Genomic DNA, 144,179 nt, shown 5'->3' on the forward strand with positions numbered 1-144,179 from the left:
ACACACACACACACACACACACACACACACACACACACACACACACAAACTATGATATGAGAGGCAATGTTCCATGGTAGATAAAGTAGCACTGCACTTAGAGTCAGAAAGACCTAGGTTCATATCCCACCCTGGATATTTACTAGTTGTGAGACTATAGGCAAATTATTTAGCATTTCCCAGGGTAAATTTCCCCATTTCCAAAATCAGCCTTATCTACCATATAATGTTATTGTGATGTTTAAGTGAGGTAAGTATGTAAAGATGCTCATAAACCTTAAAATTAGATATGACAAATATAATTAGTATGATACAAATGATACTGAGATACGTGCAAAAATGAGAAATTTGAGGAAAGTGTTATGAGAAATTTGAGGAGGGAGAGATACTTTCAATATGAAGAAGGGGTCAACTTTATGGAAAACTTCATGGAGTAGGTAGCAACTTAATTGGACTTTATAAGAAATGACATCAACAAATGCCTTTGGGGGTATGGACATCCATTAAAAGCATGAGAGAACCATGTGGGCAAAGCACCTAACTGGGAAGGGACAGATAAGAAAGGAGATAAAGAATTGTCCTGGTGGAGTACAATGTATACTCCTAGAAGAGAAATTGCATGAATTAATTCTGGATAGGTAAACTGATGCCAGACTTAACCCAAGCCATAAAGCAAGCATTTATTAAGCACTTATTGTTTGTTGCTTAAAAGCATAAAGAGCCCCTACCCTCAAGGAGCTTACATTCTAATGGGGAAACAACATGTACATAAATAGGTATTATGAGATACGTGCAAAATAGATGGAGGGTAACTCTGGAGGGAAAGACAGTAAGGGAAGGCAAAAGGTGGAATGTGAGCTGCATCCTGAAAGAAGGCAAGGGTTCTAAGAGGTGCAGGTAAAGAGAGATCATTCTAAATATGGTGAAAGAGTCAGGGCAAAAGCATGGAGATGGCAGCAAGAGTGGCACTTGTGTATTTGTAATACACAGAGGTGAGGAAATGTATAGATAGACAAGAGGGACATGGAAAGGGAAAAGGACACTGGATTGGTGTGATTTGTCCTAGGACACACAACCCACAACTGATGGTTCTATCTCTAGAGCTTTACTATACAAATAGACAATATCTTCTGATCAGAACACTCAAGGACAATGCAGTAGTTAAAAATAACAGTGGCTTCTTGCTCTATGACACTCCTTAACCTAAATTATTCTTTTTGTTATTCCCAAGCTAATTCATCTATCTAGTTAAATTACTGCTACATCTATTTATTCCAGCTCTAGATAGCCAGTTCAATACTTTAATAAATCTGTTTCATCATTCATGTCTATATCCTCCCCAGTGATGCAGATTGCAGGCTCTGAACACCCACTCATTCTATGAGATTTTTGTCTACACTTAAATGCTTCATAGAGGATCCATTAAAAGTATTAGAAGTCTTCCTCTGATCCTATAATTTCATTTCACTTTTTATTTTTTTATTTTTTGCAAGGCAGTTGGGGTTATATGACTTGTCCAGGGGCACCCAGCTAGTAAGTGTTTGAGGCCAAATTTGAACTCAGGTCTTCCTGACTCTAGGACTGGTGCTCTATCCACTTTGCCACTTAGCTGCCCCACCCAAGTCTTTCAATAATCTAGATGGATTTTTTGATGACTAACCATTTCCACTCAAAATTTGGTGCTTTAATAGGTATGTATGTGATCTTTAGGAAATATCACTTTTCTTCTACATAGAAAAACAAATACTTCAATAAGGGAAACCAGGCAAGTGCTACTTCACATATAATCTTTTAGGGTGCTTGCAATCTCTTAATGTTGGGACTTGAGATTTATAGATACATGTGAGGAATTAGCACAGACATGGCAGAGAGTTGGATTCAAAACCAAGAAAACCTGGGTTCAAGTTCTACCTTTGATATATGTTGTCTGTGTGATCCCGGCAAGTCACTCAACTTCTCAGTATTACAGTCCACTGTCTAAGACCAGACATTTCAGAGAAGATGCTAACCTGTTTTGGTTTGTGGATTTCTCTGTGTTAGTGAAATCACATCAGTCAGCTGTCAAAAGGAATAGGTAACTAGACCTGTGATTTCATTGAAAAAGAGAACATCCTCAAGTGAGGAAACTCTGTGTGCCAAAATATAAAATTTCCCTAAAACTTAGTCTTAGTTGCCAAGAGTACAGAGGTCATGAATTTTTAAGGTTACAAGGCCAGTATAAATCACAGGTAGGAATTGAACCCAGATCTTTGTTTTGGCTCAAGGCTAACTCTGTATGTCATGCTTACTTTTAAACTATCACAAAGCTTTCAGGAATGCAAGGTCTTGAATGATATACAATAAGATAGAATAATAATTGGTAATTAGTAATACGAGGGGTACCTGATTTGACGAAATCTCATATCCATTTGAGTATTGAAGTCATATGTAGGAGATTTAAAGAGATGGTATTCTCTTTCTCACTTCCCCTACACCCATGATTCAGGCTTCTACTTCTACTCATGTCCTACAGAACCTTTCATATCGATCCATAATCCTTTGATTCTATGCTCTCCTCCTTATCCCTTATGCCATATTTTAGAGCCTACTTTTTGCCATCTATCATTTAATCTACTATTTTTAGGAGGAATTGTGAATCTTAACTTACAGCCTTTCTTATGAATGATAATGAGGACAAAAGTCTTCTATGAAACTTTGCCAAAAATGTGCTGCTGAGTGAGATGGAGCACTGTGGAGACCACCCAGAAGTTTCAACTGGTACATGGCAAAGCAGCTCATATGCACAAAGGCATGGCCACATGGAGCATGTAAGACCTGGGCTCCATAGTGTGTGCTTCTAAAGGAAGGATGGGGGGAGGGGAAGACTTTTGGAATCCATGAGGGCATAAAGAGTTGGGTTTGGGTTCCCTTGGCGATGTTTCTTTTTCTTCTTCTTTACTATTAAGTTTGAGGTAAGTCAAACTGCTATTAATAAATGCCAATGAGTCTATCAAATTTTGTGTCCACCTCAGCTTTGGCAATATGGTTGATGTTCAATATTTAAAAATAATAATAGCTACAAACTAGGTGTAGTGGAAATGATGATAATTATTAGGATCATTGTTATTACACAGGGGATCTTCGGTCAGATTTTTTCCTGGGATAAGTCCACACTAGAAATTTGTTTTTCTTCTGGTTTCAATGAAACCCACACTTTCGACTTTTAAGGTAGAATGCAAGGCCCATCTGTCCAACTAGACATTTGCCTGATGAGGCCAAAGAGGTTTTGGCAAATGTAAATGAGAACTGGAATACTAGATATGAGGTGCTTAAACGTGAATTTATTTTAAATAATTACAGTCAGGGATGCTAAGTCTAAAGATACATTTTAGAAATGAAAATAGTCAGAAACTGATTTTTATTTTTAAGGAAGTAGGATATGGATTTGGAAGGGGAAAAAAGGACCCACTAAAACTTTTCCTTGATATTACTTCTGTTGTAATTCTTGCTATGAAAGAGTGCACAGTGCTGAAGTAAATGCTTCTGAAAGACTCATTATGAAATACTGGAAAGCAAAGTAGACTATACTAAAATCGTATGATATAGTGCTAACCAGAAGGAGAATAATACATAAATGTTTTCTTGATGATGTGTGCTAAAGCAAAAGGCATTTAGGAGCAGGGTTGTCAATCTCTGAGGGTTCTGAAAAGAATTGCTATTTATGACGTGTTAGAGTAAACAGTTGGATTACATTTCTGAAATGCATGTTCCATCAGGTAAAATCATTGTGATTACAGGCACTAGTACTGTAAGTAAGTAAGTTATGTGCTAAAAGGTTGGAATTGTAAAACAAGTATGCTTGTGCTTAACTGCTAATCCCTCTTTGTATCTACACTGAATAAACTACAAGAAAAGGGGGAAAAGGGACATTTAAATAATAAGGCAGGAAAGGCATGTTATGTCATCTTGATAAATAATGGGCTTTATCCACCATAAGGAATCATTCTAACAGTGGCCCATCCAATAAAGATTATCCCAGAGTTAAAGGAAATAGGAAGGATTATAAAGAAGTTATTTCTGCTTCCCTCTGTTTAAGTAGATCGGTGTTTCTTTTGTTAGCTTTTAGATTTTTCTTAATTTATGCTTTATTTTCTGTCCTGTCACAAAAAAGCACAAGTTGGCATTTTAACCACTGTACAGAAATGAATTTCAAATAAAAACAAAATAAAAGAATGGCTTTAAGTGCTTTGCATTTGTTTGACAACAGAAAATAATAAATGTAAATAAACCTTTAATATTCCCTTAATCTATTTTGTGACATGCAAATGTCAAGACAGTATATTTATAAAAACAAATCAACAAATATTTGAAGAAAAACAATATACACAACTTATTTTATATATTGAAAACAACTGTCAAACAATTATGACCTCATTGTATTAGTTAGTTGTTTTGAAATATTCCTACTAGGATAAAAAAAAGGGTTAGGAAGGCCTTTGAGCTTGAACATATTGTGTCAATCATGAGCATATGCAATATATCTAAAGCATGAGGTAAAAATTTTCTTCATAAATTATTTCATAAATAAATAAGTAATTTGCCTGAAAAGGTTTATGAAAATATTTTGTGCTTTTATTAAGTTCTCTACAGATCTTTTGTGGTCAATGTAAATGGATTGATATTGACATCATCTTGATCTGCTTTACTTTAACTTGAAATATAGAAAGAAAGCAACTTGCATAGATTTTCCTTTTTTTCAGGGAAATGTTAGTATCATCGAGTTTGTGAAACAGTATTTATTAAAGCTTCAATTTTCAGTGATCATGAACAGCACTGATGGGTGTTAGTACCTGAAGTGTCACTTTAGCCTTTCATTTAAGGGACATAATTGACCCTTAGACAATTGGTCTTGCCTTTTTGTATAATATATAATTTAGGGTGTACTTGTTGGTAGGGTTTTACATTATTACAGGTATAAAAATGCAGGTCATTTCAAAGCTTTTGTCCTTTTGAAGGCATGTAATTTAATTTTGCCAATTTATTTAATCATTGAATATTTACTATAAATAAGATTTGCATTCTTACAAGTTAAGTTGGAAATAGGGAGAACTAAGAAGCTCACTTAACTCTTTTAAAATTTATTCTACCAATACAGTATATCTATGGAAGATTTTTTTTTTTTTGGAAGGAGCATAGAGGAGGGTATAGGAAGACAGCTCTTGTTATATATTTACTATTTAAACCTTGCTCCTAAGATGCTCTAGCCTCAGATAATATTATTCAAATAACAGCTCCCGTCGTCTTTAGTATTTTAACCCTTTAGCACATAAATTTTTTTGGGGGGGTAGCCTGGTAATTATCAGAAACATAATTTAAAGTCTGTTACCTCGTATTTATATGGTAGACACACTCCATAAATCAAACTTTTAAGTATGTCATGGCAAATGAATGTCTTACTCCAGTCTTTCTTTTTGCATACAATTCTTCTTGAGGTGCCACACATATTTCCATATAGGTCAACAATTTCATTTATAGCTTTAAAAAAATAAAAGGTCTATTTTAAAAATATAAATGTCTTTTACTGTGGAAATTGCTGGTTGACGATATTAAATGACTCCAGTGTATTAGTATGCAGATGGCTATTAGTAGCAGACTGTAAGATTTACTGAAGATTTTGATATTAATTTTCCGTTCATTCTGTACTTTATATAATATATATTGTATAAATGTAACTGTTCCAAAATTAATTTCAATTGATGATAATATATGAGTAGTTCTATGCATGTAAGTGGTTAGTGTTCTTATCCCACCTTCAGGGAATATATTGTGTGCCTGATTGTGAAATTGTATTTTGACTACCCCTTTCACTTGACAAGTTTCTCTATTCCAAATGAATTATTGCCCTTTTACCCATAAAGAGTGTAATAGACACCTTACAAAAATACTTAGGGGATAAACGTGTACTAAAAAGGAATCACATAACAAATCTGCCTGTCTAGGTATGCAATAAACACAAATGGAGACCATACAAGAATAGGATGATGACTCTAAAAGACATATGCTTCAGTTTTCTAATTTACATTTGATTTGCTTTTTCATCTCAGAAGATAGTCTATATCACAAAATATGTTTACCATCTCCCTTGTAAAAAAAGAAAAAAGAACTACTTTCTGGGGAAAATATTTTTTGAGGAAATTACTTCATTTTTACCTAACATTTTCATGATTTTGCCTTTTTAATTTCTATTTTAAATCACTTCATAATTTTAATAAGCTGTTTCTCCATTTAGCACAAAATTAGTTCAAAATGACTTGTATAGAGGAAAAACATGTCACTTAAAGTCATCCAAGTGAGAAAAATTATGTCCAAATGCCCAATAAATGTTTAGTTATTTTTTTAACACCTACTATGGTTTGAATATTCATGGTAATTTTTTACACACCGATGAGTTTAGAGGTGAAAAACATCACATTCAGAAACATTGTCAGGAAATTGATTAGAAACAATCAGTGTTCTCAAATAAAAATGTGAAATATATTTTTAAAAGTCTTTAAAAGTCTATTCATGGCTCCTCATCTGTTAATAGAAAAGCCAAAAAATAACTATTCATCTCTATTAATACTGGAAAGACATTCCAATTTTATTTGCTTGATGGAATCCCTGAACTTAACCCAGAGAGGTATCCTTAGATCAGAAAACCCCAGTAACATCCCTCTGCACTTTTCCAACTTAGGAAAAAGTTCAAGTTGTTCTGTCCCAGCTCTCTAGTAATAAAATGCAAGTAAAACACTAACCACCAAGGAGGTGGCCTTAGATTCCTTTATCTCTCTCTCAAACACAGATACACACGCATAAATCCTGTGTAGTTTTAATAAAGGGGTAGGAGAAGAAGAGAAAGCAAATAAAGTAAGATAAAAATTTTAAAAGACTTAACTTTCATAGAACTCCTCCCCTCCTTTTAAATCATAGCATCAGTCTCGGGGTCCTTTCTTGACATTAGTTCAGTCACCCCCATCCTCCCCCCCCCCTTTTCTTGTCCTCCCTTTAAGGTAAGTCCTTGATGGCTTTGCATATTTCCCATAAAACTTTCAGAGTGCCCCCCCTTCCCCCCTAACTACCACAGAGATATAGATATAGTGGGAGGGGGGAGGGTGCAGAGTGAGGCTGGCCAGCTTTTTAGATAGGGTTGTGTAAAATATCACAGTAAGAAAGCCCGGGTGTGTGTATGTGAGTGTGGGGGGAGGGGGGTGGCTTCCCTTTCGGATGTTCCACTACAGTGGAGCTCTTTCAAACTCGTAATAATTGTCTGCTCCAAAGCCGTCCTTTCCCCCTTGGCGGCTGCAGCGGATGCTGCCTTGAAGGGCTCAGGAGGAGGAGTTGCAGGAGGCGGCAGCGGCGGCGGCGGCGGCGGCGGCGGGGACGGCGGTACTGTCTCTTTAAGGGAGCTCAGGCTGGGGTGGCGCTTTCCTCTGCGAAGGCTCCTTTGATATTAATAGTGTTGGTGTCTTGAAACTGACGTAATGCTCGAGGTCCTGACAAGCGATAACATTTCTGATAAAGAACTGATCTCACTGCAATCTAAAGCCTCCTCTTTTTTGGTGCTTGTTGTTGCTCCAGACCCTGGGTTTTCGCTTTTTTTTTTCTTCTTTAAAACAGAAAAGCAAAAAAAAAACAAAACCCAAAAACCCACATCAGGCACATCCTAGATCTATTTCCTTTCTCTTTCTCTCTCTCTCTTTAAAAGAGGGGGGGGAGGGAAAGGAGAGGGGGGGAGGCAGGAAAAACCTTTTTTTCTCCCCCCCTCCACACCGCCCCCCCCGCCCCCCCCTCCGAATAATCCAAGATCAACTCTGCAAACAACAGAAGACGGTTCATGGCTCTAGCCACCGCTCCACCATCTTTCGGGCTGCTGAGGTTATTATTGCCGATTAATCAACAGGTAAGGAGGAGGGGAAAAAAAGGCAAAGAGGGAGAGAGAGAGAGAGATCAGCAGGAGGAAAAAGAAAGGCATGGGGGTAATCAGCTTTTCTTTCTCGCTACGTAAGATAATATTGCGCACGTTGAGTGTGGCCATGCTAAAGTGTTCTCTGTGTGTGCGAAATGTGGGTGAGCTGAGAGAAGAGGATTGGGAATTAAAAGTGACTTTCTTTGCAAAAAGGAGAGAGAGAGAGAGAGTAAAAAGCAAAGCAGAGAGGGTTCTCGGATTTCACATGCATTTTTTTATGCGTGTGTGTTTTCTTTCTTTTTTCCCCCTTTCTTTTCTTTCCTTCTCTTCCCCCCTCCCCCGGTTTTGGTGGGTCAAAGGCATGTGAGCCCTGGAAATTGGCGACTTCAAACTGCAGTAGCCCCTGGAGTCAGGAGGGTCAAGTTCAGCTGCTGAGGAGGAGGAAAAACAAATCCCCATTTGCCAAAAAAGAAGTTTCAGGGCTGATGTCCCCCCCGCCCCCTCCCTTTCCCCCGGTTCCCCTCTCCCCCTCGTCTCTTTCTTTCTGATTTTAATTCCCTACCATCGGGCAAAGTAGAAGAGCAGGAGGAGGTTGCAACTGAGGAGCTGCTGCAGTCATAGCCCAGGCTGCTGCTGCTGCTGTTGTTACTGCTGCTGCTGCTGCTGCTGTTGCTGCTGCTGCTGGAAGTTTTATGGGAATCATGACAACCGGGGCAGAGACTAGAGACCATCATGAAGAGTAGTAAGTTGAGAGAAACTTTTCAGGGTTGGGAAGGATTGAAAGGAGAGAGGGGGAGCGAATGGGGTCCGTTTCCTGGTCCTCTAAATGGCAAGGAGGACCTGATTCTGGGTGGCTTTAAGAAAACTATCAGACCCCAGGCATAAAACTTTTTTCTCTCTCTCTTTAAAGGCAGAGTTACAGTGTCCCCATATTCTGGTGTCTCTGCCGGGAGTGGTTTCTAGAGACTTGGGCCACTTTGCTTTTGCGATTTTCATTTTGTATGACAGGGCTTTAAGAAAGGGACGCTTCTTTAAATGAATGGGGGCTGTGAGAAAGAGGAATACTTCCTATTTAGTCCGTGATGGGAAAGTGTGTTGGGGGCAGTGGTGACAGTGGGGCTAATTATTACAAGCTACCACAGTAGTTTGAATTTAAGTAGCCCATGGTGGGCTATGCAAGCAGTCTCCCAGCCTTCTGAAGCTGGTGCTCCTGGGCTTTGATGTTGGTCTTGGGAAAAGGATCTTTGAAGGGCCATGGCAGACACCACTGTGCCTCCAAATATCTCCACCATTCTAGGACCCTATGAGCAATTTGAGGATGGGACCTGGGGTGGTGGTTGTTTGAAGTTGTTTTGTGACTTGGAGAGCTTTTTTGTTAGTACCTGCCTGAGATGGTGGTGTTTGCCCGGGGAAGGCAGTAACTTTTATGGCTTCAGGACTTTAAAGCAATTTATGTTTTTCGGGATTGAGACCGGATCTTCGACTTAGTAAAATTAGGTTCTCCATTCTCCCCCTTCTTCGTTCCCACCCTCATATTTTCAGCTTTCAGGGTTTTGATCATTAGAAAGTTCTGGGCAAGAAAGCTTAAAAATGAAGTAAAATAAAATTTGAGTAAGATTATTTCTTTTCTCTCTACAATTTGATGCTGTTTTTGAAAAATTGGCAGTAAACTTTTAAATGAGGAAATGTGAAGTATAAAGTCAGGAAGAGTTAAGTTATGCATAAGTTAAGTAGATTTGTTAAACTTTTCTAAATTTACCTGGAAAAGAGAAGAAGAGGTCAGAGAGTTAGAATAAGTACAAAGGGGCAATCCAGACAGGGCCTGCCTGGGACAAAAATCATCCAGAAATGATAACCAAAGCCCTGTACTTTACTTGCTTTGACTGATAAAAAGAATAAGAAATCAAAGAACCTCTAACTAGTCCATCAAAATCTTTAGCGATGAAGTGAAAAATCTATGGATTTTGGTGGCATCAAATTACTTACTTTCCTGTTGGTTTTAGGAAAAGTTGATCATTTGGAAAAGACTGCCAGTTAGAAATGCAAGGGGGCAAAGGAAGGAAAGTAATGGTGAAAGCCAGTGCTTGACGTGGACGAAATGAGAATGAAAGTTTCTGAACTGCATTCACTGTTTTGAAGTTCTTACATGATGTGCATTCAACTAGAAAGCTGTCTCAGATATTCCACCACATTAATGTAAAAAAGCAAACAAACTCCAAAACGGTGAGAATTTTTTTTAATAGTATGCCAAGGCTGTGAATAAATACAGGGCTTGTATGAGAAAATGAAGTATTTCCTGTAAGTTGTCATGCTGACAACACTGTCTGGAAATAATACTAGCATTTTAAAGATTTTACTTTTAACTTTTATGTGAGAGTTTATTAATGACTTGATTTATCCAGCAAGTCAAATCCATTCTCCTTTGAGTTTCTCTCTTTCCTTATCTCTACTTCTTCTTCTTCTTCTTCTTCTTCTTCTTCTTCTTCTTCTTCTTCTTCTTCTTCTTCTTCTTCTTCTTCTTCTTCTTCTTCTTCTTCTTCCTCTTCTTTTTACAGTGCCCTTTATTGAAAAATCTGTGAAGTTAATAACCTACAGAGCCATCAGGTAGCTAAAGTTATGGGATTATTTTTGGGTATTGTTAACATACAAGCAAAACTAGGAGGAAAAATACATACTTACATTATCAAGATTTTGACTTATCTCTTTAAATAACAGGCATTCTGAAAATCAGACTAATAGTCTAATAGACAACTAGTGCCTCACATCTAAGTATTACAGTTTCTATGATATATACAGATGAGTATGTTTTTCATGTATACGTAAATATAACATATTTACATGTACATCATAAATATGATTGAACTCATTCAAGGCTGATGGGTATAGACAAGACAGTAAGTTTCTCCTTTTTTTCCTCCCACCCCCGATTTATATTTTGTAGCTATTCCTTTAGCTTTTGGACGCTGATGTTTGGGTACTTCTTAAAGTTTTGTCTACCACCTAAAACTTTATTTTAAAATATAATCTTAAAACAAAGTGTCCTATGTAGTTGTAAGGGCTTAGATTTTTTTAGAACTAAAAATGTCCAAGATGATTTGGATTGAGTGAAGTTTTATTTTTTTTATGAATTCAGGATTTTCCTATATTGTATAAAAATAACAGATCAAATTCCAGATAAGTCTGTGAATCTTCACTGAATAATAGAACTTCTTGCGATATTTTAGTTTGTGTCACACATAACTACTGAATTTTGTGAGTATATTGATATTTCCATATTATACACGTTTACTTTATGAAGACATCATGATAATCCTCAGGGAAAGGGAATGAATGCATATGTGGCGAAAGATGCTTTTTAAAATCTTAGTGTTACATTCTTATTTCATTTTTTATGTATGCAAAGGGATAATTCAAAATTTGCAGTTAATGACCTGCAGATTTATATTAAGCCACTTCAACCATGTATTGTTTTAATAAACTCTTGTCTTATCGTCTTTATCTTTATCCAAGTAAATAGACACTGTTGAAAAGTTAGTTGTATGATTTTTTTTAAAGTAATAGAGGCATGTTACTGAAGCTCAAACTTAATTCCTGTTTTGAAATTGGTATTTATGACAGATTTTAAGCCTCTTAAGGTTTAGAAGAATCATTTTGATTTTAAGGTAGTCACTTTTTGATAGTTACACTCATGATGACACTACAACAAAGCTTTTGTGCATAACAACAAGAAATAGAAAAACTTTATGAAAGTTATGAGCAAGTTGCTAAAGTATAGGCTCACAGGGAAAGAGAAAAAGCTACATATTAGGGATAAGTGATGAACTTGAAATGTAATCACTGACTCACAGCTGAAATATATTCTGATTAAGATATTCTTCTAGTGTGTAAAATAAAGCCATTCATTGACAGACTGACAACTTTCCAGTTGCTATTTGCCTTTGCTTAATTTAGTTTCCGTAGGACAACTAGTGTGGATCTTTTTTGGCAGGCATAGGAAACTATAAACTCAGAAATTTCTATCTCAGATATTACACCTCACAAGTCAAAATCAGGTTGAAAAAAAAGCAAGCAAGTATTCACAGAAAGTTTTATAGGCTTTTCCTCTGTGGTTAAAACTTTGTTTAGTTGTCAGGCAAGACTCGCTCCCCCCCACCTGTATTCAAAAATATTAATGATGTTGATGGTGAATTCTAAATTGGATTTTCCGTTCATTCTCCTTATAAATAATGGTCTCTTGATCTTTGGAAAAATTAATTACAGCATATCTAGACCCGGTCTTAATATTTTTGTACATACATAAGATAAGTAAATTTGTCCTTTGCAATTGTCTTAAAGAAAGAAATTAATTCTTCTTTTAATAGTATCATTATAATAGTTGTGGAATGATAATATACCTCATAGGATGTTTTGAAAGGTTTATTTTAGCTTTGGCAAATGGGAATAGATTTTTTTTTCTCACTAAGCACACTTACAATTCAAATGCATATAGAAAGAACTGAAAACCTCTAAAAGTACTATTTGTACCTAAAAAGAAGGCTGAAGTTATCATCACCAACCTCATACTCAAAAGCTTTAAACTAATTTGTAGCTATTAAATATTCAACATTTCAATGGGGGGAAATTTTTTTTTAAATTACACATCATAGAAAGATGTATGTAAGTGAAATCAATAAAATATTTGCTTCTTTGTATACAATATAAATATGGCATTGCTGGAAATGTGTTCATATTATTGCTTTTGTAACACTTTAGTAATATGTCCATACATCAAACTATCACCCAGTTAAGTTTGAGATTACAGGTGAAATAAGTAAGTTCTTCTTGGCTTACTACGTTTTATCACTAAAAGCATGATCTAGTGTAAATTAGGCAGAGTTATCTGTGCTCATAGTGAGTCCAGAACTGATTTTGTAGAAATGTCTAGAGAATGTGAATTCGTGTGAATTGGCAAGAGTTGGGTAAAGAAATCAGCGTGATACCTGAAATAGTTCTATAGTGAATCCTTTTATTTCTGTCCAGTTTTCATTTTCTAAAGTACAACCCCAAATATCAAAACTCATTTGAACTTATCCATGTATTGGATAAGCTTTGAAAGCGTCATTAGAATTTATTTTCTTTTGCAGAAGTTGTCATCAAGATATTAAATGATCTTTTTCTTTAAAAAAAATCGACAAACTAATCTAAGATAAATTTCTTTCCTATATGCTTTTAATAAAAACTTTTAATTTTTAAAATGTTTCTAACTCTAAAAACCTGCAGTAAATGCTTTACAAGTGGCTAGACACCTTCCCTGGTGGTTTAGTTTATACAAGCAGGAAACTTTCTCTCCTACTCTTTCTTTCTCTCTTTCTTGTTTTCTTTAAACCAACTGACGTAATGCCAAACTTTGCTTTAAAAGAACAGACAGAAGTAATTGGTAGCTTTTAACTTTTAATAATGTTCTGGATTGGTTTTAGTGGCCAAAATACCATTTTTTTTAATTCAAGTAAAAACGGGCTTGTGGCCTGAGGAAGAAAGGCCCTGTTGATGCAGTTATTTTTATTCTTGTTTTTCAATCTGTTATTAAAAATCTTTCCTGCTGAGCTCTGCTGGATTTCTCCAATTGCTCTTTGTGATGGCTGGTGCATTTCAGGTTACAGTAACTTAACAGTTTGAGGATTGGGTTTTTTGATGGCTTTTGGAGTTTCATTCTCTTCTTTTCATTCTGAGAAACCATTTGTTTTGTTTTATTCCAGATAAATAAATTAATGTAAACTCTATTGACAATTCACTGAGTATATTTCTGTAAAGGAATGTTCCACCTGTTAGTGAGTCTAACTGTGATGTTAATGATTTTTAAGTGCAGAAGAAGGAAAGCATGCGGCATTTCTTGTGGCGTATTTTTTTTTTAACACTGGAAGCATTAACAAATAAGACAAAAATGTTCCCCTTGTTTTTACATCACAGATGATGTATTTCTGCTTATTTGTTTCCTAGACTTTTTTAAAATATTTGCTTTTTTTATTACCTTTTCATCTCCTGTTGTCTTTGCTCAAACAAGTAGAACTTTCTCTAGCTAAGTATGAGTATGACAAGAAACACCTAGGTGATGTTGATTGACGTCAGGACAACTTCATAAGTTGGCAAGTTGAAAAGATTTTCAAAGGCCAAATCATCTTGGGCCAGTTTTTCCTTCTTTAAGTGGAGACACTCCACCCTAGGACAGAGGTGCCCCACCCCATGTGATGGATAACAAAATTCAGTAGCAAAATTTTTCATGTTAACCCGCTTTGGGCTTTAAGCCCCTATACTAATTTGTACCGTGTCTAATTTTAACCCCAAGTTTAATCTCATAAAGTTCTTTTAGATTTGCTTCCATAAGCACATTTAAGACATCCTATAACCTGAGAATTGGCTGTTATGCAGAACTAAAGAAAAATGTATTTAGGGTATTTTTAACAATAACTAATAATTGTTATTATTGTTAATGGAACTTAATACACAGAGGATATCTTACTTGGTGCATGCAGAAAAGCCTACGGAGTCTAGATTTATATTATGGGATTCTTATCTTGTTCTCTTCATATTCACATACTTTAGAAATGGTCAAATCTGGAGAGCTGAACATTTGATAATCACGCTAAGAAAGCCATGGTGGGGGGGGGATGCCAACTTAAGTCCTTCAGATTTTTATAGTTTACACCAGTAGTGCAAAATACTAATGGTTTGTTTTAGTGAGGCTGGGTTTATTTATTTATTTTCTCTTTGAGTTTGCAAACATCAGTTTGAAGCACTAACTTTGCCCAACATTTATTTTAATTTAATGAATGTTGGTTTCCTATTTTCAAAAATCAGAGCAAAAACCAATAATGATTTGAGGAAAAGGAGAGAGAGAGAGAGAGAGAGAGAGAGAGAGAGAGAGAGAGAGAGAGAGAGAGAGAGAGTTGTAAATTTCATACCAGCTGTTTGTTTACTAATATGGGGGGGGGGGGGTTGAAGCTCTCAGGAAAATGACACAAAAATTCATCAGTTGTGCACAAAAGATTCTTTCCCCTTAAGATTATTTAAACAATATGCTTCAGTTTTGCCTGAAACCATTCTGTATCTCCTCTACTCCAAGAATCTACCAGTATCTCAGTTCCTGAGAGATTAAGGAAGACAGTTTCTGTTATGTAATGAACAGCAGTATTGTTTGAACAAAGGTAACATATTTTGATTTGTGTACTTTTTTTTGGCAGTTGGCAGTAACATGTTTCTAAAGTAAGGGGTGATCTAACAATGTAAACATCTGAATATGCCTGAAATAACCATGATATTTGAAATATGTTTAAATCATTGGCGACATATAGATATAGATATATAAATATATTTGTATATTTTGTATATTATATATAATACATATATATCCTCTGTGTAAGTGAAGATAATATAGATGCAGTATAAGGTAAACAAGCCTTAAAATACGTTACCTGAGTGTCTGAAGTATTCAATGTGAATGCTTTTAAGGGAATATGACCTATTTTATAAGGTCTGCGGGTTTGAAATATGGATAGCATATAAAATAATGAACTCATCATTTGGCTAATGATATTTCACTTAATCTCTGTATTTATTGAAATGACAAAGATCTCAATTATGTCAGGGTCCCATAAATATTGTTTCTTTAAAAAATAACTTTTTGTTGAAGGAAGCAATTAATTCACTATTTGAGCTGCATTTCTACCATACATATATACATACATATGCATATATACCCATATATGTATGTATGTGTATAGATAGCATACCATAGTACATCTCTTTTACATCTTGTAAATGTTATAATTTACAATTTTATCATCCAAAAATGTTATAGAAATAATACGAAACCTATAAAGGCTACTCTACTCTGACCCAAGTAGTTTTCCCTAGGGTGATGGATTCTCTGCGTCACCAAAATGTGATGTTATCTGCCAAGCTTGTTATACTGGTTTTGAGGCTTGCTGTATGTCATATTTCATAAAGCAACATAATATAACAACTTGGTATCTAAGTAATTGATGTGATAGGAATAATCTGTGGAAAAATACTTCTAATGGTTTAACACAAGTTAGCATTTAGCTTCTATGTTCAATTGCTAATATTTTTTTGAAAATTAAAACTCAGAAATATTTCACTTAAAGTTTTGGAGGTAAAAATGGGCAAATGTATCAAAAATTCTTCTATCTGATTTTGTTTGATCTTTTGCATTCAATAAATGCCTTTCATCTGTTAACGTTAATATATACTTAAGACAATTTATTGGAAGATAAGAAATATGGTGTTATAAGAAACACCAGACACTTTTCTATCATTGAAGTTATATTTGCTGAACTTGACAAGCAGTCATTGTTATTCCTTCGAGCATTATAATACCCAAGCATACGTCCTATATATAAAACAGCAATAAACCACATGAAGACTGGTATTGCATGTTTAAGTTTCACTGTATATTTTGCCTATCTGAGGGAGACATGAAGAGTTTCTCAAACCCTACCAAAACACACAACACACACACGTACGCTGTTTTTCCATGTAGAATTTGGACATAAGGCCATTAACTTCCCAAATCGACAAACCTAAAAAATATAAACTATGATGCCATTATTCAGTAAGGATCCTGGTAATTTTGTGTGATTCATTTTTAGTATCCTCCTAGAACAATATGCTTCAAATTTAAATTGAGCCACATCTAGAGAGAGTGTTCATACATAACTAAGACAATAATATATAATAGTCTATTTATATACTATGTGATAAAGTTCATCTGCAGAAAAGGTAGTACTAATGATCTCAATGATTCACTCTTCTGAATTATGTATTATCTTTGCACATCATGACTTTAAACAAGTGTACTCATCTGTGTAAGGTGCATGAATGACACCTGAACATTCACAAAATGCTTATTTCACGAAATATAAAGGCACTTATATACTTACAGATATTATTTTTATATCACACCATGACATATATGGATTCCATTCAATGAAGATTCAATACATCAGAATTGCTAAATGTAGTTTATATGTTAGGATTTTGGCTCTGAACAGATAAGTGAAACAAAAATGGTAGGACAAATTAACAACCAATTTTTTGTGATATGTTTGAGATTCCTGCATGTACACATCAGTAATGGCTCTTAGCAGGTCAGAGAGAAATATAGGGAGTAGTTAATTTTCTCTTCATACCGTTTAAGTTCTTCAGAGCATATTCATTTTCAAGAAGGAAAACTGTAGAGATTTTTATGTTTATCTTTATTTTACATTTAAATGTAAATATTTATTTTTATAAAATAATTTACCCAATTTTTACTTTTAAAAATATCAACTAACCAATGTAAGCTAAAAAGATAACCACTTATATTTAGGGGGCAATATTAATTAAAAACAGAATTATGATGTCAGTTTTTATGTTATTCTAATTCTTGAAGTTCACAAACTATCAATTGTTGTTGGACATGCAGTTGAAATATTTTAGGTTAAATCTTATTCACAGAATTTTACTCCTAATTTAGTCTTTTCAAAATATCTTTAAACTAGGATACAAAGCTCTTAAGTTATTTAGCGGAAAAGAAAATGACAATGGAAGTATTCTCTTGTATGAATTTTCAAGTAAAGTTTATAGTTCAGTTTTTTTAAACTTAGGTAAGTTTGGGAAAGTATTCATCACAGTTTATATCCTAAACCCAAAGTGTTTAAATCATTACTTACATATAATCTGGAAAATAAATCTGTTATTTTGTAGTAAATTCTCCTTTATACTAAATTGGTGACACTTTTTGTCTACATATAATGGTATTTTGAATTCTTGCGTGAGATTTACTATAATATATTACTATCTGAACTATAATGAAATAGAACGGTACTTAAAAAATCCCTTTATGGTAGTTTCTTCTGCTTTTAATTAACACTACACTTCTAAAGTGACTTCAGTTCTTGAAAGTGATGTTACAAAGTTTCTATAAAGTATTTAAAATTCTTGTGTGTGTGTGTGTGTGTGTGTGTTTAATTTAGTGATATTAAAATAACTTTTGGACAGGAAAGAGTTAAATCCATTGGGCTTTTGGTTGCTGATGGAAACATGTTGGAAAGTGTATCCGTAAACATTTATGTATAACTGTGGATACATATACAATCACATGATTTCAAGGATTAATTGTATCAAATATATTGTATGTCTTTTATCAGCTCTTCATTTGTGAACAAGTCTTTGTGTATGTATACACACATACGCTTACACTTGCCTAGTTTATGTTAAGTATTTTAATGAAGCTCTTCATTTAAGAGTCATATGCAAGAAATTGAAAGGTGTGAGTGAAGTAGCTCAAGCCTAGATAGTTTTCTTCCTTTTGGCTTTTCCCACTTTGAATTCTCTCTTAAAAAGATATACATCTGAACAGAAGGGGGACTAGGATACTGTAAAATCCATTATAACATAAAGATTGTTGCAGCATATGGCTGCATTTATTTATATATTTTTGAGATAGCAAACTATAACTTCTTTTGTCAGATGAAAACTTACCGGAATAAAATGCTCAGCAGAATCCCTCACACCAGTCAGCTCCAGCTTTGTGTAACATCATATGGTGTAGCCAACATATAATTTTACATATAGGCATATTCCATTAAGGAACAGAAATGAAGAGAACTAGTTTTAAGTTCAAAGTAAAGTAAAGATAGAATTTTTCCCTGTGGAAAATCCACTAACCTATAATAGAAAGTGTGATGTGCAAGTGGAGGTTTGGGACAGAATAATTCCATTTATTATGGGATACTAGAGTAAACCTACACTGAGACCTAGCGTGGTTCCTGTGGATTACTCTGCAATGTTTATTACCATTTTCCTGTGTTTTCCCTAGTTAGGTTCTAATCCTTCAGTGTCTGGAGTAGTACGGAATTTAAGAATTTCCTCATTGAGAACAAAAACTTGCCAGCTGCAAGATTTCCCTACCTTTCTTTCTAATATTTATATTTTTTGGAAGGCGGATGGTATAAGAAGGAGAAGGAGGACACATATTGTAAAGTAATAATTTACTGTTTATTGTTTGCTGTCAAGGAGACTACTGTCATTCCATTTCTGTGAAGAAACTCATAATGTGTTGAGTGGAATTAAATAAAGTTGTGGTGTAATTTTGAGAGAATTTTAAGATCTGGTTGTGACATATTCTTGGCAAAAGGTTAATTTTCAGTTACTGTGTGCTTCCACCAAACTGACTTCCAATTTTAAGACATGCATTTGAATGTGGATGGTATTTTAAATGCTTGGTGTTATCTTGTTTCAGTGCAGAGATTCAAAGATTCTTATGATTCATGAGTATGTTCTACGTGGACCAGAAAGAAACAGTAACATAGACAATGTTGGTCTTCAAACAGAATGCATTTAATATATCTTCTTAGGTTTTCAATTGCTGTTTTCTTATATTAATGGAAAATAAAAGTCTCCTTAGTAACATTGATTTCATGAGCCCATATTTGTAGTTTGATCCTCTCGCTTTTCCTCATGCTGAGAAACTTGAAAAATGACTTGTGAGTCAGATGTATATCGAGTTTAAAGGACTGCATAAGCTAGCATGGCGGCCACTTATTGAAGGAGAGATTCATTGGGGTTCTAGAACTGATCTTAGCTTTCTCACATTCTATGATTCTGTGATTTATGAGGTAGATGACAAAAAAATCCATAAAATAAACACAAGTGGAATAACTAGATAACAAAGTAATTGTTTAGTAAATGTTTAGGAAAACTGAATTTTTCAGGGGGTATAGAGAATGGAATTGGTTGAGATGTGAATCCAGAGAGTAATGTGGTATATTATCATACAGGAAAACCTTTATGATTAAATGCTGAAGTTGTTCTTGGAGATGAAAAAAACTTGAGTTAATCCCTGAAGTGTTAACTGGCATTCGTATCATGAGGTTTATTTGCTTATTTCCCTAATAAAACTTCAGATTTTCATTATTCTCCATTTCAGTATTGAAAATTCTCTATTAGCAATACTATTATCGGTTTGTTTTTATGTCATTATTATCCATGAAATATGCTTATTTAAGGTATATTTATATTATATTATTTAAAAAGGTATGGGGAGGGAGGGCAGTTAGGGTTCAAAGCTCCTTTCAGTTCCTATATTCTAGGAAATTTTCCATTTTATTTTATTTCCATAAAAGCCAAAATGATGGTCTACTTACTCTATGTAAATCAGTGATTTCCCTCACTTTGCATATTTTCAGAAACCAATTTTTTAGCATCAGAAAATGGGATCAGTGAGTTCAACTTAACTGTCTCATGTTGTATGCTATTATAACATTTTTCCTATTTGGAAGATTTAGTTTTTCCTGAAGAGAAAATTAAAGACAATATGTGGGAAAAATAACTTCCTTCTCTGTAACATTTTCATACTTTTGCTCACAAAAAACACTATCCCCCCAAAATATAGCTATTCTACTTATAATTTAATTACATATAATTTTGAGCTCATTAAAATACCAAGCTTTAGTCTTTCTTTTTTCACTTTAAACTTTCTAACAAGTATTATCCTTAAACCTGATCAAGAAATATAAATTTTATAGCCCAATTCGAAAACATTTTGAGACCAATTAATATAATAACAGAAACTCGTGGCATATATTATAAATATGTAAGATTTACAACATAAAATTATACTGAGATATTATAGGCTTTGACTAAGATAGTTGGAATTAGTTTTGTCAAAATATCTGTTATTGGCTTTTATGCCATTTCTTTCACTTAATGCATACCTCTAAGCTGTTGGTGTAATCTTCTGTCTCTGCCAAGGATCTCATTTAGAAATGATGAGCTGTGTTCAGAACTGGCATTATTCTTAAAATTAATAAGATTCTGTTAGCCATAATTAGAGATACAGTATACAGTAAAGAAGTAGCAATCCCATATGCTCACTCTGAAGGGCCATTAAGTATATTTATGCTTGAGAACAAATGTAACAAATGCTAAAGATATGGCCAGCGTTATAGGCAGAAGGGTGCAATTGATCCTTTGAGACTAGCCAAATCCCATGCTTTGTTTTTTTTTTGTATTCTCCCATAGTATGAAATATATTTATGTAATTTTATGTTCATTTTATTTGCATTGTACCTAAGAAAGTGATAGCTATATGTCCAAGAAAGAGATGCTTAGCCTTTCTGAGTCTCAACTTCCTCACCTGTAAAATGTAAGTATTTGCTTTTTAAAAAAAAATAGGGCTGTTGTGAAGATAAAAATGGGATAGTATGTATGTAGATTTCTGAAAACCTTAAAGCGTTATGTATAAATTGCTACATGATGCATAGTGACAAGTTGCTTTAATCAAAGATAGCCACCTTGACTGAATTTTGTTTGAGTTAAATGAAGTTTGTGGAGTGGAGGTTTGAGAGTATCATTCTTTAAAAGCAAAATTAGCATGCTCTTTGAAAAATGACAACCCATAGAATTCTTTTAACCTGCAGCGTCTAGGTGAACTAGGATAATATTTTCCATTTTCATACCTAGACTTTAACTTTTGATTAGAAATGTAAGATGTAACTGATCAATGCACCTTTTTGTCCAGATATGCTTAGGACAAAACTCACATTTCAAAAAAAAACAAACAAATTTCTTTAAGGCTTTTAAAAGTTTCTTTACAAATCTATGTGTTCAGTAGATAATTTTACAGATGAAGAAACTGAGACTCAATTTTAGCAATAACAAAATTATAGCAATAGTGTTAGATACTTTTGTTTTGTTTCTATCATACCACACAGGACTCTTGTGTAGATAAAATGAGATAATACATATGAAGAGTTTTGAAAACCTTGAAGCATTGTATACATAAACCTCCATGATTCATGGTTGTAGGTTGCTTCATTTCTAAGCCACCAGATAGTCATCTGGACTGAATTGAAGACAGCAGAGTTTCATTTGAGTAAATATCTCTGTCGAGACTGTTTATTTGATTTTGTTTTTTTAAAAAATACAACTAATAGTGTGACTATCTTCTTCTTTCTTAATATTGTATAAGAGAATTTCATAGTTCAGCAAGACCATCCAATCCCACCTGTGCCTGAGCCAAAATTGTCTCTACTATATACCTGATAAATGGTTATTCAGCTTTTGCTTAAAGACCACCTTTGGTGGAGAATGGTGGGAGTGAGATGTCTCCCTTCAATGGACGTCCATTCCACTTTTGCATAACTTTTATGGTTAAGGGGGTTTTACTGATATCAAAATTCAATTTCTCTCTTTGTGGCTTTTGTCCATTTCTCCTTGTTCAACATTTTGGGGTCAAGCAGGACAATTCTAAATCGTCTTTCATGTAAGAGCTCTTCAAGAACTTGAAGACAGTTAAGATATGTGTCTCAAATCTTTATTTCTCCAACCTACACTTCCCCAATTCCTACAATAGATCCTCATATCGTGTGTTCTCAAGGACTTTTGCTATCTTTTCCACATTCTTCTGGATATTCTCTAGTTTGTCAAGGTCCTTCTTAAAATGTGGCACCTAGAATTGAACATGGTAATCCAGATGTGGTCTGACAAAGGCGGGGTAGAGGGGGACTGTTACCTTCTCAGTGCTGAGCACATGTCTTAATGTAGCTTAAAATTACAGTGGAGGTAGCTAGGTGATACAGAGGATGGAGCACTGGACCTGGGATCAGGAAGACTCATCTTCCTGAATTCAAGTCTGACCTTGAACACTTACTAACTTTGTGACCCTGGGTAAGTCACTTCACCCTATTTACCTCAGTTATTCATCTATAAAATGAGCTGGAGAGGGACATGGCAAACCACTTCATTATCTTTGCCAAAACATCACTAAATGAGGTCACGAAAAGTCAGAAGTGACTGCAATGACTGAATAACAACAACAAAAAACACATTAACGTAATTAATCTAGTAATATCTAATGAATATATTAATCTTAATTAATCTATTTTATGATGAGTAGCTTCTTGGTTTATATATCTGTATACCAAAGTATGTCTATAACCATGTTCCCTATCTCTGTCTCTCTCTTTCTGTCTGTCTCTCTTTCTCTTCCTGTATTTTTTAGTATAATATTCAGAACTCCACTTAGGTTCAAAATAGGCTTTAAATCCAATGTTTCACTAATTTAGGATCATTTCTCTTGGGAAGCAGTATCTGGCCTATGAACACCCTGCTCTGAAGTTAGTGAAATCATTCCCTCTCTCAGTGGCAAAATCTCTATTTGGTAGTTTTACACTCATTTTGTTTGGAATTACTTCTTTCTCAGCAGTAACAATGGAAGAGTTTCATATATGGTCTATGTTTTGAAGATTTGTCAAAGGAAGCTACCTCCTATTCAAAATTTTGTGTTTTGTTCTGTTTTTTCCCCCTTTTGTCTCTGTTGCTTTCTTTCTTTTTAAACAAACTGCTATCATTGAAAGGATTATAATGCTCTGTATGTTGTGGGAGACTGAATCTTCTTTATTGAGAACCCTATTTTCATACTCAGTATGGTACATGTAGGACCTTCACAAGAAATGGGAGTAGGGGAGTTAGGACTGATTTGACCTGTTTGACCAGTTATCTTTTCTTTCATTCTGTGAGTCGTAGTGGAGGGAAATAAAAAAGAAGGCAGGAATAATTTTTAGAACCTGGTTTCTGTTATAAAAAGAATAGCTCACACTTCTATAGAACTTTAATTTTTACCAAATAATTTCTTATACCCTGCCTATTAGAAAAAAAACTGAGGAATTTAGAGCTGGAAGAAACCCTCTAGGCCATCAAGTCCAACCACCTCATTTTAAAGATGAAGAAACTGAGGAACAAAGTGTTAATTGACTTCTTCTGAGTTGCCAGTAAACATCTGAGGCAGGATTCGAACCCAAGTGTATCCCTGACTCCAAGTCTATTGCCATATTCACTAGGCTATACTACCTCTCCGCATTGTTTGAGCTATTTTTCTCTTATTTCCTAACAAGCATGTAATTTTTCCACATTGGGAAGGTTTTAAAAAAATCATCATCGGCTCAATGGAACTAGAGCCAATTTCTTCTTTGCAGGGATCAGATTTTTTTTGATTTGGTTCCAGCAATCCATAGTCCCCTCATCATATTGAAAAATGATAAAAAAAATATATCTCAGTTTGACGCTGAGGAGTCACCAATTTAATTTTTAATAGTTAAAAATTATTCACAACATTTTACATAACTTCTTAATGTTTTTACAAGTAAATTTAAATAACAAAATGGATCTCGTTCACTAAAGATTGTTTTTATTATTAATACTGTATTCTGACTCAAGTGAGAATAATTTTCCAGCTTTGAATGAAATTACAAATAAGGACTTTCATATATGTTCAATGTGTTTACTTTATATTTAGATTTGCTGTTGGTTCCCTCCCCTTTACCATGTATGCACTCTACAAAATGGATCTAGTTCTCTTAATGATACATTTACCATAGCTAGATCTTTTTTTATTATTTTGGTTTTTCAACATTACTAAGAAAAACCCAAGCTTTTTACAGTTCCCTCTACTCAATGAAAAAGTAGCACTATTTTTGTAGTCTTTTTTACCCCTTCTTAGAGAAGAAAAGGCAAAAACATGAATGGAGAACTTGAATTTCACAATCAGATGTCAAATTTCACAGGGTCGTAAAATCATTGAATGAAAGGTGTATATTAGACCCTATTGGCCTTCTAAAAGTCATCCTTAAAAATGATTGTCTGAGGTGAGAGTAGTCCTGGGTAGTCTGGGCCCTTCCAAGGACAATGTGTGGTTCTTGTTTGGACTGGCCTTGAAACAATCCTCATCTCAGACCCTTGAAGAACACATAGAAATGCCCATTAGTCTCTTGAATCGGTTTAGTTGTGTCACCTCTTTTTCTTCTGGACTGATTTGGATTAGAATCCCTTTGGACAAATTTCTGTCACTACCAACTCCAGGCAAAGCACTGTTTTCCACTATCTGGGATAATAACCTTTTTCCCCTAAGATAATACAGCAGGAAGATTTTTGAATGATTTTGTATTCTTTGAAATAAAAAGAAGCACATACAAATTTAACATCGAGGAAAACAATGACTTTTAATAATCTTTTGTATTCTTATCAGTATGCATTGAGGGTGATTGGAGGGGGAGACTTTCATTATTCTTATAGGAAGATTTATCCTTTCGTTTCAGACAGAGTTCCATTAAAATATGCTATCATTGTGGATTATTTGGTTTTATATTGGATAGACCATATAAGGATTGTGTGTGTGTGTGTGTGTGTGTGTGTGTATGTGTGTGTGTGTAATGGACTCCTTGAACTGTCTGGTAAAGTCTGTGGACCTCTTCTCAGAATAATTTTTTAAATGAATAAAATAAAATACATAATATTACAAAGGAAACCAATTATATAGAAATAGTTAATAGTTAAAGTGAGTTCATGGACCCCAAATTAAGAACTTTTATGTTAAACAGAGGAAGGGTAAAAACTTGAACTATGTTTACATGCACATAGTTTTGTTTTTGTTTGGCTTCTACTGTTATCTCTTATCAGTTCAGTCTACTTAGTTATATTTTCCTCTGACTTGGATGTCTTTAAATCCTCGTCTGATGACTCTCCATGTCCAAGACGTGAGCCTGTCATCTCAAAGGCACTGAAGAGCTAGCTCTAGCTGGTCCTTACGAAGATAGGAAAGCTTGAGGACATCCAGTGATGGCTCGTACATCTGTTTCTGAGGACCTGCCAAGTGCAGGGAAGCTTATCACCAGGTTAGCTTCAAGATGATGAGTGTGTCGGCCTACAGAGCAACCTATAGAACCATAGATTGGTTTTGATCTATGTCAGTGAGGGAAATACCTAGAACAATAAAGTTATAGGTCTACAAACTGTTGAAGTAAATCTCTGGCTACAAGTTCAACATTCGAAGAATACCTATAGTAACCAAAAGTACACTGTTTTTCTGCTTAACTGAGCCTCACTTTGGGTTTTCTGGATAATAATTGTAAATTTAGTCTCTTTTCCTTTTTTTCATTTTTACCAGGTCAAATCCTTTCTTTTCACAATTACAGCATTTTACCTTGTAATACCAGTGTTACAGGGCCAAAATGAGGCTAATAGACTAATAGGCTAATAGGCTAATAGACTACTTTCGTTCAACTGGGTTTTCCTTAGCCTCACATAGCTAGAAACTTTCAGTTAGCTTTTACAACAGGGGTCATCAAGATCAAATTTTAAGATAAAATAGGAATAGGTATATTTGTGTACGAAATGATTTCCTTTCCACTTAGTAGGAAATGTGACTGCCCAATAAATCAATATGTCCATTCCCTCACACCTACTCCCCCCTCCTAAGGCATTTAATATTTCGGTAGCTTATTTACCCACTTTTCAAGTGAGCCTTTTCCAAAAACTCCTTAAGTTGTTTTGTTTCTGTTCTCATGGCACATATTATTTTTGAGCAAAGGATGTGATGGGTGCTTTTCAGGACGTGGTTAAATAGCATCATTGCCTGCCCATTAGGCTTTGAATCCCAGTGTAGTTGTTTATGAAGCATTCCTGGCATCTAGGGAGAATTCAGTTGCAAGTTATGTAGCTAATGTGTTACAGCTGAAGTCTAGAGATGAAGAATGGGCACAAGCTCAGGAATAAATTTAGGTTACCATTCACGAGTTTTAACAATGGCCTCTCGGGCTGCAAAAATAAAATGTTACTTTTCTGACTTCTTTTCCCTAGGTATGTTTTATCTTCTAGTGGGCTTAGCAAAAAGGAGAATGAAGCTTGATGAGATTGAGTAATAGGAAAGCTTAGAGGTCAAAGGTATTGCCATGCCTTTCTTGACACTATTCAGTTCAGTTCAAGTGCCCCTCAATGTAGGCAACCTTATTTATTTCTCGGTTTAGATTTCTTATAATTCACAGGGAAGAAATACATATCTAACAGATTGTGACCTCCTTGAGGACAAGGGACTATCTTTTGACCCTTTTTCTATCTTCAGTCCTTAGCACAGTGCCTAGAACATAGTCAGTATGTAAGAAATGTTTATTGACTGATTGGCTAACCATTAGATCTGTAAGATGGTTTATTTTATGATGGACACAATATGATCTTGTCACTTTGTTGCTACTGTAAGGGTTGTCATCTATTTCTTAATTATAAAATTATATATTTTATTATTATTAATTAATAATTAATATTATTATTTCTTAATTATAAAACCTTAGAGTCTGATATTTTGGCTTATTTTAATTTATAAAGCACATTGAATTCCACTCCTTTTCTGGCTAAGCACTCATAGAAGTGTCATTTAACAGACAGGGAAACTGAGACCAAGAAAAATAATTGCATACTCTTGGCTCACCTTCAAATACTGTAAAAGGTTTTTGATTTTCCCTGTGTGGCTATGCCCTCCAGTGTAGTGCACAACCTTGTCATACCTCAGCAATGCTTTCCTGAGTTACTTTGCTTTCCTAAATTCACTGTCTTACATACTAGTGATGAGATTTGCTAAATTTATTTGTTAGTCTTCAGAAATAAAACACAAAATCTTTTGCCAGGCCTTCACGCAAAGCTTTTTCATCTTGGTGTGACCTAAGAGAGCTTCAGCTCTGCTTGGCATAGACCTTAAGGTGTCAGGGTCACTTTCATGCCATAATGAGGCATCAGAGGAAGACTTTGCTTACCATAGATAGGAAAATGAAAATAACAGTTGGTCATGCCTTACCGACATTGCATCAGTCTGTGGCAGCTCAAGGTAATTATACATGTAAATGTTTGATAAAAGAATGTACCCTCACAACATGATAATATTGTGTTCCAGGGCTATAGATGTAACATGTAGATGTAACATGTAGATGTAACATCCATGTGTTAGAATTTCTCTGTGTGCAGGAGGTGCATGCAGGAGTATGTGTTACGCAGGGCTGATTTTTCCTGTATAATGAAAGGGACCCTGCAGAGTGTCCAGTGTTAGGGTGCCAAGAGAATCAGGTTCATGTTGACAGTGGACAGTCGCAGCTAGACTCTGTATGCATAGGATATGCTTGGGGGCACAGACAACAGCATGACAGGGTAGTACTTCAAGATAATGTAGGTTCAGGATACTTAGAAGTGAGGTTGGACTTTTTAAAAAATTCACTTCAGTTTAATTCAATAAATAATCGTTGATTGTCTCCAATGGGCAACACTTTGTGCTGGGTACCATGGAAGGTCAAACAATTGAATAAGACAATCCCTTCACTTAATGGAGCATACCATCTATTAAGAGAGATTAGTTGAATGCAGAAATAACTCTAAAAGGAAGCATAATGTGATAAGTATGGCAATGTAGGTTCAATGAACTATATAGCCAATCATTGGCAAAGAACAGTGTTGTGATGGTGGTGGTTGCTATTGTTTTTTTCCATGTTAAGTCCTCATATTTCACTGAGTGCTTAACTCCTTCTTTATTGGTTGCATCTCCTTTTGTCATAAAAATCTATATAATTTCTTTGAGGTTTTATTATTGTTGTTTAGATTAATTTATCACGGTCTTTCTGTGATTTTGCTTATCTGTCATGCTACTTCCTCTTTTGTTTGCAAATGGAGAAGTGACTGAGTACTTCAACACATGAACCTATGAAGCCCATTAGGTTTCTTTTAGTTAAACAGTGCAGGAAATTTATTAAAGCTTGTGAGTAGTATGTACTCCCAGAGACACATTAACATGAAATCATGACGGGTAATCCTGAGATGATTTACTTAGTGAATGAGCAAATACCATCCTTTCTAGGACAAAACAAGGGACTGCTGTTTCAGTATGTCTCTCCTGTCCTCTTTTAAAAGACACACACACACACACACACACACACACACATTAACACTGCCTCACTACTTCTTAATGCTTTCTCAAAAGCACTTCTCTCATCTAATGATTTCCACTATCTTTTAAAAATCCTTTGAAAGGAGGTGTATTGTTAGTGTAGCAAAACATATTTTGTAGTTCCTACCTTAAAATTTATAAGATACTTACAAATGACAGTGGGCAGAGTCTTCCTTGCTGGTATGTTGCTGCTTAATAAGTAGCCTAAAACACAAACAAACCACACACACAATTTCCAGTTACTTTCCACAACGATGTCAGAGCACATTTTTTTTTGGTTGAAAGTGAGTTGGGGAAATATAGCTATGCAATTTTGGTAGGCTACGCAGCTTAAAAATCTGTTTTGTAGTTTCATAATCCCTGACATCATTGTCCAGCCCTAATGTTTGCTAAATGCTGAAATAGAGGAAGGAAATGTATGTTTTGGCTACAAGAAAAATGTTCTTCATCGGGCTGTATGTAGGAGGGGTGGCCTTTGCTGAAGATGCCTCTAGTTGCCAGCTGGACAGCACGTGTGCTGCAGGAGTTTCCTGCTCCCTAAAGCTGTATGGTGCCCTTTAATAAGGGGATAGGACACTATTAGCTTGTGTAGTTTTGCACTTGTGAAAACAAAGGGGCAAGGAGCATGCAAACTTTGCCCCAGGGCTGGGCATAATTTGCATAAAATCAAGCCCCTTGGAGCATCCTCTCGATTGGGGCACCGTGAAAAGTCCTGCCTTCTTTATAAAAAAAAAAAAGGAAGGTGTTCTCTGCTTGGTCCACCTCTACAAAAGCCAAAGGCTGCCTGCCAAGTGTCCACCTAGAGTCCCACTCAATTTGTCATTACCACCTTTCCTGTTTCCCTTAGTCCTGTTTTTCATCATGTAAGTGTGAATGGCTTTGAGTTGCTACATCTTCCGGGGTAGTAATAGGATTTCAAAGATTAGACTGCTTCCTCACACTAGTGCTTTTCCAGGTTTTAAACATCCTTAGGCCCTAATCAGCGATGTGACTATCCTCCACTGTTTATTGCTTTGGCGATTAAATGAATGGCCTACTCAGACACACTTTGTAGAGTTTTTAAAAATCTCTTTGGTTATAATATATTAAAAAAAAAGATAGCCAGCTTGTGTCTATTCAGAATAGATTGTTGTTATCTCTTGTAAAAGTCGACAGGAGTATAAGTAATTGCCTCTTCTTGGCTCTCTTACAGTAAAAAAGCTGTGATCAGCAAACTTTTGCATTGTGCATGAGAGGGGAAGTTGTTGAATGATATGGAGATATGTTGCTTTTAATCTTCATGGCTTTGTCTTTCTTAATGTATTAAAATATATCAAGGAAGCAAAAATACTACTGAAATGTTGTCAAAGTATAAGTAGTTTCTGGATAGGTCTATCTGGGTTTAAATTAAGCAAATGTTAGATTTCGGGGGAGGGGGGAAGAAACAGCTAAACCAGCTATTTCTTAATCAAATTTCCTTGATTGAGTTTTTAATGAAATTCTGATTTTTTTTTAAATGAAAGAACATAAAAAATATAGTGAGGCTCAGTTTGCTTGATTACTTCTAAAGCAAAATGAAAAAAATACAATTCTCTTCTTTCTCTCTTTTATTAAAAAAAATAAAACCACCAAATCATCATCAGAAATGTAAATTGTTTTTTAACTAATTCATGAATTGTTATAGTCAATGTAAATTAGTTTTCCCTTTAAGAGATTTTTAGAGAAAGTGCCACTTTTTTGTTTCATATTAACCTCCCCTTTAAGCTCAGGCCTGAAAAGAATGTTTTGTTTTCATGTGTGAGTGTATGTGCATGTGTATGTGAGTGTGATTTTTGCATCACACAAACCTTTACTTTATTCAGACTGTACTTGTAACATATGCACTGCAACCAAGCTGTCTTATCTTATCGCAGGAAGTCTTGCGGAAATCAGTTGTGGGCTCTGTCTCTTGATTTCTCTCTCTCCAGTGTTTTCTCTTTCTCTGGTTGCCTCCTTCTCTTCTTTTTTCTCAATGTCTCTTACTTATCGTAAGTAGGTCTCTGTGCCTCTCTTTTGTGTCAGTCTCCCTCACCCATTCCTGAGTTTTTTAATGTCTGCCTCATTTGTATTTCTTTCTGTGCCCTGCTTTACTTCCAATTTCTTTATCTTTGCCTACTTCTGCATCTCTGCCATCCTCCTCTTTTGCCCTTTTCTTTGCTTCTCTGTTCTCTTTTCTCCCTTACCCCCATTCCTCAATTCCCCTTCTCTATATTCCTCTTTCTGCCTCTGACTTTTTTCTCCCTGTCTATTGCTCGATAAACATGTTTATCAAGTTATGCTTTCCTAAATCTAGTCTTTCACTTGTGAGCACTATATGAAACATAGCATGAAGTCAATCATATTATGATTCTATTTATTTTTCATTGAATTAAACACTATTGGCTTTAAAATGAATAATTTTACATATTTCCCTGAAGGGTCACTAGTATTGTTTTTTTTTAAATTAAGCTGAAATTGATATTGCTGGCATTTTAAATTTTTTTCAATTTAAAAGGCATTTTTGGTAGATTTAATCAGCTCATGTAAGTTATCAAATACTTACGCATGAATATAAGAAAATGATATGTACTATATTAAAATTTATGTATAACATATATATATATATATAACATATATATTAATCCATTTACATTTTTATGTTCTTAGAATTGAGGCCATTATGATTTTTAAAGCAATACATTTTGAAATAAGTGTGCTGTATGAATCTTGACAGTTCAAGCCACCCATATCAGTTACCAATTTCCCCCTCCACCCCCCATGACATATTTCCTTGGTCAGAAACTTATCTTAGTAAAGAAATGGATATGTTGTACTTAATGAGGGAATAGAGAATTCTGCTCAGTACTTCTTTTTGAAAAAGTCATTCGCCACATTTTTTACATCCATCTTTTCCTTCCTATTTACTCCAAATTGTGGTCTATTTTGATTTTGCCCTAATGTTCTGGTTTGTCTAGTACTTTTATTTCAGAGCAGAATAAAAATGAAAATATGTATCTATTTCTAGATGTTTCCCTTTATGAAGTTCAAAGTGTGTTCAAGTGATAAGTGTTTGGTTCTTTGATATAAGGTAGTTTATCCCCATAAATCTTTTGAAATCATATTTTTTTGAAATCATATTTTTCAAAGAAAATGATTGCCTTATGGTGTTACCAATAATACTTAAATCATTAACAGTAATTGTGTTCTGTTCTCAAAACAAGTAACTAAGTATAAAAGTATATGTGGTTTTGACACCATAGGGAATTCTGTTTAACTCAGCTGGCAACCTGTTTATAACTTAGCAAGTAAGACCTAGGGAGTTGCCTGAGACATGGGGAGAGATTAAGTGACTTTCATTTGTCAAATAGCTACTCGTATCTGAAGGAGTGTGTGAATCAGGATCCTCGTGATTCTAGGTCCAGCTTGCTATCTATTATGCAACTGTCATTAAATTCCAATTGAAAATTAAATAGTTTTATCTATATATGCATATACATATATATACATACACATATATACATACATACACACACATACATATACATGTCATCAGATTACCAGAGGACAGTCAAGTGTTTAGGCTTTTAGATTCTTTTATATGCGTGTTCTACTTTTCTATGATTCTTAAAGATTTAATGATCTGTCCAGATTTTTCACTGCATGCCATGGCAGCTATCTCAATACTTGTGACTTATAATCGAAATGAGTTTTAACTTTTTATTTTTATCTTTTTCAAGTCACTTGAGTTTACTGGTCTCTCTCTAGACATACCACCCCCCCCCCCCCCGTAGTCATTATTCAAGTATACCTGAATATGAAAAGACAACAAGAATGAAGAGATAGTTAAGGGCTGAAACACCCAATTTTTGCTTAGCCATGGAACTCAGACCAAATCCAGTGTCCAATAAGACAAATATTTACATAGAGCAAGAGAAAGCCTAATGTGGAACAAACAAAAGCCCAACAAAGTTTAGCAAACTAGTAGATTATATCTATGTTGCTTCTTTTATCCCTAACTCATTGATGTCTTTCTTATAATTAATGGTTGGTGTTCTCATTATAAATTTAGTACATCAAAACAATATTCCTTGGGCTTTGTGGAATCCTACTTATTACTAGCCATTAACTGATTACTAGAGCTTAAGATATAGCCACATTAGGAAGATCTGGGTAGGCCAGCTTGCAACATCATGTGGAGAAGAGGTTGAATGGGATCTTAAATGTTCAGAGTCCAGCTCATGCCTAAGAGAATTTGATACTAAATTAAAAAACCTAACAAGTGGAATTTAATGTTAATGCTAAGTATAAAATAGTTACATTAACTACCCTAGTCAAAATTAGTGCAAAACGCAATAAAACACATCTTTACCAAGTACAGACAGTTCTCACTTTATGTAAATTTGTATTATGCAAATTTGACTTTACCATTCTAAAATAAATCCACATTTTAAAAGAGACACTACTTGAGGATAATATTGCATGCTTTCATCCGGTATACAAGGGGGGAAAATGAGACACTGTCCAAACACCTCTCAATAGCTTCATAAAAAAAAAAAATTTCATGATCAACCACCAATGATAACAGCTTGGTGTGCTAGGTTGGGACTTGACAATGTACTAAACACCTATGCTAACTATACCATACAACGCTATGCTATACTTTATCATTAACTTTATCTTTCATTTGATAATTCTATTTATTATCATAACATAACATTTAATATATCTGCATTTTGGTACTTTTTATGACTTTTGTGTATGGTTTTGTTATGTAGGTGAAGTGAAATGGGTGGGTAAGGGCAAATTTGTGTCATGTGAAAGTTCCTTTAAGTAGAGGTTTGCAGAATGGTCCACCTAAGTAAAGGGAGAACTGCCTATACTCTGCAAGAGGCACAGTGCCCTGGGGATATAAAGGGGGAGGTGAAGGGGGGGGGAAGATAAGCTTACTTTCTACTGGTATGGAGTCATGTCAACTAATCTTGGTGTTGACTCATCACTTTTGGAGGCTCTACAGCTTCATGTTATTCTGCATTCTAAACGTACCATCTGCCTACTCTCCTAAATGAAACATTTTAAGATACATTTTTTCCAGTTTTATCCTTGCTTATTTCTTCCTTCCCACTTTATTCTTTGGTCTACCAATCACCTGGCCTTTCGGATTAGTTTAAGTGCACATTCATACTCTTGTATGATTATAAAATATCACTTTTTTGCCTAAATTACTCTCCTTTAGCTGTGAGAACCTGGTCAAGTTACTTAACCTCTGAAGTGTCCTACCTGTATTAATAAAAGGAACGTTAGGGGCAGCTACATGGTGCAGTGAGTAGAGCACTGGCCCTGGAGTCAGGAAGACCTGAGTTCAAATGTGGCCTCTGACGCTTGACATGTACTAGCTGTGCGACCTTGGGCAAGTCACTTAACCTCAATTGCCCTGCCAAAAACAAACAAAAAAAAATAAAATGAACTTTATCATCTGGATGTTTTTCATGTAAATGAAATCATAGACCCACTACCTATCCTTGCCAGTGATGTAATTTTGAATTTATTTTATCACATTTTACATCCTCCTCTCCAAGTCCCTAATCATTGACAAGAACTGAGTTTTTAGAGGCATTATTATCCCTCTCTTCACCTTTCACTACAGTGTAGATTTTGGCACAACCTTATTCTCCCTTCAGCTTAACAATTATTAAAATCTTTTTTTTTAAGATTAGTAATACTGAGCACAAGTTTTCTTTTTTTTTTCTCTTATCTTCTTTTCTCATCTTCCTGCCTCTGTTCTCTGCTCTTCTCCCCTCCCTCCTCTGTTCCCTCCCCTGTCCCCTACTTTGTCCTCCTCTCCCCTTCCCTGTCCCCTTGTCTTCTCTCCCCTCTCCTCCCCTCTTCTCTCCTTTCCTCTTTCTCTTCTCTTCTTTCCTCTTCTTTTTTCTCTCTGTCTCTATCTCTTCCTTTATTTTATTTGTGTATTCATTTATCATTTATTTATTTATTTACTAATTTATTTATGCTTTGATTTGTTTAGAGACTTTCTTTTTAATTTGCATAATATTCATAAAGCAATTTGAATTCTCTGGATAATGTGCCAAAGTGCTTCATGAATAAAAATGAATTGTAATATACTAAGGTCGTCATATTTACAGGAAGCTGTGGGGTAGAGGTCACATTATAGCAGTTCAATCTTAATGTATTATTCTTACTCTGAATTCTCAAGTTCAAGGCTTGTGCTTTAACTTCCAGGCTAATTGTTTGTTTTTTGTTTTATTTTTTTTGAGGTGGGGAGAGTGGTGGTCAAAAGTAGCAGTATAGAAACTTCATGATTGTATCATAACATGCGTATTTTTTTAAACCAACAATGTATTGATGAGGGAACTAAACTTGGTCCTATATTCTTTAAAATTTACACTTTATATAGCTACTTATCTAAAACCCAAAGAATATCGTAATATTGACCCACAGAGAGATTTGCTGGCATTATATGGGATGAATAAGAAAGGTAAAATATTGGGATGGCTTTTTATTTGGAGCATAAATGCTTGCAATTACCAACATGTCAGGGGAGCCAAAGTGAAGACCTATGTAGATTGTTACCTGTAATTAGGAGTTTAAAAATTAATTGAAAATATAATCATGCATAGTTTGGTGGATTTTTTTTACAGAAGTTGGTTTCCATAATTTTATTTTATTTTTATATAGACCAGGATTGAATTCTTCAGATAATGAAGTAAGACCTGGGACTCATTCAAGAACTCCCCCCCCCCAAAAAAAAAACAACCAAACCCAGAAGCATTGAAAATCACTGAATGAATTTCAATACAGATGCCTTAGTACTGCTTTGTCAGTTTGACACAGTTACTTGTTTATTTCATGCCAAACAGTGGCATAAGACTGTGAGGCAGTTGGATCCTGGTTGGAATAAATAATTAAAAAAAACAAAAAAAAAACAAATCAATACCTGCCTTCCTTAGATATAATAGTTTAGGAAAATTGAGCATATGTGTCCAAATCATGGTTGTTTTCGATTCAAAGCTTTAGTAACTAGAAGCCATTTCTATATGTGGTAATCTGATAACCTATTTTGAAACACGTTTATTGAGCTCATTATGATTCTTATGTGCCTCTAATGAAAGGATTGTTACACAATGGTTGGAGAAAATGAATTGTCATTCTACCTCTAGGGTTGCTTTTTTTAGTGCAAGCCAGGATTGCCCTCAATCTTATGGGCAATATCCAACTTACAACTGATTGGAATTTTTGCTAAAGTAAATTTAAATGAGGAGATGCCAAGAAAAAATGTGGCAGACGAGATTTTTTTTAAGCTAAAATACTTAGTTACAATAAAGAGTGCATGTCACAGATGAATAGTTAGTAATGGCTTCAGATTAGCAGGAAAAGAGCAATTCCCATATGCTGATTCTAGTCTCCTAACCGAAAAAAAAATGTTATAGAAAAACTGAACAGTATTTAACAAGCTGTGAGTTAAAGCAACAGTGTCAACGTATCTAGTTCCAGAAGGATAACAACGTTACCATATTTCTTCAAAAATATTTTAAGATACTTTGCAAAACAGAAAGATAGCTCTAAGTGAATCCAACTCCAACTTCCCACCCCCCACCCCCATGGGCAGCCTCATTGAGTTTAGATAACAACTTTTCTTTGTGACTTCCTGATTCTAAAATCTGCTTGGATAATGAAGCTCATTATAAAAAAAAAATACTGAGCAGAGGTGAGACTTTGCAATATAGAGACTTTAATGACTAAGTCAGGGATAGATCGATCAATCAATCAACAGGTATACATTAAGTACCTATTATTGTGCCAAGCACTGTATTAGTCACTGCGGTGACAGAGACAAAAATGAAGTATACCCTGCTTCTTTCTCGAGGAGTGTACCTTTGATCATAAGAGATAACCTCTTCATACATAAAAGTAAATGTAAAAATAAATGCAATATAATTTAGGGAGGAGATAGGGATATAGCAGCTGGGGGCTTCAGGAAAAGCCTCATGTAGGAGGTCGAATTTAAGCTGCATTTTGAAGGAAATTAAAGATTCTGAGAGACAGAGGTGGGAAAGGAGTGCATTCCAGAAGTAAGGTAAAAGGAAGGAGATGGGATAATGAGTGTCACATAAAGGAACTTTTGAGGATTCCCTAAGTAAGCAAGAACCATTAGCCCTTTGTGGTGTATATTGAAAACTTAGTTTCTGGTATGTTAATTTTCATCTCACTTCAAGTAACTCCCAAGAGAAGCATTATTAATATAACTCATATAGTTAGCTTGGAAACCATGTGATCCTCTCACTTGCAATATCATCAAGACTGATAATTTTCTGTGAAGCCAAGGATATGGAACCTATCCTGTGTTCAGCCCTTCTGAACTTGTGGCGTAGAGATCCTTTAGTAATATTGCAGACAACACCTTCAATAGTCATCAACTTCATTTCTTTTCAAAGGCATTTCCACGGTCCTCACTCTCTCAGGGTGTCACAATGTGCACATATGGGCGATGTGACTTTTTTGTCTCTGTGAACTTAAAGCTGCCAGCTTTAATTTTAGACTTTGCAGCCTTGACAGTGTCCCTTTAAAAAGCCTATAACATGATACCCATCATATTTCAGCTAAAAAGAGCCTGAAAAGAAAAAAAAATAGATGAGATTATATTTCCTTCAGTATAGAGGGGAAGAGATGTCTCTTGGTGTTCTTTGTTTCATAGAGACACACAAAATTATTCAGAATAAAAAAGATAATCCCCCTTGCATCCTCACTAAGGGGGAAAACACAGCATAAATGTTGTCATTTTGTTATATTGTGCTAGTAATGGGTGCATCCCACTTTGTTGGATTTTAGGCAACAACTTGACCTCGTGTCTGCATGCCAAATTAGCAGTCTGACTTATGCTAAACACTTTTCAAAAGAATTTTTAAAAATATAGAAAAATCTGTGTTAATTAGCTGTCAGTAATTTCATCTGTGAAGTAATATCTCTTATTCACATTGCCTAGGTCACTCAATGGTTATGTTATGTACCTAGGGCCTTTCACCATTGTCAGTCTCCTAAAAGTCAGGGCATTGTGGTTCAGTTGATGTCTTCAATTGTAGTGAATTAAATAGTCTTAATCTCTGGAAAGAGTTAATACTCTTTCTTAAATACCTGCCTAATTGCCAAGGAGTGACTTAGGGGGTGAGGAAGGAATATAGCATTAGCCTTATGTTCAGCTGTTGCTGCCAGCATGATTTTAAGTATATATTCAATATGTGAGCATTTGTAGAGAAATTACACTTTGCCTGAGAGGAGGAAAATCAAAAGTTCTACTTTTTAAAGAAAAAAGAACCACTTGATTCTGCCTTCTTACCAGAAAAGTTTGGCTGACCTTTTTATCACACAGAGTTCTATGAAGAGAACTGTGCATAGGGAAACAGTTGGTAGTTTTTCTATTCAAACATAAACACAGACCAACACCTCCTAGCCCAACTGGAAGACATAACTATTCTGTGAAGAGAGATTTATGTATCTAGTGAGAACTCCTAGGTTAACCTTTTCCTAATCTTTTAAAATATAATTTCACTGGAAATATTCTCATTTGTATGTTTCTTTAGACTTTGCAAAGAAGTCCCTTCACCCAGTTCTGCTTTGGAACCAGAAAGTGCTCAATCCAGCATGTTGAGGTTTTGTTTGCTCGAGAAACAAGCATTGATTTAGCACTTGTTACATGCCGTGCACTTTGTTGAACACTGGAAATATAAATCTCAAAGCAAGACAATACCTGACCTCAAGGAACTTCCATTATACTAGCAAATGTCAGCTCCAATGCAAAACATCAGGTGGCTTTGGCTAATGATATTGTATAGATCTGGATTGATTTTTAGTGCTATTTTAAAAAAATAAAATTATTATTTATTTTAAAAATTCTTTTCTTTTTAAATTGAGTTACAAATTGTCTCCCATCCTCCTACCTTTCCTCAATCCATTGAGAAAGCAATCAATATGATATCAATTACAAATGTGAAATCATGCAAAACATATTTCCATGTTATCCACATCACCAAAAAAAAAAACCCAACAAAAATAAAGTGAGAAAGTCATACTTCATTTTTCACCCAGAGTTCATCAGTTAACTCTCTGGAGGTGGAATTTTCTTGGATCATTGTATTGATCAGAGTGGCCAAGTCTTTCAAAGCTGATCTTCATTACAACATTGCTGTTACTGTGCACAGTGATCTCTCAGTTCTTCTCGTTTCACTTTGCATCAGTTCATATAGGTTTTTTCGTGTATTTTACTGAAACCACTCCCCTCATCATTTCTTATAGCAAAATAGTATTCCAACAAAACTGCCTGGTACTTGTTCAACCATTCCCCCATTGATAAGTGTACCCTCAATTTCCAATTCTTTGCCACCACAAAAGGAGGTGCTATAAATATTTTTGTATGTATAGGTCCTTTTCCTTTCCCTTTATCTTTTAGCAACAGGCCTAGTAGTGGTATATAGTGTAATAGTTCTATTTTTTATAAATTTTATTCAGTTCCCCATATAGTTGAGAAATGAGGCCTTTATCAGAGAAATTTGGTATAAATTTTTGTGATATTACTTCATTGTCTACAGCATTTCTAGCAAAATGTAGTTTCCCTGATAATTTCTTGTTATTAGGACAATTTTTGCTTTTTCTTTTTTTGATCATGATTACTACCCCCTGCCTTTCTAACTTTGGCTGAAGCATAATAGATTCTGCTCCAGCCCTTTATTTGAACTCTGTCTGTCCTTCTCTTTCAAATGTGTCTTTTGTAAGCAACATACTGTTGGATTCTGGTTTTTAATTCTTTTAATTCATTTTGCTATCCATTTTCATTTTATGGGAGAGCTCATTCCATTCACATTCACAGTTATGATTACTTTATATTTCCTTACATCCTATTTTCTTTTGTTTATCCTTCTCTCTCTCTTTTTATCCTGTCCCTTCTCAAAGTTCTGTTTTGTTTCTGACCGTTGCTTCCCTTAATCCACCTTTTATTATCTCCTCCTATGTCTCTTATCTCCTTCTCTCCTAGTTTCCTATTTTTATACCCAACAGAGTGTCTCTGTGTGTGGATAGATAGAATACTACCCTCTTTGAATAAAGTCTAATAAGAGACATATTCAAGCATTGCCCCTTCCCCATTTTCTCTCCATTGTGAAAGCTTTTTTTGCATTGCTCTTTTATGAGAGAAAAAATTTCCCCATTCTATTTCTTCCTTTTCTCTTTACCCAGTGCATTCCTCTTTCTTACTCTTTCATTTTGTTTTGCGAACCCAACACCATCCAGTCTCACTTATGTCCTCTAACTATGTAGACTCCTAATAACGATAAAGTTCTAAAGAATTACAAGTATCACCTTCGCGTATAGGAATGTAAGCAGTTTAAACATATTAAGTCCCTTATAGTTTCTCTTTCATGTTTACCTTTTTATGCTTCTCTTGAGTCTTGTGTTTGAATGTCAGATTTTCTATTTGGCTCTGGTCTTTTGATCAGAAGTGTTTGAATGTCCTCTATCTCATTAAATACCTTTTTTTTCACCTGAATGATTATACTCAGTTTTTAGGATAAATTATTCTTGATTGTAATCCTGGCTCATTTTCCTTCTAAATATCACAACCCAAGCCCTCTACTCTAATGTGGAAATTGCTAAATCTTGTGTGATCCTGACTATGGCTTCATAATATTAGAATTGTTTCTTTCTTACTGCTTGAAGCTCTGGAATTTGGCAATAATATTCCTGGGAGTTTTCCTTTTGGGATCTCTTTTAGGAAGTGATCTGTGGATTCTTCTAATTTCTGTTTTACCTTCTGAATTTAAGATATCAGGGCAGTTTTCCTGAATAATTTCATGAGATATGATGTTTAGGCTTTTTCTTTAATCATGAGTTTCACATAGTATTATAAATTATCTTTTCTCAATCTATTTTCCAGGTCACTTTTTTGGAAGGAATATTTCACTTTTTCTTTTCTTTTTCCCATTCTTTTGACTTTGCTTTATTGTTTCTTGTCATCTCATGGAGTCAGTAGCTTTTGGTTGTGCAATTCTAATTTTTAAGGAATTATTTTCTTCAGTAAATTTTTGTGCCTCCTTTTCTTTTTGGCCTATTATGCTTTTAAGGAGTTCTGTGGATTTTTGTGCCTTCTTTTGGCCAGTTCTGTTTTTTAAGGTGTTATTTTCTTCTGTATGTTTTCTTTTGCCTCTTTTATCAAGCTATTTAATTCTCATTTCATAATTTTCTTGCATCACTCTCTTTTTCCCAATTTTTCCTCTATTGCTTTTATTTCTTTCTTTAACTCTTCCAGAAATTCTTGTCGGGCTTGAGTCCAATTAGAATCTTTCTTTGAGGCATTGATTGTAGCTATTTCCACATTTATCTTCTGAGTTTATGTCTTAGTCTTCCCTGCCACAGTAGTAGCTTTTCTTGGTCAAGTTTTTTTTTTTTTTTGTCATTTGCTCATTTTTCATTTCTTGGCTTTGAATTTTATGTTAAAGTTGTACTATGCTCACCTAGGGGTAGGGAGGCACTCTACCAAGCTTTAGATTTTTTCTTGCTGATGTTTTCAGTGCTAGTGCTTAGAGTCTGCAAGTTTTTGGTGTGAAGTGGGAGAGATAGGGTCACTGCTTTCCTAGTCTATGCTCTGGTCTGTATTCAGAAAGGACCCCTGCTCCCCTTTAACCACAATCTTTATCCCTACTCTTTGGAACTATGACCATGTTCTTTGCTCTCTTGTTTCCACAAGCACTAGTGCTCCTCTTGATCCTAGAACTATGACCAGGTTTCCTGTTCTCCTGCAGCTGCAAGCTATAGCACTCCTTTCTGCCTTGGAATTGTGATCAGTGCCCCTGTTCCCTTACCAGTGCCCAAGCTCCCATGTAACTGACCACAAGTGCTGCTTTCTGCTATGGAACTGTGACCCAGAACTGTTTATGAGTAATAGAGTAGCCAATGAGTGCCAGCTGTACCTAGAGCCAGCAAAGAGTCTCTTGCAATCTCTTTCTGATCAGTTGTTCTTACTGTCTCTGGGCTGAGAGCTCCTGAAATTGCTCCTGCTGCTGCTGCTTGCAAAGTCTGTCACTGGAGCTCCAGTTTTGTGCAAGCACTATGAACAATGCTACACTTCTGTCACAGTCCTCTCCTATCAACCTCCTAAGTTGTCTTAGGCTGGGAAAATACCTCTCCCTGATCTTTGTTGCTTTAAAATTTGATTTGGGGTTTTATTTTAAATCTTTTTTTAGGGGAATTTTGGGAGAGTTTAGCTGGATTGCTGCCTGTTTTTTGCCATCTTGGCTCTGCCCTTTGATTTTGAGTATTGATGATGTAATACATATTTGTGAATTTACACATTTCCCTTGTTTCTTGATTGAACCTACATCTTAGATCTCTTTGCTAAAGATCCTAAATCCATAGAATATTAGAACTAGAATGACATTTGAGAGATCAAAGATTCTACTTCCTGTCTTCAGATTCCCAGTGTTCGTGGTAATGCGGTCCTGGTGACGATACTCATAATGAAAGTTCATGTTTATTCAGTAGTTTTTGGACTATTACAGGGCACTAAATACTGACAAGAAACTTCCTCTATCAATACAGATCAACAGCTGCTCTGAAGCTTTTAGTCTTAGAATTGCTTGGGGGACAGTGCCCCTCCACCCACACCCCCAGCATCACACAACTGATATTTGTCAGAGAAGGACTTGAATCTATATTTTCCTAACACAGAGTCCAGTTCTAGCAATACCACCTCTCCTATAGTACTTTAGAATTTTGGTAGTGGTTGCATTTTGTTGAAACCTTCCTGGACATTTTTTTATTCTATAACTTACAGGGAGCAGAATGTGACAAGCAAAATTGTCATTGAATGCGTTATGGTCTGAGGTCTGTCTTAGTTCTTGCTGAACTAGAGAATTTCAAAGGTGGAAGGAAGCTCAGAGTCCAACTAACTGAACTCAGACCTAAACAAGAATCCTCTCCAAAATGGTAACTGAGTCAGTGAATAAATATTTATTAAGCACCTGTTATGTGCTGGCCCTGTGCTAAGTTCTGGAGACACAAAGAAAATGCAAAAGACAGTCCCTGTCCTCAACGAACTCACAGTCTAATAGGGAAAGACAACACATAAAAAGTACTGGAAAAACCAAGGTTGAGGAGGACAAAGACCTGTAGTGAGGGGAAGAGTGATGATGTCTTGTCTTGGGCCCTCTCCTTAAAATAAAGGGTCTCAGAGGAGGTCTCCAATGGCCACCTCCTACCCTCTGCGATCAGAAGGGATGGGCCCCAGCGGCAAGGCATATTAAGGATGGGTGAGTTTCAGAGTTGATGTGATCTTTCAGGAAGTTGAGTTCTGACCAGTGCTCATACCATATTAATTCTTTGTCCCATACTGGTCAGTTACTTTGGTGTCATCCAAATGTTAATTGTTCATACCCAACTTTGATCATTGCGATATTCTGCTTGTATAATCTAATTCTGTCTCCAGTCCTGTCTGGATATATGATACCTGGAAATATGAGATATAATAAATAATAATTATAATAGCAACAACAACAACATAAGGCATTTTCTGATAAGGGCTTTAACTACATCCTCCTTTTGAGTCACAGATGGGGAACTTGCTTCCTCAAGGCCGCAGGTGGCCTTCTAGGTCCTTGGGTATAGCCTTTTGACTGAGTCCCAAATCTTTTTATTAAGGAGATTTGTTCTATGAAGTTTGGATTCAGTCAAAGGGCTGCACTTGAAAACCTAGAGGGCCACATGTGGCCTTGAGGCCACAGGTTCCCCACCCCTGAATCCTTAACTGTCTCATTCATTTTTTTCACTTAATCTTATATTGTTCTGCATTTTTAATTGACTATTTTATGAGTTCCTGCCATATCACTCTAGACAGTTGGTAAGAGAGCTCTTGAGAGGAAAAGATCATCTCTCTCTCTCTCTCTCTCTCTCTTTTTCTCTCTCTTTCTCTCTCTCTCTCTCCCTCCCTCCCTCCTTCCTTTCCTCCCTCTCTCTCTAGCTGCCTCAGCCTAATGTGTTGTTTAATAAAATGGATTCATGAATGGGTTAGTTTGGGAATATAAAAACCCACTGACCATGATATCTATTGGACTCTTAATATTTTAACTTTCCCACCCCAGAGACTCACTATAGTTTCTAATACAATGCATTATCTACTACTATAAAATGGGTAAAAATAGGTTTTTTTATCTTTTCAAATATGTGAATTTATCATTTACTTCAATTATGTACTAGATACCTAACTCTCAGAAAAAGATAAATCAGAAATGAACTCTTTATATGTATTTTATGATATTGGCATACTGCTAGAATTTAAATTAAATTTCTCCATTGGGCAAGGTAGTGACAAATATAAGAACTTTTAGCATTGTACTATCATGTGATAAAATAGCATTTTTATATAAAAAATTAAGAATTAATTGTTAAGATTAATTATCTCATGATGGTGACATTTCTCCCAAGAAATGATTATGTGCAAATTGAACTATCTACTCCAATGTGTCTCCACCATTTCCAAAGGTCTATGAGTTTATTGGTTCAGGTGTTTTACTTCTGATGTAGATTTCAATCTTTAGCTTATTTAGATGGTCTCTAGGAATTTCTTTTGCCAAAAAATTAAATGTCTGTTGGCCAACTTTCTAATAATTAACTAGAAGAAAACACTTTAAATATTCATTTTATCTAAGTTGAGCATATGTAAGTTTGTACAGTAATGTGTATTTGTTCTCAGAAAATGAAAATTTTTCCCAATATTGACATTTAAATTTTGAAGTATATGATTTAAAATTCAAACTTTTTTTCCAAAAAAAAATGAAAATGGGAACACAGTGGAAAACATACACACAGACACACACACACATACATACACAGATATAGTTACGCATATATCAAATATATAGTTATACATATCTCAAATAATCGGAGAATAGTTAAAAAAATAGTATGTTTGTGAGAATATTATGGTACCCCAAAATCTATAAACATGAAGTATGTAAGGAAATATGAAAATACATATTCGAGTTAATGCAGTGTCAAACTAGTGGAACTAGAACTTTATACACTTATTAGAACTGCACAAAAAGAAGAGAAAATAGCTTTAAAAATGAAGGAAAGTGGGTCAAATGTGGTGAAGTATTGATCAGGACTAGGATAGGAACTACAACAAAAGTATTTTCTTTGTTTGGTCTTGGTTCTTTCACTTGGTTTTGTCTTATTAAAGGTTAAAGATTAAGGGTAAGATTTTATTTAACCCTTGTTTTTTTATGCATATTGGATATTGACAACTGCTATGATTGTATTTATTTTCCATGAGTTCTATGATGTCATTGATCTCAAGGCTTATATTCCTCTACCAATGCAGAGCTGCACCTTCTCATAGCTAGAGAGTTGCCTGGGGCACTGAGAGGTTGCACAGGATTGAACAGACAGTACCTGTCAGAGGAGCAAGTTGTTTCCAGGTCTTCCTTATTCTGAGTCCAGCTCTCTATCCATTGGAGAATACTATCTCTAATTATGTGTATGTGTGTGTGTGTGTATATATATATGTATATGTATATGTGTGTATATACACACACACACATATGTATGTATATGTGTGTGTGTGTGTGTATATATATATATATATATATATATATATGCATTTTAAATGGAAATCTTTTTAAAGGGTGCCTGTTCATTAAAGAGACTTTGTTCATTAAAGAGACTAAAGACTAAGGACTGGGCCTGTGGTTTTACTGATATGGGAAAGTCCTGAGTGAGAAAACTTCCTCTCCCAATGCAGTTTGGCACCTTGTCTGCAACTTATAATAAGAGACCTGCCTTGAACAGTGATAGGCTCAATTACTTGCCCAGGGTCATGAAGCCAGTATGTGTAAGAGGCTGGATTTGAACCTTGATTTTCCTAGCTTCAAAACCAACTCTCCATTCAGTATGTTATGTTGCCTCAGTATCCTTAATGATTGAGTGACTTTACTGTGAGCATTGTACATTTTACTGGCAGTAATTCTAGATCCAGATAGTATAGAGCTGTGTGTTGAATGATCGCTGACCTCAGGAAATATCTTTGATCTTGTGTTCCTTTAAAAGCCTCTAATGTCACATTGCTTTGAATACTCACTGTTGTTCACCACCTTTATAAGACTGGGCAAGTTTTTGTTTGTTTGTTTGTTTGAGTTTTTTTACTTTTCTGTATCTAGGTAACCTCATTGGTAGACTTAGGGTGTTGGATTATACTGTTTCTTGGGAATTTCTCATCTCCAAATACCATGATCCTTTGAAAATATTGCCTGTAATCTTTATATCATTAAAACAATAAATTATAGGAATTATCTAGTCAGATGATAAACATTCATTTTTCTTTTTATGGGAGGGAGTTAGAAGGGCATGCTGTCAGAGTCCATATGGTAGAATAGAGGACTAACCTTAGCATCAGGATGATCTGTATCCAAGTCCTGGTTCTGACACATTTTAGTTGACAATTTGCTTAACTTCCCAGTACCCCCTATGCAACTCTCACAGACTATATATAAGATACAGCTAAAATGACTGATCTACATTGATGGAATGGGTTTCCACACCCTGTATAAATGATATCACAGATCAGAATAAAAAAATAACCCTAGGTTGTGATAGCAAGGTCTTCCTCACTGCTTCAAGAATTTGTGTGACAGCGTTTGGTGAGCATTTACTCTAGGTTTCACAATTCTTCATCGGGACAAGGTTCTTCTGTAGAAATGACCCTAGACTACAGTTTTGTCCAGACTCTCCTAATTGGCTAATTTAATAAAAGTTGAGGAACAGACAACATTAAAAATTGCATCATTTAATGTTATAATAAGATGAAAGTTCTGCATAATGGATCCAGTTTCTCATGAAATCTCTTGATCAAATTTCCCGTGAAATTTATGTTGAAACTTGATCAAGTTTCACATGAAATCTTGATTGTGAAACTGATCACATGCCTGGCATAGAGGCATTTTATAGTAGTGATGAAGGACTTCAATTATCTGGATATCTGATGTAGTGTTCTCTCTCTTTGTCTCTGTCTCTCTCTGTCTCTGTCCTTGTCTCTCTCTCTCTCTCTCTCTCTTTCTCTCTCTCTCTCTGTTTCTCTGACTCTGTCTCTGTCTGTCTCTGTCTCTCATCCCTCTATTTCTTTTTCTCTATAGGTCTCTGTCTCAAAAGCAAAACAGTTAATATTTTATTGCCTTGCCTTAATGATGATTCCATCCTTTCATTTGTGGAAGAACCTATGGGAGGAAGTTATTGTGTGCTTGATTCTCACCAGTAAAGAATAACTAGGTGCTGGAAGTGGAGATAGTGGGAAGCTTGGGGGTAAGTGACCCTTTTGTCTTAGAATTTATAGTAGGGAAGGATAAGAAAGCTGATTAAAGTCTGTGATGCACTTTAGATTTGGCAATAATAGCTCTCAAAGATTTCAGTGAAAGGTAGCATCCCATGATCTAAAGTATTATAGGGCAAGTCATCCCAGCAAAAGATAGGATGCTCTATGAAAGGAAATTCTGAAGAGAAAGAATTCAAATGAGAAAATGAGCTGTTGAAAGATATTGACATGGATGCATGGGGTATTTATCAATCAAATTAAAGTACAAAATGTGTGCACAGAAATTGGAAGCATGGACAGATAAATGGAGGATGGAAGACCTAAGTACAATTTGACTACAATAGCTATGAACCTCAGCTGAAGAACGAAGAAGTGACTGAGAAGAAAATGATTTTTAATTCACAAGAATCCTGAGTGATTCTGTTATTTTTCTTTGTCTTTGAGGGTTTTCTATGCTGGCAGATTGTTTTGATTTCTACTTTCATCAGTGTTTCTAATCTAAATGAAGAAGAAACACTTCATTTTTTTCTTTTTTTCCCTTTTTCTCTCCTTTTCTATATCCTCTCATTGAAATATACTATAGTTGCTTTAGAAGAGTCTTTATACATCATCTTGGCCATCTTGGCCCCTCCCTACTTTATAAATAAGGAAACTGAGGCTCAAGGTCACATAAGGAATTAGCCTTTTTACTCCCACATTATTCAGTGCTCTTTCCCCTTTTCTTATAATTCTGGTACAGGGAATTCCTCTGAGGAAAAAAAAATTAAAAATTTGTTTCCAGTTCCAGTGTCACCCTAAATATTCAGAATGCTTGTGAAAATTATTCTATGTTACAGCATTTTGAAGTGTCTCCAGTAAATTTTCTCTTAAACAATAATTATAAATTCCATTAGGCCGTGAACTCCTTGAGAGCAGAGACTATATGCCTTTTTTAGTGTCCTTACTTCTTAGCACAGTGCAGGGCACATTGTAGGCATTTAATAAATGATAGTCGACTGACTGACTATAGTTATAAAATAAACTCAGTTATGAAAAGTATAAAGTATGGGAGAATTTTGACTTTCACTTTTTGTGTGTGTGTGTGTGTGGGTACATGTGTGTGTGCGTGTGTGTGTGTGTTGTTTAGTAAAATTAATTCCTTTAGAATATACCTCCAAATAAAAATACACATTTTTGGTTATAAAATTATCTTTATATTAGTCATTTGAATGTATAGACTATTTACTTTAGAGTCATTATAGTGTTAGAGCTTCCTCTACCTGTGGCTTCTACTTTTAAAACATTTTTAAAAAAAATATTGTTGTGTACATCTAACAGAAATTCACCCAAATAAAAATTTCTGGTTTCTTTGGTTTGACTTAGAACAATAGGGAGGGGCAAAGGATGTAGTACCAGTGATATCACTGGGTTTTAGCTGTAGGCTTCTGCAAACGCACCTCAGAGACCCAGCCTACATGGTTGTTAGTGCATCAAGATGATGAATATGAGCATTTATTCTTCTGGGCCAAATTCATGTCAGGAGGTTCACAGCCTGCTAAAGATGAATAGTATTCAGGAAAATAAATCCTAGTAAGTATTAGAGAGATGTGTTTTTTTATTGTGTTTGTACATTTTGGAGAACTCCAAAGTACCTATAGTATAGCTAGTAACCTGGGAAACAATTTTTTTTAAAAGGTAGAATTAAAAAAGGGGGCTAGAGGCTTCCCCTTGAGGATTAAAAGTGGGTGGGGTTGGGGCTTTCCCTTGAAAATTTCCATGACATAATGGTCATCTTATAATCTGCATTTAATACCTTAAGGTTTGAAAGAGATTTATATATATTTATATATATTATCTCATTTGACCTTAGCAACAATCCCAGGAAGTGCTATTACTATCTTTATTTTACACATGGGGAAAGGGAGGGTCAGAGAAGACATGGAACTCCTAGATCACACAACAAGTAAGTGTTTGAGAAAGAATTTAGACTTGGGTCTTCTGGACTCCAAGGCTAGCAGCAATCTATTCGTAATGCCAAATTGCCTCTCTAAGAGAAGGGTGTGTGTGTGTGTGTGTATAAGTGTATATGTGTATGTATGTGTATATCTATGTATACACACACATGTATATATACATATATATGTGTATACATATGTATATATATATGTTTTATATATATGTATATATGTATATAATAGAAAGCATCAAAGCACCAAAAGAATATAAAGCAAAAAGTGAGATATAAAGAAAACAGTAGATAATGATTCAAAGGAATTCAGAGGAAGAATTAGAAATAATTGTTTCTTTTTAAAAGCTAATTGGTGAATTTTGTAGTCATAACAGCACCAATCATGTCATCTTGAGACAGAAAAGAAAATCACATCAGATATTCCTGTGCTTAGGGTCTAGATAACAGCATTCAGATTCTAATTCATCAGTTCTTCAGGTTCTAATTTTGATTTTTACTAATATATTGGATCCTGATAACAGTTTGTGCAGTCTTTCTGAGAACAGCAGGATTTAGGTCAGAGAATACATGGATTGTGGGTTATTTCTGCATTCTTTAGTCTAGTAATACAAATTGAAAGTAATAGGAGGGATTTTGTTATTGTTCAATTGGGTCCAACTCTTTTTTGGCAGAGATATTGAAATGGTTTATCCGTTCCTTCTCCAGTTCTTTTTAAGATGAGGTCCTGAGGCAAACAGGGTTAAGTGACTTGCCCGGAGTCACACAGCTAGTTAAATGTCTGAACATGATTTGAACTCAGGTCCTCTTGACTCCAGGGCAGGTATTCCATCTCCTGGGCCACCTACCTGCCCATAATAGGAATGATTTAAAGAAGGTAATCATTAAATGGAATATAACTGAAAAGTTGGACAGGTGGCCATAGAGAAGTCCCCCAAGAAACTCTCTAAGGCTATTAAGTTGCAAAGAAGGTGGCAACCTGTATTGATAGGGGGAATTCCTTATCAAGAATGTAATCAAAGGTCCTATAAAAATATGTGTCTATTCTAAACATGTCTCTCTGTCTCTGTCTCTGTCTCTATGTCTGTCTGTGCCTCCCCCCTCTAGCTAGCTAACTCTAATATATACATACACATATGTGAAATTGTATATGTGAATGTTTCTTAGTTATCTAGATTCTATTAGGTTGTATTACACATATATAAATAAAATGGGATTAGATCAATTATTTATATATGAGATAGAGATTATTAGGTATATTAGATCTAAAGATACTGTTAGATCTATCTATCTAATTCCATTTTCCCCCTTACATATGAATATGTATAATAGAACCTTCAGTTTCAAATTTCTCAAAGTGGGGGACAATCTGTATATATGGAAATTTCTTTGTTTCTGTGTGTTGCTCTCATCTCATCTCCTGCTTTGGCCCTAAGCTCCACTTTTAACTCCTAATTCAAGTTCCATTTTGACCCTGCCCTTCTCAATCTCTTTTTATTTCCAATCTTGAGTGAGATTTTTTTTAAATTCAGCAGTTCATCAAAGATTGTCCTAAGGGAATGAGGAAAAGGAATAAACACTTATATATATCTACTATGTGGCAGGCATTGTGCTAAGCACTTTAGGAACCATGGTGAGGCAGTCAGAGATTAAAATTTGCTTGTCTAACTGTAGAGATTTGGTGGTTACAGCAGCATTACAAAGCAGAGTTTGATTTCTACCCTTTTAAAAAGAATAGAAGATGAGTAAATATGTAAGAGGGTCAAATGGGTAGGAACATATTCAAGTTCTACTATATGTATAAATATAGAACTAAGTGGTTTCTTCTGTCCAGATAAATGAGCCAGGGCGTTTCTAACCTGGCCAGTCATACCACACCACAAGGGCAGCAACCTTAGACTAAATCTACACAAGGCAACTCTTTTCAAACTTTGGTCCCAGACATTGGTTTCCTATGCTTTGTTGTCTGAGAAGATCAAATTAGAGGAGAAGCAAATGTCAGAAATACCAGGAAGAGAGGCAAAATGATTCATTGAGAATCAGACAGCATACTTTTGTCCAGAAAACTATCCTCAGATAGTAGCTTCAAAAAACTGACAATTAATGGATCTATTACTGGCAATCTAATTCAGTGAAATCATGTTTCCCCCTTATCTCCCTTCATGTAACAATATCTCAATATTTTTAGAATCTGTGACTTTATCCATGTTTTTCTCTAAGAGTAGAAACCAAACTCTGCTTTATGTTGCTGCCATGGGCATTGAATCTCAGCAATTGGGCAAGCAAATCTCACTGCTTCTGTGTCTTATTAGACTGTTTAATGAACTGTAATAAGCCTTAGCAGACCAGAGAGCAAATTTAATTAATTTTTTTTTAGATTACAGAAAAATTTTACTAGTCATCAGATGTATCAATTTCATTAACATATGTTTTTGCAAGATATTGTGAAATAAATAACTATATGTAAAATCCTGAATATTTGAGTTCAAACAAAGATGTGACAGCACCATAGATTTTGAGTTGGGAGAGACTATTGATGCCATCTAGTCCAATCATTTCATTTCACAGATGAGGAAACTGGGTCTCAGAAAAGTCAAATGATTTCCCCGACATCACATAAGTAGGGACAGAGTTGAGATTTGAACCCTTGCACTCTGACTCTAGACACAGTATTTTTTCTACTAGATACTATGTTACTTCTAAGTAGAAGATAGAAATAATAGTGGGAATAAAATCAAGGGCAGAGCTTCTTTAGACATGTGGCTGCCTGCAATAGAATGGACATCACATGAGTATCCTTTGCCAATGTTTTTGTTATTGTATAAATTCGTGGTAAGTACCCTAATGATTTGGATAGCAAAGTATGTATAGCTCTGTAGGATGTTGCCCCGGCATAACATGGTATATTTTATAAAAAATTCCAGTAGGAATAGGGTCATTGGCTAGGACTTTTTGAAGATTCTGGTTTAGGATACATTTGTTAAGATACAAAACCATAGTTAGCTAGCTGTATAGTCAAGATAATTCATGCCCCATCATAATCTGAAATTTTATTTCTAAAGGACAAAAAAATGAAATTTTTGAGTTAAAACTTTCTATTTACGAACCAAAAGATAAAGGATACGTATGTATAATGTTTAATCTTCAAAGTATTATTTTATATCATTATAGCGAAAAATCATTATAGGAGAAAGAAAATACCTCTTTTTTTTTTAAAAAAAAGTTAAACTGATGAGAAATTCTTTTGACTGAGTTGAAAGAACTAGTTATTTCTGACTCATACTAGCTCTGTACTATGAGCAAGTCTGGTAATGTCTTTGTGTCCAAGTAATTCTCTAAGCCTGGTCTACAAAGTAGAATGAGGAGTGCTTGAAGGGTTGGGCCTCAGACTTACCAAAAAAGGGCTATGGTCGGACTAGGAATGGTTGCATAACCAACCAACCAGGGGATGGGAAGGTAGGTAGATTCCATACCCATTTCTCTGTGATAGCTAATTTTGGGGCTTGTTTCCAATATAACACACCTAACTTTACCCCCAAACTCTACCCTATTCTATCTCCTTCCTCCATGCTGCAGATTTCTACCCTCCACACTTATTCACCAGTTTTTGCTCTTTAAGGACAATTATACCTCAGTCATAATTTAACTAGTGCCTGGGCAAACATAGCTGCAGCTGTTCAGGTATCAGTCATCAAATACCCTTGCCTCCTTCAATGTCCCACAACAATTCTTTCTTTATAATTGGTGCCATTGGAGTGATTGGTAAGAGCCCCAAATTCCCAATTTTCATTCTGTGTGGGCTAGAGTGAATTTATGAGGATGAGTAGACATTAATGGGTTGCAATATTTATTGCAAATCTTCTTACACCATCTTTCCCTCAAACCCACTTCTCTTTCTAATTTCTCTCATTCTGTGAAAAATAAGGACATTCCTTATCGTCTCCATGTTTGTATTCTTGGCATGATCTTTGGCTCCTCCCTCTCCCTCCTCTCTCCTCTCTACTCACTCCTCTCCTCCTTCTCTCATTTACACCACCTATCTAAAAACCTGGTATTTTACCTTCACAATATCTCTTCCATTTCTGTTCCCTTCCCCACCCCACCCCCATTCATATAGCTGCCACCTTTGTTCATTTCCCCATTCCCAATTGCCTGAATTTTAGAAATATTCTACTATTTTGCATCTTCTGTTCCTGCCTGTGGTCTCTACCTATTTCAATCCACAGAGGAGCCAAAGTGATTTAAAAAAAATCTCATGTCACTGACAATGTCACTCTTCTATTTAATGAACTTCAATGACTTCCTAGTGATTCTAGTATTTCATCTTTATTTTATAATTTTAAAATTTCTACTTTTATAAGTTTTATACTGCCTATACTTAATGTACAGCAGAACATTCATATGTATAAACAAACAAATATATACATATTAGGTGTATATGCTTCTTTAAAAAAAACTTATATGAATGTGCCATCAAATAGTTTGGATACCACAGCTCTTAAATAATATGTTATATATGAGTTGCTGATCTACATCAGGGAGGGAATTTCCACACTTTCCACACTGGAAGTTACCTCGATGAAATTATAGGTCTGGGCCATATTGTGTTTTTTGTTGTTGTCGAGTCATTTTTCAGTCATGTCTCCATTTGGGGTTTTCTTGGTAAAGATACTAGACTAGTTTCCCATTTCCTTCTCTAGTTCATTTTACAAATGAGAAAACTGAGGTAAACAAGGTTAAGTAACTTGCCCAGAGTCACAGAGGTAGGTAAGTATCTGAAGCCAGATTTGAACTTATGAAGACGGGTCTTCCTGATTCCAGGCCCAGAGCTCTATCCACTGTGCCACCAAACTGCCCCTACCTTGTGTTTATACAAGTTAATTATATATTTTAAATTTATGGATATTCAATACTTTCTTTCATATATACATATATTTATGCTTCATATGAAGAAATAAAAAAGAATATTGGATAGATTTTAAACTTTCATGAGAATGTAGTACTACCAACCAACTTCTACCACATATTCTATGTGACACTGTCATTTAACCTCTCTGGTCTTCAGTTTCCTCACATATAAAATGAAAGGATTAGACAAAATCACTTCTAAGCTTCCTCCAAATCGAAATCTGTGATCTTATAAACTTGTGATTTTTTGTTATATCATCAAAGTATATATATTTATAATAAATAATAGTAATAATACATTTATATAGTACTTTAAGGTTTGCAAAGAACTTACTTACATTATCTCATTCGATCCTTACAATAACCCTGTGAAATACATGCCATTATAACCTTCAGTCTAAGTTTCAGAGATAGCCATTAAAGGCTAAATGATTTGAATAGGGTCACACAGCCGGTAAGTGTTAGATGTAGGATATGAACCATATCTCGATGACTTCAAATTTGGCTCTCTCCCTCTCTCTCTCTCTCTCTCTCTCTCTCTCTCTCTCTCTCTCTCTCTCCCCCCATATATACATATGCACATTATATATAATGTACATATATATCTATATCTATATACATACATATATATATAATACTGCCTCTCAATATAAATTATGGTATTTGTCAAAGTTTATTAATTTGTTTGAACTTCATACACTGGCAAATAACCAATTCTGTCATTTTCATATAATTGATTTATTGATTATGCTGACCCATCTTTTAAATATTCATTTAGCTATGTCTTTTTTTCTCACCTCAGATTAGAATATCAGTTCCTTGTGAATAGGGCTGATTTTATTCCATATACTTGTATCCCCATGCCTCCTACAGTTCTTGACACATATAGTTGCTTAGTAAATGTGTGTTGATTGACTTTCCTTATGTACTTTTAAGAGCTCCCTTCTTTTTAAAAAGAAGTCGTATTTGAACCATCACCCAACCAACCCTACTCAGATGTCTCCATGTCTTTTAAGCTGCTTCCTATAATAACATAGAAGTCTGCTCAGGGTGGTTTGTAAGTTAGTTCCCAGTTTCATGAGGAAGAACGGTTGCTTGTGATGGTGCAAATTTACTTCCGTTCAGTTTGACAATTATATTTATAGTATGTTGGTAGTGCAAGTTTTCAATCTTCCTTCAAAACAGTATCTGCCATTAAGTCTACATGAGAAAATTGGTAACCCTAACAAAACCCCAAGCCATCAAATGACCTTCTCTACACAGCCTAGAAATTCCAGTGTTACTTTTAAGATGCCTTGTCTTTTTGTTGTGTATCTGTTTGTATACTATAGAATTTATATAAACTAAGATTCACCACTGAGTGCGTAGTGAATAATTAACTGATAGGATTTCTTCTGGGAGAGCTAAGAGCTGTTAAATGGTAGTTATTTTAGCACATTGAGTAATCATTTTAGATTTTTCTGCAGTAAAATAACAGATTGAGGGAACAGGCAATGCAACATCATTACATAAAAATAAAGTACCTTTAGTACACAAAGCTGTTTTTAGGCAAATGCTGGGAAGAAAACCAAAGGCATCCCTATGAAGCCTAGATTTGGGGCTGTTTTTGTCCTGATTGGTAAGTTAATTTATATACAAATAAAATGTCACTTCAGATCACTACTGTCAGGATAAATTGATGCATTTCAGAGTTTTCCATGAGGCAATCTTGGAGGCTCCTTTTTGGATCTTGGCCTCTTTGCCCAGTGTCTAGTTGAGAACCTTTTTGGCTTAAATAATTTAGGGGGTGGAATTAAGTTTGGAAAATGCAAATGGAAAACTCAGATTGATTTGTTTGGAACAAAAATTGGCTTATAGATGATTTCCATAATTTTTCCTTGTTGAGAAAGGAATAAAAATGTCTTTGGGGAAATTAGTTGTAAATTCAATTTAATCAATCACCAGAGAGGTATAGTGGAAAAGTCACTTGACTTGCAGTTATAAGACCTGGGTTAGAGTCCCACCACAGTCTTCTAGTCTCTGATTATAAACAAGTCAACTAATGTCTCCAAATTTCATTTTCGTTATTGGTAAAATGAAATTGGCAATTATTATGCCAAGTGGAAAGGTGTATTTTAAATGTATTTAAACATGCTACATAAACATGGGAGCAGCTAGGTGCTGTAGTGGATGGAGTGTCATGCCTAGAGACAGGAAGAATCATCTTCTTAAGTTCAGATCTGGCCTAGCTGTGTGACCCTGGGCAAACCACTTAACCCCGTTTATGAAAAAGCAATGGCAAACCACTCCAGTATCTTTGGCAAAAAAAAACCCACCCAAAATGGGATTACAGAGAGTTGGACACAACTGAAAAATGATTGAATGACAACATATAAACATGATCTATTATAGCTTATAGAAATGATATTGATACTGATATTGACAATTAATCACCGGAACAATGTGCTGAACTTTAAAATGTTTCTTATTCTATTAAAATTGTTAGCCTATTAAGCTGAGCATTTTATAATTTAAATCTTTGATAGTTTGAGTTATTTATGAACTGTATAGAACTTTGAATAGTGGGGGGGAGCTCTAGCTTGAGGGTCAGAAAGACTTGGGTTTTAGCCTACCTTTAACATATTTAACGTAACACTGATTGTATGACTCTGGAAAAATCCCTTATGCTCTCTAAGACTATAAGTTGCAGAATAATCTCTACTTTGCGTTTGTAGAGAATGTTTCCTCCAAGGGAACTCCTTATGTTTTAAATTCACATGTCTGGACATATATACAGAATATATTTCTCCATACACTCCTGCCTACCTACCTACGTATATGCATATACACAGAGAGATAGAGACAGAGAGCAAGAAAGAAGAGGAGGGAGGAAGATATACACAGACAGATAGACAGACAGAGACAGACAGACAAAGGCAGAGTGACAGAGACAGAGAGATAGAGAGAAGAGGAGGGAAGGAGGGAATGAGAGAGAGAGAAAGAGAGACAGAGATAGAGAGAGGGACACAGAGAGGGAAAGAGAGAAAAAGAAAGATAGAGAGAGAGACAGACAGAGATAGAGAGAGAGAGAGAATTTTAATATAGATAGGCAGTATGTCTAAGAACCCACATTGCTAAATTTACAGAGATTTATTACCCCTATGATGATTCTCCAACTACTATGCATTTAAGACTTTTGTTGTTGTGGGTTGAAGAGAGAAATGGTTCTTGAATTGTGATTTTGGCAATGTATGAGCACTCCTGGTATAGAAGGTCCTAACAATGCAGATCAGCAGTTTATTGGTCATTTAGAGTTAGAGGTTCTTCCTGGCACAGAGGGATAAAGTCACTTGCTTAGGCTCACACAGTCAGTATTTTTCAGAGGCAGGACTTAAACCTAGGTTTTTGTGACTCCAAAGGCAACCAACAATTGCCCCACTGCCCCTCATTAAGACAAAGAGGAATTGTAATCATGTTGTTTTAAATTCCAGTTCTTTGAAGTGTGATTTTTAAAAACTATCTCATTCCTTTTAATATCCCATTCTTTTGATAAGCCATAGTGTTTATTCATTTTCTATATTTTATTTACCTCACAGTACGAAACAGATACATAAGTTTTATATTGTTTCAAGCATGTTCCCAATCTCTTTTATTCAGGATTTCATGTGCTAACCAAAGTTAGGTCTTTGAATTTGAGCAAAACATCCTGTAGGAAGTATTTTGATAATAGTTTGTTTTAACTTGCAATTTTGTCAGAGTAAAATAGTTAAGAACACTCTAGAAGGTGAATATGGCTATTATACATTTAATTGTAGCAAACCTCAAATTATGTTCCTTTGTAGGCAGTTGTCTTAAATCTTAACTTGTAAATTTGGGATGAAATGAGCTTAAAATGTGGAGAACGTGGCATGATGAAATCAAAGACTTGAGTAAAATGTGTTTGGGCTACAGTTGAAACTCTTTGAAATGGGATAGCTAAATAGTGTCTATTTTATCTTGGAGAGAGGCTTGGATTTATTCTAGTGTCCACATGACTACTAATGTGCTGTGTGCTCTGAAGCATATGTTAATAGAGGAGATCACTTTGGATTAATTTGATGTGAATTAATAAGACATTTATTTGATGGGAGTTGTTTGAAGGTGATGACACTTTCTATCTCAACAGGATTTAAGGTGTCCAAAAGTACCTTTAAAGATTGGTGGATGATCAATGCAAAGAGAATAAATTAGATGGAAATGAATAGCAAAAGAAGAGCTTTTGGCTTTTAGTAATGAAGTTTGAAGTATTTTCTAAGAGAAAGAAATTTAATGTTCAGCCATTGTATTGGAATTGAAAGAAAGAGAAAATATTTAAACATTTTCAGTAACTCTTTTGCTTGGGAATAGCATAAACAATCTGTTTCCTTGGATTTTATAGTTCACTTAAGCAATCTGATTTTGATCTGTATATATGGAATAGACAGGATTCAAGTGAGATTTTTCCCCTTAAGTCAATGAGCAGATACATATGTTTTTACAAAACTGTTTCTTGCATGTTGATCATATGGAAACTATCTAGATCTCTAGGACCAAGACTTGACCTGCTTTTTGTTCTGATATCACTTGTCCGATTACTGAAATTCTTTGTGGAGGATTTTTGATCAAAAGAAAGAGTTTCTTATTATTTTATTCTCAAAAGCTAACTGGAAATTATAATTCATGACCTACCTAGTACACATAGGGCATGACAAGTACTTTTGCGTAATGGTAAGGGACATCATTGGGAAGCTAAAGACCAATAGGACTTTGACCTCTGTGCTTGGACTTTTATAACAAACACCTTAAATTTAAATTATTTTAAAGAAAGATTCAAAAGTCACTTTTTTCATATTACAAAAGAACTGCTGCTTATAATAAAAATCACACTCTTAACAGGAAGGGATTGGGTCAAAATAACATTTTTTCTCTTCTAGTCTTTCACTCTGTGATTCTGGGAATATGATTGAGGGATTAGCAATATTTTTGTACTCATTCATGGCAATTATTGTGTTCATTGAAAAAAAATAGGACTTTGTATTCCACTGTATTTTTTTACTCTTCCCCACCCTGGCCATCTGCGCACACACACACACACACACACACACACACACACACACACACACTCTGATAACTTTTCAATTCCAAGAGGTAAAGGTAGGATCAGCTGATTTAATGGATATCACAGTTACCCAGGTTACCTTAAATGTTTAATACAATCTTATTTTTAAATATCACTGGTTGCTGATCTTTTCAAATAAAAAATGTAGTTAAGAAATTAGTAAATCAGAAACACAATCGTGGTCTTAGGATGTTGGAGATCATCTCTCAGCCAAACTGATTATTCTACATGTGAAGTTACTCTGATCCAGAGAAGTCACTAACTTGCCCAAGGTCGAACAATTAGTTAATGACAGAATGACCCATTTCTTAAACTCTTTTCATCACACTATACAGTCTTCTCGTTTTTGACTATTAAATGGACTCATTACCAAAAAAGGCCAAAAAACAAAACAAAACAAAACAAAAAAACACACTTCTTACATGTGCATTAACTTTCAGTAGGATGACACAGGATGGATATTATGATTATAGATTAGATGCAAATCTGGCCTCAGACACTTGACACACTTACTAGCTGTGTGACCTTGGGCAAGTCACTTAACCCCAACTGCCCTGCTTTCCCCCCTCCAAAAAAAAATTGATAATAGATTAGATGGGGACAAATGAACTCCAAATTCAGCACTCAAGATTTTTTTTAAAAAATAGTTTATGATTTCATCATGCAAATCCTATTGATTCATCACTTTTTACCATCTTTATTGAAATTCTTGCAATGGGTATTCATTCGCTCTTTTTGATAAACAACATGCCCCGTGAGCCTATTGCTAACTGGTTATTTGAATCAGTTTTTTGGACATGTCAGTTGACACCTGAAGCATACATGTACCTGCGTTACCATTGCTGGGTTGCAGTAGAAAAGTCGGTTCCACTATGCTGTGGAGACTCCAAAAAACAAAGAATCCAACCATTATTTAAGAAAGGAATCATTTCCATATTTTAATCAACTGAACCTGTGAGGTAGTCATTAAAGAACTGAATATTGAGGTTTAATATTTTCATTTCTATTCTATAAGTGAGTCAGTATTGCATTAACCTCAAAGCCACAAAGTCCTGAGTTCAGATCCTGACACACACACACAGGGGGGTTGAAAGGGGGTGGGGGAGAGAGAGAGAGAGAGAGAGAGAGAGAGAGAGAGAGAGAGAGAGAGAGAGGGACACAGAGAGAGAAAATGAGAGAGAGCAAGAGAGAGAGAGTGAGTATGGCTGTGGTCAAGTTGCTTTACTTCTCAATGTTCCAGGCAACTCCCTTAGAATATTAGCTGCTGAGAAAATGCCAACCTGCATTAATAGAAGGAGTTTCATCATCCAAGAGTTTTCTAGAAAAATAATTTTATTAGTCCAGTCCTTATTCCTTTCTCTAAACACCTGTCCCAAAGTACTCTGAGAGATCAGAAAAATAGTTACTGTACTCCCTGGACTTTTTCACATAATAAGTCTATCCCTTCTGATTCCCAGACCAAAAAAATATGAAAAGTAGGGCTTTAAACTGAAGTATCAATTTGGTAAGGAAATGTGGTTGATTAAGGTGTTGAAAGATGCAGTTCCACAGATGGAATATCTTACATATGAGTTAGTAAAGAGAATTAATTCATGCATAAAATAATGGCTAGATAAATACCTCTCCTTCCTTTTAGGACCCCCATTTTGCTATATTACATGTGTCAACATTAATGCAGTACATTTTATGGCACATTTGTATGTGACATTATTTTCTATAAGCAAAGGATTAGATGGACGTGGAAATGATCTCCTTTACCACACAGAGGTCAAGTGATCATAGAAAAAGTGAAACAGGACTGGTGATGACCAACTTTTAACTGCAAAGGCAACAAGTGAAATTATTCAGAGACCCTTCCTCTTTCCTCTGCCCTGCCTACACCTTATCAATTCATTCTCAGGTCCATTATCCAAAGCAGTTGCTTCAACTGGGCTTACTGAACTGGCATTTTGAACATTTGGAAATCTTTGTGACAGTTGAACAATGTCATATGGAGTAGCACTCCCACGCTTAAAACCTCCATTTTGCCAATGCTCGTAATTAAGGCTGATCGGTGGGATAATGATCCTTTTTTCACAGCTTGATATTTTACCTTCTGAAAAATGCCAAAGTGCATTCCTATTAATCATTAATTAAATCTTCTGTGCCCCCATGGTGTTGGTAAGGTAGGTATGTCATTATAGATGAGGGGTTTTAAAAAGCTAAGGTATTTTTCACTGATAGTCATGTCAACAGTACACTTGAGAACAGAAATTCTCATGTTACTAGTGCCCACTCTCAACAATTCGTTATATCATGCTCCATTCTGCGCTTGGCAAAAACTCAGGGGAGGGAGGGGACATTACTATACTCCTTCTCATGTTTCTGTAGAAGCAAATTCCTGCAGTTTCTCAAGCAGCCCATAGTGGGGGCATATTGATGTACACTAGGTGTGATATATTGATATAGAATCCTATGTATACATTATTTAGGAAGGAAATTTTTTTTTGCTTTGTTTTACAGATATACAGATCAGCTCTCAAAATGTCTTCTGTGTCTTCCGTGCATCTTCTAAGACAATTGCATTAGCCTCCTGCTAGTTGACTAATAGAATTAATAATTGTAAAAAGCACTCTAAAGCCACATGCCTTATGAAGTCAATGCTGGGTATGATTTTACAAGTATGTGATCCATTTTTTCAAGTGAAAATGTTAACTGAAAAAGTTCTTGGCACACAATAAAACATCATGCAATCTGTTATTTGTCTTACAGATAATAATTTGAGAGTGGCTATATTCTTACTGTATCTAACTTATGACTTGATAGCGGATGGTTTCCTCAATGTAGAAGTACTGCAAATGTGCTTTTATTTATATAATATGTCTTTTTGAAAAATGAGAGCGATTGAATTCCAGTAATGTACACATACATACATATACACAATATTATTTCTAAGGATCCTTTAGAGTAGCAATCAACTACACAGACCACAGAATGAAGAAGGGTGAAAAAAGCCAAAAGTGGAAACAAAAGGAAAGGAAAAGGAAATCATAATAAACTTTGAAATTATTATTTAGCGCGTCATTCCTCTCCCCCAACCAAGAGTGACACATTCTTGTTATGTTAGGTGCTCTATTCAGCATAAATACCTAGTAACTCCTTTGTACTCCTAAAATCTATGCTTCAGTAAGGCGAAGTCCTGTATATTGGAAAGATAATTTTTATATTACTATTTCATCAAGTACTGAAGATATTAGATGATTCTTAAATGAACTCTGATCCAAAACAGAAAAGATTTTTTTTTATATTTAGTCAAAATATTTATGTTAATTTCAGTGTTAGTGTGTCTTAGGATAGCACTTGATCTTAGCACCTTGTTACTTCTAGTTTTACCTTTGACGCACACTCCAGAGTTATGGTTGTTTGGCCTTAAGCCTTGAGCTTCTTGAGGGCTGGGACTCTTTAGTTTTCTATTTGCATTCCTGGCACTTAGCACAGTACTTTGTGCATTGTAAGTGCTTAATAAATGCACTTTCATCCATTCATTGCTCTGTCGTTCCTGAATATAGAATGGAAAAATAACCATTAATTATTAAATTGGGTCATTTATTTAGGGAATAAAAACTAACTAAATGATGATTTTAATGAATACAAGTACTATTGTTCTTTTTAAAGTCCCTCTTTTCTACTGTTTTGCTAGCCTGAAATTCCTTTTTTGTGTGTGTGCTGGTGTTGGGATTTTGATTAAGTTGATGTAAAAGGAAAATATACCATGGTATGGGCTATTGATATTTGGCCAAGAGAAATATAGCGCTTGAGAGTCCTCAAAGCCATCCTTTAAGATGTTAAATTATGTGTAAAGTGAATTAACATTTTTCTGAGAAAACATAGTGACAAATATCAACCAAGCAACATCATAGATGGAAAAAATTCCGAATTCAGTACTCACTCTGGGGAGGAAAACATTGTACGAAGAACTTTAACACAGTATAAATTTGATGAATGAACATTTTTTGGTGTTTTGTGTCTAAATGAGAAGAACCCTTTGACAAGCAAAAAAAATCAATAAAAATTTACTGAACCATTAGTATAGTTTGTCAGTTTGTGGCTAGTTAACTTAGCTGGTTAGAGCTTGGTCTTTCATATAGATCAATTAATTGTGCCCTGCTCCCTGGCTACAAACTTCATCCTAATGCTAGCCAGTGCTGTTCCGTGCTTTTTGTAACTTAGAGGTTCAAATGAGAAAATGTGGTTGTATCAACAATCTTTTACTATTAATGGAGGGGAAATAAGTCTTTAAAAGGCATATAACTAATGGTTGGTAATTAGGTCCATCAGTGTTTTTGTAAAAATTGATCATACAATTTGGGGATGATTATATAAATAAAATACCTCATTTTCCAAAAATCTTAATTCTAGGAGGTTTTCAGTGGTAAGCTTTAAAATGTGATTCAAATAACAAAAAAATAGATTTCATTAGTATTTCAGGACTATTATTTTATGTTAAGCGAAGTACATCAGTCTTATGGAAATCTATTTATTAGTAGTTGTTAGAGCTTTTTAAGGACAGCTTCTGTGATTTCATAGCTCTAAGGAACTTCTTGTAAGGGAAGTCTTTCTACCAATGTATAAACTGCACCTACTCTTCAATGTATAGTCACAGAGACTTACTAGGGGACTTAGAATTTCAATAACTTATCCAGGGTCACACCTCTTACATTATACCTTAGATAGAAGTACTGCCAGATGAAAAGACATGGTTGAGTAAGTGTGTAGATCATTGTAGCTGTCATATAGTATAGGTTTGGAAGGTCATCCTACATACACACACACACACACACACACACGTATGTATATGTATATATATATATATATATATATATATGTATATGTATACACATATATATGTATATGTACATATACATATATATATTAGCCTGTTTGAGCTAAATTAAGTTTTCTACAGAATTAGTTAAGAGAACATATAGTTCCACAGCCCTAGGCAGGTATTATGCTGAATAGAATTTTAGTAAAAGAAAACCCATTACTTGTAACCTCATTTCCTTTAGCCTTTTGATGAAATCTAACGTATTACTACTAAAACAAAACTGTCAAGTAGGGAGGAAGGTGAATCTTATGTCATCATCACAATTCTTTTGAAGCCAGTTAGGTAGCCCACACCTTGATATCTATTTTCTTGATAATGTACTCTTCCTGTCTGCTTGGCTACAGAACTATTTCTTTTGAAATCACATTTATATTCTAGTTGTAAAATTTAATAATGTTAGGCTTTAAGAAATGTTATTAGCACATTAAAATATCATTGAAGGAAATAACTTGGCTAAAAATAATTTGCAAGAGACAATCTTTAACTGGCCATACTCACCAAGACATTTTGAAATGACCACTCTTTGTGATAGAGATATTGATGAATACTATTTGCTTATTTCAAGCCTATTTTTATAGCTTTTGAAAACATTTTTTCCTAGACTGAAATATGATGTTTAGTATTCCTGATGCAATGCATGCTATTGACTAGGATAAGTAAAGTATTAAATAACCAATCAAATAATGGGTGACTTTCAAACAATCTCTTATGTGATTTTTACCTTATATATTTGCAGATATGGTCCGGAAAAAGAACCCCCCTCTGAGAAACATTGCTAGTGAAGGCGAGGCACAGACCCTCGAACCTATAGGTACAGAGAGCAAGGTATCTGGAAGGAATAAAGACTTTTCTGCAGATCAGATGCCAGAAAATACTGACCAGAGTGACAGTGCAGAAGTGAACAACAAGGAGGGTCATTGCCTGCATGTCCAAGATTCATCTTCCAGCATTAAGAAGGACTTAAAAAGTTCGGTCCTGAATGAGAAGGCTGGCTTCAATTATGAAAGCCACAGTAAGGGAGGAAACATTTCTTCCTTCCCTCATGATGAGGTGACAGACAGAAATATGTTGGCTTTCTCATCTCCAGCTGCTGGAGGAGTCTGTGAGCCCTTCAAGTCTCCTCTAAGATCAGATACAGATGACACCCAAGATATAGCCTGCACCCCATCAGGGGACCCACTGGAGACAAATGAAGAACAAAAGATGTCACCCAAGGCTACAGAGGAGACAGGGCAAGTGCAGAGTGGTCAGACTGATTGTCCAGGCTCCAGCCCAACTTCAGCGGCCTCAAAAAACCCACAAGTGCCTTCAGATGGGGGTGTAAGACTCAAATCCAAAACTGACTTACTGGTCAATGATAATTCAGATACGGCACCTCTGTCTCCAGAGCTTCAGGACTTCAAATGCAACATCTGTGGATATGGCTATTACGGCAATGATCCCACAGATCTGATTAAGCACTTCCGCAAGTATCACCTTGGATTGCACAACCGCACCAGGCAAGATGCTGAGCTTGACACCAAAATCTTGGCCCTTCACAACATGGTGCAGTTCAGTCACTCCAAAGACTTCCAGAAAGTCAACCGCACTGTGCTTTCCGGTGTGCTCCAGGACATCAATTCCTCCAGGCCTCTTTTACTAAACGGGACCTACGATGTACAGGTTTGTCCTTTTTGCTAATTCCATAAGAAACAAAGCCATAATGGAAGGTGCATCCCTTCTACAAGCCCACGCTTTAAAAAAGCCCCAAAGCTAGTAGTTAAAAATGATGTCAGGCAGCCTGTAAAAAGCTGGAAAGAAGCACTCCTGATCTTTTTTAGTTCAAATGTTTGCTCAGGGTTAGTATTTGCCTCTCATCCTGAGAACTAGTTCCAAACTTTCTCTCTTCCATTATGTTAGGATAAAGCCTTCCACAGAATTAACCAAGCTTCATATTTTTGGCTTTATATCAGAGTAATGTGATATTTACATAGGCTTCCAAAAATGTAACTAATCTTTCTAGGGCTGTGTGATCATAATTCATGCCTTGTTATAGATTATTAGTCTTTAGCTGTGGGCTTTACGTCAGTGGGGTTCTTGCTTGTGTCCTGAATTTGGATTTGACTCTATTATCCAGGCTACTACTGATAGTGACTTTGGGTCACATTAAAAGATTCAGAAATAAACTTCAGAAAAGTTTTTTTTTATAATAGTCTGGAAATTATGCTCTATGGGTTTTTTTAAATAAAGCTTATGTTGTAAGGAATTGATATTTGATGTAAATATGGTTATTTGAAAGAATACCAGATTGAGGGCTCAGTATCTGCAATGACCTGGTACAGTTACTTCACTTTTATACATCTCAGTTTCCTCATCAGCACATTGAGGGGGCTGGTCTAAAGGATCTCTAAGTCCGTCTATATGGTGTTAAGTCTTACAAATCTAAGATTGAAATGCCCTAATTTTATGGCAATGACTTAATTTCCATATACCAGAGGTAAATAATGAATTATAAAACTAATATTCAATTTAGCAGTATTCATCCACCATTTTATATTGATACCAAATACTTTACTATAAGTATGATACCTTTTTTATTAGCAATTATGTATTTAGATTATGGTATAGTTGAAATGAACAAGCATGGGAATAAAACAACAATAATATCTAGAATTTATAAATATTATCTCACTGGATCCACCTAAAAACCCAGGGCGGTGGGTGTTGTCCTTACACCTATTTTACAGATGGGGAGACAGAGGCGTAGAGATTAAGTAACTTGAACATGATCATATAGCTTTAAAAGTCTGAGGCAAGGTTTAAACTCAGGTCTTCCTGACTTCAGCATACTCTTATCCACCATACCACCTAGCTGATTTTTTTCACCATCTGTAGAAGAATAACAAAAAAAGTTCAGTCATCTCAAAGAACTAATTATCTGTTGTTGTTGTTATTTTTAGCATAGTAGATACCTTAATCAGTTTTACAAAACTAATTAGAATGCAAATTAGTTTCTCTTGTCATTTTTGTAATTTTATTTTTGTGCCATGTGATCAGGGATATTTTAAAATTTTTCATGGTTTGATATTACTTCTCTTTGGGAATAATTAGGAAAAATTTCAAATTGAATGAACTTCTCTAGGCTTCCTTCCCTCTCTGTTCACTTTAGAAGAGCAGTCATTTGGATAAGCTGACAACAAAGGTCACATATGAAGTAAGTTAAAATGTCAGCTCAATTGCTGGAGCATGTTCGCCATGGTCTTTTACATTGACCTGGTACCAATTAATAAAGAGAACTCAAAGCAATATTAAAAATAGCAGGTCCTTAATGCATCTTATCATGCTTGCAGGAAATATCAGCAAAGAAATCTAAGAATCTTTTAAGATATTAGAATGTCAGTCTTATTATTTAAAGAATACAGAACCTAAAGAAAAAAAATAGCTTCGGCTTTGTGAATCCCTCTAACTTTTTCTTGCATTATGAATTCTTCCAAACAGAATTACTTCTGTGGAGCAGCAAATTAAGCCATCTTAGGCATTATGCATAAAATCTCTGGGCTTTGAACTGCTGTCTTTTTAAAGATCAATTCACTGTCTTATGTCAGATGCACTCTTCTGTCAGGCTGTAATCGGAAAGCAAATACGTGATTTAGATAAAAGGGTTAGGAGTGAATCATGTCAGAATGTGAAATGATGTTTTATAATTAGGAAGTAATATGATGTTAATACCTGGATTTCCTGCTAGAGTTTCAGTTCACTTACTCTGGGGACAATGTCTGAGAGAAACTGATCTCTGCTGTCAAGAAGGCTCTAAAACTAAGATTGCTGAGGCCTCTCCTTGCAGGAATTCAGATTTTTAAACACACTTCCATTTCCCCCAAACAGCTATTTTGTTAGGTCTTTGGTTATTTATAGTAAAGTTTATGTTTGGTTAGAATGAGCTGGACACTTTTCCTAGGCAGTGATTTTAGAAATAAAACAGATGTGCAAGCTATCTCAGTTTGAACTAATAGAACGAGAAATAAAACAGCTGATCCTAGACTATACTGTCTCTACTAAAGCCTGACAGCACATACTGCAATGAAGACAAAAAGTGGTAGGAAGCAGCCTGGAGATAATCTTGTTAAGATAAGTCTTTTCTCAAGAAAAAGAGTATTTCCAAAAATAGGACCTATGCAATATAGGTGATTGTTTTAAAGAAACAATTGGGTTTGGAAACTTAATTTTTCAAATGCTAATTTCCTCCAGTTAAGAAGAGAAAGTTAAATGTATTTGTGCCGAATACTATACTCAAACCTCCTTACATCTCTTCCAGATGTTGCTACAAAAAAGACTTTAGAAGACAAGTGACTGATTAATATTTTTATGCTTCAAATAAATACCAATCAATTTTTCTATAGTCCTAAATAGAATACAGGGAAATCACAAATACTCTTTGACACCGAAATGTAAATATATTGCTAAAATGCCATTTAAAGGGAGCTTTTCTCGCCAGGCACATAAACTCCTGGAAAACTGGCTACAATGTTAGAGTTAAACACTTCCAATGTCACTTAGCCAGAAATCTGTGATGTCTTTGAGTTATTCATGTGCACACACACAAAAAAGTTCATGAATTACAGTAATGCATTTAATCATTTTCTTTTTAGATCAAAATGAATCAAAATAATAGACTAATAAAATAGGGAATTTGTTAATCCTATTGCACTTAAGCTGCCGTTATTTGTTTGTTTGTTTGTTTAAGATAGCAAAACTACTGGTGGTTTATGACAGATTTATGATCATTTAAGCAGGGGAAAAATGAATAGCAGCCAGAGGGAGGTGATTTAAACTGCTCTGTGGTTTTGACCCCTATTATGTTTAGACAAGGACAGTTTAAAGAAATTTGCACTGGCTGTTAAAGAGTATTAATTCTTACACATTGTTTATTCAGAATGAGGAAGTATAATTGAAATAAAGAAATATTTGAAATGGGTTTGGCATCTGAGAATACAACTACCAAAAGTCCATTTTCTGAAATGTCTTTTGTAGCTAGATGGTGTAGTGTTTAGATGAAGTCTTAAGTTCCAATCCTTCCTCAAATGTTTTTGAGTTGTGCCACCCTGGGCAAGTCACTTAACCTTACTCAGCCTGTACCTATACCTATACCACAGGGTTGTTGTGAGGGTCAAAAGTGTAAAGCACTTTTCAAACCCTAAAGTGCCATATAAATATCAGCGGTGTGGAGGATAATGCAAATCCTGACACACCTGACTAGGCACTATGCCTTTTTTATGTTAACTGTATTTTTTAAATGATTTCATTGATACGCGCGCGCGCGCGCACACACACATATACACACACGTCTATATACATGTATTTGTGTATACACAGATAATATATATGCATACATATATGAACACAGATTAATAATACACATATGTATATGTATTACATGTAGGAGTCAGGAACAAGCACACACACACAGAGACACACACACTTGTGTGTATGATGCCAAATAATAAGGCTGCTTTGTACGTGGTAGGTAGGGGATTGATAGGATATAGCTTGCCAGCCTTAAGACATATATAAAACCAGAATATCCCCTTTTCTACTTTTGGTGAATTTCATAAACTCATAAGATTCCCACATACCTGGACATAGCACATCAGGATGAATCGAAAGATTTGCCCTAGACCTTTTTACCTTTCTTTAAGAAATCAAGAGAGAGATTATGGTTGTTTCAGAATTCATTAGCTTTAATGACATCTCAGTATCCTAATATTTAGAATTATTTTGACTTCTACTCATACTCATTAGAAATATTCACCCAATCATGAACTTCAACAATATAGATAAATCAAGTATTTGTTAAATATTTTCACCAGACACCTGGCTGGTTGTATGAATAACAAGAATGGTAGTCTTTACTTTCAAGGAGCCCACTCAACTGGATACTGGAGTAGTTTGTCATTTCCTTCTCCATCTCATTTAACAGATGAGGAAACTGAGGCAAGCAGAGTTAAGTGACTTATCCAGGATCATACAGCTAGTAAGTGTCTGAGGCCAGATTTGAACCCAGGAAGATGAGTGTTCCTGACTGAAGTCCTGGTGCTCTATCCACTTAGCCACCTAGGCTCTCATTGATTGGCTAACAATGGCCCAGAGTGAATATAAATAACAGTTGTTTCTGTTTGGCTAGAAACTCTGTGGGTCTTCCTCTCCCATTATTTTTGGACTAGGTAAAAGAAGCTATTTTTTGCCTCATTTCTTATCCAGCCATAATCACTGAATGGGCATTGCCTCAGTCAAACTGATACCTGGGAAAGACTTTACCTTAAAAAGAGCAAGGCTTCCCACTGCACCAGGGCCATCTCCAGTCATCCTGATCTATATCTTTCCACTGGACCCAGATGGCTCCAAAGGAGAAAATGAGGCTGATGACTTCGCACAGCCCTCCTTCACTTAAGTCCAGTTCACTTGAAGTCATAATGCCGTGGTCCTCATTGAGAATGAAGGACAAACACCAACACCAACAACTCTACTGGAGGAGACACATTTATGGGAGCTGAAAAAACAGATAAAGTTCTTAAGGAGTGAAGATGGCCCAGAGATCTGATCCCAGGCGAGATAAGGCAAAATGTCACTCTTCAGAGCTCAGGTTCCATACCAAGAAAGTAATACAATTAGTCAATAATTAGACCTTTATATGAGCTAAACTAAGTTCTCTTCAGTATTTGAGGTTCACTAGAAATAATAGCAAGAGATTTCTTCAAAAAGTTATTACTGCTCCATCATTTTTGGGCAGGTTTATTGGGCATATTTTTGAACACATAGCTAAATGAAAGCACCTATTACTAAATGAGGACTTTACTTTCTCATTAGGACTTTATGTGCTGTGTGTTGGGATTGTTTGCATCATTTTTATGGAGGGACTCTTGGTCTTAAGATCAGGTTATAAAACAAGGAATCCTGTCAAGTTCTTCTTCCCACGGGAAAGTAGTTTAGACCTTTAAGTGTTTATAAATTCTGATGCATTTGTGTGGTGTAGATGTTGCCTTTTCTTATTAGAAAACTTTCTGAATCCTGAAACTTTCCATATTCTGAAGGAGGCAGGTTCTACTCAATCTATTAACTTCATTTTGACCTTTAATGACATGCTAATGCTAGGAGAATAGTCTTTCAATTTGCTTATCAGTGGCAGACCTTTATATGACCCTGAACACTGAGCTCTCCTTTCCTATTGTGTAAATACTATTTTCTAAGCAGGAAGAAAAGATTTTAGAGACAGGAAATTTTATATTTGGATTCAAAAGAATGTGGAGACAAATTTCCAATAGATTTAGCAGTATTAGCTTATTCGGCCCTTAATGGACACATTTCCTTGTAGAGAAAGATAATTTGGAAAGTAAAATCTTACAGCTCCCTATCTTTTAGTGTAGCCTCATCAATTATATTTAAATTTTATTTTTTCAAAAAATGATTTCTTTTTAACATTGTACATTTCTTTAATATAGAATTAGGAAATATTATATTTTAGTAATTCCTTATCCATTGTCCATTTCAATATTATACTTTAGAGAAAATGATGAACTGGATTTGAATAGGTTTTGACCATCCGTACAATGCAACATATTTGGTGCATAGGTCAATACTTATTTCAAAGACTGTGATATTTGTTTTCAACACCACCACCATCACCCCCTAATCATAACCAATTGCTTGGGGGAGGATGAGAGAGGTGATATAAAAATTTAAATAAGATAGTCCCTTCCCCTACAGAGGTTCCACTCTAGGAGAACAAGAGATAAAGTACACAAATTAAAATATGATTTAATTTACAAATTAAAATATGAACACAAAATGAATGAAAAGTATGCTACTTGTCAAGTTGGTTTGATATATGTAGACAGCTAAACCACCAAATTAAGTTCATTTTTTCTTTTGCCTATTATCTAGGTTGGTCATTATTACTGGTTAAATTAGCTCAGTGGTACCTAAATTAATGTCCACTTTTTGTGCTGTGCTTTATAGTCCTATAAAGGTCATATTTAAATTCATGTACTTTAGTATATTAAAGATAAAAGCCTAACAAGTGAGTGCGAACACCAACTTGAAAACAAATAATGACTCAAACGCTTAGGACTTAAAAAAATCATTGGGAACACATGTGTCTGGTTATAAATTTATCATTCTTCCAACTTGTAGCAAATCCTTTTTTAAAAATTTGATAATACCTCCATAATTGATTATTCACTTGCTTATTGACCACATCTGGTGTGCTCATTTGACTTTGCAAGTGCCGGGATCAGAGGAGGGATAACTAGAACATTGGATAGCAGAGTAAGGATCCAAAAAGATTTTAATATATTAAAATGATGGACTAAATCTAGTATGATGAAATTTAATAGACATAAGTTAAAAGCCCTTATGCTTGGGTTAAAAAAAATCAATTATATAAGTTACCAGATCAAGGAGGAATGGCTAGACAACAGATTGTTTGAAAATACTCTGGGGATTTTAGTGAATTGCAATCTCAACATGAATCAATAGTGTGATATAACAGCCACAACTACAATAAGGTGGGGGGTGGTGGCAGACCATTAAGGGCTTTGAATGTCAAACAGGATTTTATATTTGGTCCTGGAGATAACAGGGAACCACTGAAGTTTACTCAGTAGTGGAATGACATGGGCAAACTTGGACTCAAAGGAGACAGCTTTGACAGTTGAGTAGAGAGAGGATAGACTGGGATGGGAGAGATATCAGGCAGAAAGAGCAATCAGCAGGCTATTGCAATGTTACCATGAACCAGGGTAGTGTCAGTGTTCTCAGAAGAGAGAAAGGAACCAAATATAAAGGAATGATAATAGCAGGATAATGACTTTTCCCAAGACCATTTCTGTTAGAACTACATTGAAGAAGATGGGCAGAATGAAATAGCACCATATACATACATACAAACATGTATGCATACATGCATACACACACCCATATATTCTTATATATGGGTGTGTGTATATACATGCACATACATATACATATATCTAGATAGATAGATAGATATATCGTGAGTTTAGTATAGACCTACAAATTAAGACATTTCTATAGTAAGATGGATAAACAAACACATACGCAGAGCAAAATGGATATTTTTTCAGTCTTATAGGATTACAGAACTAGGCTAGAGCTAGACAGGACTTCTCGCTAGATCTAGTTTCTACTTCTAGTTTTATTTTGGATTGTCTGCAGTTGCCTCCCCCCTATCTTTACCTCTGTACATTGTAGATAATTAAGAGTTGACCATTCTTGTTCTTGTTTTTGTCCTCTCTCTCCCTCTTCTTTTTTCTCTTCCATCTACATTTCTTTTTCTGTCTTCCTCCTTTTCTTCCTCCTCCTCCTATTGTTTTTCCTTCTCCTTGTCCTCCTCCTCCTTGTGGTACAGTGTTCTTGTACATATATGCTTATAGAGGCAGAGGGACTCAGTGCTTTTAGTCTATACAGGTATTTTTATACTCACAAACTAATGATATTCAGACATCAGTAGAGGAGGTATAATAAGCCAGCAGATGGAGGGGACAACATTGAGAAACTAAATCAAGATTTGATGCACACTTTTAATTTAATTCAAGAAACATCTATTAAGTTCTTATTATGTGCTAGGGATCAAGACAGAGTGGCATGGTGGGTGGGGTGCTGGACTAGGAGTTAGGAAAGCATGAGCTCACATCATCCCTCAGACATTGATACTAAATGTGTGACCATAAGCAAGTCACTTCATCTTTCTGAGTCTTGGTTTCTTCAAATATGAAATGGAGATAGTAAGATATCTGTAGTAACAGTATCACAGGATTGCCATAAGAGTCAAGTGAGACAGTGTGTTTCAAATGTTAAAGCACCATATAAATGTCAGTTATCCTAACCACTGGACTGAATTTAATTTTCCCAGGTCTAGTGATGTCTTATTTTTTTTTCTTTCATCATATTCAGTATTATGTCAGGATGCCTTGTTAGATGGACTGTTATGCTAAGTGAACTCTGAAAGACAAGTGGAATTTTGCTGATAGTAATTTTGTTCTCCCATTACTGATATTTATGTTTACTACTAATTTTGTTGTCCTTAGGAATGGGCTTGTTTTCTTTCTCCCTTTGCCAGGATCTAGGGATTCACATTCAGATGCAATAAGCAAGGAATATTATTAAAATTAATGAATACTTCATCTGTGTCTCAGATTTAATTCATATCCCACTAATTGGGGACAAGTTTCAAGAATTTGTGATTTAATAAATTGTACAATATTTTTCCTATTCATTTAGTTACCAGTCACATCATGACTTGATTATGTTGGTTTAACTGTGCAGATTAAAGGATGAGGAGCTGTGCCTTTTTCCCATTTGAGTTTTTATACCTATGTAATTAGTTTTATCCACTGCCAATTAACAAGTATGAATGGGTGTGTCGATAGGAAAAACAAAATCAGAAAGTCTTTGGATTGCTTATTTTGAGCGTACTACAGACTCCCAACTACACTTGGACTTGCCCAGCTTTGTTAGTTCCTGGTGGTGATGAAAATATAAGGTACAGTGAGGCATTTGTGAATTCTGGAATAGCCTGTTTAGTAGTAAAAAACATAATTTAGTAAGCTATAGTCCAAACGTGGTATTTATATTCAACACAAGTATCCAGCACCATAAAAAAGGACATTTTTCTCCACCTGCCTGCTGTGGGGAAGTACAGTTGGGAAACATAATATATGGATGTTAAAATTTTTGACTCTATTTAAATAATATTCTCTGATAGATCATTAATGCCCAGTGATTAGACTTTGAATTTTTGTCTTATAATTATTTCTAGAATATACAATCTGCCCTAATATGAAGGAGGACTGCCATGAATAATCCACAAGTAATTTATATTTTACTTTGGAAGGACACACACACACACACACACACACACATACACACACACACACACACACACACGTATGTGTGTATTTCTGAGTATTCTCGTAGCTGTTTTATCTTCACAATTGTGATTTGGTTAGATATGTCTTAAAATTTTCATTCCTTAAGCACACACAGCATCTCACCATTGGAGAAAGTGGATTGGGACCATAATGAGAGGCAAGACTGGTTTGGGATTAAAAAATTAGCACAGCTAATCCAAGAAGTGCTTTATCCACATACACTTACTCAGGAGTTGCTTGAGCTTTTTTTTTTCTTTTTCTAGAGTTCCCTGTTGCCTCCGTTCTTACAAACTTCAATACTTTATTTTGTTTCAAAATCTACAGCCTCCCTTGCTGAGCAATTTATTAACTACAAAGATAGTTTGTTGTCATTTCAAAGTATTCATTCCATGTCCTCAAAACATATTAGATATATTAGAGTATTATATATATTCTCTACATTCTAGATTATTATTTGAAATGGTTTACTATGTCAGGCTAATTTCCTTATTCAGAAGGTTAATAATATTTTCTACAGTACTTTTGTATTGGTAAAAAATTACTGCGATTCCTTACACAATACTATAAATTTAGCAGGCTGTGCCAATTTCTCCAAGATATATTTTTGAAGACAGAAAAGCCTTAAAATAAGATGGGTGGGTTTTTAAATCAATGTTCAAACTCCAAAATTTCCATCCATTGACTAAGAGTCTTCTTAAATTGGTCCCTTATAATCTTCTCCACTGCAATCAGTCATAGTTCTTGAGGACACACCACATCTGAAGAAAAGATTGTAAATCAGTGTTTTCAGTTCAAACAACTTCTTTCGTTATGGTTGGGGATAAGTACTGTGTGTTACAGTGTCATTTTCAGTGGTCTGTGTTTTTTTTAAATCTTTTCCCTTTGAAGTGTTTTATATATTAGTCTTATAATACTGATTACTGTTTCACATTAATGCCAACTGTGTTGATTAAGAGAAAAAATACTAAGAATAAAAGGCTAAAGACATTTAAGAGGAACAAAAAAATCCCTCATTTTGAGCCCTCTTTAATGAGACATACAGCAAAAAGATGCATATAAATTCTTCTTTAAACAAAGGCCATAAACATGGTACATAAAATGAAAAGCTTTTTAAACTAGGATAAAAATAGAAAATGAAATTCTGACCTTTATTTAAAAAAACAGTTCTGCATTATCATAGTTTTCAGAAAGTGAAAAAATTCAGCATAATAGCAATTTGAAGTCTGTAGTGGTTCTTTTCATCCTGTAATAGGTGTGCAACTTAAGACTTTGATGGATTGTGATCTTATTGATATGCTCCCATCCGCAGCAGATACAACTCATCATCTCTTTTCATCCTCTGCAATGTTTTTCCATGACTTCCCACATATCTTCCATAAGGGATACACCCAGTGAGCCATGAGCTTTCTGTTGAATTTCTTGATATTGCCTTGGGGTGACTATAGATCTTAATTCTTCAGAGATTGTACTATTTAATGATTCCCCACCATCTAGGATTTCTGGAAGAATATGATTAATTTAAAGATTTTTTTTCAACAACAAACTTGGTGTAGCTAAAATAGCCAAGCCTGTTTTCCTCCTCCTATTGAATTCTAGGCCTACCTCATCATCTATCTTCAGTGTCAGTCCAAGATTTACATATTGATAAACAAACTCCGTGGATTGTTCATTCAGTTGTTTCAGAGTAGAGACAAAAGACATTCTTCACATCCAATTGGCTTTTCTTACATATATAATTAGGCCGAATTAATTTGAGTAATTATAGATCACATGTAGAAGGGTCTGCATCGTTCTGGGGCTTGATGTAATTAGTACAATGTTATCAACAACATTAGTATTTGAAAGACTTCACCATCTTTAAGGAATTGCTCTTTGGATTCTCCCTTGGACATCCTCTATGATAATGGCAAATGCCTTTAGTGAATGTCCCTCTTCCTATTTTATTCCCTATTTAATATTAATAACCTGAAAATCACAGACAAAGTTATTTCTGTCATTGCATTTTTCAAAAAAAAAATCTTACATGCTTTTTACATGGGAGTGTGGGAGACACTTTGTTAGAGGAGAATCTTGAAGACAATGTGTGTGACTACAAAGATGTACTAACATTGGCAAAAAGACAGCCTGTTCTTTTCACATACCTTCAAACATGTCCTCTGTGTGTGGGTTGATCATTCTTATAAACATTTTGTAGATATGGGATAAGGCACATATGTGTTTATTTGGTAATAATAGCTTCCCTCAGCTTTTGGTATCATCCTCTCTTCCAGATGCCTTGGGAACTAGTCCCTTGTCACTTTCACAGTTTGTTGTTTCCAACACGGACCTCCTCTGTTTCCAGTTGTCCCAACCTCCAGCTACCCACACCATCATCGTTTTGTTTAGAGTCATTATCATTTCCTCATGTAGCAAATGAAGGACTGGACGGTTGAGTCAAAGTCTGAGGTTTCCATTGTCATTGATGGAGACAAGATTTCCCTAGAAAGCTTACATATCTATTCTGTGTACTCTCTTCTTCTGTTCATTGCTCTCTACTCTTTTTTTTACCCCCAATTCATAGAAACGTGACTAGATATGACTACATAATAAATTAATGTTTGAGCACAGATATCATCTTGTTGTCCTTGAAGAGATATGCTTTTTTATACCATAATTCTAGAACTAGTACATTCTTTTATATAGACAGAAATCAAGGTGGTGCAGAGAAGCAGAGGATAGAGCATGGGTCTCGAGTCAGGAAGACCTAAGTTCAAATGTGGCCTTAGACACTTACTAGTTGTGTGACCCTGGACAAGTCATTTAACCCCTGTCTGCCTCAGTTTCCTCATCTGTAAAATGGGAATCACTATAACATCTATGTCTCAGGGGTCCTGTGATGATCAAATGAGATATTTGAAAAGTACTAAGAACAGTGACTGGCACATAGTCGGCAATTCATAAATGAGTGTTCTCTTCATTCCTTATATCCTTGTTCTAAGAAACTCTAACTACTTTGCTGACACTGGGTATCAGTCCTCAGAAGTACTTTATGTGGGCTAAAATAGGAGGAACATTTATCATACTAATTTAAGGCTCAGAATAAGGAGGTACCAAGAATTTACAGGTTGCACATAATGCGAAAACAGTATAGTGGAAGGAATATCAGGCTAGGAATAATAGACCTAGGTTTGAGTCCCTGTTCTTCCATTGATTAGCTGTATGAACTTAGGCAAGTTATTCCCCTTCTTCAGGCTTCAATTTCTTCATCTATAAGATAAAAGAGTTGAACTGTGTGTTATCAAAGCACCCTTTCATGTCTAGAATTCTGACATGGTATATAAAAGATGTATATTTTGGAACAGCTGTCAGGAAATGAACAATTATCTCCAGACTTTTAATATGATAGTCATGCTATTTGTGGTATGAGTTCTTCCAGATATTTATAGTGATAACATGGCTTCTCTTTTATTGTCATTCATTCTCCTCCCCACTCTACTCTGTATTTGAATCTAGAGATAAAACATTCTGTCAAAATTTTGTTTTTTACTAAATATCTTTTTCAAAATGTACTCAAAAATATTTACTAAATAACCTATTCTGTACAGAGCACTGTTCTAGGTGGTGGGGGAGATACAGTTTAGATGACATGATTCTTCCTATCTGAAGATCTAGGAGCAAGATAAACTATGAACTCAGATACCTGATTTTACACAATATTATTTGATAAGTTCATTAAAGAGATATTAGAGAGGTATGGAGAATTAAGAACTCTTCATTAAGAAGAGAGCATTTCATTTGCAGTCAAAGAATAAGTAAGAATTAAATGGGGAAGGAGGAGAGACAGAGACAGAGAAAAACAGACAGAGAGTGACAGAGAGACAGAGAGAGAGAGACAGAGACAGAGGGAGAGACAGAGACAGAGACAGCACAGAGAGAGACAGAGACACAGAGACAGAGAGAGTCAGAGAGACAGAGACTAAGGCAGAGACACAGAAACACACAGAGAATAGTATGAGAAGAGGAACAGTTTTGAGAGATATTAGAACATGTTCAGAGGACTATGAACACTTCATTTGGAAAATAAAGTCAATAAGTAAGTAGAAGTGTACAGTGATGGCATGTTATAATTAGCTTTGAATTTGAGGAAAAATACCTTGAACTTTTTTAATTCGTAGAGATTAAGGATGATGTTTGAACATGGTGACATGAACAGAGCTGTGCATAAGAAGATTATTTTGGTAATGTATTAGAGGGACAAAAATGGAGGTAGGATGATCCGTTTGTGTACTATTGAAATAGTACAGGTTGGTTGTTATAATAGTCTATATTTGAGTGAAGTGGCTGAGATTAGAGAACAGGGAATAGATGTGGGAAAACTTACTCAGTTAAATTGAGAAAAATTCAGAGAATAATAACACCTTCCAAGCAATGTTTTCAGATTTGAAGACAGACTATATGTGTATGTGCATGTGTGTGTGTATATACGTACATATACACACACACACACACGCACACACACACATGCACATACACACAAGTGTGTGTATGTATGTGTGTATGTGTGTGCCTATATATGTATATACTTGGAAACCAGTTGTGGGTAATGTGTTTCACTTTCACTGGTATATAAAGCTTTCCATTCTTAAGTCATTTTTTAAACTAAATGAAATATTAACATGCTAATGAGAGGAGGGTATTACTGACTCACAACTCTTTTCTGCCCCCACATAAAATGGGTTTGGTTTATTTTGTTGACCTTGCTAATCATTCATATCTTAAGAAACATTATAGCAAGTTTTCTGTTATTAAAATCTTGATTAATGTTGAAAATATAATTAATACTTTGAACCTTATCTTTGAATAAAATTGAAACAGTTCTCTATATATGTAGATACTTTTCAAAACATAGCTCAGATGTTGCTCCTACCAGAGACTTTTTCTGATTTTCCCTTGTCCCTCCCCCACCCCAGTTTTTATTGTTCTGCCATTTACTTTATGTATTAAAATATATAATAAATATGTATAGTGTGTATACATATATGTGTGTAGACATACACATATGTGTGTGTATATATGTATGTATGTATGTGTGTGCATGTATGTGTGTGTGTGTATTCTTATATATTGCATCTCTCAAAGTATAAGTGCCCTGATAGTAGGGACTATTTTCATACTTGTTTTCATCACTGACTAGCAAAATGGCTGGCACATAGTAGGGTAGCAGCAAACACTTGTTGAATCATATTCAATTCAAATATGATGAGGTGATTCATTACCGTTTTCTAAGAAATGGTAGTATAAGCTCTTAACACTTTGCATACATACCTTGGTTTCCTTATATAGCTATTCTGGGAAAAGATTTAAGTGGAGTTTGGAGACATGAAAAACTGTCTCTGATTTGAAACAAAGAAAAATAGTACTCAAAGGCACCATCTTCCAGTAATAAAGATAAGACCACATAATTTTAGAGTGCTCTTTCAGTGGTACAGCACAACAATATCCCACTTGATTTTCATTGTACACCCCTCTCTCACAACTAGGAAGTACATAAGATTGGCTGTAAATACTTTGTTTTTTCTCTTTGTGATCTAGAAAATGAGACATTTGTATAGAACACTGATTTTGCAATTTAATATATTACTTGGTTTGGGTAGATTTACAAAATGTTATATTTTACAGTTGTTAAACTGTTTTACTTCTCTTTGGTTGCTTTATTCATGGTGTGGAGGGAAACCCTGGCCTCTCAATCAGTGGAGTGATGATAGAGAGCATTCCAGGCCAGTTTATCAGAGATGGGAGAGTGTTAGAAGCAATAATGATGCTAGAATGGCTAGACAGGAGAATGTCTGGAGGGAAGTAATGTGTGAGAACACTTGCAAGGTAGGAAGGGACTGGCTGGCTTGTGAAGAGAGATTCTAAAATGGTTTTTTAAAAAATCATATTTTTGAATTTTGTGTTAGCTCATTTTGGCTATTTTAATGAAATAATGGCTGATACGTAGTGCTTATATATGTGCGTATATATGTTATATAATATATGCCATATATCATATATAATACATGACATATAATATGTGTACATATATGTGCCTGTGTATACATACATGTATATATGTGTATGTAGATTTATGTGATCCTCAAAACTATCTTATGATGTAGCTAATACAAATGTGATTATCCTATTTTAATATGTAAGTAAACTGAGGCTTAAAGAGGTTGTATTGTCTTGCACATGAGATCATTACAAAGTGCTAGAGATAGAATTTGATCTAAGTTCTCCATGATTCGCCATCCAGTAATCTTTCATGGTTACTGCACTATCTCTAGAGTATCAAATGGGAGACATCCAACTCTTTGTAGAATCACATTTTATTCATACATTCCAGAACAAAGTACCTATATTTCAGGAAGGCATCTTGTTCAAGCCTGTGGTAACTCTTGTTGGACTGCAGTTGATTTTATTTAAGTTGTCATGGCTTCACCTACCAAGAATGGTGGGAGATTTGTAGAAATCATGGCACCTTGTAGTCACAGAGTTACACCTTTGTGCAAGTTTCAGTTCATTTATACATTTAATGACTAGGTCAGCAGACGGACAACTTAGATGTTAGGGTCATATGACTTTGTCATCTGTTAAGCCAGTGATTGTCAAGGTTATTTGGATTTAAAGTGGGTTAAGGTGAGCATTCTCGCGCCTTCCACCATGATTATCCTTTTTAAAACCTGGCAACCATTGACCCATTGGCAAACTAAAAACCATGTCAAAACTATCATATTTAAGACAGCACATACAGAAATGTTTTAAGTATAACATTCTCATAAAATATAAAACCACTCATTTAACGAAAGGGTGAGTATGATATGACAACATGTTCAATCTATGTGGGCTTGCAGCACATTTGACATAAAGCCATCTTTATTTTAGTATTCTAGATGGCTAAAAGGCATACTATTTGCATTTTTAAATGTTTGCTTTTAATGATTTTTAAATGCCTGAGACTTTCCTTATGGCAGGATTCTCATATGAGCAGTGATCACATGCTTTTTTTGTGGCACAGCTGTTGAAGAAGGGAGAAAATAATTATTCCATTTGACTAATATATGACAACGGAATCCTGCAGACATTCAGCAGCTCCCTGACAGTTGGAAGATTAAATCTGTCACTCTGTGGATTATTTCAGTAAGAAATTTAGGATTAAAAAAATCGTATCTTGACACTAAGCAGAGAGTAGAAGGAGGGAGGCTGAGTCCAGTTGCTAGTAGTGGTGCTGGCTGCCCACATGAGATGGTACATGTAGACTCTCTCATACCTGGCATTATATAAAGTTCACCTAGATAACATGCAACTTTTTAATTAGGGAAAAGAAACAAATTTATGATGAAATGTATGGCATAGATTTTGGTCATATTTTACTTTGTCCTACAAAGCACTTTTGAATTAAGGTCAAATGATCTCTGACATCACAGAGCAGGTGTGGTACACTGGTGGGAAGAGCTGGGACATTAGCAATGAAAATAGAGATTTTAAGGATATATGCCCTGGCAACCTTGCTTCCTTCTTTTATATTCCATGTTGCATTGAGTTGCACTCCTTTACCATTTTAGCTATGCATTCTCCACCCCCTTGCCCCTCTTTTAAATTGTAGCATTTTGTAGTTCAAATGTGTGATTATTGTTCCACCCTAATTTTAGTACAATGCTGCAATTTTTGCTATAATACCTTAGTACAATACCCTTCAGTCTGAAGCCTTGTGGCTGCAGGAACAGGACTGAAAATTTCCTTGGAGAGTGTCTACGTTAAGTAATTTTTGAGAAATTGCCACTGGTTTTTGACATCAATGCTTAATCTTTGAGAAAAACAAAAGAGAGTTTCAAGAGATCCTGGATACTCCTTCAAGAATGCAATTTGAGGGAAGTGGTTCAGTTAGACCTAGTCTACTGCAAAGTTTTTTAGATTTCTAAAATATTCATGCTTAAATTCTTGACATAAACTCTCAACATATTATTTCTTATCCATTTCATCTTTTCTTTGGTCCTAATATGCTTAGCATCCTTTTTTTCTTGAATACATGACTATTGATAAATATTGAAGATAATTTAGAATAAATGAATAAATAAAATAGAATAAATGAAGATATATTATTACAGTTTTTTTAATGTGGAATGATTCATCTTCCTTTTTTCCTCTCCTCTCCATCAAGGTTTCTATTTAATTAGTGCAACATTTGAAATAACATTATTCTCTTCTCTGGCAGGTCACTTCTGGTGGAACTTTCATTGGCATTGGACGCAAAACTCCCGATTGCCAAGGAAACACCAAGTACTTCCGCTGTAAATTCTGCAATTTCACATACATGGGCAACTCCTCAACTGAACTAGAGCAACACTTTCTGCAGACTCACCCAAACAAAATAAAAGCTTCTCTCCCCTCTTCTGAGTCTGGGAAATCTTCAGAGAAAAACTCTAATAAGTCCAGCCCTACTCTTCGATCTTGTGATTCTGGAGACTTGGGAAAGTGGCAAGACAAAATTACCGTGAAAGCAGGAGATGACACTCCTGTGGGTTACTCGGTGCCCATCAAACCCATTGATTCTTCTAGACAAAATGGTACAGATGCCACCAGCTATTACTGGTGTAAATTTTGTAGTTTCAGCTGCGAATCATCCAGCTCCCTCAAACTGTTGGAACATTATAGTAAACAGCATGGGGGAGGGCAGTCAGGAGGCCTTAATCCAGACTTGAATGATAAGCTTTCCAGGGGCACTGTCATTAACCAGAATGATCTAGCCAAAAATACAGAGGGTGAGCCAGTAGCTAAGGCAGAAAAGGGCTCCAGTGCAGCTAAAAAGAAAGATTTCTCTAGCAAAGGAGCAGAGGATAACGTAGTGACAAGCTACAATTGTCAGTTTTGTGACTTCAGGTACTCCAAGAGCCATGGCCCTGATGTAATTGTGGTGGGGCCACTCCTTCGTCATTATCAACAACTACACAATATTCACAAATGTACCATTAAGCACTGTCCATTCTGCCCCAGAGGCCTTTGCAGCCCTGAAAAGCACCTTGGAGAAATTACTTATCCGTTTGCTTGTAGAAAGAGTAATTGTTCCCACTGCGCGCTCTTACTCTTGCACCTGTCTCCTGGGGCCACAGGAAGCTCCAGAGTTAAACATCAGTGCCATCAATGCTCATTCTCTACACTCGATGTTGATGTTCTCCTGTTTCATTATGAGAATGTGCATGAATCCCAGGCGTCTGATGTCAAACAAGAAACAAATCACCTGCCAGGGACAGATGGGCATCTGACTGTCAAAGAAAACAAAGAACACTCATGTACCAAATGTGACTTTATTACCCAGGTGGAAGAAGAGATTTTCCGACACTACAGGTAAGCTGTAGGGGAAGGGATGGCATTTGTCCTGAAGTCATAATAAGAAATGGCAAGAATCCAAAATTAGTATGTAGTAAGTGGTAGTATGTGTTTCTGTCTCCTGACACTCAGAAATATCCTATAACAGAGTAAAGGATATGACCACATCCGAGTTTGATTTGGTCATCTATTTCATTTCAATGTACTTGGAAAGTTAACTGAAGTTGGAAAGGATTCAGACCTGTGATTTTATTGGTAGGGGGAATTCCCTTTTGTGGAAATCAGCTCTAGGAGTATAGATCCATAACTAATTTGTTTCTCATGGAGTTGTATCTTAGAGATTCTTAGGGAACTTGCCTGGGATACCTGAAAGGGTAAGTTACTTGCTCAGGGTGACATTGCTAATATATGTCAAAGACTGTTTAGTATCCTCACTCATTTAAGACATTTGATGGGATTTAGTTTTCTTTCACAATCTATTTATCTTGACTAAATATGCTGCTATACTCCAGAATGGTTCGTTACATCAGCTCCCTTATTATGGGCCGTACTATCACATTTTCCACCTTTGATTCCAAATATGAAACAATCAGCCCGAGAACATGTTGCTGCTGTTTGCCTTTCCAAATGGGCACAGGCATTCTACTGATTGCCGAATCATTGCACAACCCCCACTAGGCTTGGCCTCCAATCATGAATCCTTTTCGAAGGTGAGTATTCCATAATGTAGGTGTACAGTGTGGCATTGTACTTTTATGAAATGCTTTCCTCAGGGTGGATAAAGCTTTTCTGTGTTATATTGTGTCCACACCTAGACTAAGGCTAAATTGGGCATTTTTTTTGGGTTACTTTCTAACCCTGTCAGCTTTATGAAACTGGGATCCCTAATCCTTTTGCATTATCAAGGAACAGCTGTTGGATGGGTTTGAAAAAAAATGTATAAAAGTGATACCAAAAAGGGAAGTAGAACCAAGGGAAAGAAAATAAGTCCTCTTTACCTGGTGTGAAAATGTAAGTCTCAAAGACTAGACGAAGAAAATCTCATATAACAATTCAGGTACAAAGACTAAGGGCTATGCCCCATTTATCGAATTTAATAGATTAACTTTTTTTTAGACCAATGTTGAACAAAAACACCCTGTGCTTGGAACATCAGAAAGTCTGCTTATCTCTTTACTTCACTGTAGTTTTAAATTTCCCCTAAGCCTGAGGGTGGCACCTCACTTGTATTAATTACAGCAGATTGCCCGGCCTTTGCCTTTAATTCTGGGGGAGGGCCAACTATGGTGAGCTTTACCAGTCTTCGGAACTCCATTGTCATTCTAGTGGTCTCCATTCAGATTTAAATGGAACATTGCTAGCTGGGACCTTTTAAAGCCAGATGGCTGCTCCCACTCTGTTTTAAGGTTTGTGCAATGATGTCTGGAACAAGTTTCATGCTAGTTCAATTATTTCAGTGATGTTATCAAAATAAAATTAATTTAAAAGCATACTTATAGAGCACCTTTATTCATATCTCTCTCTCTCTGTCTCTTTTTCTTTCTCTCTCTCTCCCTCGCTACCTATTTTGTAAGAGTGTTGAATACATGGTGATAAAGTATTTTAAATCTGTCAGAGTTGCAAATTTATCATTTAGAAACTCTGTAGATTATATTGTAAATTTGTCATGACCCTTAGTTCATGCTTTGAATACTGTTTTACTATGTGCAAAATAATCATTTAAATATTTCATTTACAAAAATAAATTGTACAAAATGATGGCATAAGCCTAATTAGACTCCGTATGCTCATATGAGACTTTAAAAAGTTATATTAAATTAATACTCTTAATTTGAGAATTAGGTGAGAAATGGTCTTTTATTGATTTCTGCTTTCAATGCTCTTTATGTTTGGCACTAGAGAATGGTTTGACTGTAGCTAATAAGGCTTTACCCTTTACACATGGGTTTGTTCTTATTTTTATTAGTAAGGTAATACTTTAAAAAAATAACTTACCTAATGCCATATTTATAGTACACACACACACACACACACACACACACACATACACACACACACACACATTCATAGTTTAAAACTTTCATTTTCAACTTCTGACTTAAATGCATGGGGAAAAGATTTAAATGGAGTGGAAAACTTAACAATTGAACAAGCTTATTATCTGTGGAAACTCTACCCCACACCATTGTTCCCTTTCTTAGCATTAAATATAAAAGTTGGATGAGGAAATCAGGATAGCTGAATATGTTGCTTGAATTCACTAGTGTGGGATTCCCTCTACCAATGTGAATCACACACCTCTTTGACTTAGTAAGAACTCTTAAAATTGCTGTGCCTGAAAAAGTCATCAACCCATGACCCAGCCATTAATGAGCTTCTCAAAATTGAATTAGGCTGGTAATCAGATGACATACACAGTTTGTCACCAGCTCTATACTTGAAGGCTTTCCATCTTTGTAAGCTCTAGGACAATGTGCATTAGATTAGCATAGATTTTGAGAATCTGTTGTCACTACCAATCTGTGATGAAGCGTAGGAGGTTAGTGTTTGCACAATTTAACTTGCAAGGCCAGGTAGAGAAGAGGTAGACTCCTATAATTGTAAATCTTCAAAAATTGCAAAGTGTTTTTCTCCCTCCTCTGAAGACAGGAATTGCTTGTGGGGCAGTCAGAAATTTTCCAGATTTTGAGTATGTTTCTTTCACATAGGCAGACAGTGTGCACATTGATTAGTTAATCTATGTGTGAAATACCTACTGTCCATTTCTCCATTAACTTTTAATTTCACCCACATTAGTGATGCTCTCATAGCAATGCTTGCCTTGTGGCTTAAAATAAGTTTTGGAATCAGTTTTTCAGGGAAAAATTAAAAGTATAAACCATCCTGGCAAATCTAAGTGCCATGTTACTTTTCCAGGTGGCTGTCCTTAAATAAATTATACTCTTTGCCAGCAAATGCAATGGTATTGTAGCTCTCTTTTTGATTAGTAGATCTTACTATCCAGGTTCAACAGTAGATTGTTGGCTAAAACACAAGGGACTGAGAAATTAAAGTATAAGTGAAAAAGCCTCAAAGAGGTGTTTTAAAATTGGGACTCTTGAAAGGAAGAAATCTAATTGAACTATTTTCATATAGCCATAAATAAATGGAAAGTTTCAGTGTAAAGGCTAAACCTCATAAAGTTTAAGAAATCCTCTGCTTTGAGATCTAATGCATCAGGTGTTTTTTTTCACTTTCTGTATTTTTAATTCTTACTCTACTACATGGATTACTTGTTTTCTATGAATTACACTGAAACCTTTACTTTTAGGTCAAATTGTAAAATGTCATCAGCTATTGTTCCTTGTATATTGAAATCTACTGATAGTTATTTCTAAAGGAAGAGATATTTTAGATATTCCTAGATCAATTTCTTGAATATCTAGAAGTCTGATATAAGTATAGATGTAGACATAGACATAGACATCCAGAGACAGAGTTAAAGATGCTTTTGGGAATCTTAGAACAGCATTCTTCAGCTTGTTGTATGGGTTGTCTTATGGGTCTTTTGGAAGATGCATTTGGAAACAAAAGTGTGAAGGTCTGTGACAGAAGTAAAATGCCACTTAACATATGAATGAAAATGTTTGCTTATGAGTATATAATGCATACATGTATGTATATAAATACATATATTTAGGTCAATAGTTAAGTGGATCTGTAACTTCCTTGGGAAGAGTCATTTCAATTAAAACAAATCAAAACCCCTTTAGATGACCTTTCGGAATTGTAGTGGCTAAAAACATAATTTATTTACAACCATTCTCTCATCAAATCTCTCTGACTTTAGCTAGTGTGGTCATTGGACAACAGACATACCAGCTTTCTTGCTTGGTAGGACCTTTTGCTCTAAAGTTCTGCTGTTTTGGAAGTCTCAATAATATAGGGTCTCCTCCATGTTGCGATGAGACATCAAAGTACATCTTCATTTTTTATATATGTATATATATATATGTATATATGTGTATATATATGTATATATATGTATATGTATATATATATATACACTCACACTCAAGTGGATCTGATACTTCATTGATGTATCTGTGCCTTCTAGTGATGGAATTGCAACCCAGACATGCCTACCCATCCAGTTTGACTTTTGACAATGCATCCTGTAAGTTCACCATTATACTCAACTGGTTAGGATCCAAACTCACTTTCACTTGGTATTGTGAAGACACCAAGGGAGTCCGTAGTTTGTCAGTTATCTCTAGCTTTTTCTGCATGCTGGCCATTCTTTTTGTTCTTGTTGTTTATACTGTACATTGCTCATTATGTATAGTGTTTTATAACCTACTTGTACACATTATACACCTTTCTATTTCCCTTTGGATATCTATAAGTATTTATTAAGCATTTATCATGGTATATATCATATATATATATATATATATATTTTAAAACTTTCCTGATAGCAAAGGAGCTTTTTGAAGTTACTCATATTCTAAAGACAAAATGATCTTTAACTATTGTGGATTTTAAATTTATCCTATTGAATTGGAATTTACCTATGATGGTCAATTAAATAGAAATCAGATGGCATTGAAGGATTATATGAATATTTTGTGGAAAAACTTTAATAGTCATTCTCAATGAGTACTCAGCGCTAATCTGGCCTTTTTAGTGCTTCAAGTGCTACTGTCATGAGCTGTGAGTAGAAATATTGGGAACCCTATGACATGTAGCCATGGGAACTGTGGCTATAGTTTCTGTTGAGTAGTGTTTATTTGTAGCTCTTGAGTGTAAAACCACAAGTACGTGTGCCATTCCTTTAGAGTTTTCCATAAATATCTGGTTTTATTTCTGTTACCAAGTAGATTTTTATTCAATGAACAGCCAAGTTAACTTGCATTTGTTGCTAACCAATTCTTCCTGCATCCATTCAATCCTATTTTTCACTTTCCAGTACCTTCTTTAACATCTTTATCACTTTGTATTTGAATCATGTCATTCTCTTTCTAACTGGTTTCTTTGTCTAATTTAATTGGTCCCCTATTATGCAGTCTACATATCCTGCTTTCTCAATACCTGTCAGTTCCTTGCTCAAAATATTTTAAGTGATTCTATGGTCCCCATTTGAAAGTATCCAGTCTCTTCTGCATTTCATTGTGATTCCTTTCCAAAAGGAAGACACACACACCCTTCAACTAGCCAGCTTTTAGGCCTCAGTTTTTTTCTAAAGAGGTCAGTTTTTTTAACTGTCTCTCAAATTTGCCATTCTAATTTTTACTGCTGTTCCTTTTTAAAGAAAAAAAAATTGTCAGCTTCATCAAACTTCTCTCTTTCTGCTTCTCCTGTTTAGTACTTAACTTTCTTTCAAATCTATTTTCAATTCTCCTCCATGAATTATTTTTTGTCCATTCCAGTGCATATTGATTTCTCTCTTCTCTGAACTTCTCTGTCTCCTGAGTACAATTGATATGGGCACATCATCATATATTGTCTAGTTTACAAATGCACCAAAGATCTATATATTTAGTAAAATACCTCATCAGTTCAGTGAAGGATTTAGAAATAGTAACTCTGGGGTGCCTTCAGCCCCTAAAGCTGTGATCTTGTGATTATGTAATCCATTTTGACATTTCCTTCTTTTCAAAGCTCATCGCTACATAATTCCCTTAATAGTGATGACTTTTTCAGCCATAAGAGCAAATGTGGACTGTGACAATCAATGAGTTGTGATCTGCGTTGTTTTAGCCTTAAAACAGTGAAGTAATAAAGATTCATTTTCTTGATTTTTGTTTTAGCTGAAGAATCATATTTCTCAATAATGAGAAACTATTCTTTTGATGTAATTTGCAATTGTGTAAAACCAGAAATGAAAACGATTTTCTTTTTCTCTATAAGTTTATTCTTTGGTACTTCTCTGTGATTATAGTTTAGTTTTTAGGGATCTTTCCATCAATGGTACAGCTTGCAAATCATTCTCATACTCTGTAACACATCCTTCTTGACCTATAATCCCCCTAAAAGGGGTCTATATTGCATGTTTTCATCTAGGTCCCCTGACCTTCCATGTGAATATGGGCTATCCATTATTTATTGGTCACTCTGGCAATATTGAAGAGGTTTTGGGTTGAGAGGTGCTCGACACCCCAAAATATTGATGCACTGGGTCCTGCCGAAAGAATTCGACTCAAGCCTTCTCAGCCAAGGGAAAAGACAAAGTTTATTAGGGATTCACCACAATGGGCTGTCTTAAGAAATCCCCCCACCTTGTGGCGCCTGTTTACACAAGCGGGCCAGATTCAACCTACTGAATTAGATTGAATCTGAGCACCTTCATGGAGGCAAGATGGAGATTATATACACAAAGATTGTAGGAGGGATTGAGGGGTGGTCTGGGGTGACTAGAGGAGGGGTTTAGGGAGGGTCTCTGGGGGAAGTCTAAGGAGGGCAAGGTGAGGTAATGGGATTAAGGGTGGGAAGTAGCTGAAGGCATGGATACCCATATATCAAGGGTGGGGAAGTAGCTGGACAATAAAGGGTGAGGCTAGGTAGAGATTTGGGCCTAATGATAATGTGAGGCTTGTGGCCTTAGGGGAAGGCCAGATCCAGTTGGAAGATTCAAGGACAGTTCAAGGGGGCTCCCAGAGACTGTATTCCAGATTCAAGGGGGTTCCCAGAGACTGTGTCCTCATCAATATGACCAGCCCATTTCTTTTTCTAGACATAAAGTCCCTCTGCTAATATGCTGTAACTCATTTTTTTTTTCTGCACAGTTCTTCATTGGTCATATTTTGGAGCTTTAAGAGGTCTGCTAGTCTCTCTTCATTGATCTTTTACTTACCCAAAACTTTAATTCTTTGGAGACTTTAATACGATGACTCTCAATTATGTAGCATGAATGGAAGAATGCTAATTTTAAAAAAGAATATCAAAGAGAAACCTGGGGATCAGTAAAATAAATGGCCATTCTTTAAAAGACAATCCAACTTGCTTTCCTCCCATTCAATTTTGGGCTCATTTCATTGTCCATTCATGATATCTTTCTAAGACATATGTATTGATAGGGACCAATTCTATAATTTGTCCAACCAACTGCTTATCCCAGCCTGGGTAAGAGACATTTTGCATCCAGTTCTCTTCTTTATAAATAGTTAGACAAAACTATTGAGTAGCTTTGGATCTCATTGATTTGGATTCCACAGTGTTGCTGGACTTAACGTAATCACCATGATGTCATCTAAGACACTTGACTATAGGGAATTCCTTTTCATATTGGACTGAATGAGGATACCCTCCATAACTCTGTCATGCTGTATAAATTTTTGGCAAGCATGCTTCTTGTTGATTTATTTATTACTAATCAAAAGTTATCCAAAAAGTTATCTTTGTTTCATCTTTCAAAAATATCTTTGATAATTTTGCATGAGAGGCATTTTGGTGAAGGAGAGCCTCTATGGCAAAAATTTGCTTTATGATCTAAAATGTATTTTGTCAACAAAAAATAGGCATACTAGGATCTTGTGTTCTTTGTACCTTTCAACCAGTTGTGTGATCATAAAGATGATGTATGTAGTAACATATTATTTGTGAAAAAAATCACTTGTTTTTTCATACTTTCATCAAGGTTATTCTTAATATATGTGAAGATTGTCATAAAATCATAAAGATTATAAAGGTGACATATGGTTTGTCACTTACTGATTTTTTTAGATCATTTCTTCTTTTTCAGGGTAATAATAAGATTGATGATTTTTTTCCCCAAAGATGTGGCATACTGCACATCTTTTTTCGAGAATCAGTCTCCTTATACTCTCAAAATTGTTTTGCAACTGCCTTGGTATACAGTGGGTCTAGTTCATTTACTCTACTTATCTTTTTTCTTTATTGATATCTCTACTACATTAGGTATTGTGCTGTTAGAGTCCAAATGTGGAGGCTTTATACTATACTTATTGATCAAGAAAATTATTTGTTATAAAAACTGTACAAATCTTCTCTATTTTTGATCCGTGTCTTATCCTTTTATTTTCATCCTGAGAGACTCTTGAGATGATCTGGATTAATTGAATGTCTTTCCGAGCTTTATACAAACTTGTTTTTTTTTCTCTCTACTACTTTTCTCTGCTTTATGAGGACAAACTGCTTATTATTTTCCACTGCCTTCCTGTAAGATTTTATGAATCAGTTTATATTCTAAACTGGTGCTACTCTTGGCTGCCACATCACTCTACTTGGCAAGGAGATCAAGTATGTGTCGTTTGATGTAGTTTCCAGGCTCTTTTGCTCTCCCCTTTGTGGTAATGGCTTTACATTAGCTATTCTTTGTTAAGAAATAGTGATTATATGTGCCGATATCTATTCTTTTATCTATTTCACACTTTCTAGTTTAGATAGTTCAGTCTAGAGTTGCTTCAATTGCATATCTTTTCACTTTTACTATTTCTTCTAATTTGATAGTGATTTTTTGTAACTAAAAAAGTATGAGTATACAAAGATGTTATAGAAATGACTCCAACATCAGTAACTAGTCAATTTCATTTTTAGAATTATAGATTTAAGGATGAAATGGGCCTTAGAATTCATTGAGTCCTATTACTTCATTTTGTAGATGGAACATTTCTAAAGGAAATTAAAAACAAAAATAAAAACAAATGAGCTTAAGAGAGTGTAAATAACTTACTCAGACTCACATAGCTAGTAAGTATCTAAGGCAAATTTAAAATTGTAGCCTTCCTTTGTGATTTGGTTTTGTGTTCATCGTGTTCAACATTTCTCAACTTTCTTAAACAAGAAGTATTCATGGTGTAGAGGCATGAAGTTTCTGTATAGTCTATCAGCTTTTGACTTCCCTCATTTCTTATTGCCTATTTATTGTTTTCCATATCCAAATATTTTCCCCCATAACCCGCTTTACAATGAGGTAACAAATATGTATGTTTTTATTTTGAGGAACTTACTGACTTCATCAGAGAATATATCTATATTTGAGTGCTTTACAACAAATTTGAGGCATAATTTATGATTACCTTCAAGGAGTCCTATCTAAAAATGCTTACATGAGCTTCATAGTACAAGATGACTGAGACTTCCTATAAAAAGCATGTTTGCCTTTGGACACAAGAAAAAAAAACTAACCATCAACTTCTTCATTTACTTCTCTATAGAGAACATGGGAGTTCTTCTGAAACTGTGATTTAGTCACTCCAGTAATCTGCCCTCTTACTGATCACTGGATAAGGATATCACATTTTGGAGTCCCATTTATACAAGGTCTAAGAACTTTGTGATTCTCAGAACTCTCTTCTTTTCTTCTGCTGTTTTGCAGAAGTCAAGTCATACATGACTCAAGACCATTTTATGTTTTTCTTTGTTTCATGGACAGCTTTAACCAAGTAATTCATCATAAAGTGGCCAGCTTAATGCTAATGGGAAATTATGGGAGAAAAAAACCCCACGTCTTCCCTAAATTAATATAATACTGTAAGAAAACTGAAACTGAAAACATATGTCATGTTCTCTTAAGCTTTAAATAATTCTTTTTCATTACAGCAGACTATAAGCTTTTTGAGGTCAACAGCCATTTGTTTTCTGTATTTGTACATCTTCTGCATAGCATAGTGCTGGATATCTGAGAAAATTGTAGTTACTTGAAAAATATTTGTTGAATTGAATTACGAAATTCTGTGTTTTAATAATGGATTTTCTGTAGTGTGAAACTATTCATATTGGAGAGGTGATAGACCTTTTTAATGCTTTTGTAAGTCTCATGTTTATTTCTTTGCTAAATTATATGTACCCTATGCATTCAATTTTTAAGGTCAATCTGGCTATGTACATCTATACATTCATATTCGTATCTAAAATATTTTCTTAAGGTGTTTCTTTTTCATCATTCTATTGGATTATCCATTTATAGTGCCTCACTTTCAATCCTTATTGCCAACAATGCCACAAATTAAAAGAATGAATAACTTTCCAAGATGTCTGATCTGCCACACTATACTTAAATTTAAGATCTTTCATTTTATCCTTCCTACCATAGTCATTTTTTGAATTGTTGAATTTGGATATAATAAATCATACCTTCATTCCACTTGCTGATATTTAAATGTACTTCCAAGGTATGGAGATGAACAGATGACTTCCAGGGCTAATTAGCTAATATTTACAATTTACTATGTTACTTTGACTCTCTAACCTATAGCCGAAGAAACAAAACACTGACAAATACTAAGAGCTATTCATAAAAAAAATGCAACTCAGTGGAGTGAAGTTTAGCATTTATGCATTAAAAAGACTAAGAATAGTATCTTTCAGATATGGTTTTGCTTCATCTGTAGAATGACTAGTCTGACTAACATTATTATGAGAGTGGTCATGCCTTACTCAGAACAGAGAATATTATTACTAATGGTGTATAAACAACCAACATCTTTATAGTCACTTTCATGTACTTGTCAACTAACACTTTACAAATGACTCATATTTTTTTTAAATAAAAGTGGGATACAGCTGGGATGTAAAGCTACCAGACATTGAAATCTTAAGGGACCAGGTAAAGGAGAATCTTTATTGCATTTGGCATTGCTGTCAGAAAGAGACAAAAAATAAATTATATTTTTCAACTTAGCTTTTTGGTTGCTTTGGATTGGGTAGGATGCAGGCTTTCTAGAACTATTTAGTTGTGGTTCAGCTTGAGAACAAAAGGTAAGCTAATTATTGTCTTGCGATCTCTCTCTGAATTCTCTTTTAGTTATATAATCACAGTGACTAGCGACCAACAAATCACTATTGATTTGAGCACCCATAAAAAGCTCAAATAGCAGAATGGAATGACTGCTTCAGAAGTAAGAGAGTATAGAAAGACCTGAAATATGCCACTGCATATGATTTTTTGTTTCTATGCAAGTTATTTTTGCTATAGGCATCCTGAAATCTGAAAGCATTTTAAATTATGAGACCCAAAATGAAACATTTGCAGAGAAAGGCCATGCCTCTTAAAATTTCTCCACTGTTGCCTTTGAGTTAGAAATACAACTTACATGGTATTGTATCTATGGCTATATGCTATTATGATTCATTCTATATTATTTCTTGACTGTCTACTATATGCAAGATGGAGTCCAATTGTGGATAGGGTATTAGAACATCTACAAGATGAAAATAAAGTACTGACTTGGAGGAGCTTAAAACCTAGTAGAGTAGATAAGTGCATGAGTAACAGTATATTGTACAGTAAGTAGTATATGTTGTAAGGATAATACAAATTCTATTGGGATTCAAGATCATATATTGCTTTGGTGATGATGACAGGATTCATAGATGAGGTGATTTTATTTTGAGTTTTGAAAGATGGATAAGGGATACTTAACTCTTTCTGGAAGTCTTCACAACAACATTAATAAAATGCATTTCGTTTGCAACATGACAGTTCAAAAATTCTGAGAAATATGATTGAATTTTTATTACAAAGTAGGCCAAACCATGTTTCTTGTTCTTTTCTTAGACCTGAGACAGTTTATAATTGAGCTCCAGTGGTGTAGTTCTATGTTCAATGTTTATCAACAGAAAATATACATCTTATCCCTTGCGCTCAAATACAGTTCAAACTAAAGCATTCTATGGTGCACGACATTGACTTCCCAGTAAACTACATGAAAGAGAATATATAACAGCAGCAATGAGAAATGTTGTTTTAAAATCATATTGTATCTTACACCACCATCCTTTCCTAGACAAAAGAAAACCTCTAAATATTTGAAGTAGCAACAAAGAACCATGTTTGGTATAATGTGGATAATTTAATGTTACCAAATTATAACCAATAATCAAGTTACTAATTACTGTTTTTATACTATTTATCTTTTGTTCCTTTCAGATAGTGTTCTATTTGAACATTATCAGTATAGTATGGTTTAAAGAGGAAAATAATATTATTTGTCGCAAACTCTTTGTTTGGGCCTGGAAAAGTAGCCACTGCCAAGAGAAATAGAATTCAGGTGAGGCTTGCAACACATACATACAACTTGAAGCTCTCATTGGCCTTCAGCATTATAAATTATGATGAGGACAAGGAGAGTTTATTGAAACAAACATGGTAAGGATCCTTGCACCACTTATAATGTAGTTGAAAGAAAGAATAATATAATTTCCTCTAAATATGAGTATTTGTGTTGTAACCATGTATTTTGGGTCTGATGTTATTAGGAGAAAAGTATACTTTAGGTTGCAGTGAGGGGATATCTTAACTCTTTCAGGCCTCCAGGGCAAAATTAAGTAGATTGCCTTTTACAATTTACTAGGTGGTGTTCAATGGCCTGAAAGATTGAACTGTTTACTTCCCTCTCACTAATGGTAGTCAGATGCATAATCTTAAGCATCTAAATTGTGAAGATAATACGATCATTATCTGTGTTTCTATTAAAACCTTGGGAGGTGTAGGGGACTTTTTCTGAGTTTATACCTTGAGTCAGTGATAGAACCATTTGTTTATTCGGTTTTTTTAATCCTCCTATGAAAATACAATATTTAGACAGGTTTTTCACACCTCCTATTGGCTACTCTACCCCTTACTTTTATAGAACGATGTGGAAAATCACATTTCTTGCTAAGAAATTAAGAAAGACATTGTACAAAAAGAGAGAGCAGATTAAGATTTAGCAGACTAACAATGTAAAGACCATTGGCTTCCCAATGGATTCAGATCCTGCCTTTCTCACTTACTATGTGACCTCGAGTAGTCATTTAACTCTTTTGGGTCTCAGTTTCCTCCCCTGTAGAATAAGTGCAGAGCTGTATTACCTGTTCGCTCTATCTGTGAACTATGGAATTCTTTCCATGTCCAAGAACCTTGGATATATAGGATATTATATGCAGAAGTGGTTTGAATGTTTTGGGGTTTGTTTGCTTTTAAGGAAGATGAATACCATATGCTATTATAAAATTAAATAAACATAGAACTATAAAATTCATCTCACTTTGCCTAATCAAACCTGACCCATCTGGATGGCCTCCAACTGTATACTCACCTCTATACCACAGAATCATATAATTTCCAAGCTGGAAAAATTATTAGCAGCTCTCCAGATTATTTGTTGTGTGAATTGGAATCTTCTTTGTAATTTACCAAACAAGAAATTGTCCATTTTCTTGGCAGCTAATGGCCCAGTGAATAGAGTGCTAAATTTGGAGTCAGGAAGACCTGAGTTCAAGTCTACTCTTTCATACTCATTAGCTAGTTAACTTTAGGCAAGTTATTTAACCTTTACCTCGGTTTCCTCTTCTGTATGATAGATATAACAATAACACTTATTTCCCATGGCTGTCATGAAGATAAAATGAGATATTTGTAAAGCACTTTGCTAAATGCTGTTGTTGTTGTTAATCTCTATCTGAAAACTTCCAATGGTGGCGGGACCCTGAGATAGTCCAGTGCACTTTGATAGCTCAGTTTGTTGGTAAGCGATTTTGTGTGTGTGTGTGTGTGTGTGTGTGTGTGTGTGTGTGTATAGATATAGATATAGACATAGATATAGATATAGATAGATAGACAGACAGACAGACAGACAGGCACAGAGATAGAGAGAGAGGTGGGGGGCAAAATCCTCCTTTCTGTAACATTCGCACATTGGTTCTCATTATGTTTTCCAGAGGCAACAAAAAAATAAATTTAAATCCTTCTTCCACATGCCAATGAATCAACAAGCTCTTATTAAGCTCATACTCATATTAACTATAGTTCTAAGCACCAGATTACAAATACAAAAGTGAAACAGTTTTTGACATCCAGGAGTTAACATTATAATGGGAATGTACAACATGTTCACTGATGAGTATATGTTGAATATAGCAGTACAGTGGAAATATTTCTGATCTCTTGGAGTCGGAGAAGGCCTAGGTTCAACAGCTGTATCTGTCACTTTGCTTGATGTTGGGAAAGTCCCATAACCTCCTGGGACTCGGTTTTCTTGACTGTTAAGTGAGGGATTAGGTTAGATGTCCTTGACCATCACTTTCTTCTCTAATCCTGTGAAATATAGTCATGATTAGGGACAGTTTAATCACTGGTGAAATCAGGAAAGGCCTCTTGAAGGAGGTGGCATTTGAGCTGAGTGTTGAAAGGAGCGAGGGATTCCAAGAGGCAGAAGTGGGGAGGGAGAATATTCTAGGCATGGGGATACATTCTGTGCATAGACATGGAGATGAGACTGGTAATATTGTGTTTAAGAGAAGTAGGCCAGAGCCAAGAGATCCTTATCAGTCAGTCAATAAACATTTATTAAGGTCCTCGTTATGAGTAAGGCACTATGCTAAGTGCTGGAAATACAGATAAGGAAAAAAGTCCCTGCCCTCAAGGAACTTGTATCTAATGGGGGAAGATAGCAACTGATCAATAAACATTTATTGTTGTTCAGTATCCCAGGCTTCAGGACCCCTTCCCTTGGACCATATAGCCCATGGGCTTTTCTTCACAAAGATAATGGAGTTGTTTGCCCTTTCCAGTGGATTAAGGCAAAGAGAGGTTAAGTGACTTGCCTGGGGTCACACATCTAGTAAGTGTCTGAGGTCAAATTTGAACTCAGGTCTTCCTAACTCAAGGTCTGCTACTTTACCCACTGAGCCACCTAGCTGCCTCCTGGGTAAGTGGAAGTTAAGTGATTTGTCCAAACTCACATAGCTAGTGTCTGAGGATAGACTCAGGTCTTCTTGACTCCAGGCACAATACTCTGTCCACTGAGCCATCTAACTGCCTCTAAACATTTATTAAGCACCAAGGATGACACCAAAGTCATCCACTGCTTCCCAGGCCATCACCAGTTATCCTGACTTTTGTCTTACCACTGGACTTTGGTGACCCTGGAAAAGGTAGTAAAGCTGACAACTTTGTGCAACTGCCTCACTTAATTCAAATTCCTGTGCAGGTCATCACCCTCTGTGATTGGTCCTCTTTGAAAATGAAGGATGAACAACAAGCACCTACTATGTACTGGGCACTTATCATAAACCAGATAACACACAAAAGGAAACTGAAAAGCAGCGGGGGTGGGATGGGGGTGGGGGTGGGGTAGTTACGAGGCTTGGGGACATGATGGAGAGATCCTAAGGAGTGCAGTCACATGGGAAAAGAAGAGATGGCTGACTTGGGCACCCTACTTAAAACAAGTTTCTGGGAGGAGCTCTTGGCCTCAGTCAGACATTATTGATGAGGTGAGAGTTCCACTGTTGAAGAAACCTTGCCTGAATTAATTCTTGGGGCCTGATAATGAAGTCCAAAGAGTGTATCCCAATCTGAAATGAAAAGGGAAAACAGAATCAGACTTTGCTTCAGAAATATCAGTCTGGTAGCTTTGTAGAAGTTGGATTAGAGAAGAGAGACTGGATACAGGGAGACCAATTAGGAAGTTATTGCAATAGTCTAATAACAGATGTTGAGGGGCCTTTAGATATTTCAAAACTGCTCTCATGTTTCCTCTAGATATTCTTTCTCCCAAGCCATCTATCACTATTTCTTCCAACTGATTGTTATATGATGTGATTTCGAATTCCATGATCATTCTAGTTGCTCAAGTGAGCTTAGGATGACAGAATCTGCTTTTTGGCCTTTTTGCATTGCCTTCCTTCATTAGAAGGGCTGTCTTTCTCTTTTGTATTTGTATTCCCAGTGCTTAGCACTTAGTAGGCACTTAAATAAATGAAGATTTATTGGCTATTATTTCTGTTCAGTCCTTTCAGTATTGTCTGACTCTTCATGACTCCATTTATGGTTTTCATGGCAAAGATACTGGGGTGGTTTGCCATTTCCTTTTCTAGCTCATTTTACAGAGGAGGAAACTGAGGCACACAGGGTTAAGTGACTTGTCCAGGATCACACAGCTCGTGCCTAAGGCTGGATTTGAACTCATAAGGATGAGTCTGCCTATTATTGGTTACTGGCTATCTAGAACTGAAAGAGTTTATCAATGTCCTTCCTAAAACAGTAAATTTCAGAATCATACAAAATATTATTGATATGGTCTGCCCATGGCAAATTACAGTGGGTGTCCCTCTTTGTAAATAGTTGGCTTCTAATATTTCAATCCAAGATTGCATTAGCTTTTATGGCAACCTAGTCACATGTGATTTTTATTCAGCTTGGAGTCTACTGAAACTCCAATGAACTATTCTCATTACATAAGAACTGTTGTTTATCCATTCTTACCCACCTTCACCCCCCAATCTTGTCCTTTTGCAGTTGCTGTTTTTAATTCAAATACAGGATTTTTATATTTGTTCTTAATTATCATGACTTTTTTTCCTAAAAAAAAGAGAACCTTTTAACAATCCTAAAACGTTTTCTTTATTTGGCATCATTACCAGCACTTCTTGAGAGGTTTTATTTTCTGACATTCACATAAAGGGCTATCCTCAGTTTCTTAGATCAAAGTAAAATTCTTGCTGAAACATGTTAAGAGTCAGGGAGTTGACCATCCAAGCAGGAATTTCAAACTGGGTCATTTAGTAGACCCAGACTCTCAGTCTGAAGATGTGAAGCTCTGTGGTGAATTCATTGTTTGGGCAGGTACCCAGGGCCTTGGAACTATATTTAGCTGAAGGTGTGAGCTGTTTCCAGGGTAAGTATTGGTCGGTGGCAGAAAAAGGAAATTTCCATATATTTCAAAGCTAGTTGAGATCAAAGATACTGAGACTTTATAAAACAGGTGATGGGTTTCTTTTAAAGGTTGTGCTTCTGTGTTTTCCTCAAGAAAAAATGTTGACTGTGAAGGAAACTTGTGGATAAGTCAGTTCTTGCAAATGTATTTTGGGTAAAGGGGGGAAATGGGACTAAAATAATTCAGAGTTGAAATAGTTTCAAAACAAATAAATTTGAAGTAAAAGAAATAAGGCCTAACTTTAAGTAAAAGACTTTATAGAGACATCATTCTTATGGTTTCTTTGGAAAGATTGCCACTTACATCAGTCACCTAATATTTTTAATCTTCATTGTGCTTTTTTGCTACTTGCAGCAAAAGAGGAAAATATGCCTTTTTCTTTAGGTATTTATAAGTTATTAGTATCAATATTAGTCTAATATATCAAATGATATTTGTTAGTTGCTTGTAAATACATACAGGTCTTTACAAATATATAACTGACTGACGAAGATGCATTTCCTTAATGTGGCCAATTTTTTTAATAAAGTACAAAAGAAAAATTCATTTATCTCTAGAAATATGCATTTTCTGAACTCAAAGACAAATCTTTAACTTATTACTTTAAAAGCATAGGATGGCTAGTTGCAGTCTGCTGCAACAATACTACCATATGAGTTAGACTGAGATATGATTTTTTAAAATTACTTTGAATTTCTATTTTCAAATTTGCCTAAAGCCTTTTCTTGAACCAAATTGAAAAAAAATACTTTTTTTCTTAGTATCAACATAAGGACTTCACAGATAGTTTGAACATTGTTTTTTAGCAATGTTACATGTTCATTTGGATATTGTATTTCAGTAAATCAAGCTCCTTTGGAATCAATAAAGTATGGACCCTTTTTCACCCTTAGAAGATGTGGTCCTCTACAGAAAATCAACTTCAAAAGACTTCATATTTCCATCAAGGATGCCTTTGATTCATATATAGACTGCTTTCATAAAAAAATACAATAAGGATGAGAAAGTAAACTCATGAGTCAGGAGATGTTAATGTCTTCTTCACATGGTTTTTGTAGAAGTACTGTATGTAATATTTTCTATTTGGAAGAAAATTTCAGCTCAAATATTTTGAAAATTATTCCCTGAGTATCTTAATCACTATGTCTCCTACAGAGAAGTTTTTGTTTATCTTTGTATTCATTAGTCAGATCAGTCTCTGTTTCTGGCCTTTTGTTAGGAGGTGTCTCAGGTACTTCATGATATGAGAATAACTCATATCTATGTGATGCTTCTACATTTAGAAAGTACTTTCATTACAACATATGATTTAGGTAGTGGAAGTACTTTACAGATGAGGAAACTGAGGCTCAAAAAGTTTGTGACTTTGCCATGGTCATATAACTAGTAAGTGTCAGAAACAAGATTTAAATACAGGTTTTCTGCTTCCCTATTGTCATTTATCCTACATCTACAATAACATATCTGGTCCAGAGTTGTTAATAGTGAAATACAGTGGCTTCACTATTTAGATGGTAAACAGTGGCATAGATAGACGGCTGTCAGGGTCCTTAGATATCATTTAGTCCAATGCTTTCCATTTGAGGATGAGAAAATTTAGGCTTGGAAAAGTGAAGTCATTTTCTGAGTGTCACACTAGTTGTACATTTCAGAAATGAGATTTGAGGTTACTTTGGATTAAATCCAGAGTTCTTTTCTCCAGGCCATGCTACCTATCATTGAAAATTCAAATAAGACATAATAATAGCTGGCAGTTATAGAGCACTTTTGGTTTACAAAACAACAATGAAACCCTTTACCTATTCAGCTAACATCTTATTTGTTCTTTACAGCAGTCCTCAGAAATAGGTGCTGTTATTCCCTGCATTTTATAGATGAGTAAATCAGGGCTCATGGAAGTTAAGAGGCTTGCTGAAGGTCATGTAGTTATTAATTTTCCAAAGCAGGATTCGTATTCAGGTCTTTCTGACTCTGAGTCTAGCACAAATCCTCTAAGCCACCTGAGTGTCTTCATAATTAATAGCTGTCTCATATATAGATAGATGTAGATGAAGATATAGATATTTTTAAAGATAAGATATCTCTATCTATACATACACACATTCACACATACAGGCTTAGAAATTTACATATGATGAATATATAACACATGCACGCAACATATTTGGGTCAAAAGGAATGTTCAGTCAATATGAAGCAATGAAATAATTATCAATCTAACTTTTCTGTTCTTGTGTTTGTGTGTATACATGTATGCACATGTGTATCACATTTCAGACACACAACACATCTCTGATCCACTGAGAGAAAGCAAATTTTATTCCCTGGTGAGAATAGGTCACTATTGAATTATAGGTTGGTATCTATCTTATGTTGACAAATTTTCTATCTTCTAATTTTACTTAAAATCATTTAAGAAATGTCCAGTTTCTTTGGATTTTTCAAACTTGCCTTAGAGTTATTTTCCCCCAAATGATTTTCATTGTGTTGTAAGATGCTGCTGCTTATTATCTGCCATACTCCTCCATGATGTTTTACAAGTGAGTGTGTATGCTGAACTTATTTTGACTTTGGCTGCCACCTCTCTTAAATATTTGTTGAGGTGGTTTCTGAGCTCCTGATACCTCCTCTTTGTCGTTACTGTTTTGTAATGGTTAAACTTATGTAAGAAATGATGATAAAGCCAATGTCTTTACTTTTGTCCTACTCTCCTCCCTTTCTGGAAGATGGGGTGGTAAGAGCAGTTGCTACAGCCTGTTTAAACAAGTTGGATTAAAAATTTAATTACATGCAATATCTTCTCATTTTAATTTTTTGTTCTGCTTTGAAATTGATTTTAACTATTGCTCTAAACAGATTGTACCCAGATAATTGATTCAGAAATGGTTGCTAAATCAGTAACCCACTTCCTGCATATTAATATAAAGTTGGTTTCATATTTAATGAACTTATTTAGTGTTCACCACATGTATTGCCTTCATTTTCTCTTCTTGAAGAAAATGCTGTTGATCGTAGTGGAAAGAGTCCTGATTTGGAATCATATCCCTGGATTCAAATCCCAGCCCTGCCACTTATCTATGTCCCTGATTTTGAAAAGTTGCTTAATGCTTATAGATTTCATTTTCCTCATCTAGAAAGTGATATTGTTAGACTAGAATGTTACAGTTCAGTTTTGTCATCATATGCAGGCATGAGGCTTCTGAATTTTCCTCACAATCCTTTGAATGATATCCTTTCCACAGTCTAAACTACATTTTCCAATAATATTGACTCTCCCTTCCTCTGCACAAATTCACATTGAAATGAACAAATATCAGGATATATGTTGACTTGGTTTGAAGGTCTTTTTTGTTCTTTTTTCCTTCTCCTAAAACCTGTATAGTTATGGTACTCATTTTACTTATACTCATCATCTGCACTATGAGCCAAGATGGCAAATGTCCAATAAATGATGTTTCTTGTGGCCTTTGGTTCCCTAACTCAGTTGATTCCACCAATATCTTCATTCACTTCTCTGAGGATATGTCCTTTCATTTCATGGCATTTTGTATCAAAAATAAGAAAAATCCTTCAGACAAATTCATGGCATGCATTATGCTTATTAAAACAGAGATATTTCTAATTGGCAACATGTCATATACTTAAATAAAAACAAGAAGCATTAAATAGGTCATTTGTTTATAACAATGAGCGAAGAGATTAGTAATCCAAAAACTAATAAGAAAAAAAGTTATATAGTTGAAAAGGTCAGCAAATTTTTAGATTGTTAAAGATATATTTGAAAGCTGAAAAGGATCATCTGGCACAACTCTCTCATTTGAATGACAAGGAAACTGAGACCCCCCCAAAAGGTTAAGTAACTCCCTGAAGCTTTAGTAGTGAGCTGATAGGATCGAGGGGTTCTGGGTTCAAATTCCTACTTTGACACTTAATAAGTGTGTAAGTGTAGGTACATTATTTCACTTAACTGAGCTATAATTACTTTATCTTTGAAGTGCAGATGGTAAATACTTGCTTTAGCTGCTTTACAACTGTACTATATCTATACCTACTATACCTAGGGTTGGAACTCAGATGTCTCACCCCTTCTTTCTAGAATTTTTTCTATTAAATTGTGTCATCAGGCAGTTAGAAATGCAGGTCTGGAGTTGGGGAGTGAGTTTGGGCCATAGATACAATTTAGGGAGTTAGTTGTCTGCAGAGATGTGATGTTTGAAAACACAGAATGTAGAAAAGATTTGTGAGGTGGAGAGAGTTAGAGAGAAGGGAAATGAGAACCAAAGACAGAACCTTAGGAAATGAATTATTTGGGTATGAAAGGAAGAGAACAAAGTGTCTCTACTACAAAAGTTATAGGGAAAAACCTATTAGAGAATTAGGTGAAAAGCCTGGGTAGTGTGGTATTTAGTTGTTTTAAAGTGTGTATATCTTTTATACGGAACATAAAATATATTGTGTTATGTTACAGAGTTGTCATAAAAAGTACTTTGTTTCTTTGATATGTATTAGCAACAAGCAGTACACTGTTTCAGTATAATAAATAGCACATGTTTAACAAAGCACTTCAGTATAGTACCAAAGCAAACTTTTTTTTATTAATAGTGAAAACCAGTGTGTGTTATTCTATACCTAGTATACCCATATGCAGCATGGCCCAATAGAAAGAATGTTGGATTTGAATTTAAGGGATCAGGGTTCAAACACTGGATTTACTTTTTACTTCATCTGTGACCTTGAACAAATCATCTAACCTCTCTGGGCCTCAGTTTTTAGTCTGTGAAATGAGGGATTGGGCTGGATGATATATGAGGTTTCTTCTGGCTCTAAATCTATTATTTTGTAACCTGTTGGATATACTTTATCACAAAGCAGTAGATTCCTTCCTGTTCATTAATAAAATACATATCTAAATATATTCAGGTCTTTTGATGAGTAATTTTTATTTCAAAGTTAAAAAATACAAAAGCAATATAAAATTTTATTACAGATAAAGAAAACGAGGAGAAATTTCATACTTTTTATTAGTGTTTTTTTCCCAAATAATTAGAATAGTGGGACTGTTATTTCATTGACTGCATGGATTTAAATTGGTGATAGAAAAGTACTGTGTAAGTAGCAATGTATAACTTATTTTGTATAATGGAAAATTGTATAATGCAGCACCAGATATGCTTTCAAAATTCTGTGCACCTATGGTAGAAAAAAATATTACTGTAGTAGAATTAAGCAAATAGAAAGTAAATATATATGTATACATACATACTTATACATATATATTTAAACACAGAAGATCCTAGTATGTTAAGTTATATGAAATTGAAGATGATATTTGCAGGTCAAATCAGTAAGCATCTATTAATCACGTACTGTATGTCAGGCTAAGTGTGGGAGATACAAAGTAGAGTCCTTGATCTAAAGGATCTCACAGTCTATTGGCGTAAGAACATACAAACAAGTACACATGCACACAATACAACACATATAAAGTATATGTATATATGTCTATATGTACACACATATAGACATATATATATAGTGTATACATATATATTATGATAAATTGGAGATAAACATTAAGAGGGATCAGGAAAGGCTTTGTATAGGTGAGATTTTAGCTGAGACTTGAAGAAAGCCAGAGAGGCCAAGAGGTTGAAATAAAGAGGAAGAGAGATTTAGGTATGGGGAAAAGTCAAGGAAAATGCCTAGAGTAGAGAAATTTACTCTCTTGTGCCCGGAACAGCAAAGATGCTGATATTACCGGATCTCAAAGTATCCAGTAGGGTGTAAGATATGACTGGAGAGATAGAAAGGGGCTAGATTATGAAGGACTTCAAAAGCCAAATGGACAATTTTGTATTTGATCCTGGGGGTAAAAGGGAGGCAGTATAGTTTATTGTATGCAATTAGGGAGATTGACATGATGAGACTGGTACTTTAGGATGACCAGTTTGACAACTAAATAGAAGATGGCCTAAGTAAGGAGACCAATCAGAAAGCGATTGCAGTAATCCAGGTATAGGTGATGAGGGCCTATCCTCAGATAATGTTGGAAGAGAGAAGGGAGGGAGCAGATGCCATGAAGGTAGAATCGGCAGGATTTGCTGATTGATTGGATGCAGAGATGGAAAATGTGAGGAACTGAAGAAGACTACATGTGAACATGGATAACTGGAGAGATGTTGGTGCCCTCAACAGTAATAAGGAATTTAGGAAGAAGAGAGGGCTTGGGGGGAAGGGATAGGGAGTTTATTTTTTAACGTTTTGAATTTAAGATTTCCGTAAGACACAGAGTTTGAGATATCCCATAGACAGTTGGAGAGGTAAGACTAGAACTCAGGAAAGAGGTTAGGGCTAGATAAATGGATCTAATAATCATCTGCATAGTCCTGAAAATTGAATCCATGGGAGCTGAGGAAATCAGTTAGCAAAAGAGAAGAGAAGTGACAAGAGGAGAAGAGAGGAGAGGAAAAGAGAAGAGAGATCTCAACACAGAATCTTGGATGGGAAGGGCATCTACAGTTAGTGGATATGGCCTAAATGGAGACCTAGCAAAGGAAACCGAGAAGAACCAGTCAGGTAGGAGAAGAACAAAGAGAAAGCAGTTACATGAAAACCTGCGAGGAACAATAACAAGGAGAAGAGGCTGATAAATGGTATCAAAGGTTGTAGGGAGGTTAAGAAAGATGAGGATTGTGAACAGGCCCTTAAATCTGGCAGTTAAGTGCTCATTGGTAACTTTGGCCAAAGCGGATTGAGTTGATTGATGAGATCAGAATCCGGACTCTCAAGAAGAGAATGACAGGAAATGAACTGGAGCTATGAATTGTAGACTGCCTTCTCAAGGAGCGTAGTCACTAAGGGGTAAAGGAGGGGGGATACATGGGATTATAACTAGTGGATATGGACAGATCAAGTGAGGGGTTTTGTTTGTTTTTTAGAATGGGGGATACATAGATGTAAACAGTATAGAAGCAGCTAGTAGACAGGGAGAGATTGAAGATAAACTAGCAAGTGTAGATGATAGAGGGGGTAACATGCTAAAGAAAAACAGGATGAAATATGGAGGAGGTTTGTTAGGCTAGGCTTTCATGTGAGAAGGGATGAAGGAGGAGATAGTGGGGAAAGGCATCTGACTGATATGACCTGAGGAAGGAGGAGAAGAAGGAACTCTTTTTAAAATTTGTTTCTATCAACTCAATAGCAAAATTGGCATTTCCATATCCAGAACAGAATAGAAATGGAGCATGCATGAAGCTTCAGGTCTCTACTGTATATAGCTTGTTTTCCAAATATATAACAAATTCACCCTGTGTCTTTCAAACCTGTGCTGTTTGTCCGTGCTTCTTTTTGGCCTTCCCAGTGTTCTTTTCTCTGCATCAAAAGTGTCTCCATTATCCTATTTTCTTTTTCTTCTGTTACCCTGTCACTGTTGCCCCTCAACCTCCCACCCTCCTCCACTGGGGGAAATTTTTTTAAGGAAAATAAAAAGGCAGTCTTTATGACAAATATGTGTCATCAAACAAAACAAATATCCTCTTTGCCTGTGTCTGAAAAAATGTTTTTTTTCTCTCTTGAGTTCCTCACCTCTCTGTCATGATGTAGGTAGCAAAGTAGAGAATTTGTGATTTCGTAGAAAAAACACTTAATTTCTAATAAAAGACCTGCATTTAGATCCTGGCTCTTCATGTTATTACTGGTATAACCTTGAATATGGGACTTCACCTCTCTCAGGCTCAGTTTCCTCACCTATAAAATGAAGGAGTCAGGCTTCATGATCTCCAAGATTCCCTGATTTCTCTATAGTTCTGTGATACTGTCATCCTGTATACAAATAGACAGAGTTGCACAGACAACAGCTAATTGTCTTAGTGCTTATAAGCTGAGTGTTTCTCTGTGTGTTTGTGTACACTTGGAATAACAAAATGAAAATTAATACCTTTAAAAATTCACACTTTAAAAATTATGGAATTAAAAATTGCAGTTAATTGTACTTTAAGTTCAGGTGTTAGGAATGATTGCTCAGTTTTATTCCACTTTATTATGTGTGAGATAAGACAGGTTACTTTAAGATTGATTAGGAAAAATAAAATCTTAGGAAGAGTGGATTTTAAATGTATTTTTTTTCTTCATCTTTAGGAGAGCGCATAACTGCTATAAATGCCGTCAGTGCCGCTTCACAGCTGCTGATACCCAGTCACTACTAGAGCACTTCAACACTGTGCATTGCCAGGAATTGGATATCACTACGGCCAATGGAGAAGAGGATAGCCATGGTGTTTCAGCTATCAAGGAGGAACCCAAAATTGACCTCAAGGTCTATAGTCTAATCAATCCAGATTCTAAAATGGGGGAGCCAGTCTCTGATGCCATAGTGAAGAGGGAGAAACTGGAAGACAAGGAAGGGCTTAAGGAGAAAGGTTGGACTGATGGTTCCAGTGACGATCTTAGAAATGTGACCTGGAGAGGAGCAGAAATTTTAAGGGGCAGCCCATCTTATACTCAAACAAGCTTAGGTCTCCTGACTCCTGTGTCTGGTACTCAAGAGCAGCCGAAAACTTTAAGGGATAGCCCTAATGTAGAAGCTGCCCACCTGGCACGACCTATTTATGGCTTGCCTGTTGAGACCAAGGGATTCCTGCAAGGAGTGCCCACTGGAGGAGGAGAGAAATCTGGATCCCTTACACAGCAGTATCCTGCATCAGGTGAAAACAAGTCTAAGGATGAGTCGCAGTCCCTGTTACGGGTAGGAAGATTTTTCTTTCTTTCTTTCTTCCTTTTTTTTTAATGCTAACAGGAACAAGAACAAACCCCACTCCCTTAGGAACACAGGTTCTTGTTTTTTTCTTTTTGCTTTCAGGATCATATTATGGTATAGGGGTCACATTATCCATATAAATTTGAAAATTCATATTTATAAAGTTAAGTTGGCAGAAAGTCATTGCTGTGTGTTTGTATAATAAGACACAGAGTAGATGCAATGGTAAGCAATCATTTGTTTGTCTTTTCTATTAGTTCTGATTGAATCTTGGTTAATCATTCCTGCCTATTATGCATGATGATGAGGATACATTTGAAGGAGAAAGGTTTAGAACCCAAGAAGGATGCACATCTGTTACATTGAAATAAATAAATGCCCCTGAAATTTCAAGATGATGTGACAGTTCATACTTAATAAGCAAGATATCAGAAAATCCAAACACTAAGAACACAAAACCCTCACTGTGAAGTTATTACAGAATTGTGATGTTTGGTAAAACATAGAATATAATTACATACTAATGGCAGTGCTTATTGTTTGGTTGCCAGGGAAAAGGAGTGGTGGTGGGGGGGATTCTGAGAAAAAGCTAAATGTGATGAGTATGACAAACCTCAATATTAGGAGAAATAGTACATCTTGTATTCTTTTTATCATCCAGGGAGAAAGATTCAAGAATGATGTTTTTCATGGGTAATAAATGACTCTAAGTAAAATGAGCTTCCTTTTATTTTTTTTTTTGTTACTAGCATATATTCAGTCTGATCAAGAACTTTTTTTAAGATTTTGAAAATTTACATGTTCAAAAGTGATGTTTATTTTTAATCTAAACTATCATAGATAGTATTTTCTACGTGAATTCTAAGGAAGTGTTGAATATTCACAGGGGATTTAGAACCTCTACTTAAGTATAGAAGGGGCTCTTGGAGCCTAAGCTTTCCAGAGTTCAGGTCAAAAGGTAGCCACTAAATATAGATGAGCCAGCTCAGATCCACAGCGTACAGGCCAGACATCTGTGGGGGGTAGGGGATCGGGTGTGGGGTGGGGGCACAAACTCCTTGAACTTTTGCTAAGGGAAGAATGATTCTCCCCAGTGCATGCATGACTCTTCCCTTCCTGCTTCATTGGGATTGTCTGGAAGTTGTCTGGGCTTCCTAGGTAGCCTCTTATATGATTTGAGTAATATCCCTCAGTGTTGATTATGAACCTTTTGTTGTCAGCAATTCTGACTACCCCAGAACCAAGTACTGGAGTGGGATAGAAAGGAGATATCTGTTCTCTGCTCATTGTGGAAGTAAGAATCTTTAATTATTATACCCCTTATGAATACCTTGAAAACAACTCCCTTCATTCCCCCCCGCCAAAAAAAAAAAAAAGAAAAGAAGGACGGAAAGAAAATTCATTGTGAGCCTTTCAACTCTGGTTATTTGGGGCAACACATTAACATAAGTTATCAATGCCACTTTTTAAAAAAAGAATAACTTTGTTAGTTTCTTATTATTTCATATCTTAGGGATTTTGTGTAATTCCTTGTCCTAAGGAAGCACCAGAACATTCTGGATTTTTTAGCTTGCACCTAGCATTCTGTTAGTTGAATTGACATTCAGACTTTATACTTTAAAAATGAAGTTTTTTTTCTAACTTTCATTAGATTACAATGTTTGATTCTTCAGCAGCATTGCTTTGTCTGCATCCTTTTAATACCTTAATATTTTAAAATTATATCAGATTATTCAATAATTCAAAATCTGATGGACCTCTAAGTAAAATAGCAAGATGTTGGTGCTACTTCTCTGCCCCTACTCCCTTGTAGGTTATGGAATAAAAGTCCTTATTTTAAAAATTAAACTTCTTTCTCATCCTTCCACTTCTCAGCCCCTTCCCTCCTCCAGCCCTATAAAGTAGTTTCTTAGAAGGTGTGTTTTATTTTATCTTTCTAACTCTCTTGTTTCTGTCTACATGAGCTTCTGAAGCAGTAGCTATATAGCAGATTATACTGTATTTTCATAATAATATCTGCCTAAAGTATATCTTTCCAGAAAGATGGGGAGAAACTTAATCACAAATTTGAGTAAAGTATCATGGAAAATAATAACTATTATTATTTTTTACTTAATAGTTAATTTGGAATCTCATCTGTTCTGATTTCTGTTGCATAAAGGAGAATATTTTTGGAACTCTGATTCATGGTTGAATTAATATGAATAGGTTACTGGGCCCAAAATGATTTCATCAATTAAAATTTTAAAACAAGCTACATGCTTTCTTTTTCTTTCAAACAATTCATGTTTATATGACTGACTTGGGAAACCGAAGTGAGTCTCTTGTTCCACATTGCTTTTGGTAGTAGAAGTCTGTATCCTCCAATGCTATTGCAAGTACTTGGTTCTAAAGTCATTACATCTATCGGTTTAGGGATCCTAAGCCAAAGGGAAAGACTATACTTTCATGTGCTATTTAATAAGATATAATTTGAGAACTTCTTTGAATAATAATAGTTATAAAATAGAAATAGGAAAGTACAGTTTATAAGGTTCACTTTTTAATTTTGAATAAGGATAAGCTAGTCCTTTTTCTTAATAAATTAAATCCAATCCAGTAAACATTTACAAAGCTCCTACTATGGCAAGGCACTGTACTACTGTGCCTTGCATTGAGATACAAGGAAAAACACAGAGTCCTTGTCTCCCAGTAGCTTATGTTTGACTAGGGCTAAGTACAAAAATAAGTAAATTCAAAATAATTTGAGGAGGGAGAAATAACAACAGGGGTAACCTGGGAAGGCTTCTAGAAGGAGAAAAGAACATAAGGGTAGTAAAAGGCAAAGATTAGGAGGGAGTGCCTTCTAGAGTGTTTGATTAGCTTATGAAATGCTTGGAGTCTGACTATGCAATTTTAAATTTGGAAACAACTAGTAGTTCTGCTGTCTGGAATGTATAATACAGGAAAGGGGAAACTGTGAACAATGGCTAGAAAGTGTTATTGGAATTAGATCATAAAGGGTCGTAAAAGGTAGATTAAGTAGTGAGTACTTTGTCCTAGAGGCAAGCATGGAAGCCCAGAAGTTTTTTTTTTTTTTAAACGTGGAATTGACATGTTCAGACTTATTTCTCAGGAAGAGTTGTGAAGAGTGGCTTGTAGAGGGAATAGACTGGAAGCAAGGTTATCACATATACATACCTCTATTGCTATAGCTTAGGTGGAGGGCAGAGGGGCTAGAGAGAGAGACAGAGAGAGAGACAGACACAGAGAGAGAGAGAGAGAGAGACAGACAGACAGACAGACATACAGACATAGAGAGAGAAAAAGAGACAGAGACACACAGAGAGAGCTACAGAGACAGAGAGATTGAAATAGGGAAGATGAAGAAAAAAAGAAACAAAGAGAAAGGGAAAGAGAGGTTACATGCAAATATATATTGAACAAAAAAGCTTGTTTAGAAAGACAAATAAAATAAAAACAACAAAAAAGGAATTATCAAATTTTATGTAAATACAGGAAGGATTTGTGATTTCCTCTGAAGTGAGGGAACTTCCTCCATCTATGTCTCAAGCTAACTATCTGTGATTTAGTAGATTATTTCTAGGGAGTTGCCTGAGGGCAGATAGAGATTAAGCAATTTGCCCAGAGTTACATAGGAAGGTCAGAATTGAAATTTTAACCCAGGCCTTCCTGCCTTCAAGTTTAGCAACCCGACCACAGTATCTCTTCCTGATAAATTTAATATTTTATATTCTAAAAATTATAATCTCCCCACTACCTGCCAAACTGCACAACTCCACAGACATACACTGTGCTCTCGACCTTCCATGTGTTTCCCCCATGTCTGGAATAGTCACCTGTTTTTCCTAATTTGTGGCTTTCTTAACAACTTAATATTCAATATCTGATATTGATTATAGTGTTATTGATTATTAGTGGAAGCTTGATGGATTGTCCAAAGTGAGGAAGTATCATTTTTTTGTGGAACTTCAAATTTTTTAACAATTCAGTTAAGTAAGATGGGAAGAAATGTCTGGTTTCACCCAGAAGTAACTGATTTTTCCCCCTCTTTGAGTTCAGATTCCATGTAAAAAACTCTTTTGTTTTGTGAAGTTCTGAGAATTGGAATTGAAAGGACCTCAGAAGCCAGCTAGTCCTGCCTGTTCCTGATCAATAGTCCATCTACAACAACCCCAAGTGGTCATACAGCCTTTGCTTTAAGACCTCCTGGGAAGGGTGACAAAGTATCCCCATTCCCACCCCTGTAGGAAGGGAGGGAGGGAAGGTTGGAGAGAGGAAGAGAAAGTAAAGGAAGAAGGGAGGGGAGAAGAAAAAAGGGAAGAAAGACAGGATTGGAAGAAGTATTTATTAAGTGCTACCTTTATTTTTGCTTGTAGTTGTAATCCCCCAAAATTAGCACAGGGTCTGGTGCAGAGTAAGTACTTAATAAATTCTTCCTTCCTTCTTTCCTTCCTTCCTTCCTTCCTTCCTTCCTTCCTTCCTTCCTTCCTTCCTTCCTTCCTTCCTAAATAGTTGGGAAGAGCTGGAAGGGTCAACTGTGGCTAACTAGCCCAACCCCCTTGTCTTACAGTGAAGAAACTAAGGGCCAGGAAGATTATGTAATCTTCCCAGGGTCTGATATCAGGTAGGCCATTCAAGAGGTGGGATTCTAACTCAGATCATCTGACTCTGGAGTCTTTCCACTGTATCTTAATATATATTAGCTAAAACTGAAGTTACATCCTTTCTTCTACTTACTCCACTTTTAATTTTGAGCAAGACACTTTCTCTCTGTAGATCTCAGCCTAATGAGTAGGTTGTACCAGATGGCCCATAAGTTCTCTTTCTGCTGAAATTCCTATGATGCCTGTGTAACTTTCTGTAAAGAAATATCATTAGTTCCCTCACCTGTGCCTCATGTGACATAGTTTCCATTTGCTTCAACATCCTACACACAATCCCCTGAAAAGACTCATGGAGCAAATACATCTGTATTTTTTTAACTGTTATTAGCATTATATTTTTTTCATGCCCTGAATAAGTTCCTTAATAGGAGATTATGTGTCAAGCTTTACAGATAGCATGTAAATACTAATTTTTCTTTTTAATCTAGATGGTCTTTTATATGTTTCTGAAAAGTAGCTTGTTCTCACTAGTGTCACAAAATCATTACCTTTATGAGTGGGAAGAATTTTAAAGACTAAAACTTTCCTTTGGTATGGCATAATCTCATATGCAAATATAAGAATGTTATTGTAGTGAAACTTTGATTCTAGAATAAGAGTTAATAAAAATAATTCAAATAGGAAATAACATTGGACCCTAAAAGTGTAATTTTTAGGACACTATTTCCAACTAGATTTAAGAGGTAACTCAGAGTGATGACTCAATCTGAGGGTTTATGGGAGAAAAAATAACCAAAAGGATATTCAAGTATTAAATTAAATATTTTCTTTCACATTTTAAACTGAATTACTCTGGCATTTCCTTTTTTATGGTATGTAAAATGTATACAGTTTCTTCTCTTTTATTATGTATTTATATAAATAGATGTATCTATGCATATATGTATGTATATATGTGTATATATACACACATATGTGTGAATACAAATACTTGTGTATGTGTATGTATACATATATGCTTGTATGTTTGCTTGTTTGAAGAGTACTTAAGCAAGAAATATTTACTAAGTTTAGTTCTTTTGATTGAGTTCAAAAACTGAAAGTACCAACTGAACTTCAGGAAATTGGTAATAATTCTCATCTCAACTTCGGAATTTATTTGTGTAAAGGGGGGAAATATGCCATTAAGCTAATTAAATATTTCGATAATGCCTAATGCATTTTTAGATATTAAATGTACTACAAAAATGTATTTAAATTTAATTGATGCATTCTTTGACCCTGTGTTCATCTCATTTCCTCTCCAGCAGTAAAAAAGAGTAATTTGTGAAATGAAAAGGAGGCCAGGGTGGGGTGTCAAATTTTGGTTGATCTGAGGTGTCCTTTATGCAAATGTTCTTAGTCCATTGTTCTGTACAGAATATCACATATTCACAGAATTAGAACTTTGATGCTGCCTTTAAACATTAATTCACCGATTATTTTCCTCACATAGCTAGAAAGGATTCATTTTGGAAGTTATTTTTTCATGTGGCTATTCTAGTAGTTTATTTTGTCTTTGAGTGCCGTTTATGTTTTTATATGTTTATTGCATCTTAGTTTTCTATGGGTCCATAGCACAGTCCCATTGACACAGTGCAGTTAAGCATGATTCTATTGGTTATGTTCCCAACTTAACCCTCCCCCCATCCCAACACGTCTCCCTGTCACCCCCCGCCCCGCCTGTCTGTGTGACTTTGGAGAAGGGCCTCCCATAATCTCAGTTGATCCATTTCTAAGAGAAGATAATAATACCTACCTTCCTCACAGAAGTGTTGTGAAGCTTAGTTAATTAATGTTTGTAAAGCAATTTGAGATTTTCAGATGCAGGATGTTAGATAAGTACGAAATAGTATTATTATTTGTTCATTTTGTAAAAGTGATACAAAGACAGCACAATGCAGATGCTCTTCCCTCTTTTCCTTAGAGGACTTGAATTTATCGTTGAAAGATTTGTTGATACTGGATGGTCTATTGAGATGCAAAAATGTTCCTTTTGGGGCAGCATATTGGCAGCCACACAACGTTGTTCAACCAAGCAACATTGCTGAATGCTTTACAACCCCTGATACTGGTCAGTAGGGACTTTTTTTTTTCCTAAAGCATTTCAAGTGAACAGTCCTTATTTGAAGTTTTTTCCATTAGCTGAACATGGAGTTTAGGAGATAAGAAGTTCAACTTACCATAATAGAGGTGTCATACATTCATAGAATACTTTAGACCCTGAAAGTTTGCCATATGTACATGCAAAATATCATAGGACTGACATTGACTCTTTATCAGTATGACTGAGCCCTATCTTTTATTTCTATTGGTGTCAAGAGCAATTTAAGTTAACATTTCATCAGGGCAAAAGAAAAACTATTATGATTTTAAATGAGTTTTCAAACCTTTTTTTTGACTGGCATGGGTGGCCTGGCAGAAACTCCTGGGGCACAGGCAACCCGAGGTAGCTTTTAGTTCATCAGGCTGTACTTTATGAAATGGTATCCTATAGTGCAGAATCGGTTAATTATTTCCTGTATAGAGATCTATCTTTCTCCTCATTTCACAGACCACATGTGTCAGGAGATAACAGACCCCCAAAAGGAAACCTTTGTTGAAAATTTTCACAGGGTGGAAATGAGGAATCCACAAAATGTGTTCAAAGTTTTAGTAGCACAGATGCAGAATGTCACCAAAGTATGCCAGCTATAGCAACCACAGGATCAATGTTTTGTTTTGTATTTTTGGTGGCAGAGTACAGCATACTGCTTGGTGGATCAACTGAAATTTTAATGGAGAAGAATATCACTAGAGTGTTGTATTTTTGGCTCCCCTTTGTGCATTTTTATGGATATTGCTATTTATCCTACCCCAAAGTGTCTCATTCCAGAGCTAGTTTCTCTGTGGCAGTATCTCATTTTCCCCCCATTTCCTCTGACTCTGTTAGGGATCTTTCAGGAAGTATTTTTAGTCAAGGCCATTCATTGCTGCACAGGTCTTCTAATTAACTCAGGGAAGCTCAGCAGGCAATGTCTTACTAATGCACACAGCAATGTTAGGTCAAGGAGCTGCCAGATCTTTTTAGTTTAGTTAGAAGCACCTGTTTCCACAATTCAGGAGGAGGCATATTCTCATTTTAAACACTGCTGAATCATAGAAAATTGGCATGAAAATAATAAACAGAACTAAATTTTGACTTGGTGTTCTAAAAAAGAAAAATCTGTATACTTCTCTGTATCTTTCAGTGTTAAGTTCAAAAGCTGTAAGGGGGGGAGTGGCTAAGCAAACTTTATATACCTTTGAAACTGAGATATTTTTAAAGGGAAAACATGTTCCTGAGGTTGTATGTGTAAAATCTAAGTGACTACTGGAGCACACCCCCCCAAAACTGAATGCTTTGCATCACTATTCATCACAGTAATCAGATGGCAGTTAAATGTTCAGCGTTATCCTGCCCAGTGAAATAGTTATTTCTACTGTGGTAGGATTCAGACTGGACAAAGTGGCTTGTGGAGGGCAGTGTATGGCAAACTAGCTTGAATAACAACAGTATAAAAATTTATATTTTTAAGATTTGAGTTTGCAGAGGACAATACAAACAGAACTGTTAATTTGTTTGTAAATTTTTTTTAGACCTGATCTGTGATTTCATCAGTACAGGGAGCACCCAGTGAGTAACTTGCTCTATCAATGCAGATAGATCAGCATTTTCTCTGCAAATTATAATCTTTGAGAGTTGCTAGGGCACTGGGAGGCCAAGTGTCTTGCCCAGGTTACATAGCCATTATGTTTCAAAGGCAGGCCATGAAATCAGGTCTTCTGACTTCCGGGTAAGCTCTTTATTTACTATCCCACTTTGCCCCTGTTTGGTATATTTTGGTTTGAGAATAATGAAAAATATAGAAAAGATGAATTAATTTGAAACCTCAGAAAAGAGGGATAAGTTTTTTGAGTTTAGGTTAATAAAAATATGCATCATAGAAACTAGGTTCAAATCCCTGTCTGATACTATCTGCTTGATCATTAACATGTTCCATCAATTATCTGGGCACCTCAGTTTTCTCATCTGTAACATAAGAATGTTGAACTAGATGGTCAGAGATACTTTCCTACTCTAGATCTATGTTGATTTGATAATATGATTTTGATAGCATGATTGATTTGTGTAAAACATCATAATGTACCTTACACATAAATGGATAATGAAAGGATTAGACAGTGCCACTAATAGACAAGTTTATAATTTGGTTTAAACTAATAAATGATATTTATATACACATATAATTTGTCATAGTAATTAAATATTGTCTTGAGGCCATTTAGTATTCAATGCAAATGTAATAATAATGATAAGAAAGGCAGTGATTGCGTATAAATGTGACAGGGGTAATCAGAGGAACCCCTGATTTATTTGGTAGAATCCCTGGTCAAGCAAGTCAGCGGTTCCCCTTATCACCCCTGTCTTCACCCTAAATTAAGGACTGTGTCTTCTAAGGTAAATATTCCTTTCTTATACTAATTATAAAGACCTTGTATGTAAAGTTTTGTGAATTACTGAGAATTTTTATTTTGTGATTTTTTTTTAATTGAAAAATTTTAGAACTGTGTCCATTTTATACCATCTAGGAGAAAGGTGAAAATGTCAAGGATCTGAATTATTTTGGATACTTTTTTTTGCCTTTTTTTAGGTTTTGTCATTAATGTTCAGATCATTTGACCCAAGATTTTCCCATTCAGTTGTGTATAAATGTTTAATTAACCCTAAGTGACAAATTCTCTTTGATTAACTTTTTATTGGCTTTTATAAAAAGTTTAAAAAGCAAATCAGTCAAAAAACTTAGATATTCCTCTGGAGTTTTATCTGATTATTTTTATAGCATTGACTGAAAAGATCTACATTTTTTTCCATAATCTTTATTTTACATGGCATGATAACAATATTAAAGCTGAATTTATAATGTATTGTACTGTACTGTGGTATTGTAGACCCAGATGAAATAGATCCAAAGGAGAGTTGGATAATAAATTCCTTGTACTTTAATTCAGCTTCTTTTCAAGAGATTGCTTGATGGATTTAGTAAATTGTTTCTAGGAAGGCTTTTGTGAGAGATAGCAAATGGTATTCAATTTATGGGTCACTATAATCAAAAGGAGTTAGAATACTTACAACAATCCAGTTCATAAGCGAACAATGTTAGATGATTTCCTGGTAATGTTTCATACCAGAATGATTTGCTTGGAAAAAAGAGTTTTATGAAGAAGTATGTAGATTTGGGGTTCTTGACAAAAATGAAATATGGACTAATCTTTGAATGAAATGTTAATTCATTCCTTTTCAAATAATGTATAAATTTCTTCCAAAGATGTGGTTTGTGTTTCTACATTTGAGTTTATTGCTAGCACAGATTATTTCAACAGAAGCAGTCTTTTGGTATTTACCCATGCTTGGTCAACTCCTGGGAACAGAGTTCAAAGGATTTCACTAGTCATCTAATCTTGTGAATTTCCTCTTCACAATTTATTCAAGAAGCAATCACCTTTGAAAATGATTTGAGAATGGATTGAAGAAGTTTCAAGGAGAAGACAGTTCATTTCTTTTTGCTGCTGCTGCTGCTGCTGCTGTTAATATTATGGAGTCTTTCTTTATATTTGAGAGGTAACTTGACATATTTGATGGCATATGGCCTCAAAGCCAAGAAAACCTGGGTTCAAGCTGCTTGACCTCTCAGTGCTCCCTCTGAGAATATAAGGTGTTGACATGCATTGGGTTTTTTTTTTCACCTGAAAGTTGCCTGTAGCATGAAATCACAGGTCCATTTCCAATCATGTCCGAAACAGAAGTCTTACTCTGAAAATTCTACAAGCAGGAATAGTCCAAGCCCCTTTCCTCAAGTTATTCAAATTCATTGAGATTTGACTATATTCCATCTATTTCCTTTGCTAGTCTAAATGTCATCAATTTATTTAACTGATATTCATATACCATTGTTTCCAGTCTCTTCTGAGTCTCCCTCTTTTGGACACTTTCCAGCTTATCAATATCCTTCTGAAACTGTGGCATCAACTACTGAATGTAGTTGATGCGGTAACAGATGGATTATGATCAGAGCAGAATACAATGACTCTATCATCTATTTCCCTTTTCCTGAGTACTATGATTCTCTTAAACTGGCTTTAGGCCACATTAACTTCTGCTGTAAAGCTGCTCCAAACAAATTGCTAAAGGAGCCTTCCCACATCAGAGCCTCACAAATTCTCATCCCCATATGCTTTTCCCAAATCCATTCTGTATTTTCAACCATTTCCCTCCTGCCTCCAACCTGCTCCTTACTCTAGATTTCCTGCCCTAGACTGTCATTTTTCCCTAACCCCCATCCATTTTTTTACTACTCATCACACTGCCTATTTCCCCTGCCCCCAGTTCCTCAATTACCCTTGATCATGAGAGAGATTTCATGTGGTTTGGAGCTCACTGCATAGGCCCTTACCCCCAAAGCTGAAGTCTTCTTTTAGGAGTTGATATTTAACTGGGATCTTAAGTTAGAAATCTTGAATGCATTTTATCAGGGGAATATTATAGTCACAAGCAAAACAAAATTTCTGATCCTGAAAGGAAAATTAAAGTATGAATAGTTTGAGGGAGGGAAACAAGAACTAGAAAGTAATGGTGTGCTCTAGATTGCTTCTTAAATAATTGGAGAATGGCTGAAAAATGTGGCATATAAATATAATTTATATTATTGTTCTACAAGAAATGATGAAAGACATAGTTTTAGAGTAGTATGAATCAATGAAGAGTAAAGTGAGCACAACCAGGAGAATAATTTTTGCGAGTACAGCACTATTGTTAAAAAAAGGAAAAAAAATGAAAGACTTATGAACTCTAATCAAAGCAAATACCAACCAAGTCTCTGGAGGGTCTATGATTAGACATACTCACTTCCTGACAGAGAGATGATACTCTGAAAGTGCAGAAAGAGACATCCATTTTTTAGACATAGTCACTGTGTGGAATTGTTTATTTCTTACAAAAGTTTTAGTTTTTTTTTGATTCTTCCCTTTCTCTTGGTTAACTGGAAGGGAGTTTGAGGAGATGGGGCTAGTGATGATTCAAAAATAAAAAAGAAGGCCACAGTAACTTTTTTAAATGCATAAAAGAGAATAGAAAAAAAAAGTTCAGAAGGAAGCTCTGATAAGCTGGATCATTTTGAAAGCAATGAGTAGAATCTAGAAGATAATCTCTAAGCTTCCACCTTCCTTTCAAAGTTTAGAAAGGCAGCCTGGAATAGAGGAAACAATACTGTCCTTAGAATAAGGAGACCAATTTACAACTTCTGTCTCTCATCATCCTTACAATTTATGTTAGCTTGGATATCACTCAATTTCCTTATCTGTAATATAGGGACAGTAATATTTATACTACAAACCTTACAGTTTTATTATAGAGGGAAAAGTAGATGTTAAAGCACTTTATGAAAAAAGTAAGTTTATATTAACTACCAAACATTGTTTTCTTCTGGATAATCTAGTTCACTGCCTGTTGTCCATAAATTCACAAAAAACCCTTTACACATTTTCCTGGGTGACACTACATCTATCTGACATATTCTATGATAATAAAAAGAATATTAGCTGAAGAATCTTAGGAATTGATTTCCTTCCATGGGTGTGTCACTAATAACTTACATAACTTTGGGTAAATATTTTAATGTCCCTTAATGTTTCTTCATCTGTAATATAAAGGAGTTGAATTAGATAACACATAAAGTTCCTTCTACTTCTAAAACCTGTTGGGTTTTTTTTCTCTTGGATGTGTGTTGCATAGATTCTTAAGGTACATGAAGAGTTGTTTCCATGATATGATCAGATAGTCAGTCAATAAGCATTAATCATATAATAAGAAGCAGCAGTGGTGGTAGAGTCGATATAAAGGTGTCTGGGGAGTCAAGAAGTCTTGAATTTAAGTCCCTCATCTCACTTTATGACTCTAGGATACTCATTCAACCTGAAAACAGATGCAGGTCTGAATTTATAGAGAGAGTTTCCTCATTGGAATTTCCTCTACTAATGAAATCATAGGTTCCCCACCCTCCCACTACCACAAAAGGTGCCAGCAAGAAAGTTTAGGGCAAAAGTGCTATGTTCTTTTATTTAGTGAAATGACCACTACTGATGTCTAAATGATATTGTGTACTTTGGAGTACATGTTATTTTAGCTGACAATGCTGTTGGAGCATATATTTCTCATTTCTAGCCTTTGGCATCATAAGAATTATATTTTTAGGCCTGGGAGAGACCATAGAGGGTATGTAGTCCAGTCCCCTTCTTTAATAGGTGAGGAAACTGAATCCCAGAGAAATCAAGTGATTTGTTCAAGCTTAGACAGGTAGTAAGGGACTCTGAATTCTGAATTCTACTCTGTTCTTGATTATAGCTCCTTTCTCCTCACCCTCAACCTCCAAAGAGCTTCTTTACTCTTGGGAATCACTGCCAAACTAGTAATTGTCACAAATGAGTAAAGGGCTTTACAAAAAATGACTTTACCTTGAGTGACTTTACCTCTTACAAGAAAAGCCTCATCCTTCAAATGGCTTTATTTTAAAGAGTAAAGTTTTAAGGTACTACTGATGAATGGGGATGAAGTAAAGTGAAAGCAGGGTAGGAATTGAAAAATTCTGGTGAGAAAGTGACATGCTTTTAGTCTGTTTCCTCTATTTTTTGGCATTGAGCAGTGCCTGTTTTGTTCCCAGTCAGATGTTCAAATGGGAACTTTAGATGCAGAAACTAATTTTAGTAGGTGGGGTGCAAATTTCTTATGATTCCATGAATAGACACTGATCCCAGCTGTTTCATTACAATTATAAAAATAAGATAGGCTGTGAATCATTCAGAATGCCTTTAATGGTCTTGGAGAAATAATTTCATCTTTCTAAAATCTTAAAAGTATAAAACTACCTCAGATTCTTCATTGACTTCAAGTTACATCCCATTGTGCATATATGAAATTCTTGATGTCTAGGTGGTCATGGTTCAAAGTGACTATTTTTCATCCTTATTTTCTACCTATGTAGGGCTAGGGATGAATGAGAGATAGAATATGGGAAAGAAGAATGAGAAAAAGTATAGGTGAACTTAGGCACTGCTTGGTTTGTAAATATTGTATAAAATAATAGTGGAATAATTTAATTTGAAGGGTTAGATTTGGAGCTAATTGACAGGTGTGATTGGGTCTCCCCTAAGGAGTGGTCCCCTGAGAATTGGAATTGTTGAAGAACTGATCTTTTAGAGTGGCCTCAGTAAGAATTGCCTAAAAATAAAAGATAAAGGGTAAGAACCCAGAACTTTTCCTGAAACATTTATTCCCTTTAGTTATAGAAAAGTCAAAATTCTTTAGCCACCCTGAAATCTGTGCAAAGGGTTACTTGAATGCTATTTAACTGACCTGACTACGTTATGCAAATAAAATATTTTGGAGGATCTAGAGTAATATGTTACATATTTGAAAATTCCCTAGGAATCAACTCTAGTTAGATAGTTTTTGCAACTTTAAGGAAAGAAAATCAAGGAAGAAAAAGCAACAAGGAGCATATTACAGTACAATGGAGCATGATGTAGCATAATTCCCAGTGTGGCCTGAAGAAATCTCTGGAAATGCTCAAAGAGCACACTGAACAAACCTGAATACAAGTCGTCATGGGCAGAAGTTCTGGGAGCCTCTTTTTGTATCTCTAGTGCTTAGCATAGTGCCTGGTATGTTTGTTTGGTTGTTCAGTCATTAATTATGTTCCTGTGGAATACAGCATGCCAATACTGGCCATGGAGTTTTCTTGACAAAGACACTACAGTGGTTTGCTATTTCTTCTCCAGTAGATCAAGGCAAATGGGTTAATGACTTGCCCAGGGTCTGAGGCCAAATTTGAAATCTAGGTCTTCCTGACTCCAAGCCCAGTTCTGTATCCACTGAGCCATTTAAGTGCCTCTGACACAGTAGGTGCTTAATAAATGTTTATTGATTGAGTCATCAGTTCTCCATTTTCTGTTCCCACCTCTTCATTATTCCTATATTCAAGGAGAAGATCTTTCTCTGGGAACTGCCCAGGAGGGTCCCCATTACTATCTATATTACATGGCTTTATCCTGAACCACCCACTCCCCCACCCAAGTTATCATGAGAAAAAAAGAAAAAGTGCAAGTGTGGGAAGAAGAAAGAGCATTTTTGTCATTTCTTATAAAATTGTACTAAGTAGACTAGACCCACATGATAAACTAGTACCTAGGATTTTTTCCTATCCTGACTTAGAGTTCTCCAATCACTTTTCCTCAAAGCTAAATTGTATTGCACAGATCTTTTTAAAGAAAAATAATTTTATCCTGATGTGGTGACACACGCCTGTAATCTTTGCTACTTGGGAGGCTGAGCCTGATGATTACGTGAGCTTAGAGTTCTGAGCCACAGTAGGGTGTAAGCTGATGTGAGGTCTGTAGTAAGTCTGGCATCAATATGGTACACCCCTCGTTGGGGAGAGGAGGGCCACAAGGTTGCCAGAGAAGTGCCAAAGTCTGGAACTGAAGTAGGTCAAAGCTTCCATGCTGATCAGCAGTGGGATCAACCACTATACCTCTAGCCTGGCCAAGATAGGAAGACTTAGCTGCAAAAATAAGGTAAATAAAAAATATAAGTACATGAATAAATAAACAAATAAATAACAAAATCTGCATTTAAATCAATCAATAAACATATATTAAATACCCACTCTCTGCCTGGCCCTGTGGTAAGCACCGAGGATACAAAAAACATGCAAAAGACAATCCCTACCCTACAACATGTAAACAAATGCAAGCAGGCTTTACATAGGATCATAATTAACAAAGAGAAGGCACTAGAATTAAAAGAGATTGGGAAAGGCTTTCTGTAAAAGATGAGATTTTATATAAGACTTAAAGGAAGTCAGTAGGTAGAATTAAGAAGGGGAAACATTCTAGGTATGGGGGACAGCTAGAGGAAATGACCGGAGAGATGAAGCATCTTCCTGGAACAGACAAGAAGCCAGTATCACTAGATCAAAGAAACATAGAAGGGAGTATTTGGAAAGGAGCAAAGTGCAAGAAGATTGGAAAGGTAGGAAAAGACTAGGTACTAAAGGGCTTTCAATGCCAAACAGAGGATTTTGTATTTGAAGGATGGACTGGAGTGGGGAGAGACTTGAGCCAGGCAGACTACCAATAAGCTATTGCAACAATCCAGGCATGAGGTGATGATGGCCTACACCATAGTTGTGGCAGTGTCAGAGGAGAAAAGGGAGTATAGGTGAGAACTTTTGCAAAGGCAAAATCAACTAGTCATGGCAACAGAATAGATATCTGAGGAGAGGGGTTGGTGAGGGACAATGAGGAATTGAAGATGACTCCTAGATCTTGAGCCTGAAGGACTGGATGGTAGTGAATGTGCCAGGAGGTTTAGGGAGGAAAATAATGAGTTTTATTTTGAACATGTTGAGTTGTAACATGACTACAGGACATCCAGTTCAGGATGTCTGAAAGACATTTGGAGATACTAGATTTGGGGGTCCATAGAGAGGGTGAGGGGAGGATAGGTAGATTTGCGAATAATTATCATAGAGGTGGTAATTAAATCTATGTCAGCTGATGAGATCACCAAGTGAGTAGTAGTAAAGAGAGAGAAGAATAGAGGGCCTAGGACAGAACCTGATGGATGCCCATAGTTATCTGGAGGAGGATCCAGCAAACTAAACTGAGGAGTGGTCACATAGATAGGTTTCTATTTCTTTTCTTCAATAAAAAAGTTTGCTATAAAAATTTTGTACATATGGGTGTTTGCACTGATCTTAAGCTTAGCGTAATTGGTAACAATTCAATTCTCTTTCCTTAGGGAAAAGTACTATCTTCCATTTGATTAGGCTATCATGTCTGTGTTAGAAATGTACAATGCAGCTTTACTAGGTGCTAATGTTAAATGAAAAGGTAGATCATCTCTTTCAACTGCCTATTTTTCTCTCTTCAAATGTGCAGTTAGTTCTCTGGCATTATACAGCAGTTCTGCTTATTTCGAAATTATAAAGCTGACTTTGTATAATTTTGTTGGCGGTCTTGAGCTTCTAGAAAGTATTATTCTTTTGGGGTACCTTCATATAGTTAAGTGAAAATATCTTTGATCATGCTTCTGTTCCTTATTTGGCATCTGAGAGTGCTTAAGCCTCAGATTTGAAACTTGGAGGAAAAGAAACTCTAAATGTAAACTCAACTTTTACACTTTGTTGGAATCATTTAATTTGCTTTATTCAAAACTATTTCCAGTCATCTTGAATTGGGATGGATCTTGGAATTCATCTAACAAATATTTATTTATCCCCTCCTGTGTTCAAGGTTCCATGCTTAGGTGACAGGAGATACAAAGAATTAAAAGAAACAGTCCTTTAAGTCAAAAACTTTACAGTTAAGTTCATTTATTTGATAAACATTTATTAAGTGCCTACTATGTGCTAGGAAGTGTGCTAAATTCTGGGGATACAAAAAGAGGTGAAAGACATTCAGTCCCTGCCCTCAAGGAGCTTGTAATTTAATGGTAAGGGAAGGGAAGCAGTGGATTTTCAATATAAAAAAGCCTTGGATAGAGTTATCATAGGATAAAGATTTAGCACTGAATGAAACTAGAGAGGTCATCCAATTCATTGCCTTCATTTTGGAGATGAGGACATTGTGGCCAATTAAGTGGCAAGCCTAAAGTTATATCAGTAGCAACTGGCAGAACCAGTATTGAACTCAAGCAAAAGGTCCAGACTCCAGCAAAGTTGAGAAAGAGCAAAGCTTTCTTCCAATTCATACTGTCTCTACTTCACTTTGATCTCTGGGTCTTATTTTCTCCATCTTTTAAATTGGGCAGGGAGGTTGGAACAAACAATCTGTAGGATCTTTATTAGCTCTCAAATTCTATATTATCTATTTCTGTTTATAAGAAATGAACACATACACATAGTAGGGGACAACTGTCAGATAGTTTTGGAAATTAGTTATTGTAGCACAATGTAGCTTTGTTAATTAGAGAACCCCTCATGTGGGCAGTTTGATCTGGGTCTTGGAAAATGGATGCAATTTCTATAGATGGAGAGTAAGGGATTAAAGAGATTTTAGAGGATAATAAGGTATTGTTAAGAAATCTGACTATTAGGAATCCAGGATGAGAAAGAGAGATTGTTAATATTGGCTAAACCTACTTCTTCCCCAACTGAATGATTTTGGCACATCTGGTCACCTGAGTCATAATGTTTAATTTGTTATGCATTTTAAAAACACTCCAATATTTATGCAATAAAAGCCACCATTTGGACAGTTTTATAGCCTTTGGGGGAAATTTTTCTCTGATTGTACTGAAATTGGCCAAATATTTATATTAGCTCATATTTATATAGGATTTTATAGTTTTTAAAGCTCTCTCACAACAACCTTGTGAGATAGGACATGCATTATCCCCTGCCTTTCATACAAGGAAACTGAGGCTCTGGCAAAGTGAGTTACCCATACATGGGCACATAGGGTGCTGTAGTACCCTTCTTAATAAATTTAGGATTACTATTGCATTTTAGGTCTCTTGATTGTACTCCTTTGCTCTTCACACACACACACACACACACACACACACACACACACACACACACAGAGGCTCTCTCCATATAATAATCTCTTTATACTTAATAGAATTCAGAAGAAAAAAAAAACTTCACTGAAATAAGCCTGCTTCAAAGTGCTTCCTAGTCCAATCTGTGCATGCTGAAAAGGCCCTAAGGCAAATGGCAGAGTGTAGACATTTAAATAAAAGTTTGAAGTTTAAATGTAATATGTTATTTGAGAAAGTGCATAGAAACTTAAAAAAGTTTATTTTCTTTATATAACCATATATACAGATAAGGATCTGGATAGGTTTATCTGTATGCATACATACATTTACATATCCATTAGTTCTTAGGGAAGATGCATGCATCAAAAGAAAAAAATGTAGCTTATATACATTTGTAAATCCATATCATTTAAAAATACATGTCATAGTACAACTAATTGACTGATTGCTAGTCTTATCATTTGATATACTAATTTATTCAAAAATCACTTCTCTCAGATTTTAATTTTGATATTCATGTCTTACTTCATGTCTCATTTTGTCCATGGGGAAAACAAAGGAGAATGTTGATCTTTGGCATATCACTTGTTATATAATTTAGAAAATTGTCACATATATTAATACTGAAATAAATGCATTTATTTTTAAAGCTCAGCATTCTCTTTTGTTTAAAATTCCTGCAATCCCTGGGATATTGGTGGGGGGTTAATGGAAGTCTTGATTAAAATTTTCTAAGCTTCAAGGCTTTCAGTTCTTGTAAACAATTTGTATCTTAGAGATATGTTTTTGTCCTTTTACTAGTCTATTTACTGGACTTAATGTTAAAAAGAAAATTCTCTGGTTTTTCTTGTTATTGTTACTTCATTTTACTAAGTACAAATAGAAATCACTAAAAAATTCAAAGTCCCCAGTGATCACAGAATTTATGGCAACTATTTAAAAAATGCCCTGTAGAACAATCTGAAGCATTTTAAATGCAAAGAATACACACACACACATTTCTCAAATTTTCATTCTTAATAGGATTTTTAAAATGTAGACAAAATTTAAGCAGTTTCTTCTCTGTTCATAGGGTTGTTAACTTAATCATGACTTTATCAATTTTCCCATGTGCCGTAATAGTTAAATAAGCTCTTGATGTATAAAAGTCACTGAAATGGATAATAGGCACAAGAGGGTTTGCCTTAGGAGCTTGCCTTTGTTAAATATCTATCTCCTGGGCCAGTCCCCTGGGCTCCAATATCTCTGACAATATAAAATCTTGCATGATAACTAAAATTCAGTCCAAAATCTTACATGTAGTGCTTTTGGTGTGTCAGAGCCCAAGCTGAGCTCCAAACATGGTGATGTGATTTTGCATGAGGCTGAGTAGATATCCATGCACTAAATTTCACACATATGGACTTTTGTGTAGCTTTATGCATGGTTTTCTGTGAAAATTCCTGGGTGTGAATCCTGAACTTCTAATCTGATAAAATAATTAGCTAGGTACCATTGCAGTTTTTTTTTTTAAAAATCAGATTTACTTAATAGTATAAGTTTCTATACTGCATTTTGATAATTTGGGGGCCTAAGTTAGTAGAGAGTTTAGAACAAAAAAATTGGGCCATTTTTGGGGTAGCATATAGAGAGAAATGGTAACTATTTAGATGGAATTTATTTTTAAGCAAATAACTTATCCTTCCCCCTTTTCTTTTTTCATATTGTACATACACATGAACTCTAATATACCTTTAAAAATCAATAGTGAAAAGCAGTTTATTTTTTCTTTGTATAGTATATATAGGAAATATTCATTAATCCTCCATTAATTAAGACTATAATAATGAACATGAATTAATATTTGAGCATTACTCTGGGAAATTATGTTCACTAAAAATTTGATTGCTCCCCTGGAACAGCTTAATGAAGACTACTTTGATGGATGTTTTTTTTTAAACAAAACTTTTAAATTTATTAGGGAAATTTAACAATGTGAATTTGAACTTTGGAAAACAAAACACTTTGATGTCTGTATCTTGAAGGAAACCCATATCATGGTATTCTGTGAAACAGAATAATTCTCTGTCTTTCCCAGAATCAGATCTCTCTAAGTAGTTCTTATTCTTAAAATCATTTCTAGTCAAGATTGCAAACTATTTTGATATATTACACAAATATATTATGTACATACAAACATATATGTGTATACACATATGTATTTTAGCACAACCAGTAGTATGACTCTTCTGTATCTTCATAGTATCTAGGCTATTCAAAATGCTGCTAAATTCTTGGAAGTGATACTAATTTAAAAAAAAATAACTACCCAAAAGGGAAGAACACATTTTTCCTAGATATAGAGTTGGAAATCATGAATGGGACTTTTCCCATAATTGCTGTGTGCTTGAGTGGAGCCAGGCATTTGGAGGCACAGTGGACATGTAGCCAGACCAAGTCAATATAAAGAAAAGAGGAAAAGTAAAGAATTATAAAAGCACTTTATTAACTGACTCCTGAAGTAGCTTAAAATAGGAAAACCAGAAAAAGAGGGTTTTAGGGGATTTAGGTTCTGTGTCTAGAGTACTGGTCTACTAGATTATAAACTTTGCTGATTCATTATAAGCTCCTCTAAGGCAGAGGGGCATCTTTTTAGATCTTTGTATCCCCAGGGAATATCAGAGCACCTTACACATAGTACATATTTAATGTCTGAATTGAATTGAATATGATAAAAACAGAGCACTTTCATGTCTCAAACTGACAAAAAGACTGCATTAATGCTTTTTCAGCAGGGTTGAAAAATAGCAAAAATTTCGGACACAGAAATGTGTTGCTATAAGAAATTGTGGGATTGACTGGCTACTATGCAAAATGGGAAAGAAAAGGATCAAGCTGACATTTTCACTGAACAAATTTTATTGCTATAGTACTGTTCCTAGACATTCTGTTACTACCCAAGAGTGACAGCAGTGACCAGAATCCTGTAGTCAGCTAGATATGGTGTAATAAGAATAAATTATTCACTTAAAGGTAAGTCACAGCAATTTCTGTTTTTTTCACTTAAAATATAACCTGTCCCTCATGGAGAATGGTTGCTCATTTTAAAATTTATTATTTATTTTTATTTATATTATTTTTTTTAATTGAATGACTTGGAACTATATACCTTTTATAGATGTATGGATTTAAATAGCATTTGGCTTTCCACCTGCTGATAAGGAAAAAGTGAGATGCTAATTCAAAATGACAGGAAACATTACTTCAGTAGTAGCTATTTCCATATGAAACACTGTAGGAAATCTTTCAAAGGAGTTTCATTGTGATTATTTTATTTATTTTATTGGCAATTAAATGAATGCAGATGTCTGAACTGACTGAGTTCACTTGACTGTATTTCAGCCTTTGAACAGTTAATATTTATTGATCAGTTTAAATATATATGCTTCATTTCCTGGTCTTAGTTGTTAAAGATTTTTTTTTGCTAAAATATTTGTGTGGGAAAAAACACTTTTATCCACTTTATTTTGCACAGCAAGGATACAAAAGTTAGAACATAAAAAGGGTATCATTGAAAAATATAAATGATAAAATAAATTGTTATTACATTGAAATATAACTGGTATTTATGTAGCAAAACATTTAAAGGGGATGTTGTACTGTATATAGACATAGATCAGAAGATGCATCAGAAAAGAAGGATACCTGTTTGGATGAAGATTTTTTATATTGATATAGAAAATAAGTGATTAATAAGTATTATTTAGATAATGCTGTAACGCTTGGAAAGTGTTTTACATACATTATTAGCTTTGATTCACACAAAAACCATATTTTATTGGTGATGAAACTGAAGCTGAGAGGTTTAGTGACTTGTCCAAGTTCAGACAGGTAGTAAGTGTTGGAGGCTGGTTTCAGACTCAGGTTTTTTGCACTCTAGGTCTAACACTGTATGCACTATGCAACCTAGATAGCTACCACAATATATTTTTATATTAAAATTTACTTTTTATTATTTCATTGTAATGTATAGGTAAAAAAAAAACATATATTATATGGAAGCATGCCTATATTGCTGTGTAACTTTTTTTACCTCTTTTTTGAAAAGGTCTCTTCTTATTTGTCTTATTGCTTTCTATGTAATTCCACTTGGATGTCTAATTGTAACCTAATTTACAAAATTACTGTTTTTCAAAAAATTAAAGGCTAAGAATATGTTTTCTTGTTTAGTTTACTGTAGCTTCATCCATCCTAGACTTTGCTCTTTAGGTAGATCTTTAGGTAGGTGGAGGGTAGAATCATGCAGTAAAATCAGCGATCCCTGTTTCATCTCTTTCATTTTTTAGATGAGGTAACCAAGGAACAAAGAGGCTAAGCCACTTCTACAAAATCATATAGCTAATTAAAAATTTGAAAAAGAGCTAGATTGAGAATATATGCACACACATAAATGTATATGTATGTATATACCCACTCCTACACATATGTAACACATGTATGTGTTTACATATACATATACAGGTGTCTGAATTTAGAAATATCAGTCAACAAGTATTTATGAAATACTGATCAAGAGACAGTCATTTTGATAGGTAATAGAGATCCTTGCCAAGAAAACCCCGAATTAGGTTGTGACAAGTTGGACATGACTAAAATGACTGAACAAAAAAGAGACACATATATTCATAAATAAACACACATATATGTATGCATACGCATATATGCAATACTCATATGCATGTATATTTATGAATTTATATATGGCAAAAGTTTTAAATTCGTTGTACATTATTTGACATTCATACCATTGTAGTATCATCTGTTGAATATATGCTGTGTAAAGTTACAGGTATGTGATTTGGACAACAATAAATGTCGTACAAAGGCATAAACACTATAGAAAAAGGTCCACTAATTTGGAACCTACATGAGAATCGCAATGAGCTAGCTAGAGGGCATAATGGATAGCATGTGGGACTGGTAGTCAGGAAGACCTCAGTTCAAATCCTGCTTCAGACCCTTATGAGTTGCAACCCTGAACAAGCCACTTAACCATTCTGTGTCTTATTTCCTTCACCTGTAAAAAGTGGATAATAATAGTGCCTAACTCACATAAAGTATTTTGCAAACCTTAACACACTATACAAATAATAATAATTTTCCCAGGTGCGGAAGATAAAAAGCCCTGGGAATAAAAATACAAGTACAGAGAAATATAGGTTCTGACTTCCGGTGTTTATGTTCTAATGGGGGAAGACAACGCAAAAAAGGGAGCTGAAAAGGAGGTGGGGGAGGAGAAGGAAGTTATCTAATGCCAGGTATGAAGGAGATAGCATAATTAATGAGCCTAGCCTGCATCCTGGTAAGAAATGAAGAGATAGCTGCTGGCTTGGGTGCTGTCTTTAATGGAGGTTCTGGGATGGGCCATCTAATCCAAAAGAGGGACTGAAGGGCCTGAAATCTGATTTTCAGAGCTGAGGTCATCTTTTAGGATGAAGAACTTTCTGGAGTCATGAAAAATCGTAAGTTTAGCCCTGGAAGGAAATTTGGAGTCCATATTTTCTTACTGTATCATTTCATGGATGATGACACAGTGAATGATACAAGGGGGTTAAATACCTTGTTCAGGGTCACACGGCTAGTAAATAAATGTCTGACAGAGAATTTGAACACAGGCCTCCCTAAATCGAAGTCCAGTTTCCTTTGCCACTACACCATGTCTTGGTCATTGTCTACTATATCATTTATTATGCTATATGGCTACAATGCCCATGGCTACTATGTAGCATTGTTGAAACTTAGAATCCCAATCTGGATATAGCCATATCCTCTTTAAGCATCACCAGTTAGTCATCATCAGTCTCTTCTAGGAGATTTACAGTGATGAATTATTCACCTTATATCGAGGTAATCTGTTCCACTTTAGGTCATTTGAAATGGTGAGAAAAGTTTATTTATGAGGGACCAAAATATAGCTCTTTCCAAATTGTGGTCATTCCTCCTAGTTCTGCCCTTTGGGGTATAAAACAAGGGAAGCAAAACAATTTTAATACTTTTTCTACATACCAGCCCTTTAAGTACTTGAAGAGAAGATGGTCTCCCTCCTCCCCCTATATCCAATCCATTTCCGGCCTTCCTATGGCATATTTTATAGTCCCCTCATCACTTGGGGGACTATCTATTCATTGGATAAGTACTGATTTGTAAATGTCTTACTTAAAATTATGCACATGAAAAAAAACACAATATTCTAGATGTGATCTGACTAGGGAAACATACTATAGGCCTTTAGTAATGTTTGTGGAATACTTGGTACTCAATAAATATTTTATGAATTGATGAATCATGACATATCCATCTTAATTACTGAGAAAACCAACATTTTCAAAATGCATTTTTCCACTAATGATGAATAATACAATTTTATATAAAAAATGGACAGCCATCTTCTATCAGTGATTCATTTATAAAATGAGAAAAGAAATAGATTGCATGCTCCTTAAAAATGGCTAGACAGTGGCATATCTAAGATGCTTGTCTTAAGAATGACAAGATTTGTAAAAGCAGTGGACTCCTTAGGACTTTGTCCCAAAACAATCTGGAGGAGCCTAAGGTTATGTACTTGGAGAAATATGACACAGGATGGACAGCGAGAGAAGTGGGTCCAAAGAATAGAACCAAAAGACATTCACTTAGTAATAGTCTTTCAGATTCTTTACTCTCTTCTTTTTAGAGGAAATACAATGGAAATTGATATTTGAAGGCATAAACGTCCACCAAATTTTTAGGGCTTGTAAAAGCCAGGTTTTCTTTAGATACTGTAAAATCTGAGACCCTTATGTATGTAACAAAGCTTTTGCAACTTCTGATATTCTCGACATTAGCAATAGCTTTTCACTCACTTAGTTCCTAAATTACTATACTGTCATTGAGCTCTCTTCAAATTTCTAGCATTCAACTCAGAAATATTTCAGAATACACAAAAAGCTTGTTTATTGCTGTGGGGAGATCCAAAATGTCAGTGCCACAGGTTGGATCTGAGTTATGTACATATTAGTGGCTGAACCACAAGTATTGGGAAGGAACTACAATTTTTAACAGTAATATACACTTTGCTTCACTTCACCCAACTGTTGTTGATATATGTATTTTTTCTAAGTCCCTGTATTCCAGAATTATATACCATTTATTTGTTGTTGTACTTAACATGTTCCCTTTTAAAGTGAATTTAAAGCACTTACAAAGTGCTTTATAGAATTGACTGGTGATTTTCCCTCTAAGAAGAAAACCATTTGTTACATTTGTTTTTCAGATGAAGAATCTGAGATACAGAACAGTTAACTATCTTGACTAAGATTTTGCTGAGATAGTTAGAGAAGAACTGGGGATAGCAAGGATCTTATGTTCCTCTTTTGTTTCCTTTTCTTTACTTTTCTCCCTTGCCTCATTTTCCTGTCTTTGTTTTACCTTTTATTCTTAATAAAAAAAACTTACAAAGCATATATAAAAAGTTCATTAAAATAGAAATATCAGTGTATTAGCTTATTGGATCTTCTGTTTAGGTTCTTCCTGTCTTTTGCAAAAGCTTGAGTTTAAATTATATTTAGAAAATAATGATAGCAAATATAAACATATGGTTTCTTAACACATTCTCTCTCTCTCTCTCTCTCTCTGTATATGTGTGTGTGTATGTGTGTGTGTGTGTATGTGTGTGTGTGTGTGTTTGATGGGCTCTTTTATTAGTCTAGTAAAGCCTTGAACCTTTTCCTCAGAATACTGTGTTAAAATGCATAAAATAAAATTACAAAGGAATGAATCATATTGAAATATAGCTGTCAAAATATTTTTAGAAATTCACAAACCCCAGGTTAAGAGCCACTGCTTTTACAGTATATAAGTATCTCAATTTAGCTGGTCACGTACACCTACACATTCATTCCAGCTGTATGATTTTATGGTTGTATCTTTGACTTTTTAAAGACATGATTTTATTTGCAGCAAGAAAATTATTTGGAAATCAGTTTACATCAAGTCAGAATAGTAAAAATTTATTAATGAAGTGGAACTGGGAAGAAAGCCCCAAATCAGTGAAATAACTGTTGTTGTAAATTGCAATATACAGTGTTAATCCCTTGAATAAATTTACTGGAGGCACTTAGTTTCAATACATGGTTAGTTGTCCATCCATATGTCTCTAGATCAATTGACCATGCCTTGTATACTTGATATATCAGATCTAACAATGTCACTCAACCATTTATGTCATTGCAATGAATTAAATTGCTATGGTTTGTTAGGAATAAATGGGGGGAAAATGTAAATTCACACAGCTGAGTAAGGTACTTCAGTGGAGTTTTAATAAAGGATAAAAAAATCAGAAAACATATAGGTGATGTAGTAAGAGATTTTTAAATATAAATTTGATAATAGTGGTAAATGCATTGATCTATCTTTGCATTCCTGAATTATTAAAATAAATAAACCTTTTCCTTTTCTTTCATTCTTAAATTTCTTTCTCTCCATCCTCATGAATTCATTTTATGTGATTTTGACTACCATATAGTTCCATCTATTCCTCATGTTTTGAAAAAAAGTTGAATTCTATCTGTCTAATAAATTAGAAAAAAATCAAAGCTATCTTAAATTAGTCATATTCTTCTGGTGAATTTATTAGTTTCTTCGCCATGGGACTCTGCATCATAGCAAAGACAGACCTGGGCCGTATTTCTGGAGGATGAATGGCAAAAGTGATGACAGTCTGTTTCTTTTCTTTGTTCTCTGAATCATTGAAACCTGGACTGCAGCCTTTCCCCACATTTCTACTGGCCTTTGAAAGTTAGCTGGCATAAAAACACCAAAACCCAACAAACAAACAAAAAAAATTTAGAAATCTCAACTCAGGGGAAGTCAGCACAGCCCCTCTCTTTGCTGCCATTCAGCCTAGGGCTCATTGGCCAGTTTCTTTCTACTGTACTTAAGACTTGGGAGACCTGGAGTACAGCCACATCCCATTCTGCCAACTGGCCTTGAGCAAGGGGCCAACTACTCTCCTCTTTGCTCCAGGCTTAGAAGATCTGGAGTACAGCTTCTTCCCACAATGCTAGCTGCCCTGCCTTTAGGCAAACTGGCTAGAGATTTCTTGTGTTGTTGCTTAAACCAGGAAAGCTAGCCTGTAGAACTAATTGATACTTACCCAGGCTTTTCAGTCATATGTGGATTTTCTGAAAATTCCCAAAGTGATTCAGGTAAATAAGCATTACCAATAGGTATATTACTGGGAGGGAGGGAGAGAATGAAACAGAGAAAGAGAGATAGATAGATAGAGAGAAACTACGTGGGGTATTTTATATGTGCACAGTTAATAAAATGGCACTGAGATGTGCATTTACTAGAATTATATGACATAGAATACACAGGACACAAGAATGACATAATCACTTCCTAAGCAAAATGATGCTATTCATAAAAATGATGTAAAAACATTTCTCTGGTTATTTTACATGGACTGAGAATCAGTTATGTTTTCTTGTCCTTAGGTTTGAATGCTGTGGAAATGTAGCACTTCAATCACATTAGAATCCTTAAAGTAGTACTTTTCACTTCTTGGCACATAGTAGGTATTTAATAAATGCTTGTTGATGTGCTTGCTGACTTGGCAGCAGATTTTCACTATCTGAAGGTAAATTTTAAACAGCATGGCTGATATATTGAAATTGCTAATGCAGTTGATAAAGCTGTTAGAAATTGTATTTTATGTTTTCAGATTCACTTCTTAAACCACTGTAGCTTGGTTAAAAAAAATTCCTACACCCACATTCTCTGCATAATGGACCATGACTTTTCCTTTTGATTATGTATGCAAATAGTTATCTTGGCCATAAGAGCACCTTGATTAACTTGTAGCAGTACTGATGGTTGGAGGTACTCAAATTCAAATTTTTTTTGATCTAACAGAGCTCAGGTGATCAGAAAACAGTAGTCAAGAAGCTTTAAGCTTATGATGCTTTTCACTTTACCAAGGAAAATAGGCCTAAAATGTGACTTAAAAAAACAATTGCTTAGTGACTGTGTAAAATGAATCGTTAGTGGCCTTAATCCAGTTCCTGCGTTCAGACGTGCACTCTTATCAGAATCTCAAACTAAAGTGACATTATCCTCGGAAGTATCATTTGAGTCTCTCAAAATAGACACTGAATCTTTTCCTTGTCCATTCACCTTTAGAATCATGTGGAGTTGAGAACCACTTGTTAGAGATAGGATGAAGTAACAAGAAATAAAAATCCACTGCTGGTTATGTTCTCCTATCAAATGGTGCACTTTGTTATGAGACATTTAACTGTTCTTCCTCTTTGCAAGGAGGAGTCTCTGTTTCACACCCAAGGTCTGTAAAGCCAAGTTAGAATAATTCAGGGAAGAAGTTTTCTGGCTTGCAGTCTTACATAGTGTATATAAAGTGGAAAATACCTCTTAAAATGTCAAGCTAAGTCATCAGTTGCATGTTCCTTGGGCCTTCTTATATTTTTAAATAATTACATACTAAACATGACTTTTCTGGTTTTTCTTCTCTGTTCCCTCCCAAGAATGTATGCTTAAAAACTCTTTTAAGTCCTTCAGAGATTAATCCTTCTAAGGGATGTTATACCTTTTCAACAGTCTAAATACGTAGCATAATTGGGATTCCTATAGAACAGCAATATGATGTGAGCTTTTCTTGTTAATTGTTCGGAATCAATTCCTTTTTGTGGACACTATTCAGTGAATATAGAGTCCTTTGACAAAACAAAAATCATGAAAACAAAAGACCTGAGGATGTGACTTGTATCTTGAGATTCATTATCCTTAATCAACCATGTTCCTATTATCAAACTATGCTTTGTGATGAAGTAGAAATCTTGAGGTGTCAATATTGTGAGGGCATTGCTGTTATGATATTTCTTATAGAGGAGTGAAGTGGAAAAAGGATTTATGGCCAATATGACATACATAGTGGGCACTGTTGACTATTTGTAAACATACTAATTATTTTCAAGCTTTCATCACCCACTAGATTGCCCAGTGGCACAACTTGAATTGATATTTCTCCCAGCATAGCATGGTCTTGTAAGAAACAACTATCTTTTCGAACTTTGGATTTTGAAATATAAGTATCATTGAACTATTACTATTACAATATAAAAATTGATTTTATTCATAACTCCAAGCAATGTATTACTATAGAATATCTAAATCTATACATATATCTGTCTATTTAGCTCTGTGGTTTAATTGGTATAGTGATATCGGCCTATTTGCATATATAATATTATAATAATACATAATGGATATATTATAATATATAATATCTATAATAGTGTAATACTATACATATATGTATATATGTATGTGTGTTTAAATGTATGTGTATATGTCTATCTACATCTGCCTTTCTAGCCTTCTCTCTATCTCCATCTCTCCCTCCTTTCCTTTAGTCTACACTTGTATTTCCAGAGTGAAACTCTCTCTGCCAATGTACTTTTATAATGTATCACCTTTGAAAATTGTCTTGGGCACTAAAAGTTTAAGTGATTGTCTCACATTCACATAGTATGTATCAGAGGTAACACTTGAACCCAAGTGTTCTCCCTTCCTTTTTCCCTTTCTCAATATGGAACCAAAGAGACGGATAAGTGGATATGCAGATACAGATATAGCCATAAAACCATGTGAGTGTGTCTGTATGTGTGTATGTATGTATGTATAAGCAAGGAAAATTCAATACTTAGTTATAAAAATGAAACAATTAGGATAAGTGAAGAAACTTTCATTTTACTATATGTAATAATGATATAATCAATCAACCAGCATTAATTAAGCACTCACTTTATCAGGAACATACAATAATAATATTTTATGAGTCTTCTTGTCTTGTATGTAATATGTACTTTCGCTAAAAATTGTCTCCAATTATTTCCTATTCTAGCCTCTTTAGTGAATGAAGTCTCAAATGACTTCAGCTGTTTTCAGTGTTAACTTGACATATGAATGAGTCGTAGTGCTCAGTAAATCCTGTGATAATGTTGCCTCACTCACTTCGCATGTGCGCTATTTTAAAGGTAGTTTTGGTCCTTGATCTCTCTAAAGGCAGAGAAATGTTGATGAAGCTTCGGAAGTGCTCTTTAGAATTGCTAGAGTGGGGGCAGGTGAGATTTCTCTCCATGTAGGAAAGTGCAAGTTCGTACCATGACATAGATAGAACTCTTAGTAACTGATTCACTGGTCACTGAATGTGTTTCACCTCTGGCAATGTTAAATAAATCCAAGACTGATTTTTTCCCCCTTAGGAAATATAGCCCAGTAAAACCCATTATCATTGTGTGAGTTATGGCGTCACCTAATACCTCAGGGGAATTTTTTTAGGCCTTGTGGAAGGTAGTTTATCTGAAACCAATGTTACTGAGACTCGAGTGGGTCTGTGACTACAAGCTTTAAACCATACTTTTACTGTTCATCCTGGATTCTAGTTGTTAAACTAAAACTTTATCATTTGTTTGAGTTCTTAAATATTCAGTGTCAAGTAATGAACAAAAGACATATAACCCTTCTTAGGTTTCTATTTTTTTCTTTTGCAATTGCATAAGAGGAAATGAAACAGTACAAAGTTTTAATTTTTTTTTCTCTCTTTCTCTCTTCTAAACCACTGGTTTAGTGATTAGCAGAGAAGACTTTCATATTGTGTGTTGAGCTCAGTTCCCTGGCTTCAGTTCACTCATCCTTGACGTAAATCTGAAATAAGTACTTTGTGAGGGGTTAGCCTTTTGTGCAGGGTGTGTGAGAAATCCTGCCTGACCAGGTTTGTTACAGAAGCCAGTGTCAAATTGCCTTTGCCTTGAGTGGTGAAGAAGAAAGCAGACAACAGAAACAGGAAAATCTTCCCAAGAACACCCTCACCTGCAACTTCCGAAAGACTCATTGTTGTCTTAAAAAAGGCTCAGAACTTTTTTTTTTAAGCTGTTGATAGTTGTGTTTTCTTTCTCCAAAACATTGTCCAATCATTTTTAGTAGATACAGTATGTCAGTACAGTAGAAGAATGTCTCATTCACAGAATCTGTATTCCATGGGTTGCTTGTTGAGGCTAGTTGCTTTTAATTTAATCTATTTGATCATGCTGTTTGCCTTAGGTGATCACCAACCTTTCATGTAAATCCTAGCCAATCTCATAAAACTAATGGAGAGAAAGGAAAAAAAAAAACCTCACAGGAATTGTAATCTTGCCTTCACTATTGATGTTAGCATTGTCCTAAGACAGATAAGATATGTGACCCTCCCTTTTGTACAGCACATTTTTAAAATTTTTTTTAGAAAGTAAATTAAAATATATTATTATATTGCCCCAGAGCCCTGAAGTTGAAATAAAAAATACTTATTCAAATTTGTTGTAAAGTTTTAAATTAAAGGCTATTCCTATTTGCCTAGAATACTGACTTTTGATTCCTTCCTTTTCATCAATCTGATTATTAATTAGTTATTCCTTGGTTAAATGCTACTATATGAATTATGTCCTACCTGGAAGTTGTGCTCTTAAATTTATTTGGATTTTTTTTTAGGGGAAGGGAACCTGGAGATATTTCTTGATATAGCTAATTACTTGAGTACCAATTTAATTTAATTTTAATTTTTTAAATACTTTTAGCTTTAGAATTATTAATGAAAATAATTGCCCTATTTTCATTCAAACATTCAGAATAAATTGAATGTTTAACAAGTAAATCATTAATGTAAGGAGCCCCAAGTTTTACATGGAGGTTCTGTCTTTTGGAATTTTTGTTTTTGTGGTGTGCCTTTATGGGTTTTTAATTTTATTTTATTTTTAGTATCCCAGGGTTTGTCAAGAGTGTGAGCTACATCTGCCCACAAAAAAGGACATACAACTTCTTCATATTCATTTTTCTTGTGTTATAGATTTCTTTTTTGTTCCCATTCCCACAGCCTTATAGCCAGAAAGCCCTACATTATTATTTGTGATTAAAAATCTGGAGAATTATTTTATGGTTCAAAAGAATTTTTCACTCTTTTATATGTGTTTTTAGATAGTTTTTCTTTCTTTGGCATGCTTAATAGTAACCTTTAAGAATGCACTGGGGGGAAGGGGTTTGTTCAGAAATCCACTTTTCAGATAAGGCCTACACCTGCCCCCTCCATTATTTTAGGATTTAAAGTACCTTTGAAGATGTAATGGAAGCAATGATCAAAGTAGGCTGCTTACAGTGAAAATCTCTGTTACTTTGGTAACTGCCCATGTTTAGTTACCCTACTAGATGCAGTAACTTAAAGATATATACACATTATAAAAGACTTATAGTATATAGATGCATATACAATCAGAGAAATATGAGGTTGGAGTGGGTTAATAACATATATCTAACATATCTACCTCCCTCTTTCTTCAGTCTCTGGCTCTCTGTCTCTCTTTGTCTTTCTCTCTGTCTCTGTCTGTCTGTCTGTCTGTTTTTCTCTCAACATCCCGCCCCCCACACAAAATTGGATTTTGTCTAATTCACCTAAGACAGATAACTATTGACTTGAAAGTCACTAAGGCAGTAGAAACTGCAATTTCTCTCCCTAATTTCCTACTGTGTCCTTCCCTACATCTTACCCAACTTCTTTTTGTAATACGTTTTCCCTTGTTTAGTTCTCAGGGGATTGGGGAAATCCTTCAAGTAAGGATTCAGTTTCCCATCATAGTTTGAACATACCTGCGATCTCCACAGTGAGCTGCATTATTTTTCTTTGTTGTTCCTGAACTTTAGTTGAGTAATATGCTCCCAGCAAGATTACAGAGTAAATATACATAATACAAAATATTTTTAAAAGTACCTACCTACCCTCTTCATTTTGATCACCTCTAATGAACCTGTGCTTCTATGCTAGTGGTGGAAGATGCTATCAAACTTGGGAGCAGTCTGGGTTGGTAACAAGATTGATTTTTTAAAAAAAAGTCAGTATTCCTCAGTGATATTCATGTGTCTAGGTATGTATGTATGCATGTATGTACATATGTAGAAAAAGGAAAGGGATCTTTTCATTTGAAGTAGATGGGTTAGAGGTGAGGAAAACTTTCACTTCACTTAGCTGCAAAGCTGGTAAAGAATTGTTTCTTGCCTTGGATTTAATTTGAGACTCAAAATTAATAAAATGATGTGATATTTTAGAATGTGGTGACATTCTAAAATATGTCAGAGGCCACAATATTGTAAACATCTCTGTTTATAGCTTGGCCTGACTAATTAACAGCAAGGGCCAGGCAAACAGGAGCCATCTCTTTTCATCTCCCATTGTTACATCATCCAAAGGAAAATGTTCACATTAACATCTGGCCTTGCTGAAGACATCACCTTGCTTGGCAATTATGTAGACATGACATGAGTTTTATTGTTTCAGATTTTCTGAGAGGGTCTTGAATTTTGGCTCCATAATCAGATTTTCCCTTCATGTGTTACTCATTTTGGAAAAGGTTGATAGCTCGTTGGTCAATATTTCCTTTATTAAATTTTACATTTCAAATTTTTAGAAGGTATGAAAATTTCTAAGGGAGAGTGACCTATAGCTTCATTATTATTAACCTAAATAGCACAATTTGTGAGTCATTTAAATAAAAATTATCACCATAAATTCAAATTAGTCTAGTCTCCTGATTTTTATTCCCCAAACAATCACTGGGTAACTGGGAAAATCATTTATCCATTTTCTTGTTCATTTAACAAACATTTTTGAGAACCTTTCCTATGCAAGGTACTGCAGTCAATCAATCAATCATAAACATTTATTAAGCACCTACAGCATGCCAGGCTCTGTGCTAAGTGCTCTACTTTAGGTACTAAGGGGTGCCAAAAATAAATGACTGTCCTTGCCCTCCACCAACTTAGAGTCTAGCAGAAAAGAGAAAATTTATACAATAAGTAATTGCAATACATACTAGCGTATGATAAGGGCCCAGAAGAGATCTGGATACCTCTACGACAAGTTTAATAGTAAAATGTCTATCTCATCAGGTACTGTGAGAAATCTTGATTGTTTGAAGAGTTAGTAGAATGTTACAAAATATTCCGATAAAAAGGAGTTGGATGGGTGCAGAGTAATCTTAAATAGCTAATTCATGATCAATGTTTCCATTATTTAGGCTTTAATACTGTGAAACTAAACTGTGGCTTTTGTAGTTTGAGTTTTATTAAATGTAGAAGTAGTAGAGTGAAAACACGTTGGTGTTAAGCTACTCCCTTGGTCTTTGGCTTCTACAGTAAACTTTCTGCTATTTAGCTGAGGTTTTACTTTGCTGTTACCAAGTCAGCAGGGACTTTTTTTTACTAAGCTCTTGAAAT

General features: G+C 35.2%; 2 protein-coding genes across 2 annotated transcripts in view; both read left to right on the forward strand.

The window, feature by feature from the left end:
- Nucleotides 1-919: 919 nt before the first annotated feature.
- TRPS1 (transcriptional repressor GATA binding 1) lies at nt 920-109,700 on the forward strand. The gene is made up of 6 exons (XM_036741952.1): nt 920-992; nt 7,297-7,404; nt 64,652-65,577; nt 83,074-84,203; nt 108,962-109,568; nt 109,683-109,700. Exons 1-6 carry the CDS (start codon nt 920-922, stop codon nt 109,698-109,700), a joined length of 2,862 nt encoding a protein of 953 aa, XP_036597847.1.
- A 15,528-nt stretch (nt 109,701-125,228) lies between these two features.
- LOC118834515 (zinc finger transcription factor Trps1-like) overlaps nt 125,229-144,179 on the forward strand; it is a 182,452-nt gene continuing 163,501 nt past the window's right edge. Inside the window, exon 1 of the mRNA XM_036741963.1 lies at nt 125,229-125,330. Within this exon, the coding sequence (XP_036597858.1) occupies nt 125,229-125,330 (102 nt within the window). The remainder of the gene's footprint in view (nt 125,331-144,179) is intronic.

The sequence above is a fragment of the Trichosurus vulpecula genome, chromosome 1, assembly GCF_011100635.1.
Source record: "Trichosurus vulpecula isolate mTriVul1 chromosome 1, mTriVul1.pri, whole genome shotgun sequence".
Classification (NCBI taxonomy): domain Eukaryota; kingdom Metazoa; phylum Chordata; class Mammalia; order Diprotodontia; family Phalangeridae; genus Trichosurus; species Trichosurus vulpecula.

Coding starts and splice junctions, on each gene's coding strand:
- TRPS1 (XM_036741952.1), top strand. CDS start 920: ATGGTGAAAGAGTCAGGGCAAAAGCATGGAGATGGCAGCAAGAGTGGC. Junction 7,405..64,651: donor CGGCGGCGGCGGGGACGGCG/GTACTGTCTCTT, acceptor ATATATTTGCAG/ATATGGTCCGGAAAAAGAAC. Junction 84,204..108,961: donor GAGATTTTCCGACACTACAG/GTAAGCTGTAGG, acceptor CTTCATCTTTAG/GAGAGCGCATAACTGCTATA.